The 124,674-nt window shown below is 46.1% G+C and overlaps 7 protein-coding genes and 1 long non-coding RNA gene across 12 annotated transcripts; 6 read left to right on the forward strand and 2 right to left on the reverse strand.

The window, feature by feature from the left end:
• The first annotated feature begins 6,133 nt into the window (after positions 1–6,133).
• On the forward strand, positions 6,134–65,302 carry b3gat1a (beta-1,3-glucuronyltransferase 1 (glucuronosyltransferase P) a). 4 transcript variants are annotated; one of them, XM_076049790.1, is made up of 9 exons: positions 6,135–6,721; positions 14,617–14,737; positions 35,791–35,901; positions 54,132–54,261; positions 55,959–56,101; positions 58,585–58,656; positions 58,789–59,300; positions 63,244–63,540; positions 65,183–65,302. In XM_076049790.1, the coding sequence occupies exons 5-9, from the start codon at positions 55,990–55,992 to the stop codon at positions 65,267–65,269; spliced, it is 1,080 nt and encodes a 359-aa protein (XP_075905905.1). In that variant the 5' UTR covers positions 6,135–6,721; positions 14,617–14,737; positions 35,791–35,901; positions 54,132–54,261; positions 55,959–55,989; the 3' UTR covers positions 65,270–65,302. The 4 variants fall into 4 exon arrangements, with proteins under 4 accessions (XP_075905906.1, XP_075905905.1, XP_075905904.1 ...); XM_076049789.1 differs by lacking the exon at positions 14,617–14,737 and having other exon boundaries at positions 35,788–35,901; XM_076049791.1 differs by lacking the exons at positions 14,617–14,737; positions 54,132–54,261 and having other exon boundaries at positions 6,134–6,721; positions 35,788–35,901.
• A 4,881-nt stretch (positions 65,303–70,183) lies between these two features.
• Positions 70,184–85,671, reverse strand: LOC142903898 (beta-galactosidase-1-like protein 2). Of its 2 annotated transcripts, none has more exons than XM_076049787.1 (18): positions 85,456–85,670; positions 85,237–85,305; positions 84,373–84,468; positions 83,499–83,607; positions 82,595–82,687; positions 82,297–82,378; positions 81,714–81,778; positions 81,454–81,538; positions 78,621–78,764; positions 77,680–77,760; positions 75,098–75,204; positions 73,248–73,397; positions 73,015–73,086; positions 72,603–72,681; positions 72,392–72,479; positions 71,699–71,816; positions 71,045–71,161; positions 70,184–70,772 (listed from the first exon to the last, which is right to left on the reverse strand). In XM_076049787.1, the coding sequence occupies exons 1-18, from the start codon at positions 85,653–85,655 to the stop codon at positions 70,686–70,688; spliced, it is 1,842 nt and encodes a 613-aa protein (XP_075905902.1). In that variant the 5' UTR covers positions 85,656–85,670; the 3' UTR covers positions 70,184–70,685. The 2 variants fall into 2 exon arrangements, 1 of the variants encoding a protein (XP_075905902.1); XR_012929299.1 differs by lacking the exon at positions 70,184–70,772 and adding an exon at positions 71,300–71,403 and having other exon boundaries at positions 71,055–71,161; positions 85,456–85,671.
• Positions 85,672–86,874: 1,203 nt separating this feature from the next.
• On the forward strand, positions 86,875–92,256 carry LOC142903899 (beta-galactosidase-1-like protein 2). The gene is made up of 19 exons (XM_076049788.1): positions 86,875–87,034; positions 87,179–87,372; positions 87,571–87,639; positions 87,756–87,851; positions 87,930–88,038; positions 88,113–88,205; positions 88,300–88,381; positions 88,459–88,523; positions 88,955–89,039; positions 89,266–89,403; positions 89,504–89,584; positions 90,024–90,130; positions 90,454–90,603; positions 90,691–90,762; positions 90,907–90,985; positions 91,082–91,169; positions 91,449–91,563; positions 91,677–91,793; positions 91,868–92,256. The coding sequence occupies exons 2-19, from the start codon at positions 87,209–87,211 to the stop codon at positions 91,976–91,978; spliced, it is 1,821 nt and encodes a 606-aa protein (XP_075905903.1). The 5' UTR covers positions 86,875–87,034; positions 87,179–87,208; the 3' UTR covers positions 91,979–92,256.
• A 534-nt stretch (positions 92,257–92,790) lies between these two features.
• On the forward strand, positions 92,791–99,240 carry ilvbl (ilvB (bacterial acetolactate synthase)-like). Its single transcript, XM_076049699.1, has 14 exons — positions 92,791–93,223; positions 93,716–93,917; positions 94,771–94,898; positions 94,979–95,229; positions 95,462–95,561; positions 95,678–95,775; positions 95,880–96,016; positions 96,347–96,481; positions 96,630–96,744; positions 96,832–97,001; positions 97,456–97,526; positions 97,616–97,687; positions 97,789–97,894; positions 98,182–99,240. Exons 1-14 carry the CDS (start codon positions 93,101–93,103, stop codon positions 98,358–98,360), a joined length of 1,887 nt encoding a protein of 628 aa, XP_075905814.1. The 5' UTR covers positions 92,791–93,100; the 3' UTR covers positions 98,361–99,240.
• Positions 99,241–99,552: 312 nt separating this feature from the next.
• On the forward strand, positions 99,553–108,805 carry fam118b (family with sequence similarity 118 member B). Its single transcript, XM_076049706.1, has 8 exons — positions 99,553–100,476; positions 100,985–101,074; positions 101,298–101,550; positions 105,654–105,881; positions 106,399–106,527; positions 106,615–106,912; positions 107,532–107,597; positions 107,886–108,805. Exons 2-8 carry the CDS (start codon positions 100,992–100,994, stop codon positions 107,897–107,899), a joined length of 1,071 nt encoding a protein of 356 aa, XP_075905821.1. The 5' UTR covers positions 99,553–100,476; positions 100,985–100,991; the 3' UTR covers positions 107,900–108,805.
• Positions 101,562–103,808, forward strand: LOC142903855 (uncharacterized). Its single transcript, XR_012929296.1, has 2 exons — positions 101,562–103,395; positions 103,451–103,808. It is a non-coding gene; the product is annotated as an uncharacterized LOC142903855 (long non-coding RNA).
• Positions 108,806–108,865: 60 nt separating the features above from the next.
• srpra (SRP receptor subunit alpha) lies at positions 108,866–115,778 on the reverse strand. The gene is made up of 15 exons (XM_076049698.1): positions 115,654–115,778; positions 115,398–115,535; positions 114,999–115,082; positions 114,383–114,546; positions 114,008–114,168; positions 113,758–113,920; positions 113,494–113,644; positions 113,079–113,233; positions 112,873–112,994; positions 112,664–112,750; positions 112,128–112,300; positions 111,361–111,574; positions 110,401–110,564; positions 110,123–110,221; positions 108,866–109,988 (listed from the first exon to the last, which is right to left on the reverse strand). Exons 2-15 carry the CDS (start codon positions 115,518–115,520, stop codon positions 109,860–109,862), a joined length of 1,989 nt encoding a protein of 662 aa, XP_075905813.1. The 5' UTR covers positions 115,521–115,535; positions 115,654–115,778; the 3' UTR covers positions 108,866–109,859.
• A 1,191-nt stretch (positions 115,779–116,969) lies between these two features.
• tirap (toll-interleukin 1 receptor (TIR) domain containing adaptor protein) lies at positions 116,970–118,591 on the forward strand. Its single transcript, XM_076049910.1, has 3 exons — positions 116,970–117,119; positions 117,301–117,903; positions 118,004–118,591. Exons 1-3 carry the CDS (start codon positions 117,113–117,115, stop codon positions 118,066–118,068), a joined length of 675 nt encoding a protein of 224 aa, XP_075906025.1. The 5' UTR covers positions 116,970–117,112; the 3' UTR covers positions 118,069–118,591.
• The last annotated feature ends 6,083 nt before the right edge of the window (positions 118,592–124,674 follow it).

Genomic DNA, 124,674 nt, shown 5'->3' on the forward strand with positions numbered 1-124,674 from the left:
GTGGCCCTCCAGGAGGCCAGGAGATCACACCTGAGCACTGTCAAGGATGGATCAGACAAGCCAAGAGATTCTTCCCCAGGTGCCCTGGCAGGGAAGACATCTGCTGTGATGTTGAGGAGGCCATGTGGCCCAATGCAGAGGTATTTTTCTTTTTTTTATTACGTGTATCCACACATTGGTGAATGGCAATGTTTTTTTTGTTTTCTTTCTTGCAGGCTTGCAGCATTTCCTACACATATAAAGCCTTTGCAAAGATTCCATTACAGCTGTGATTGTCTTTTTCCATGAACTCATTTCCACTGAATGTTTGCTATAAAGAAGGTGTTGGTGGTTGGATGATATGGTGTATAGTGTTGGTGTATTCTTGCATCTAGAAAACTAGTGTAGGTGTTTTGTTTACAATGTGAGATTTGAGCCTGAAGTTAGCTGGTTTGTCAGTTGTGTGTTGTGTGTTGGTGTGTTAACAGTTTTGTAAATGTGTGAGAACTATCGGTCATTGTGTTCCGACGACTGTAAAAAGCTGTTATCCCGATGTTTGACAATTTGTCCAAAATTACCTGCATAAGTAAGAAATACTGTTTAGACATAAATGAGACATGTAATTAATGCCAAAATATGATCACCTAGACTGAAGTCCGTGTAAACACTGCCACTGTTAAACCACACAAGTGAATATAAACGAGAGTTTATATTTCTGGCCGCACACAGAGGTTGTTGTCATCCTTTTAGTGACGCACGCTGCCGTAAGGCTCCGCCTCTGTGTGCGCAGCCAGAGACAACTTAGCCAGAAATGTGGGGGGAAAAAAATCATCTCACAGCCACACGCCTGCTTGACATCATTTCCTGTGTGGGTGATGTAACCCTCATGTGCAAAAAGTCCACAGATGAGCTACACCCATCTGAGCAAACAGTGAGGAAGACTCCCCGGTTTCCACTGCATGAACAGAAGAAGAAGAAGAAGAGGAAGAAGAGGTTCAGCCCAGAATGTCCCTTCATCGTTTGTCACGCTTCCTCACTCTGAGTAGAGTCCCATTCCCCGCCTCGCCCCGCCCACTCAGTCGTCATCCTCCGATTTGCACCTTCATGTTTCCATGTTAAGTGTCCAGTTTCTTCAACAAATAAAGGGGCGAACGTGAAGTGTTGGAGCCTTAAAACATTTTGTTGGAACCTTCAGCAACAGTGGAAACCAGGTGCACACCTGATGCTTTGCTTTGTAGAAATTATCAGCCAACACTAGCTGCGTTTCCATAACCCCTAGAATTGCGCAAAACCTAAATATCGCAATAAAAAACTGGTCATGGTCAAATCTCAACCCACAAGATTTTATGAGAATTACTGCTTATGCAGCGAAAGTCCACATTACTGGTGCAGCTTCATAAATTAAAACCTCACAATTTGGTGGTGCGCAAGTCAGTTTTGTGTATAAATATGCATCAGTGGAGAGAACGCACAACTTTGTGTCCTACTAACAGTTCCAGTGAGTTTGTGAGGAATATAAAATATTCCTCCTCTTTGCGTCAAAATGTCCGCATGTTGGCCGCTCTCAACGTTCCCACTGGTTTCATCGCAAGAGAGTCTAGCTGTTCAAAATGTGAAAGGCGGTTTTTCGAGATAATAACACAGCAATGGAATCAGGAGTCAGAAAAAAAAAAACTCGGTCTCAGTAGATAACACCAGCCTGTGCCTGGCCATCAATAATAACGCCTGTTTGAATGCAGCCGGGCTCATTTGGGGAATGATGAGTGCATTTACTTGAGGAGTGGCTTCATTTTTTCTTTTTTTTATAAGTGGTCCACTTGTCACGCACTGAAGAAACGCATCTTCATAATGATCCCCAAAGTGCACGTGAAACCCGGTCGGCCCTTGAAAGGCTGTGAGAACATTAGATGGGGAGGGAAGGAGAGGGGGAGGTCGGGGGGGGGATGAGGAGGGGGAGGGAGGAGCCTATCAATGGACCCCCAGTGAGGCCAGAGGAGCCGGTCCAATAGGCCCCGCTCCAGCTCCGCTAGCATATTGGGGCCCCTTCCATCTGTTTCTGTGTGTGTGTGTGTGTGTGTGTGTGTGTCTCTGTCATCTGCCCGACTGTAATGCCTCTCTGTTTCCCTCTTATTAGGCCTGAGAAGCCACAGCAGATGGCTTGTAGGACGGGACAAACAAAAAATGTCTTCCCCTTCGTGAGCCTCGGCCGCTGTGACGGAGCTCCGGATGATCAAAGACAATCACGGCACACTTTGGCCTCCTTATGGGGCCTGGAACCATGTGGAGGAACCTCTGCAGGCCCGTCACGTGTGAGATATATTGTACGGTGACTTTTTTTTGTTCATCCTTTTCTTGGTTTTCAAAACAAAACAAAACAAAAAAAAGGCTTTAGGCTGGCAGGCTGGTGAAACTCTGCAGGCAGACGCAGTGGTTGGTCAACAGCCTGAATGAAAAGCCAGGCAACACAGGGGAGGATTGTCACCCCCACCGCCACCATGACAGGTGCCTTTTTAACTTCCTTCCCTCCAAGAATGAGTCCAACCTCTGAAAACCCTGCAGCATTTTCAGCAACACTCACGGTGCCAAGACTGCAGAGCCCATTTTTTTTTCCATTTATCTGTTTTGTTTATCCGTTCATTTATTGCTGCCGTCTCTTCAAGAGGAAATTATTTTTGTTTTATCTCACTGTTCAAATGAACTCAAACATCAGGTTGCAGGATTGATTTTATTATGCACTGCTTCTTCTTGCTTTTTCACAGGATGTTTTTTATTGCATAGTGATGCTAGTTTGTGTCTGCGTGAAGCACAGCACAAAAACCTTGAACACGACATGAAAATACTGACTGGGGAATCTCGTGGAAGCTGCTTGAATTTTCAGCAGCAGGGCGGAATTTATAAACTCCGTGCTGACGAGCTGACAGTAACCAGGTGAGCTTGATTGCTGAGGCGGAGCAGGTGTGGATGGCGGTGGACCAGAGTGAGGTGGACAAGTGAAGGAGGCGGGGACTAGTGCGCGGGGGGCGGAGCAAAGAGACGGACGGACGGACCAGAATCCTTCCCCAGGAAGGATTGACAGCAGTGGATAAATCAGCCCATCAAGCCTCCAGAAGGCTCCTTGATTTATCGACCCGCCGCACGTGACCTCGACTCGGTGGCTGCGCAGTCAGTCAGAGCGCTCCCTCTGTTTGTGGAGCCGTGATGTGTACGCGCGGCGAATGGTCAAGTGTATTTATAGTCCACCACACCGCTGCGTTTTTCAAAGGATTCATATATCAAACGTGACCTGCCCCCCCCGCCACCCCGGCCTCCCGGAGCTCATTGGACGCGGAGATGAAGCAAGCCGCCTCCTGCAGCGCAGCAGAGTTTTAAAAAGCTTTTTCCCCATCTAGGAAACACACAGGGAGCCAAAGAGGAGGGTGACGACTACAATCAAGTTGGAATTATTTCACATTTTCCATGTGGAACAACGTGAGAAGAAGAAGAGGTCCATTAAAAAAACAACTGTGGTAGCTGATTGGACAAACACTGTGTCTGATCTCTTGCTTGTTGACCAACCAGATTGTTTTTCCTGCCAGTTTCAGCCTGGCAGTATCGGATCAAGCTCACCTTTTAATCATCATCATATCTTTATCTGTACATATATCTACACTATATCTTTATCTATTTCTCTCTCTATTTTTTTTTTCAAGAATTTCCTTTACGGTAAACATGTTTAATATTTTTGGCACCAAATTCTTAAACTATGGGAAACTTGGAGCCAGCTACTGAGAGATTACATCTGCAAACTCTCCACTACAGGATTATTACTGCAGATAATCCTCCTAGAGTTTGATAATCCCATTGTTTTTATTACAGTACTAAACAAGTGGCTTTTTCTCCTTTTTTATTTTTAAATTAAAAAAAAAAAAAAAAAAATTCTTTGTAAATGTTCCAACAGTTAGACAAGGTATCCAACACATCCTTGCTGTCTTCCCAGCAGCCCTGCAAGCCCACATTGGAAATCCTGCTCAGCTGTGACTCCAACTGCTCCGTCAACACCTCCCTCTGCTCTTTTTTATGATATTTACTTCTTCCCCTCTCTCTACACCTGATGAATTCATCCCGGAAGGCTCATCCTTTTCCAGTGAAACCCTTCTGCCGAGCACTTTGTGTCTTCTTAATTCAGAGGCGCGAGTCGTCGCAGTTCCAGCCGACTGACGGGCCGCCGGCTCAAAATATCGCATGACACTTTGCAGCGAAATGTAGCACGCAGTCGATAGATCATCCGATGACTTCTCTCCACACACACACACACACACACACACACACACACACACACACACACACACACACACACACACACACACACACACACACACCATCATATCAGCGGCCGCGGACTTCACATCACTTTAGCGACTCAATTTCCCTCTTGACTGCTGCCTGTATTTTTTTCTTTTTTTTCTTGCATTCTGGCGTAAAGTGCATAATGAAATATAGTCTGCGAGGGCTCATAAATCAGACCTAATTAAAAACACAAATGTGTGTGTAGGAGTTTCCCGACTGTGACACACTCTGGCTGTGTCTCCCCGCGGTCTTGCTCGGTACTGGGCGGCGTTCCGGAGCTCCTCCAAGCGCCTGCGTCTCCTTTCCAGGCTCTCCGGGAGGCGGCCTGGCCGGGAGGTGAGGGCGTCTCTCATCCCCGCACCAGACGCTGTGTCACCTCCACTGCAGACAAGCTCTTCATTCAGCAAGAACATTTTCATTTACGGTCACCCCCCTCCATTTTTAAATGAAAACGCTGTTAGGCAGCGCCTGCCAATCACAGCACAACGGTTGTGGGTCCGTCTGATGCATCCATCTGGTAAAGAGCCCATATAAAGCATTTTTGAAAAGGAGTGGCACAAAGCTTTGAGGCATTTAGACAAACCTAAGATCAGGTTTGTGGTGCCTATAATTTAGCTTGGATGTAGCGAGGCCGCTCTGATGAAATTGTCTACACTGAAAAGTCACATGAAGGCTGGAGTCGTCACCGTCACTGCAGCCGTCTAACGACTCCACAGACAGATCAAGAGGTCAAAATCGAATGAAGGCATGACGCACAACTTTGACTCAGTCTTGACAAACGGCGCAACTGTGAACTCGAGGTTGTTGAGATTCTTCGGACTTCACCCCCGACCGGAAATTCTGACCTCAAGGGGGCGCTTCTGAGGACCTAGCCGAGCGTGGTAGCTAGCTTGGCCAGCTCGCGGTGTTGGTAGTTGACATTCAGCTGGGACTAGAGCCAAAACGTGCGTCTTACTTCTTTCAACGCTGAACTGCCGCCGGCTCTGGATGACACCGCCGAGAGGTTCAACAGCAGCTCGACACGCTTGTCATCTTTATCCTCCTCCTTGAACGTTGAGGTCAGCGAGCCGCAGTCACTTCACGCTTCCATCGCATGCAGTGCAATTCCGAGGCCAAAGCGGAGACGCCTCCTATCAGCGCTTCGGGAGACGGAGGAGTCGGAATGCCAGAGTCGGAATCCGAGCGGCACGCAGCTGCCACGCGCCGCTGCGTGCATGCGACACCCCCCAACCCCACCCCTCCGTTCCAACCAATCTCCGCCGCATCTCTCTGCGTCTGCGCCGCTGCGCGCCCGCTCATGCACGCCCGCTCATGCACGCCTCTGAACGCTCCAACCGTGACACGATTGAATCTCTTGCAGGCTTCGGGCAGCCGACCGCCGGAACTGCCAGAGACACAAACATGCCACGCCGGCTCCCGTCCACACGTCGGTCGGTGCACAGTGAGCTCCTGCTAACTGAGGAGTGAGAGTGTTGGGGGGAGGGGGGGTTGGGGGGGGAGCACAGTAGCAGCTCATCACTCTCTCCTAGCTCGGCTGACTGTGCGGCTATTACACAATGACAAGTCGCGATTCCTCATTCAGCCTCAGACCTCTTTGTTCTCTCCAACACCTCCTCTCCGTCCCCGCACGTTTTTGTACAACCACCCCCCCAACATCTCTGTCCCCCTTCGCTCTCCCCCCTTTGTCTGCTCCCAGTGCTGCAGCCCACCCTGCTCCCAGCTTTAATGGTACATGCCATTAGAAAGCCCGTCTTTGGGAGGGAGGAGGGGAGGGTGGTCTCGGTCTCTGCTCAGAGGCTCCTCTAGCCTCCCCCTCCCTCCTCCCTCTCCTCTCCTCTCCTCTCTCCTCTCTCTTCCGAGCAGCAGAGCAGCAGCATTCGCGGATGCCTCAGCCGTCACGACAGACACAGCCGCCTGCTACTGCGTGCAGCTTTAGCGAGCCGCCGCCGACGGAAGGAGACTCGACTCAGAGAGGGACACGGAGAGAGGAGAGAGGAGGGCAGTGAAGAGGAGGAGGAAGAGGAGAGGAGGCAGGAGGAGGAGAGGCAGGCAGAGCGATAGAGAGAAGGGGTGAAGAGTGCATTCATCGTCTCGCCTCACGCGCCTGCCTGGGCTGGTGCGAGAGCAAGAAGGCAGCGGCAGGGAAGGGAGGGTAAATAAATCCAGCGTCCTCCGGCTCGGCTCTGCACAGCTCCCTCCCGGCTGCCTCCATCCAATCTCCATCAATTCGAGGAATGAAGGCGGGTGTCAGCTGGCGCGGTGGAATAAAAGGAAGGGATGTGTGAATGGTGCCTCTCTTTCAACGAGGCACTGAGGAAGAGGAAGTAAAGGGGACGAGGAGGAAAACAGGATTTGTGAGAATGAATGGGAGTCCTTCTGCTGCCTGCTCCGGGAATAGCTGAAGTCTCCGAACAAGGTAAGAGGAAGTGGGGAGAAAAGAAAGACACCCCGGAATGATGACACTTTTCTTGCTGTTTCCCTCTGAGTGCGATTGGTCGGGCCGGCTGCTCGGATAGACATCAGAGCAGCCCTGGAAAGCATGAACAATCGGCTTGACAGAGATGAAGCAATTTCCATGCTGATCAGGTTTGGAGCAGCCGAGGGGGGAGATTGCCATCTTTGTGCCTGGGTCCCATAGTACAGCAGCAGTGGCGGTGAGGTGTGTGTGTGTGTGTGTGTGTGTGTGTGTTGCCAGGGGGTTGGAGGATGGGGGGTGGGATCCTTATGTTGCATGCCGCAGAGTGGCGGTGTGAGCTCGGTGCTGGGGGAAGGAGAGGCGGAGAGGTGGGAGACGACTTGGTGTCAGTGTGCCTGATGAAGGAATCGCAGATAATCCCCACAATGAGCACTTGGGCGCCGAGATGGCCGTGTGCGTGTGCGTGTGTGTGTGTGTGAGAGAGAGGAGGAGGAGGTCGGCACGCCGCGGCAAAGTCCGATTTGCCGCCTCACGCAACATGATTCCAGCTCTTCCTGCGGTGCATGTTAATAAATATGATGTGAGGCCAAATCAAAGGGATCTGCCGGTGGTGCAGGCTGGAAGCGTGTGATTTTCATTCCAAAGCCTGACGAATCTTTGATTTTTTTTTTGCTGCTGACACCCCGGGGAGCCGTGCAATCGCCCTCTAGACTTGCCCTCAGGTTTGTACAAGAGAGGCGGGCATCAACTCCACGGAAACGTCCTTCCATCGGGGGAACAGAAAAAACAAAAACGCTGGACCTTGGCGGTCGAGCCGCTCCGTAAAAGAAGAAACAGCACTTTGTTTTGACCCGTGTTCCCTTGCCCATAGCTGCAGTGGCACCAGGGTGCCACCAGGACGCCACGCTGCTGGGCGTGCACCATCAGAACTCTCAGCCATGGCAGCAGTTTTGCTTTTATTTTTGCTGCGAGTCCTCCTGTGGAAAACATTTGCAGTGGTGTGACTGAGTCAAACGTCTGGTTTCCTGGCCAGAGTCTCCGCTCGTGACTCCCTGGAAGTTCTGAGCGTTGGCGGCGTTGTCGGTGGCGAACGGGCTCAGCGCGGCGACACCCATCGTGTAATTGGCCAGAGAGGGAGGACAGGGAGGATATTGCTGCTGTCATGTAATTACGGATGTGCACATGTCATGTGGAGCCGAGCCCGTTGCTGCCAAATGGACCGTTTCCCTAAATCCTTTGGGGAATTATCTCACAACAAATCCATCAGGTAAACGGCTCAAAGACAAACGGCGGTAAATGAGAAGGAGGAGGGGGGGCGGGGCAAAAACTGTGCAAGGTGATTCGACACATCATGCACAGGGTCAGGTGGTATTTTCCCTCACCGCACTTTGAAGCTTCCTCATGGAGTGACTGGCAACTTCAGAGCCTGGTGGCCAGTCACTGGTCTTCATTCCAAACTCTTGTCAAAGCCAGTCAGGTGTTATGCAGAAACATGTCTGCTCGCGAGAAAAGCCTGCAGAATCACTCTTTGTTCTTCCTTTGTTGTGCAAAAATTCCCCCCAGCTCTGATCAAACTGGCGTGACTGCGACATTAGCAAATCCTTTTAGCAGCAGCAGTAGCGGCAGAAGCAGAAGCAGAAGCTAGGCCTGCAGTCACTTCCTGTTAACTCCGTCGTCGTCGTCGTCGTCGTCGTCGTCTTCTGGGGCTTTTACGTTCAGCTTGTCGAACCTTGTTGGACCTCATGTGCTGTGCAAGGTTAGCTACTTGTGGCCTTTGGCTTGTGTTCCTCTCCTTTCAGTTGCAAGACACACGTGTGTCGACTCCTCACCTGTTTGTGTTCCTCCTCCGTCGCTCCTCATAAAAACTCCTCCTCTGCAGAAAACACCTGCTGCCTCTCGTCTCTCCGGCGGTGCAGGACCCTAGAAGCACGCACGCGGCGAGGTCGCATGTGTCCCCAGCTGTTTAACCCCGCCCCCCCCACCTCGCCTCACGCCGACCGCTGCTGCACTCTGCAACCACGGATATATTTAGCTTGTTCTCAGTCCAGCAGTGTCAGCAAACAGCTTCCACAGCTTGTTTATGGAGGCTCGTGGTTTCACTCCCTGTTCACGGCTACGGACAAAGTACACAAAGTGCTGAGGGGACAAGAAGTGCACGCTCATGATGTGGCGCTGCTGCTGGAGTTCAGGAGTCGTGTTATATAAATAAAATGTATTAATACCCCCTGATGATGTGCACATCTAGACTATTCATGTGCTTGATTAATATTTTATTGACCTTGGGGTGTTTTTTTTAGGCATTACTAATTACTTCTGTTATTATTACTAGTGACGAACTACCTAATTTCTCTTCTTAAAGGTGATGTAAAATTTCCTTCACCAGTGTTTCTAATAGTAAGTAGACACACACAGCTCTGAAAATCAGCCCTTTATGATGCAACTAAATGGGACTGATACTCTCAGTGGAGTGACAGCACCAACCAGAAGGCTTGAGACAAACTGAAGTCCCGTGAAGCAGTGGTTTTCCACACCAGGCAGGAAACAGAGGGCTAAACATGCTGTTTTCTCAAAGATCTGGGGAGGTTTTTGCATTTTGCTACGATTGCCGGTGCTACGAGGCCGGTTAACGCACTTAAAGTTTCCACGGTCGTCCTTCCGCACCGTCGAAGTCGGAGAGATCAAACTGTGCTTCCAAACGTTCGGAGCGCCATCAGCGAGGCTGCGGAGGTAAAGCAGGACAGGGCAGCACGTGGGTGCGCGTGAAGCACGGCTGCCCACGCTGACGGCTCACACCTCCAGCTTGGTGCGCCGCCGCTGCAGCGGCCCGTTTGATGTCCGTCCAGTGAGCGCCGAAGGTGTTTCTTTGAAGGCAGCAGCAGGTTCGATCCGGCCCGAGGCTGCAGAAGCCGCAATAAAACACTGACTTTTTTTTTTTTCATTCTGCCACTGCCAGCGTCCTATAAAGGTTTTAGTTGCGGGAGCCTATACAGTACGTGGCATACGGGCAGGAATATTTGATAAACACAAGCTCATATGACACAGGTGAAAATAGAGGGAAAGCGGCACTGCAGCGCTGGGCTCTGCTCACCGGAGGGACAGTGAGGCTGTGCTGCTGCTAGATCTTCATCACCGTGACCACTCAATGGAAAAGGTGACGTCCCGCCACAACACCTCGGGCAGCTGCAGTCCACATCAGCAGATCTGCTCACAGAATCAAACCCAGGCCTAAGCTGGGCAGGTTTTTCCCAACACATATTTCTATAGAAAGCCATCGTTCAGGAATAATAATTTCTTAATAAACAACAACAATGGTGTTTTTTTTGCTATTTGTAGTATCTCCAAGTTGTTCCACTTTCATTTTATTGAACATTATCTTTTATGATTTTAAGTATCATACAATAAATGACTGGTTCATCTGTGAGAAACAGCAGTGACATGATGAGTTTTCGCAATAAAAAGTCGTCCTTCAGTGTTCACTTTTTCTAATATATTTTCTTACCCTCTTCCTTCGCTGGACTTCGTTTGTGTGTATTTTCATCTTGCAAACATAAATTCCAGAGACGTCTACAGTGGGTGCTAGAGAGGCACGACTGCAGTTGGTTTTGGTTTTTCCTCGAAAACATGTAATAAGAGGTCTTGTGCACACGTTGCCTTCCTCACCAGCTGCAACGTTTTGATTTGCCAAACGTCTGTCGAAGACCTCCAATTTGAAAAAGGGGAAAGCAAATGTTGCAAGGTGATTGGATGTCAGAATCCCATCTGTTTTAATGTTTTTCAACACTCTTGGTAAAGTCAGCTGCGAGCAAACTGAAAACCCGTCGTCCACTGAGCAAGAAAAAACAAAAATCCCCTGGTGAAGTTTCTTATCGTTGGATACAGATAATACTATTCAGTTTTCACGAAACTACTCCGGCTCCTGCAACATTAGCAAGTCTCTCTGGCAGCAGCTGGGCTCATGGCGGCTCTGTCTTCTGTCTTCTGTCTTCTTCTTCTTCATCATCATCATCTCCATCTGGGCCCGACAGCAGTTGCTTCCTTGTTTTGTTACTTGGAGAGGGGAGCAGATTGGTTCTGGAATCCGTGGTAAATAAGACCGACTGGCCGGACGTTGTGCGGTAAAGATGGATGGGAGAGATTCCCGGGCACCTGTCGCAAAAGTTAGCGCACGCATCCAGGTTTGCATAAAATTGCTTTGCCCCTTTAAATCTGTTAAAAAATAGCAGCATGGAACATTAGTTTCTCAAGATTTTAGCCTCCTCTTTTCCTGACAGTGAGACAACTTCAGCCTAATGGCAGCATTTGATGACTGTGGCAGTTGAGGGAAGAGGTAGGGGGGGGGTGAGATGGGGGGGTTGGGCCATATGGGCCCCGTGCCTCTTTTAATAGCGAGAAAAGCAGCAACCTCTTAGCAAAATAAAGGACATTATGTCGGGAGCTGGCAGCGGTGCTGTTGTACCTCGGCGGATTACGCTCTGTGGGCCACTTAAAACCTGTCTGGCTGCCCATTAAGACAGCCGCCGGCCCGGCTCAGTGACGTCCTGCGGAGGAACTGGAGGAAACTGCGCTGCAGCAAGTGGCCGGCTGCTGCAGGTTCTCCTGCCTCCGGGGACGCTGGGCGTTTGCCTGAAAGTACAACAGAGCAGCTTGGAAATGAGCAGCACGCACGCACACACACACGCACGCACGCACGCACACACACACTCATGAGATACTCAGATGTCTCCAAGCTGTAGCCGACGCGCTCACGTGCTTCAGCTTCAGCGAGAACCCTGCCAAGTGTTGTCACTCGGCGAGATGTCGGCGCACCAATTGGAAATCTGCTCGGGAGAAGGATTGTAAAGGGGGCGGCGGCCTGGAAGCGAGCAGGATGATCACAGCACGACGATCAAAACCGAGGCAGCGCAGCAGACGGCCTGAAATGTGATCAAAGGCAAACTTGTCACTTCATCCTGTTTGTTTTGTAGATGTTATCGTGAGATAATTTTACAGCCAGGACTCTGGATGCAAGGCTGGATGTCTCACTGAGCGGCTAAGAAACACAGATTTTCTGAAGAACAGGGGAACAACAGATGTGTTGTTTAAAGTCAGCACTAATTTTAAATGAAGTAAATTACTGCACATTAAAGTGGAATCAATTCAGTTTTTGGATTCATCAAACAAGATTGGACCAAGATTGAATTCTGAAACTGAGGCTGATTTGGCTGCCACATATTGAAGTTGACCTCTTTCCTCCTCCGAGGTGGCTCACCAAAGCACTCCATCCATCTGCTCCTGCTCCGGCCCCTCTTTCACATTTTACAACCCATTGTGGCCCACCAGTCAAAAAGTTTGCCCACCCCTGCATTAAACTCTTGCCAAATCTGGTCGCTAGAAAAGCGGAAACATTTTTCCTTCTGAAAAGCTTTCATGGGTGTTTTTTTTTTTATTCTGTTTTTCAACGTGGAATGAAATGTGGGTTCTTTAAAAAAAAAAAATACAGGTGCTTTCAGGCTCTTTGCTTCACTTCCTTTTTGTTACCACCTCAGTGTTTTGAAAGCAGAGCCTGCTAATTGTTGGGAAAATGTGAAAAGCACTTTTTTATAACATCATGAAGTTTTCAAACCTTTCAGAAACATTTTGAATATGTTTTATTATACAGTAGTTCAGTTTTTGAGTTTTTTTTTTCTTCAATGGAACAGCATTTCCTTTTGTCATAATCTCATTATGTGCATTTGTTGGCACGTCCGCTGATCGCCGGCGGGATGCGGCGCTGTGGCGTTCGGAGGAAATAAAGAAAACGGAGGCGAGGTATTAAGGACAGCTGGCAGCGAGTTATCAGCGACGCTCACATTCATCAGGCCTGCTGGAGATTAGAAGACAGAAGACCGAGCGGAGGAGAGAAGCCACCGCCGGCGTCTCCGCAGCACTCACGCACAAGAGACACACGGTCTACATCGTCTGGAGGCACAGTAACACAACAACAACAACGACAACAACATCCTGATGTGACACCTCCCCCTCCTCCCCATGTTCTGCTTTGCACGGAGAAGAGTAACAAAAGTAAAAAAAAGAAAAAAAAGTTTTTCTCTCTTCAGTTGCGTGCCAGGAGGAGGAAGTTGGGGGGGGTGTGAGCCTACGCAGTGCAGGTGTCGGAGGTCGAGAGGCAGGGGGCGATCTCCTCGCGCGCTGACAGAGGTCGTCCCCTCTCATCAGCCTCGTCCACGCGACGCTGATGTGACCCGACAGCGCCGGCGCTAATGCTGGTGGAGGTCAAACAAGTTGACGCTCGATACGCGGCTGATGTCATAATCCTGACGCTGATGCAGCGAGGGGCTGAGGGACAGAAGGACAGAGGGACAGAGCGATGGAGGGACGGAGCGATGTTGGCCAGAGCCTCCCTGGGTCTGGTGCAGATTAAACTGCTGCTGTTGTGTGACCGCTGCCTCCTCGAAAAAGTTGAAAAACCATCACTGTGCAAGAAACATTCTAGCCAATTCAAAACATTGTTTAATGCTGTGTATTCACATTTAAAGCCCCAACAAGAAGATTTAGTTTAATCTAATGCTAAAACTACACATTTGATATCTGCAAAATTCTTCCCCGTTCTCCAGTGTTCCACTTGATCTCACATCTCTCCTCTGTGATGTCAGAGTGAAATCAACCAATCCCTGAGCAGATAGACAGTCTGTCCTAGTGCACAATATATCCTCCTCCTCACTGGCCAAACTGCTCTTCTGCTTTAAATGCCCATTTAAAACAAGAGCAGAGAAGGTTAGAGGAGTGTTTCCAGACACATTGACCTGGGTCTTATTTCCATCAAGATGACTGCTGGTTATTAAGGACATGACAAATGAAAGGGCTTTAGCCGGGAAGCCAACTGCTTTCCTTTGTTTATCCTCGGGGGGATTTTGGACGTAATTACTGACAGATTAGGCAGCAGCGATGGCGAACGCTGGACATGGAACACTTTTTTTTTTCTTCTTTGGCCCTCCGTCCAAACAAGCTCTCACTTACACTCTTGAGGAAAATCCACAGAGGCTCTGTGGTAAATCCCTCGGTTTGAGTGCAAACCTTTTAAGAGTCCAAGCGAGCGGCCATGTGGTAAGACCGTCCTTGCCCTCTGAAAACCCAAAGAGAGGTGGACCATGCACCTCAAGCACTTTATTAGCATTGAGACATGTTTATAAAGTGGAATTTAGACTGTAGATGTTAAACATTCGGTCGTCGCGCCTCCAACGTGAACTTGAGCTCTTGCAGATGATCCCGACGCGACACTTCTGACCTGCCTGTTTTTTTCTCTGTTTTTTCGGGACCTCGGCGGCGTCGACCTGGGCGCCGCGCACGCTCGCCTCGCTGGGCCGCATGTTTGTCTTTGGTGGTTTGTTATGCAAATGAAGATGCTATCTCCAGACGACACCGTGTTTGTGATTAAGCCTGGTGCGCCGGTGCATATTGGGAATCTATTGTCGGTGCTAATGACACTAATCAAGGTACAACAATTCATCAACACTGTAGACTCGCTGTTTGTCTTTTACTGTGGTTCGCCGGCCTCTGCCGGCGCTACGCTACAAGTTTGTCAGCTTTCATCACCATCGCGCAGGAGCCGCTTCAATTGCGCAAAAGACAATTTTAACGAGATGCTGGAATTCGAAGCGTCACTCATGTTGCACTACGGCCTAAATTCTCAGACACCCAAAATGTCAATCATGGTCTGGATGTTCCAGAGTTGGATTCCGGCGTGATGAAAGAGGAACCGAGGAGGAACGTGGCAGTGAGTGCGTGGCAGCGGCGTCTCTTTTGTGCATCGTTTCTGAGATTTGCAGCAAATCTGATTCACTAATCTACCTCACCAAGACGCATTAGAACCGTGGCTGTTTTTTTTATATATATCAATTTTATTATATTTTCCTCCTTAGCGCCTGATGCGGAATGCATGGAATCCGCCTGCCGCCGCGGCGCAATCCTCCCCGCCACGCACTATGAAATAGGATTGGCACAGAGAGGCCTGTCTGGATTTCCTGTTCTCACTTCCTGGAGGTGATGTAGGCAGCACTCTCTACTGTCTTGACTGAGCTGGATGGATAAACACTCATTTGCAGCAGGGAATTACCCTTCATCAAATATTAACAAATGAGGGTTCCTTTTATTTGCCGTGTTTACATTTGCAAACCAGCCGACAGGAATGCTCAGCTAGTAGCGAGGGACGAGAAGGGTGAGCGTCAGTCAGTGGCCACACGTATAAATTCGCAGAGCTTCATAGTATTTTTCCAAAAGGCTTTTAAGAGAAACAAACATCTGCATGACTCATTTATAATTATTTTCTACACATAAATACGTCCGTCCATCTCAAACGTTTTCCTCCATCCTTCATACCTCCTCACGTCTCGTGTTGGTTTGGCCGCTGAGTGATGCAACTGTGGTCCGAAAGGGCACTTAATGTATTACTGTTTTCTTGCTGGCATTTCTAATATTTCCGACCTCTATGCCCTCCTGTCTCCCCAATGTGCGCACTTACAGATGGAAGATTCTGCACGCTTTGTTGGATTGTCTGCATTAATCGGAATGGGACAAAATGAAAAGACGGTCTTTGGCTGTGGGTGTGGTCACTAACGCAACACTGATCAGTGTTCTTGATGACATCTTTAAGGGCCGGTTTCCTGGACTGTGTGGTTATGGATTTACTTGGTGAAAAGTGGAGCGAGCAGACGAACTCTGGTGGGCGTCGAGCGACAGCACGTAGACCCAGGGGCTGTTGTTCGAAAACTGTGACTCGAGTGACTTTCGCAGAATTCGGGACCTTCAGTGTGGCAAAAGAAAGACAGTGTGACACAGAATGTTCCTCCTTGTTCCCGAAGTGACACTTGCGTGCACACTCGGCGCCGCTCGCACCTCACGGTGTTGCGTCTTTGACTCATCTTGGCAGACAGGCAGCGGACACAGACGCGTGTCCATGTGGTACGCTGCCGCTAAAACCTGGCCAACTGTTCAAGCGAGGCAATCACAAACTTGGCTAATTTTCCGACATTGATTTATCGTCAGAAAGTTTTTTAAAGCACAAGGTGACCCGTCAGAGCCGGCGCCGTGCCCCGTTTATCGCCTCTCTGCGCTGAACTTTAATTAGCGTCCTGATACGAGTCCTGAGCAGCGAGTCTCTGCCCTGCACTGCAGCAGCATTAATGTGTCGGGCTTCTCAGCCATAAGAGTTAATGACGTGAACAAACTGTGAAGCAACCGTTACAAAATACGGAGCTCAAAATTGCTCATGCGTCATTATCGCTCCCATCAACCTTTCACGAGTTATGCGCCCAAGACGAATGAAGACGTTTTGTGGAAGTTGATGCGTAAATTTTCAATCTGCGGTTGTGATGGGGACTCTGGTTGCTCTCAGCTAAATGGTAACTAGCAGGTTTGACATACCATTTACTTAAAAAGTCCTCAAGAGCTGAATAACAAAGGCCCGGAGGCAGCATCTGTATTCATCATGTCAAACTACCAAAAAAAAAGGCACATAACCTCGAAAAATAAGACAACAATTATTAGTGCAGACACCGCGATTGAGCTTTGCATTTCACACAGCGTTCCCCCAAATTACTCACCATTCATCTGCGGGAAAATCATTTAAATGCTCACTAATTAAGGGAGCACCTTTGGACTGCAATCAGTGCTGAATTCAAATGCTGCCTTGCTGCAACAGTAATGGAACCTTTCCACTCTACCGGTCAGGACGATAACATTCAAACTTCACAATATCCTCCAGCATGCAGAATAATCCACACCTGCTTGAAACCCTGGACTTCTTGAAAACCCTTGACTTTAAAGGGTTGGTTCAGTCAAAATTTACTTTTTTAAACTCTCACCCATTCATTTCCAAACGGAGCCGGTCCAAGTGTAGAGCCTTGAACCCCGCTAGCATTGTGGCCAAAGCAATACAATGACAATGCATTTTGCATCTGTTCTAATAGTCTAGTGTCATCCAAGTGCATGTGAGAGATGATTGTCCAATTTGACTCAAAACTGATGGTGCTATACTCTTCATTTTTCCTTCGTGGAACAATTTGCCAGAGCCACTAGGTGCAATTTGCCTCACTCAAGTTGAAATTGCCAAAAGAATATCTGTAATTTTGAGGGAAGAAATCATCTGTCTGGCAAAAAAGTTTTAGCATTCACCATAGGTTGTTGTGTTTTGTGGCGATTGGAGAACACACGCTATTTCTAAGGAGTTTCAAAAGATTTTCTCTTTTTGAAGAATGCTATGATAAAATATTGTTGTGGTATATAACTGTAAGCAGCAAAGAAATGCAGCTGTGCACCAGACAGAAATGAAGGCCAGACAGGATTCTGAAAATACTGCTTTCACGACAGCCATTGCAGTCGTGGTGGTGACAATAACCTGCCAGAATTAAGAACATCTGCCACCGTTGCTGTAATTGTTGTTTCTGTGGTATTATGTCATCTCAGTTATTTCCCAATTGGGTTATTTCCTGGACATTTCAGAATTATCATTTGCTGTTTTGCGCGAATCCAGCAGCCGGCTTGAGGTCGGCTCCTGTGGGCCGTGTACCTCGGCAGACTCTTGTCTTCCGGTCATGCATGAGTGTGACAGAAAGTGGGACTTGTGCGATAATCAGAGTGGCTCGTGCAGGGAAAGTGGCTGCTCGGTCTGAAGCTACCGCCGCCGGCTGTGGCAGTCTGGTGTTGCTCATCCTGCAACAACCTCAGTCGACTGTAGCCTCTCATTTTTCATTTTTTACTGCCTGTGGAAACGACTCTTTGGAGACTTTCAGACCGACGCGGTGTGTGTGTGTGTGTTCCCCTGCCCTGCATGGACACCACTTCACTTAGCATTAGCAGAACAGGGTCATTTGAATGTGCGCCAGGCAGCTGTGTCGGGCTAGCGGCAGCGTGTGGCTAAAGATAACAGCAGACACAACAGTGTTTGCACCGCGCAGGAGAAGCGGAGTCATAATACGTGGTGGGTTGGAGGCCCCGAACAAATGCCCTTGCGTGATTGATTACACGCTACAAGCTAATGAGATAAACAGAGCCTGAAGCGATTGAGTGGAAATCACGCCAGAGGGGCAGACGTTGCCGCGTGCAACGGCAGCATTGACACGCTGATGTTCAGAGCGGCGGTGAAGGAGAAGCACGCTGCAATTTTTTTTTTTTGGGCTGCGAGCAGAGACGCTCTCGTCCTCTCTCTTCCTCGCCCACCGCCCACCATCTCATTTGGGCATCGCTGATCCTGATTGTAGCGGCAGGCGGCAGCCAGCAGCCAGCAGGATCTGACAAGCCCTATACTTAACAATCAGCACCAAGAGAAAAAATCCTCTCGCCCGTCAAAAGGCAAGCAGCACCAATGCTGTGAAGCGACCGGCTGTTAGCGGGAACAATGTGGGGGAAAAACAAAACAAGCAAAAAAACACCACGACAAGGACGCGTCGAGAATCGGCTGATAAGTGAAAGGTAGGAGGAGCTGAAGCTGAGTCACCAGATTTTACGACTCCGGAGCGTTAACCCCGAAAACCTTGAGGCTTCGATGGAGACAAACTGCCCCACTGTTTATTACAGAAACACCATCACTGTTCCTCTGTTAAGCATTGAGCAACATTTGGTATTTTTCAAATACCAAACCTCATTTCAGCTTATCTGGTCACTGTGATTGAGCTACGGGAGGGTCGGGGGAATGCTTGCATTAATGTATCTGATAAAAAACAAGCAAGGCTACGCCGAACGCAGTAATTTCACAGGCCGGCACTACGTGGCTTTAAAAGGTAAAGAAAATGGGCTGCAGGACGAGAGAGAGGACTTTAGGTGCTGCTGCCAACTGACCAACTTGTAATTATTCCTGTAGGTCAGCTGGCGTTGACCGTCTGGAACGCCGCTCTCATACCGGGACAAAGTCATTCATCGACTGCAGCTCGTCGCACACACCAACGTTGCCAGAGTTTGTTCAGCAAAACCTTTTTTTTTTTTGGAGGTTTCCTGAACTATTTGTTATTCTGCGCTATATGCTTCAAAATTAATTTGATGGAAACTCAACTGGATGATAGCAGGAAATATGATCCTTCAGTCTCCTAGGGGAACATGCACAGAAAGTTGTTTCATCAATTGCTGCCATATGATCGAGTCACACAGTGCCTCCATTAGGCTGTGATGGTGGTGGGTCTGTGAGGGGGTGTTTTTTTTTTTATATATAATTTGGTATTGTTATTCTCTGTCTCTGGAAGGACAAAGGGATGGAAGAGATCACGTGGCTGCCAGGCACTTGGAGGGAGAAATACTCAATGTCATCAGCGTCCGGTGGCATAAGAATTCATTCCATGTCGTGTCGGATCAGAAGCCTTCAGGCGGCGAGGCAGCGGTCGAGGGGGGAGACTGACGGATGAGGGGATGGAGGGATGGGGGGGGGGGGGGGGGGGGTAGAGACCTCCACAGAGAAGCACATCACACAGAGACCAATCCTTTTCTCACGCGCGTCCACTGAAAGAGGATTTATCTTGACAATGTGTGAGTGAAATGTTCCACATTTTCCCCAGGTTGAGAAGCTTTTATTTCATCTCATCAGCGTGAAGAAAAAAATAAAATCACTTGATTTGAAATTAATCAAAAGGTCATTATGTAAAATAGTTAAATGGCAGCAACGGTGGAGGTTTACCACGGCCTTTTGTTTCCCTGCTGAGGGAATTAAGGAAATATTGCATTTGGAAAAAAAAAACAAAAACTATTATGTCTAATGAAATTAATCCAACTGCACTTCTTGGAGTTATTCACACACACTAATGTCAGTGTATAATTGACTGATAGTGACACTACCATTATCATAATCCTTTACAGCTCCCGTCATTAAATTTAAATGTGTGCCAGGAAACCAACCGTCTGCACACTAATGTACTTACTTTGCTTCTTTCCTTTCTTTTCTTTCGCTGCAATCCATCCAGTGTCTAGAAATACGGCAAACACAAGATGCTTGAAATTCAGTTCCCTCGGCTGTAGGCTGATTTCTCCGCACGGACCGAATCAGTGATAATCGCATGTTGATAGATACGGTCCAAAGGTGGCTTCCAACATGCCAAATTCAAACGTGGAGGGAAGAGAAGCGGGTCTTTACACCGCACACAAGCCGGGGAAAGGGGTTGAAAATCAATGCAGCTCCAGTCCCGCCGCGCTGCAAATGAAAAGCATGCATGCCAAGATAATGGATATGGATTTCTGGCTGTGGCTCATGTTTTATTCTCATGCAGCACAGGGAACCTTTTGCACGCAGTGCTGCAGGAGCCGACTGATAAGTGTCGAGCGGAGTATTTATACACAGAGCGACTTCCGCTACGGCGAGTTAAATCACAGTGTTTGGTTTAAACAAGGGGAAACCGTTTTTTAAACGACCCGGCTGTTTGTTCAGGGCCAGTTTTAAAAGGGCTTCTGTACAAAGAAACCTCAGTGTGATTAGCAGCAGCACGGATGAACTTTAAAGACTGGTTAAAAACGCTGAGGAGACAAGAGAGTCCCGGAGCAAAGAAACTGAATCCTTCCAATATTTACCAAACTGGATCATCTGGGAGGTCAAGTGGTGCTGAGACCCTTTAGAATCGTTGGGTATCAGTCGAAAACCTGGTCACTCTGGTCTGGTCTGACTTTGTGCTTTCTATCTATCTATCAACTTGCAAATATGTCACAGCCTTTGTGTTTTCTAGACTTTGCATTTCTGGATTGATGATTTGATGGGATCAGAATTAATTTCACCCTTGTAACAAAGTGTTTTATTACTGTGTCAGCCAAGCCGCCAATGTTGTGCCAGCTCTTCAAGTTTCATGATCCCAATTCATCCATTGACATATTTATATTAGAGCGACTTGGTTGTTGTTGTTTTTTTAATCAAGAGGCCCACCTGCTCCCATTTGTGAAAGATGCCAGCGTCTCCTGTCAGAGATTTTAAAAATGAGCCCCTATTGTTTACTGTAAACATCAATTGTGGTAATTTGTACTGAGTCACCATATGGCCACTAATGTTCACTCTCTTAGGTATCATCACACCTCTAATTATCTAATAAGATATCATTCATTTACTCCATTTTTAGAAGGCAGAAATTTCTGGAATGTCGATCTGTTACCCGACTGCTGCCATTTAAAAAAATGACGGATGGGGAGTCATTAAATTTGCAGAGGAGAACATTTTTTATGATGTGGAGGTAATGTCCAAAGAGTGTGCACAGATTATTATTATTATTATTGTTTTATTTTTATTTCAAATTTTTTTTGGTGCAGCTCGTGTGCCCTGCTAGTGCACTTTTTGGAGATTAGCCCGTCGAGGCTTCGCTCGAGTGCTGCATCTTTCAGAGGTACACGCAGCGTGAGAGGATGAGAACTCGGCTCTCGGCAGCCACCGCAGAGGCCGCCGGCACGTCGTCATCCCTGCAGGCGACGGCAGAGCGGCGTGTCAGTCAGCTGCTGCCACGGGCAACCCTCCCCCACAGGCCCCCCGAGAGCAGAGGCTGTCTCTGCAAACGTCACCAACAAGAAAGCGTTCGAAACGGAGGCCCGACTGCAGCCGGCCGACTGCGACGCTCGCGTTCTCTCAAAGAGAAAGGAGGCGACCGCAAATTCCACCCTGCATTTATCAGACGTTCTGCCACCTTTTCAATCTTTTGCCTACAACGAGGTCGCAGCATTTGGCGTCGGGACACCGGCTGTCTAAGATAAAAGAGGAAACGATACAAAAAGAGACAGACGCACTGGAAAAAAAAATGTACCAAACCAAGCAGGTGGAATCGCCAGGCGTCTCTCACTGCGGTCAAGTCCCTCGGCAGCGGCAGCTGCTCTCCAGAGGCGCTTGGAGCCGTTCTTCTCCCGTCTATGTATTCCATGTGCACTCTTTTGAGCTTCATTTAAAAGTCTCGCCTTTAAAAAGAAAAAAGGAGGGAGAAAAACGGGGCCCCTAAAAAATCCACTCGAGTGTGAATTTCTGAGGACGATGAAAATGAGCTGTCAAAAGCAGTTTGTCTTGTCTGTCAGTGTCACTTCCACGTCCCACCACCTTGTCGCCGTGTCCAGTCCAACTCGAATCATTTGTGTTAACTAGTAAGCAATTGTACGGCACACGGAAGCTGCGCTGCTCAGAGTTCGACGCGCTCATCCATCTTGACAACCGCCATTAGTTTAATTTTCCAGCTCCAGCAGCCACTTTTCTGTATCGGCAGAGAAGGTGGCGAGGTGGCAGAGCGGAAAAGCAACTGCTGCTAAAGAAAGACCATTACATGTTGTTGACAGGGGCCTGTGTGTTATTAGTTACACAACATTTTCAATATTGCATTGTCTTAACGCTAAACCACTGTGCAGCTCTGGGGGGTGTCGACGAAGGCGGACTCTGCAAACATATTGCAGTCTAATGATGAATGTGAGTGTTTAGTCTCAGTTTAATAAGGCTTTCATTGAATTTTCACTGAGGAAAAATCTGAATTCAATTGTTTGTTTTTTTTTGGCTGCAATCCGATGAAAAGGTCTCAAGAACTCGTGCCAAAAAAAAGAAGAAAAATGGCAAAAAACCTTCGCAATGTCAGAAATAGCCTAATGTGACGTCCGACGTGCAGCTCAAACCTGCACAAATGGAGCAGCGCTAAGGTTTTAAATTTTAGATGTGTCCTCTGCATGGCCCTGCAATGAGGAGTTATTGAGGCGGCGGCCGTCGATAATGTGCAAACTGTGCCAGCCAACGGTCTAAATCTAAGGAGGTTTAAGCCATTTAACTAAAGAGGAAAAGCTCTCCTTTAAACTGTGGCCGGGGATAAGCTTCAACACCCATCTGATAAGAGCTCGGTGGCCGCAGTAGCTTTGTGTGAACCTTTTTTTTCCTCATCAGTATTATTATTTTCGGTGTATTTCAAGTGGCCGTGATACCAAGTTCAGGAGAAGAAATGCAGCTGCAGCTTTTGATTCTGAAGTTAAATTGAGTGTTTTGTTTTTTTGTTGTTTTTTTTCCTCAGCGGCACCCTGTCATCGGTGCAGACGTGCAGCAAAGCAATATGCTTTGCTAAGCGTCCAATCGATAAGAACCCATTCACACCGCTTTGCATTGGCAACAGGCAGAGACGAATTAGTGTTGCTAATATCTCGCAGGGATCTGAGCGAACAGAGACGTTTTCAGCAGGACGGTAGCCGAAGAGAAGAAGACTAACAAATGTCCTGCTAGGTTGAGTTTGCCAGGCGAGGTTGCAGCGCAGCAGTGATTTACGTCCAACAGCTCTGACGTCTGACTAGAGGGACGCATTCTCAAATCTTGTGACACTGTAGTCTCAAAAGTGTTGCAAAAGTCTTCACAAAAGTACAGCACAGATCGTGGTGGCAGTTTGAGAAAAGCAGAGATTTAAATGTGTCGTGTGGTTTCCTGGTGTCAAGAAGTGACACAGCAGGACACAAAACAGACAGCAAACAAAGTGACGACACGGTCGGCCAGGAACTGATACATGCCTCTGGCATTTACCATGTATATTTATATCTGTATCAGTCCACAATAATTATTTCTAAAATAATCTGCTGAAGTGGGCCGCAAACTTGGCATGCAGACACATAAATTAGAACATCTAAATTGTAATAATGAAGATGCCGAGTGGCCAAACGGACCGTGGGAGTGAGGAGGAGGATGAGGAAGAGGAGGAAGAGGAGGGACTGCACGTCTTCTTGGACTCTGGATGAGATTGAGCAGACTTTCGTTTGTGGAGAAACAAACTATTTTTTTCGACAGAAAATTATGACGGAAACACAGGACACCTTCGTAGAGAGTCTCAACCTGAGACACCTGCTTGCTGAAAAACAGCTGAGCCGCCTTCCCAGAGGGGGCGCTGTAATCTACCTTCGCCCAGTTTTCCAGAAAAAAATACAAAAGCGAGCCTCTGTTTGGCTGGAGGGCGGCCGAGCTGCTTTGAAATGGGGCGGCAGCTGCAGACGCCGCCGTTCTGCTGCAGGTGCAGCCGCAGGTGCTACCTGACGCCACCAGTGACACCAGCAGGTTCACATGGAACTGCAGCATCAGCATCGGAGGGTGGCACAGAGATGGAGGGGGGCTGGTGACTGAAGTTCAGTGACGCTCTGGCTGTTTCTTCTGTGGTGTTCAGCTTCTTCGTTCATCACCGTTCAGGCTGCCTTGTTTGTAGTGTTGTAGTCAAGACGGCACCGACCGAGACCGAAACATCATCAAGACTAGAGAGTATCGTGATCCAGACAAGACTTTGAAAAATAACAACAAAACAGAAAAAAAATGACCAGAATCTTTTTTAAATTCAAGTTTGCTTCTGAACAGCAACATCTCTTTTCAGCAAGGTGCCTTTTAATAATGGTCTTTAACATTTTGCTGCTTGGCCAACTATTTTGAACCATTTTCAAAAAAAAGCTTCATGAAATCAAAAAATAGCTGGGAATAAGGGACTGTGCCACTGTGGGTGTCACAAACAGAGCGTAAAGCAGCAGCAGCTGGATTCTTCTCGATCTCGAGTACTGCAACAGTGCTTGTTTGCAAGCTACGCTACCGTTAGCGTTGAGCAGCGTCACTGCGCCGCTGTAGTTTTCAGTCTAACAATAATAATAATAATAATAGTCTGAACGTCCCCTCACAGCGTGCACCGGCTCGTGTCCTTGCTGTTCCAGAGAAACTCCTTTTATGTCTGCTGACGCTAAAGTGAAACCCGCACCACACCTGCAGTGTGCCCTGCAGGATGATCTGCAATAACAAAGAGGTTAATCAAAAGTTCAAGAGTTCAAGGTATTTTCTCTCTCAATAGCTGGATTCCCGCTGCAGTCTGCTTGATGTTAAATCATGCGAGTAGATTTATTAAATAATAATAAAAAAAAATAGCATCCACAGCACATCAGCTAGCGATGCAATGGGGTGATGCAGCCTAAAAAAATAGATGAATTTAAATTGTGCAATCATGTGCCAGTGTGCTCAAAGAAAAAAACCACACCACCAAGGTGTGTTAATACAGCCTCCACCTTTTAAGGAGCGCAACCGGCCAAATATCAGCATCGGGAGCGCGTCGGCGCCCCCTTGCTAGAGTTGTCTGCCCTTAATGCCGCGCGTCCACCGGAGGCTGATGGATGGCGGCGAAGGGACAGAGACCCCGGCGCCATTCATCAAAAGCGGACAAGCCCTCGGGGCCTGACGGCCGCGGCTGACAAATGAGGAGCGTAGCTTCTTCTGAGGGGGGCGGGGCAACAGGAAGCCCTGGCTCGGTCCAGCAGAGGAGGGGAGAGGAGAGGCCACTTATATCTGATCCGGCTCCTCTCCCCTGGTTGCTTATTATGGCTCCGGTTCATAAAATGCCTTCCAACTTTTCTATTTTTTTTTTCTTTTGTCTGGCCCAATGAGCTGCATGACAAACGGCTCTTTGCACCTTAAGCTGGATCCAATAAGGTCCCAAATTGGTACTTGGAAGTGTGTGTGTGTGTGTGTGTGTGTGTGTGTACTTGTTGCGAGGGACTGAGACAGATGCGACTGAAGGGAGCTCTTGAGAGCCGACGTAAATCACATTTTGCATTTGGAACGGCGAGGAAGAGGAGGTAGAGGAGGAAGAGGAGGAGGAGGAGTGTTGGGGGAGGGGAGGGGAGGATGTCGGCAGCCGGGGAGAGGAGATTCTATTTGAAGCCGCTGTATCCACCGAGAGGCTTCGACGCATATTGTTAGAGGTCCGGCGAAACGGGGGGAGAGAGCGGCAAGAAAAGACACATTAAGCGGAACGTCTCGGCCAAGAAAGGGGAATAATGTAGGATCCTTTCAAAGCCTCTGAAAAATGAGTGCCCTTCAAGACATCCTCATTCCCCCCATTATGTGTGCACACTGTGACCAGACCCGGACCTGAACTCTGCCGCTCTGCTCCGCTGCAGCGTGAGACTGAACAAAATAATTCAATAAATACATTTATATCCTCACCAGATGGGAGGGATGCGGCGCATCAAACTGGACAAAAGATTTCGACCCGGGACTCGGGACGATATTAATATCCCAGAGTTCGACAATGGTGATATTTTTCAGTTCATACATTTCACAACACGCCGTCAGACGTTCAGTGCAGAGGACGAGCGTTCCAAACAGGCTGTGAAGCGGCAGCCTTTTCCTTTTTTTTTTTTTTTTTAACACTTGATTGTTTGTTTGGGCTCTAAATGTCACAAAGAATCAGTTTTAAACAGTGTTAACTATTGATTAGCGCCAGTGGAAATGTTGTTTATTCCCACTTTCTGGCTATGAGTTCCACATTGTTCTGCTTGGCCTCAGACAAACAAACAAACAAACAAACAAACTGACGCTAAATGCAGACGAAGCCCTGAAAGCTGTTATTCCTCTCCGTCCTCTTCTTCTTCCTCCTGGTCCTGATCTTCAACCGTCTCCCTCCACTTCCAGTGATATATCACTGCTGCTGTTGCCAGTGGAGCTCGTGGTGCCGGTGTTGCCCTCTCAATTTGTTTCACAGAGGCCGATTTGCAAATCCCTGCTTGGTTTGATGTTTGCACATGTTATTGATTCATGCCTGCGGTGGTACATAATCAGACTTGATATAATTTTGCCCTTGATGCACATTGGACTTTGTTTATCAAAGCAGAGCTGTTTAATTGCTCTCTGCGCTCGAAGCCGTCTGCGCGTCCCGTCACCATCGCTGCTTCGTCTGGAAACTGAATTGAGGAAAGTTTGTTTGGTCTAATTAGAATTAAATTCTGGGACTATTTTCCTTGGAAACAAAGCTGCAGTATCGACAGCGACTGCAACAAGGTCTCAGTGCAACACAGTTGACTTTTTTTAATGACTTGTGGGGCTAAATTGTCAGGCGTTGCAGTCGCTGCCTACTTGAAATAGGCTGTTTGACAAATGTTGTTTTCCAGCTCAGACTTTCGCAGCTCAGTTGATCCAACTTGGTCTGATTAATTCCCGCAGTTCAACTCGTTTCTTTTCCATTTTATGTTTTATGCTTTTTCTCTTATTTCCCGCCGGCATTCAAAGTCAAGCCGAGTCTGATTAGAAATCAAAACCGTCTGGGACGCCTTCATGCTTGAAGTCTCCATTGAAACGATCAAGGTCGCAGAGTGTGAAGTGCAAGTTTGAGCTGGAGCGCCGCAGCACATGTGTTTTCCTCCAGCTTACATGGGGCTAATTGGAGATGTGCTGACATACACACAGTGTGTTCATGAAGGAAAAGCTTTTTTCTCTTTTCATTTTCTCTCTTGCTCTGACACTTGCTCTTGCAAAAAAAATGTTTTTCAGATGAAAGTTTCCCCCTTCGAGGGAGGATAAAGGTCTAAAACTTTGGACTTCTGCGCCGTCCAATCCGATCTCACTCACTCACACCAAGACCGGAGGATTCCGTGTCCAGCACCTGCTGCTGTCACTGTCGGTTTTTAAACTTGTTGTTTACCCCCTCTCTCTCTCTCTATCCCTCTCTCTCTGGGAGCCGGTGTCACACATGGCCGAGCATCCTCGGGGAATTTCAGCCAGCACAAAGATTCCCAGTGTGGCAGGTCGGAGCCTCTTAAAGGTGTATCGCCAGACCAACGTGAAGGCAGATGGGGATGTAAAGAAAATATCCATTTCAAATAATTCCGACCCGGCAGACGAAGACAAAGGGTGAAAGTCTCATCAAAGCAGACGGGTAATTAAAATGGGGCGAGATAATCAGAATTAAAATCTCTGCTGTTCATTATTCTGTTCAGTGAAACATCCACATCAGAGGAATGATCTCCCGGAACGTCGGCAGGGTGCGTTTCCACCTCCGATGTTTTGTAACGGCTCGTCGGCACGTCGTTAAGAGCTGCAAAAACACCCAATTAAAACCGAGAATCTTCCTAATGGCAAGGAACTCCTATTTCCCGCCTTTTCCTCGCACGCGACGACCTCGGCGCTGGGAAATGGAGGGAACAACAATTTTTTGGCGCATTTTTTTCTGCCTTGTAAAAACAATGACATCATTATTATAAAGGTAAAATCTGAATAACTACGGTAAATGGGAAGGTTTGAGGCTGCAGGGAGCGTTGAAGCCTCGACGTTCTGCTGTGAGAGCCGACATCGGGCAGCTCTCTGCCCTGATGTTTCCCCTGCTGCTCATTAAGTGGACAGAATGTGTCTGCGCCGCGCCGCAGCGTCCAATCAAGAGCAAATGTCACGTTAACTCCGAGGAAACTTCCAGTGGCGGCGCTCGCCAGCGTCACCACAGTCGTGACTGCGACACTTTGCTGCTGACGTCAGAGGGACTGTTGGCGCGCGGCTCCGGACGAACGTCAGGAACGTTTAAAGGTCGAGTGGGTAAAAATTGGCCGGATTTATGATTTTTATATTGGTAAACCCCAATACACTGCCCATTAATTCATTAATACAAGTGTATACTACGGTTCTCATATATATATATAACAATGTACATAAAGCCATTAAGGGTCTTGCTCCTAGTTAGCTGCCATCTTGCCATTTTTGAAGGAAGCCCATCTAACAGTGAACACATCGGACCTTCAAAAAAACAAGTGATTAAAATGTGAGGGAAGAAGAGGGAAACAGACGCAGCAGCAGCAGGTGGAGGGAAGATTTCACGAGTTACCGTGTGGCGGCCAAGTTGGAATTATTTCTTGTTGAGGTTTTTTTTCATAAAGTTTTGGAAACATTTGGGGGAGATGCGAAAAGCGGAAGCGGTTCATTGGCCACGCCAGTCGATTTTCCTGCAAACCTGTTTCAAACAGTTTCTTCTCACTTTCTTCCGTTTCCAGACAGAGAAAATGTTCACGCTCTCCTTCACGCGTCCTGCTCCGTCACTGAACTCTCCACCGTCTTACAACCGTCGACAGTGTTTTACACACTTATGGCACCAAGATTTCAGTCCGTCCGCCCGTGAGGTCCGTGTGTGTGAAAACCCCTGGATGTGCTCTTATCACACTTTGAATTTCAAGGGGTGGAATATAAAAACAGAAAAAAATGATTTTCAGTCAGTGGTTCTTTTTTTGAGACAACGTTGCTCTTGGATATATTTGCTCAAGTTCTATTTCTCCTACAATTTCCACCCATTTGAACCAGTAGTGCCTATTTTTCCCCCACTGAAATCTAAGCATCAAAGGAGGTTGTGATGCCTTGAAACCATGAAACGTTCAGTGGAAATCCAACCACAGGTCACAGCTGCGTAAGACACTCGTTCCTCCTTGTGATTGCTCAGTTGCGTTTCTCCCTCCCGCCCTGATTGAAACCCTTTCTGTTCACACTGTGCTGCCGACCGGAGCAGTTTGGAACGGAAGTGGTCTGAACGTGGTCACCAGTCTCTCTGGAAGACAAAAACTCTCTCTGGAGTGGAAACTGGCTGAAAGCTGGAACTGCACAACAACTACAAACAAAACAAAACAAAAAAAAACGCACACAGCACAGCAACAACCCAGGACTCTTGATGCTAAAATGAAGTGTTGTGTAATAGTCTATTTGTTAGCGAGGCCCAGCCGAGGGTACAAACCGCTTCATGCCGCGTGTTGTTTTCCCTGGTGAAGGTACAAAACGTTTCAAGTGGCTGCAATCTTCTCCGCACAGTGAGCGCAACAATGTGCACGTGCCTGTATCGAGCTAATGACGGTCATTTTCTCAGCGACTGCTGCATAATTTGTACAGAAGTGAGGGTAGCCCACAAGCAAGAAAAAAAAAACCTCACACGCTGTGTGTGTGTGTGTGCGTGCACAGTTGCCTCAATTACCGGCTTTTGTCCAGGTGTTTAAAATTTGTCCTTGAGAGCCAAATCCAGACGCGCCTGATGGAAACTGATCCGAGGGCTTTAAACAAATAGTTAGCAGATAAATTGTCCCGACTTCGGTAATCCCCACATTTCCCATTTAGGCATCATCGACAAATATCACCAGACAGTGGCGCCGCTTCCAGTCAACCCTGAATGAATGTAAATGTTACAGAGCTGACACTGGATTATTGGCTGACATGAGACATATTCTAAGCAACTATTGTTGTTGTTGTCATCGTCAGTAGCAGTAGTAATAGTGTTATGAGGTTGTGGATTCTTTTTTTGGGATGCCACACTGATGTGACGACAGAAGTTGCATTTCTTTTCGTAAAATAAGAAACGATATTTCGATAAATCTTGACAAAGTACAACTGCAATGTGCAGGTGTTTCCATTGAATGGTGTGAAGCGCATAAGCCGTAATTCATGCAAAGTCTCGTCCTGCGAGATTTTATGAGAATTACGTTTGCTTTTGTTTGTTTACGTTTGTTCTCCTCCTCCATCCAAACATAATGCATCATTTTCACTTGAAGTGAACTGGTCATGTGACCCCGTATGTCACGTCGGAAAGTCTTTCCATGAGAATTTTGCGATATACCTCTATATCAGTACGTCTGAAAAACCACCTCATGAGAGCGTCAAAACCTTTTAGCCAGAGTTGAGAGGGTTTTCCAAGTTTAGGTGTTTCCATTACCAGTTTTCTTATTGCGATATTTAGGTTTTGCGCAATTCTAGGGGGTAATGAAACACAGCTAGGGATGCTAGAGATGCAAACTGTTTTTTTCTTTATGGCATTGTGGGCCATTTCTGCACTGCAAATTCAGACAACAAAGAATGCAGTTGAAATGAAGCGCCGTGCATTCCAGGCTTGTTGTGGTCGCGCTGCTTGTAAACATTTATTCCAGGAGGCCGAGGCTGAACTGGCCAGGCTGGTTCAATTCATCACCCCCACGCTGCACCTTCCAGAGCGCCCGAGGCGCAACGCAGCCGCACTTTACCTCCGAGCCAACGGGTCCGAGAGGGAAAAGCGGGCCGAGTGCAAACAATAGCAGTTAGCCGCTAGTTGAACGGAGACGTGACCTCCACCTGGAGGACCTCCAACTGGAGCACCTCCACCAGGAGCACCTCCCCAACAGCAACTGGTATCCTCGCAGAGGCTGACAATGAGCCTGGTGGGCTCAGTGGAAGCAACCAGGATGAAAGGAAGGATGGACAGTGAAGCGAGAGCACCACTTGGATGGGTTTGCTGCAATGAAGTGGAAGGTTGTTTTTTTTTATTGTTTTTCTTGACAATTTAAATAAATACACAAACCCACAAGGGGTGCTTCTAAAATCAACATGTTGGCAGAGCGTAGCCTCCCAGCAGGATTCAGAAGAAGGTTGTTGAGAGTTTATTCCCTGGAGTGCAGCAGAGTTTCTGCCTCTGTCACCCTGCTGCCTGCCGCTGCTCAGCCTGTAAATTCTCCGCTGCCTCGGACGTCATCGCCCAGAATTGGTGGCGCAGCGGGTGGTGTGTGAATCGTCGTTCAGATCGAGCCGCTCACATCTCCCGTGTCACGCAGGTCGAGGCCACTTCCAGACACGACACTGGATGTAAGTCTTTGAGGTTTGAAGTGGATTTGCTTACACGTTGCATTTCAGCGGTGCGACTCACAATGCACTTTACATGTCAGAAGCTTTTCTCCTATTAGGAGGTGAAGGGTTTATTGTGTGCCAAATAGTGGTGGTGCTATTGCAGCGTTTTCAGACACTGGATGGAAATAAATGTAGATGCAACTGGAAAAAAAAACAGAAGACACTGTTCACACTCATTTTTGACCATAATTGTTAGAGACTGAGTTGATACATTATGATAAACATAGAATTATTATTATTATTATTATTTTATAACTGATTGGCTGATTGCTGTTTTTTGTAAGTCTGATATTTTAAGTGAGGGAAATAAACTTCAGCTAGTGGAGAAATTCACTGAAATTTAGTGCATGTGTGTGCGTGCATGCAAGTCATCGTTGGAGCTGCAGCTGCAGCTGCTCGGGCTCTTGTCACTACCCCATCCACCACCATCCTCTGTTCATTTTTTTTTTCTTTAATGCACATCCTTTGAATAAGTAAGAGAAGACCTCTGAAGGGACGAGTCCGAGCCCCAACGCTGCAAATATAGATGGGATATGTGGATTTCACCTTGCGGCCATAATGATAACAAAAAACGTGATGCAATAATAAACCGTTCATTTTGTCAACATCTCCTCCGCGTGTCGCCTCGCAATGAAAACAACGAAAAACAGAGAGTGACCACGGAGGCCGACAAACAAGTATTCCTGATTACCGGCGGCGACAAGCTGTTAGCAGCACGCCGTCAGTGGCAGCCGCGAGTCGCCATGGCAACCCCGGGCCTGGCTGAGCTCCATTCAGTTTGGTTTTTTTTTTGTTGTTGTTGTTTCTTCTCTCCCTACTCGCTCTCTCTCTCTTTATTGGTCTTGAGGAAAGCGCAAACAGAGGGGCAAACAAAGAGGCGCGATGGGAGCCGACGACGCCCGACGCTGCATCCATCCATCACACACACACGCACACACACACGACCAATTAAATCGTAATCGTTGCGCAGAGGCCTTTCAAATAAATCACCTGGCAGATAATTGCGCGGCCCTGCAGCTGTTATGGCCTCTGACATTTCCTTTTATTCTTTAATCTGAGTTTAATGAAAGGCTGCCGCTAAATTCTGCGGCGATAATCGGCTTAATGAGCAATAATGGCTCGGCGGCAGAGTTGACCTGCGCTCCCGACGACGACTCCCACGTGAAAGGGCGACTTCTTGCTGTCGAGGTGAGGTGGAGGTGGAGGAGGTGGAGGTCAGGGAATGGCTTGGAGGGAGGGGGCCTGCAGTCTCCACCCTCCTTGGGGTCCACCGCTGCCACCTACGCCCGACGCCAACCCCCCGCTTCCCGAGAGGAAGCCACCCACTGCACGTCCTCCAGTTACAGCCCCAGCCTGCACCTCCCACCCCCACCCCCACCCACCACCCACCGCCCAACGGACAGAGGGAGCGGAAAGAGAACGGTGATGCTAAAAAGTGGAGGCCTTATTTTTTCTCCACCCCCCACCACCACAGCACACGTCGAACTTTGCCAAGACGGATGCCGAACTTAGACCCCCGCCTGCATTATTGATGTCGAGCACTTAGGGCGGAATAAAGCGGCATTTACTCAACGACTGACGTGCCTGAATTAATCATCGCGCTTCTCTCAAAGGCCTCGGCCGCATCTCTTTCACAGCAAACCTGGCAATTTTCAGATGAATGACAGATGTCTTCAGAGCCAAGAGAAAAGGAAAGAAAAGAGAGGCCACCCGCTCCGCCATTATCTCCTACGTCATCAAAGATTCAGCGGAGGAGCAGCCTTGTATTTTGTTTTCTTTTGTTGCTGCCAAACTGGTTAAAATTATTGCTCGTCTGTGGCCGTAAAAGCGAAGAACGTTATCAGCAGCACACAAAAGCCGTGCAAGGTTTCTTCCACTGGATTCCAGCCGAGGTTCTGACCCCACTTCAGTGACGCAAAGACAAATAAAGAGCCGCTCTCACAGAGAGGTCTGCCGGGGGAGGAAAAAAATGGCGGCGGCTGTTCTTTCATAGCTCAGTGCCAGCACACAATTCCACACACCTTTTGCACCCTTTATTTTGCTGGCAAAAAATTTGATCTTCTTCATTGCGCCTCAGAGGGAAGTCGGCCTCGTCTCCACCTCCAGCGGCGGCATTAGCAGGTTTCAGGAGGATCTATAGCGACGCCTCCCCGTCTGCATGGGAAAAAAATAAAATTAAAAAAAAAAGGTGTCGACTTCACAACGGCGTCAAACAGAGAGGCGGTAAAAACTGAGATGACGAAAACAGTCGCTGAAGAAGAAGAAGAAAAAAAGAAGGGATGGGGGCGAGCAACCACGGGTTAGGTTGAGGTTATAGTATCTTCTTGTCTTCTGAACTCCATTAACTATGTGCACAGGGCAAACTGGAGGTTTGTGGGTAATGCATTGAAGGTTTAGTTATGAAATAAACATGATTTGATATATTTCTGATAGTCTGACGCTCTGACATGACCAGTACTGAGGTACGCAGCGTTGATGCCGCTTGACTTCATGGATGCGTATGAATGGCCGAGGACAAAACTACAACTGGTGCTGAAGGGGGCGCAGCCACCGCGGGGCTGCAGCTGATTCACTCCGGGTTCTTGCTTGCGGCTTTTAGCCTCTTGTTGTTGTTTGTTGTAATTGTAATTTGGCCCCATTGAGGGTGCCGTTAAACATGCTCGACCTCCTAGCCCCCAGGACCCCCCCCCCCCACCCCGAGCCTGGGATCAGCCGCCGCCCCCTCCTCTCCCTGTCGGCTGCGGCCGCAGCAGCTGCCCGCGGGCGGCAACACACCAGCTGGGCGGCAGATGAGGCCGGCGGCGGCGGAGAGGCATCGTCAATAATTGAGAGCAGTAGCTGGGGAGTCGTGCAGTGGAATCGCAGCAGCACGAGTGAGAAGTGCAGCTGCTGTGTGTTTGTCTCATCGCTTCCGAACGGCCCTCTTCTTCTTTTGAAGCAGCCGTTCCCCAGAGGGCATCCACTGGGAGATGGGGGGGGGGGGAGGTTATTAATAGCTCTGGGCTGAATTAGTTGTCAAATTGCTGCTTTAGATATACTTTAGCATTCATGGGCTGCTTTTTTATCCCCCTGCAGCGCCGTCACTCTGGACCCCGGAGACTTGGACTACATCTAATGAATAAAAAATGTATCGACCGGAAACCGCGCTGGTGGCAGTCGTGCTGCATGACGAACGTGTGAAAGTGGAATTTTAGGCAAAGGCAAGGCAAGGCAGCTTTATTTATAGAGCGCATTTCATACACAAGACAATTCGATGTGCTTAACATGCTTAAAAGTTCAACATTTTAAAAGCAATTAAAAAGAGAGGACGGAGTAATCGAAGACAAAGTGCAGAGGAAGAAAAAGACAACTTAAAATGCATTAATAGAGCAGTGATAAAGGAGAATGGAAATAAAGATGATAAAACATAATAAGATGAATAGAAGCATAAGCATAAGAAAAAAAGAAGAGTCTTTAACCTGGATTTAAAAACATTCACACAAGGGGCTGACTTCACTTCTGTTGGCAGTTTATGCTCTTTTGGAGAAGACCTTTACAGTAGTCTAGCCTACTGGAGAGAAAAGCATGGATGAGCTTCTCCTGGCCTGCTTGGCACATGATCATCTGGCCTCAGGATGATGCAGATGCTTCATCTCTTGTCTACATTTACCACAGCCACCATGTTCTCGCTTGTCCATTGGAAATTCAGCACTGCAGGGGTGGAGATGCTGAGGACGTGCGGGGAGCCGCTTTGTTTTGGCGCACACGCAGCACTAGACCACGGCATCTAGTCGCATGCAAATGCTACTCTCCTGGTCAGATCAGAAGCTTCGTCATTCAATCATTTGCGAGGTCGATCAGTCGATTTAGAAAGCGTAGTGAGTCGCATTCAGTCGCTCCTTCCCGTGTTCCCAGTGAGAGAAAGAGAGAGAGCATGGCTGAGGCTAGCAAGCAGTCCCCTTTTTTTTTTTTTTTTTTTTTTTTTCCTCCCTTGTCCGGTCTGGCCATAATGACAAGCACAAGTGTCTCTGAATGTCTGATGGCTGACAGATTTTATTCTCAGAGGTAGATCTTGAGAGTGTGAGCCACGTGGGTGGTTTCAGGAGCTACCTCTTCAGTGGTTTTATTATAATATTCTTGGTGAGATTCTGGCCATGACTGGACTAGCAGTGCCTTTCTGTGTGTGTGTCTACTTTTCTTTTCACCGCTCCTCATCACGCTGAATTATTATGTTTGAAACGGCTGCACAATCACTTATTTTTCCATTCAACGCCTGTGCAAGGGAGCAATTCAAGCACGTAAAGAGGCGAGACTCGAATGTTACGACGGCGACGTGTGGCGGCATTGATGCGTACAACCACCTTTTCAGACGGAAGGGTCATATCTTCCAGTGTGTGCAAAATTGAGAAAGCCAACCTTCTTCCAGACGCGTGTATATATTTTCCTCCCCACTGAGTGACGGGGGTCTCAAGACCAGCGGCGTGCTGTTTGAAGGCAGGAGTCGGGCGCTGAGTGCAGATCTGCACGCTGGGCAGGTGAAAAACAACATTCTCATCATCTTCCCGTCCGTCACGCTGCATGTAAGCGTATCTCATCAGAGACGGCGATTATCCCTCCTGACAGCTGTCCACGGGCAGACAGGGGACGACCCAGTGGCTGACGTGTGACAGCGTCTCCAACCAGCCGAGGACGAGGAAGCCCAGTCTCATCCACCTCTCTCTCTCTCTCTTTCTGTCTGCATCCACAGCAGGAAAGCAGGCCAGCCCTGAAGGTGTGACCAGTGCTGGTGGTGTGTTGGACCCAAGTCAACATTCTTCAAAGCCAGGGAATTAATACTTCAGAGGACGGCGGACGACACAGAGTGAGTTTCTTGTCTCGTTTCTTCCTTGTTGTAACGAAGAAGGAAATCTTGCAGCTTGCGTTCCATTTGGTTTCCAGGAGCCTCCAGCTGCTCTTGCAGCCTCTTGGTTGAGCTTTTCTCCCACTTTTCCATTTTGCATCAGATCTTGTCAGGAGGAGCTCAGGTACTGAGGCCGCGGTTGCTCAGGTGGCAACGGAGATGCTGCAGCTGCAGTGTTTTAACGTTTACGTCCGCCTCCTTGTGTTTCCACGTGGTTTTCTCAGTCCGCTTTGATGAGATTCTGGCAATGAAAAACGCACAAGGACCATCTCAAGGACGGTTTTCAAAGGAACCGTCTCATATCTGCGTTTGAGTCGCAGGTTAAGAAAAGAGACAGACGAAAATTGTGGTTTATGGGTGAGAGGCCTATTATGACTGAATCAGGTGTCGGATCTGAAAACAGGAGCTCTTTAGCAAAATTGAATGAATTCATTTGCAAGCATGTGAACATAAATGAATTGATAAATAAATAAAAAATCAACCAAATCACTGGCAAAAAAGATCTAACCGTAAATTAAAATAACTAATATATATATATTTTTTTTTTTAAAACAAAACACTTCAAATTAACAAGTGAAAAATGACAAATGGTTTCCAAACAAATTCCAATTTTGAAACTAATCTGTCGGCTCCCACTGTCGTTTCTCCAGACAATCAAAACGCAGCGCGGCTCATTTTTATTCACACGGCACCTCTCAAGTCAATAGTGAATCTAGCAGGAGGCCACCCCCACTTTTCAACCTCCCCTTCTACCTCCCCCCTGCCTCCTCTTCCGCCCAATGGATGTTCAATTTTCAGCAGGAAGTCTGGTCTGAAGAATTAGGTGGAGGACAGAGGCAAAATGATCTGACAGATCCACTTACCTCGGCTGTCCGCGACTCTCCCGGTCCAGGATATTATTAGAGGCTGATATATGTGCAGCCATAGAGCAGGAGGGGGCTGCCAGAGTGGGGGACGGCAGGCAGTGGAAGAGCCAACCGTGCTGATGCCAAAGCCAAAGAAATCATTCCGAGGTGTGGAGAGCTGCAGGTGCTGCTGAGAGAGTGCGGAGGGCCGGGCGGCGCTGTGGTTTCCTCGTTAGGAGGGAAGAAAAGCGGGATTTCTCACTGCAGAGCTGCGGCTGAGATAAAAATTCACCGAGCCCCAGAATCCCACGGTGCTTCCATTCCTAAAACATCGAGACGTGTGACCCGGTGTGAGGCGACACTGTAGCGGTGACGGTTTGTTTTCTTCAGAAAGAGGTCAGGAAGTCACGTTGGCAACCATCAACGAGAGAGCTCGGAAAGGGTCGACTCATCCAGCGAGGTTTAGGAAAGACTGAAGAAAAAAAACAGGCTTTTGATTGGATCAACAGAATTGTAAATGCACTTAAATTGAATGTTACATGACCTTAAGAAGAGATGGTGCTCGGCTGTTTTCAAGTTATCGTGTTCTGCATGAAAAAAAAAAAAAAAAAAGGATTTTATTGATTCAGTGGTAGCGACTGAGAAAGAAGTTGTCAACAACTCATATTTTCAACTTCTTTTTCAAAACAATATTTTTCACCCTGATGTGGAGCGGAGCAGCCTCGCTTGATCAAATCATCGGGGGGGAAGAAAATCTTTTATAGATCCCTCGAAGAAAAATAAAGAGAGGCTTATTTAGCCCTTTGTTTGCAGGCTCCTGCTAAAACAGACACATTGATTTTTTTTTTGGGAGGGGGTATTAGAGGGCATCTGTCTGGGGGGTGTGGTCACTAAACCTGAGATACGTGTCAGTAAGGTACCAGTGCCCTTTGTGACATCACAAAAGGAAACGTTTGAGCCAGGACAGGATAGAGACTCGAAAGGTAATTTTGCATAATGCAATTTTTTTTTTTAAACAATTGAACATAGGAAAAAAAAAAAGAACACCAGCGCCCCACCCTGGTTGGACGACGTCTCATTCACAGGTTTGATGGCAGTTCTGCACAATGCAATAAAGACTGGAACTGGAAGAACCATCATCTTAGACTGTATTAATATAAGATGTTTATCCAGAAACAAATATGATACACAGCAGAACTAATGTAATCTGAAACAGAAGTGAAGCCATGCATAATATTACTCTTTGCAGTGTTAATAGATGGGAAAACAATCCTCATTTGCCAAAGGCTGCAGTGTTGGTTTACATGCGCAATAATAAGATATGCACATGGAATAAATTTGAATTAGGTCACAGCTGAACCTATTTTAATATGTAAATGATCAAACCTATTGTGATATTGTAATGTGGTTCATTTCAGTCGATGATCCCTCAGTAAAAATTGTTAGTATTTGATTGGAATCTTATTCACAGGCGTGTGTGGCACTGATGTATTGACTGTGGTTTCAGCAGAGTATGCAGCTCGATGTTGCGCTCTCAGATCTTTCTTTCATGAAATCCAACGCAAAGTGCTCTCGCAGTATGGGAGCCTACCAGACAAACCGTTCGACATCATCTACAGGCGCCCCCCCCCAACCCCCAACCCCCAACCCGAGCTGAGGGGAAACGGTGCAGGTTTCAGGGTCATTTTAATCTCTGTCAATCTGTGTAATTGGCGCGAGGTGAATTAACACAGATTAATCCTCCCTCATTGTGGGTTTATTGGCCAGACGTGAGCACTCACCGGAAAACATCAACACTTTCAGCCAGCAGGGGGCGGGGTAGGGGTCGGGGGGCTGTTCTCATTTCTCAGTTGAGTCAGGGATGCTGTGGGATTCCCGAAGAGCTGCCACACATGCTGTGTCTGCCAGCACCAGGAGTCTGGGCTTGACTTGAAGTAAACGGAAAGGACGTCCTCTCCACGTCCTCAGAGAGGCCGCTGAGACACATCCGCCCCCAGGGGGCGTCGGTCAGAAAGGAGGAGGGGGAAGATAAGGAGGAGGAGGAGAGGTGAGAAGAAGTGGCACAGAAAGCAGAGGGAGAGATTGAGAATCATATGTTTGTTGAAACATTATTGTAAAAAAGCAATGAAGAGACGTGCAAAGTTCATGGTTCACATGGAACGCAGCAGCACCGTTTATCCACTGCTGTCATCAAATTACTGTTCAGAAGATTTTCAAGTGCGACTTTTTATTGCAGGTTTGGTTAAAAATTGGCATTTAAATAAAATGTTTTGGCATTTGAATAAATTCATTTCAATTGTGAGCGCTGTTGGTCTCCGCTGGCGCGGGTTCTGAGTAAAGAAGTTGGATTGAGCTCGGGTGGTGACAAAAGATGGACGGCCGGACGGACACACTCAGGACCTTGGGGACTTTCTATGCAACTCTGAACACCGTTTGCTGCTGTGATTGTCGTGCAACGCTAGTGTTTGCAGTGGATCGGTGCATCACCCAGTTTTTCAGCAGGACGTGACGAGAGAAGGTTCTGACTCCGACCCGGTCATCAACACTGCGATTCTTTACGTGTGAATCGGACTCGGCAGCTGCAGAGCATCCTGGGAAGGGCGCTGCGCCACAGCAGCAGCCTGACAGCGTGAAAATAAAAAAAGAAGAAACTACGAGTGGCGGCGGCTATGTTTAGAACGGATTGCAGCAATAATGTGCATCCCGACCCGCGGCTGCACGGCAGATTTAGAACAGGCCGTCATTTTCTCACCTCAGGGCATTGTTATTAACAGCTCGTGCGTTGTACTCCATTATGCTGGGTGATAAACACGTCGGAGACAAAAGGGGATGTTGTCGAGCAGGAAATAAGGCTGTGCATTATTCACTGGGAAAAATAGAAAACAACCAGTCCCAACCGGGCTGCGAACTGGGCAGCGCAGAGCGCGTCTTTGCCTTCCCACCTTCGGCTGCAATGAGGCGGATGTCGGAGTGTGCTGGGGAGGATGCTGTGTGTGTGTGTGTGTGTGTGTGTGTGTGTGTGTGTGTGTGTTGGGGGGTAGTGCACATGCTCTTCATCCTGTAATGGCACAGAAAACCCACCATGCGTGAATTTTCCACGGCCGCTGTGTTCAGGACATTAGCTGCTGGATGATACTGGGATTAGTGATGAATTTTCATGCACGACGCACAATGACTGTGTACAATGGCCAATGCAGGAGGTGGTGGCTCCCGGGAGGTGGCGGAGGCTTTTGGCCTCATCCCAAGAGGCAGGAAAAGGTTTCATTTTGTTTTTTGTTTGTACGATTGTTTTGCAAAAGGCAAGCAAGCATTTAAATATTTGGCCGGTCAATGTTTGCGGGCAAATGTAGAATTTAAAAAAAAAAAAAAAATCTAATGACACTCTTGTTGGTTTGGTTCCTTCATCTAATATCCTGCTACCAAACCGCGTGTTTGTTTAATGAAGAAAAGAAGACAAGGAAAATCTTATGAAGTTGTAGTGCAAAGAAGAACAAGACATTTGTGACAGAGGTCTGATGGAGAGATCTCTGGAGTTGAGTCCTGGCCGTCGCCGGAGTCACACTGACTCCTTTCTCCCAAGAAAGTCCTTAAATGCAAAGACAAACAATCTGACTCCTGATTTGAATGTCTTCTCAAGTGTCGTCCTCCGATTGGCTGTCCATTCTTCCCCCTTCAGTTCCTGGGTGTTACGGTCATTGTTTGTGAGTCAGGAAGCATGTCCTTATTTGGCCGTGAGCCAAACGGTCCATCCTTCCTTCCGGTGTGACCTGTTGAAACCATTTGCGGCAAGACGAGCTCAGGTCACAAGCTCCCATCCCTGTGACTGGATGGGTCGCAATCTTTATGAGCGTTGCAAAGGCACTTCCTTCAGCTGACCACTCTCTGGTCCCCCCAGCTCACTGTTTATGAGACTTAATGAGTTTCAGTCTTTGCTCACAAGGTTTTCAACACCCCCAGGGCACTGATCATGATCAGTACACCAAAGCACTACATATAGCAACATTCAATACATTCAACTCAATAGAATAATTCCAACATATAAATGTAATGTTACCAATATAATAGTACAATATGCTATGATGCAAGATGTTAAATGTCTGATTCCAACACTTAGTTTCTTTTCACAACCATGACAAAAGCCCTGAACTTGTCACCTGGCCCGTTATGAGCTGCATACTGGCATCCATTGTTTCATGCAATTTTTATGCGAAACGGTAAACGTGAACAATGTTGGAACGTTTCCTTTCGTTGTGCGAGTGTTTTATTATTTCCAAACCCCTTCGGAAGCGCAGAGAGAGGCAGAGTATGTGCAGCATCTTGCATCTGGAGTCTGGGTAGAGGAGGAGAGGAGAGAGATCTCAGAGATGCGCAGTCGTACTGTAAGGTTAGAAGTGTTTTTTTCTTTTTTTTTTGGGCCCTGATGCAACTGTTTGCAATTCTATTGTTGCTCCGAGAAACATCTCTGAATGTTTCCCTGCTTGAGCGCTGAATTATTCAGGGCAACGCAACCTGGTTGTGGAGTGTAAAATCATCAGCAGCGGAGTTACATGGCGCCTTTTGTGTAACAAACATAGAACAGAATGCCAAATCAGGGGGCGAAAAAACAAGTATTTTGCGCTCGCGGGGGCCCAAAACGAGCGAGGCTGAATCGCCGAAAGTTCAGCGGCTGTCAAGTTGATTCAGGCCTCAAACCGACGTGACCCAAATAAAGAGGTTCAGTCTCCCAGACATCTCGGGGATTTTTCTGTGAGCCAGTTTGGCTGAGGCGCCGCACGGTACCTGCACAGTGAGCTGCGGTGGGATTCCTTAAGTAGCACAGCGCCGGGACTCCTGGGGAATTGTGGGTAATTGTAGAAAAAAGCTCTGTGAAGAAGCAGTAAAACAACGACAGGTCGGGTCTTGGACTTTCGCTCCCTGGTTTGTCGTTCAATCGTTCCAGTGTGGTCAGTTTTCACGTTAGTTTACGTTGTTTGGCGTCAATGTGAGCAAACAGATAACGAGTGAGGACGATACTCTCAGTTTTATTTGTTCCTTAATTATTTGCTGCATGCATTCCATGTGTTGTTGCCGACATTGAACAGAACATGGACCTGTGTGACAGAACATAGAAAGTGTCATGATAGAAAATAGAACACGTCGTCACTGGTCTGCAGCTCCTCCAAAGTTGCGTTCCCAACTTCTCACTGACTCGCAAATTGCTCCTCATGCCGATCACAACTTGTAATGTGAGCGGCAATGGTCATGTTGCCCCCCCCCCTCTCTCCCTCCCCCGCAGTTATTTGTGGTACTGCAGCTTTTGGTTTGTAGCGATAAGCCTGACATGGGGGCCACTCCAGCTGTAAATACACCACTGAAACCTTTCGAGGACGCAAATCGGGAGCACACAACGCCGACTGATTTTATGCACAGAAAACGTCCTTCAAAATTTAGCAGGCAGCAGGGAAGAGCAGGGCGATACTGGGTGGCTTTCAGTCACACACCAGCTCGATTTGTATTCCAGGCTGCTGCCAACATGTCATCCAGCAGGTGTAGCGCCTCAGGGCCCATCAGCAGCACCTCGTTTCACTTCTCTAATAGCAGGGGCCTCCCGCCAGCGCCGATTAGCCTAATTTGGCAAATCTACCAAAACGTTGCTATTGAGATGCTTTATGATTGTTATTGTTCACACACACACACACACACACACACACACACACACACACACACAAATGCTGCTTTTGGAATGCAACCATGTTTTGAAAGCGTGACTGGCCGCAGAACTGTAATGACGCTGGAAGTGCCTTTGTTGCGCCCGAATGTCGCGGCAATGTGTCAAGAAACTGCATGACGCTGCTTTGCGGAACTGCTCAGCGTCCGTGACTTCCAGTCAACTTCTGACATCACTGCGTGTTTACCGCGAGACGAACGGCTGCATTACGCCGGTGACCTTTCCTTCTGCGTCATTTCCACTCGCCGCCCATCCATCTGCGAAACCCCCTCGACCAACGTTAAAGGTTGAAGGGCCGCGGGGGTCAGTCAAACTTCAGGGACACACTTATCAAACAGGGGACGGCGTCTCAGGTCCCTTGGGGTGGGCGGGGCACGCCGCTGATGCGAGTTCCGCTTGTTGCCGAGCGGCAGATCTGCTTGCGAGTCGCGTCGCAGCGCGGGGGAGGGTGATAAATGTTGGAGGAAAGAGCACAGCGTCACTTAAGGCAAAAAATGCGATAATTATGATGATGCGCACCGAGGCAAATTAAGCCAAAACTCAGTGGTTACAGATCCAGGAAGCGACTGCACATTTTGCAACCTGCGCGCAAATTATATTAGCAAGAGTTACTTGGGCTGCAAGTGAATGTAGATGGAATCACCAACTCCCTAAGAATTCCATATGGACACCTTGCTGTCTTTTAGTTGTGACTACTACTACTACTTGCTTTTATGTCTTTTGTATACGAGAATAGTAATTTTTACTTTATCCTAGCTACCTACCCTACGGATGCTCTCCATCTTCCTCAAAATGACTGCTAGCTGCCATTAAAGAGCTCAGAAGAAGGCGGGCGTGACACAGGTAGTAGCCGTGAGGCCAGCTTTTCTCCTTCCTCTTGGACTACAGGGCTACAAGCCGTAGCGAGATAGTTTGCTCCGATCTTTGCCTTCCAAACGTTGGCGGTTTTGTGCATTTCTCCAGATGAACCCACAAGATAAATTCAGAAGGATCTAGGACACGTTCATGTGGCGCGGTGGGAAAACTGGAGCAGAGCGAAAGAACGTGGCTCAATCTCGTCCCCTCGCCTTCACATTCTGCACCCTTTGCTGTAAGAAGTTACGATACAGCACATTTTTCTGAGTTGCTGATGATAAAAAAAAAAGAGCGACAACAAAAGGCTGTAGAACCTTCCCGAGTCCACCTCCATTCGGCCAAACCTCCTCCTGTGGACTTTGCAGCTGGATGGCCTAATTGGAGTCATTTCCACATATAATGCAGTCTCTCCCCACAGGGGCTCATTATTCTGGGCTGAACCACCCCCCCCCCCCCCCCCCCACACACACACACACACACACACACACACACACACACACACACACACACACGATTCCAGTGGTTCAGTCTGACAGCAGAGAGGTTTCCTCTCACCAGCAGCTATTGATCACTGTTGGGTAGGCAGCTAAATCACACTGGCACTGTGTGTGTGGTTTTTGGGCACCTGACTATAGAAGAGAGTCGCCTCTTGTGCAAAAAACTAAACGCGTACGTGCGCACACGCACACACACACACGCGTTTGAAAACGCTGCCACTTGACGACTTGCTTCGAGTCGTTTTCTGCGTTCTCTCACGTCTGCCCGCCCACAGCGAGCAGCCAATTAGCTTCGCCTACAAACACACGGAAACGGGGACACGCGTCTGGCTTCGTCTGAAAGGGAACAAAAATCACGGCCAAACACCTCAGACAACTTGCTAATTATCACATTCTCTTGAAATTGAAAAAAGAAAAAAGTGAGGAAACTCCACGCAGGAAGATTTCCTGGCTGGAAAAAAAGATGGAGAAGAAAACGAAGAGGAAAATAAATAGATAAAGGAGTCCACAAAATAATTAGGGCCGGCAAAATAGCATGAATCCTGCTGATGAAGGCTGTGCACAAACTCACTTGTTCCTCTCATGAGCGATCAAAATAAATAAATTGGCAAACTTCAAAAGCTCATATGCAGATTTCAGAATGTTGTCAGGATCCCAGTAACAGCATGTAGGTCAAAATTAGCCCAACAACCACTCTACCCCCCCCCCAAAAAAAAATAAATAAAAAAAATCATAAATTGAGTAGAGTAGATAAAGCCTGGTGGCTAATTTGGAAAACGGCAACAAAAAAAAAAATCTAAATCTAAATCTAAATCACTGCAATAGGTGAAATTATTTTTATTCTTCCTCAAAGTGGATTTCAAACTACTAAATCATCATCATCATCATCATCATCATCATCACCACCATCATCCCACAAACTGCTGTTGGTGTGTTTACGGATGTTTGCACGGCATCCATGAGGTCAATAAATAAACCAAAATGCGCCTGGAGTTTGTGTCAGCGTGTGCAGCCTCAGAGGCCTTTCAGCTTTATTCTGGTCACCGCGGCGCTCTTCATGTCAGCAAAGTCAAAGCTCTGCTGAGTCACCGACACCTCGGCAGCGTCGCATCAGCAGCAGCCGACCCCGCCGCCGTGTGGTGTCGTCTTTCTGCCGCCGCCCTCTGGCTGCGGCCGCGTGTCGGCGCAGAGGACGAATAATATTAGCAGGCGCTAAGTGCAAAATTGGGGAAGGCAGAGGTGGAACAGATTATGGGGATTTAAGGATGAAATGCCAAAGGTGCCGTGTTTTTACATTCCTCTGGAAGTTGCCCCCCAACCCCCAACCCCATCATCACGTCCTGCATTCAACATCATTACTTACTTGACATTTTGCTGCAGATCTTTAAATGTCAGCGCCGGAGAGCAAGAAATAGCATCAGGCCGGCTCTTGGCAGAGGCCATAGACGGTAAAAAAAAAAATACAAAAAGAAAATACAAAACTAAAATTAATAGTAGTAATAATACTTTGTGATACTCATTGGTACGCTCCCTTTGTGTTCTGTCTTGGAAAAGATAAAAGGACCACATAAAGAAATGAAGACCTCACTTGTGGTGTGATGTTCCAGATTATTTCCTTCTTTCTGTATTTTTCTGTAGTGTATAATTATATTTATGCTAAACTGTTGGGGGGGAGGTGTTGAAACGTCTGGATGTTTTTCCAACCCACCGTTTTTAACACCACGCCATCACAGTCGCGTCTGTTGAGAATTGTTGACCAGACAGGACGACAACAACAAGATGGGAGATTTATCTCTGTGGCAAAGCAGCAAGATGGAATTATTTTTTATCTCCTTCCTTCCTTCCTTCCTTCATCATTTGGAACATCCAGCCGTGCCTTAATCTGAAGCCATGCGTCATGGGTGTCACATGAGGGGCAAGTCATGCATCCTCCCCTTTTTTGACATTATTGTGTTGTTAAAATCACCTGCATCGACAGAATGAGTGACACGTGGCAAGTGAGCGAGGAGAAGTGATGCCAATAGTGCCGCCACTCATTTTTAAGCTACCAAGGAGTCACCAGCAGTGTGTGCGCGTGCACAAGAGAGATACACTGATGCTTTGACTAATTGTGTCATTAAGGGGAGAAAAAAAAAAAACAAAACGACGGCAGCGTGCTGAGCTTCCAGCCTGTGAAGCTCCGCCCCAGAAAGGTTTGGCTGATTCGCTCGCCCTTGAAGTCAGCGGGGCTTCGCATGTCGGTCACCATAATGCTGCCCGCCAAGTTTTTAACCCCCGCTGGCGAGTGTCTCTGCCACCCAGCGCCTCCCTGTGTCGATTTTCACTGCATCATGGTTTTAAATCTGCCGTTTGCAAGAAATTTGACTGAAATGAAGGAGCGCAGTGCTGCTGAAACTGCTTGTATTAAAAAATAAAGTCATGTTTCAAATACATGAAACCCCACACACACTTCAACCAATTGTTGTATTTTCTCAAACATCTTAATACAACTTATGTACTTCTGAAAGGAATGATTCTTAATTTGATATTTCTTTGGCTTTTGACGTCCTATGCTTAATGTTCACCTTTGTCTCATAGTCTATTATTATCTATTAGTTTCTTTGAGGGAAAAACATGAAACAAAAAAAGACATTATAGATCAGGTGTCATGTTTTATGGAAAAACTAACAGCTCCCATCAGTCCAAACAAAATGGAACATTTGGTTTCCAAAAAGGTGACACAGGAGCAAAAATCAAAGCAATTAGAAAAAAGAAAAAAAAAAAAACGCTCCGCCGCTGCAGAAAAACAAAAAACCTGAAAGAGATGCTCCAAACCTGGAAGCCGACTGAAGGTGTCGACCTCCTGGGGGCGTGGCGGGAGCAGCAGCCTTCCTTTATTACCTCCAGGCTGATCAGCAGCAGCTGAGGGGAAGATCTCAGGTGCAGCCAGTTAGCTGATCAGCAGGAAAAACCTGGGTTACCTAGATTTGAAAAAGCCTTCGTTTTAATGTCTAAAACCAGAGGGTTGGTTTGTGTGTTTCTTAAAAATATATATATATATATATTTATATATAAATAAATAGATAAATAAATAAATAACACTAAAAAAGTCAATTGAATTCATCTTCTTTGATACCAGCACAAAATGTGCAATTACTTCTTGATTGTCAAACAGGCAGCCAATTAGCATAAAAACCTCACAAATATTTTGTTTTTTTTCTCTTTCTTTCTTTCTCTGTTTACTCAGCAACGTCTGAACTCTCAGCTCCCCTAATTAGTTTTTCTTTTTCATCGTATTTTTTTTTTTACCCAACAACGAGTTCTGATACAAGATTCAAAGAATTTCTTTGAATTAATAGTAATATAATGAATCAATTTTTCATGTCTTAATGCCGCCACTGCCTTCCCTCGTATGATTCCCGTACTTAGTGCTTGGATTAGGGATTTATTGTCTATTTTTAAAAACACGAAAAACATGCTTAAATTTGTCCAAATACTTCAATGCAGACTTGTGTTCAATAGCTATTAGAAAAAAAACAAAAACAAACAACAAGTAAACCCCCAAAAATTCTACTCCCGATTTGCTCTCAATCAAGCGGCAGGTTGTCCAGCAAAGCGGCGACTTCCTGTGGGCTTCCAGCAGTTTCCTCCTAGCCCCAGACGGACCAGTCGGCCGCTCCGCTGTTGGTTCCAGTCCCTGTGGTTTAATTAGCCATGATCACCGTCATAATTATGATTCCTCCCCCACCCCACCAGGGCACATAATAGGGGAAACTCTGTTGTTGGAGAATCTTTCATCGCAGAAATCCATCATGTAACCCTCATTAAAAGTCCGAGCTGGGGGAGCAGGAAGGCTGCGGCTGACTATCCAATACTTGAACTTCCATGCAGGAAGCGGCTCCTAATTAGCTAATGAATCTGGGAGCTATCTCTCTGCCCACCTTTGACCCCGACGCCGAGGTATAATAAGGCTTCTCTGAGACGCGGCACATGTGGCAGAAATCGATGCCCCCCCCACCCCTCCTCCCAGCTCGGCACAACCGGTTCTTAATGTGATGAACGCCGCGCTGGTGCTGTAACATTGTTAGGAACCGTTGAAAACTGCGTCCATGAATCATCCCGGGAGGCTCTCCAGAGGTTCCCCGCGCATTGATTTTGTGCCATCCCCACCAAAAGCCTCCGCGGTATGATTGATATTGCTCCTCCGTGCTGATGGTACACAAAGGACTCAACACGTATTGTAAGCGGCCCGCAGTGTAATCGCTCAGAAACATCTTTGCAGCGTTTAACCAATCAGGAGGCATAACCGTCCCTCATGGATAAGTTCCATTTGCTGAGACCAGGATGTGATGGATGACTAGAATGACTATCTATTTATCTATCTATCTATCCATCTATCTATCTATCTATCTGTCCTAGCCTTCGTCCCTCAACGGATACTGTTTCTTGGGGTCAAGTCCCATCTTTTTCGGTATAGTCTTGGTTTAAAAAAGCCTCGGCTTTCCCTTCTCGTTTTCTTATGTTTATGCTGAGAATTATCGCCCCTTACATTCCTCGGTTGTCCTAGGTTCGTAGTCGTGGACCAGTTAGAGATTCCTATTGACCTTATTTGCCTGTAACTCAAAATCTCCACTTGATATTAAATCCTCCGACTGCCATCGAGCCTTCTGTTTGGAACTGCTTCCAGACTGACTAAGTCCGGAGTTCTTACCGACTCTGGATTATTTGAATTGCTGTGCAAACACATATGCTATCAATCAGCCTTAATTTATTCATCGGTGTGCACTGATTTATCACAATGGAGTGGACAAACAGCAATAAAGAGTTGCCGAAAGGCAACAAATGAACAAAAAGTCTACCACGTCAGCGTAGTATCAATTGCGGTCGGTTGTATCTCACCAGAACATACCGTGTACCTGGTCACGAGCTTACCAATGTAGCTGCTAGCTGTACGTGCCGACGAAGGCATGGTATACTTGGGAACCAAGACTGGCTTTGAACTTTTGACCGTGCGGCGCATCTCTTTCTGTGCCTCTTTGACTCGTTAATTATCAGGTGAAACCAAAGGACAGTGTTGCTGCTCTCCTTTCTGTATCTCCTCCCTGCAGCTCACAGTCACTTACCCTCGTGTTCCATGCAGGAATCCTCAGAGGGCCGGAAAAAAAAACACCCAGCGTGATCAGAGCTGTAAAGTAGTGCAGCAAAGTTGCTGTGTGTGTGTGAGTGTGTGGTGGCAGTGGGGGTGGGTGGGTGGGAGGCGGGGGGGCAGGAGGAGAAACCTGCCTGCGGGTGATTGCTTCTAAATCTTCTGCCCGTGCTGATACAGGACTGGTCTGGGACCATCCATCAGCGTTGCGCTCGCAGCTCAGTCCACTCCACTTCCTACAATCAAACCAACAGCGCACGGCCAACAAATTTCAACTCATCATTTACAGAGAGCCTGTCTCACCAGACTGGCTCATGAATGCTTCTTATACACAACAATCAGCCCCAAACGTGACCTTTGACAGGAACCCAGACCTGGAATATGAATCCCTCTCAGTCATGAATACAGCCGAGAGTGAAATCAGACGTCTCCACCCACACAAACCGTGCAGTGAATCTTCATTGTGTATTTTAAAGCTGTGCATTGATTCCCTAAACTCTCAGGCTCACATCCAGACAAGAAAAATAAGATTGAATATCTGTGAATATTCAGCGTTCAGAGAGCCTTTAGGCTGCTCAGTTCCTCGGTTGGAATGTATTGGTTTTTGTGTCTATTTATTTATTTACTTAGAAAAAAGACTTACAAAACTTTAGCGCGGTGCTTGTGGCAGTTTTCAGTCTCATTTATTTAGGAGAGTTCCTACGGAACAGGACGACGTGCAGGTGAAATCACGGCAGTCCGCATCAGAGCTGATTCAAACTGCAGAAAACTTGGTAACATTGTCAACAGACTGCAGCCTTGTTTCAGGGATTATTATTATTATTACTATTATTTTTATTATTATTATTTTTTTTTTAAATTAGTAGTAGTAGTAGTAATATGCGTCAGTGTGACACACACGCGCGCACACACACAGAGGCCGTTTTTGTTTGCATCTTGCAATGGAATATAATGGATATATTTGGGCAAACCAAAAAACATTTTCACCGTATGCGGAAGGGCAAATGCGAATTGGGAGAAGGAAATACAAAACAAATTTCCTGCAACTGGAAGTGTCATGGCTAGTAGCAACAACAACATCCACAACAGATACGCTGATGAGACTGAAAGAAAAACTGCTCTTGCCCTGTCCATGGAAAAGAGTAAAAATATATTATTAATGCTACAATCACATGGAATGGCGCAGATGGAAGATGGCAGATGGAGGACACCAGCTGGATGGAAAAACTAAAGAGGATGAGACATGTGACAAGTTGGATAAAATATATTAAATAGGTTCTTGTGTATTAGTTTATTGGCCCATATATATATATATATATATATATATATATATATATATATATATGTACATATATATATATATATATGTACATATATATATATATATATATGTACATATATATATATATATATATATATATATATATATATATATATATATATATATATATATATATGTATATATATATATATATATATATATATCGCCCTAAGACAGCTGGGATAGGCTCCAGCAGATATATATATATATATATATAGATAGATAGATAGATATTTGTTAATCAGTTTCAGCTGCCTTGTTGTGAATAAAATTTAATAAAACGATGGGACAAGTAATTACTCCAGGAGAGCTGGACAGGTCCTAGAAGGTCCAGAAACCCTCAGCAGGATTGGCACCTGCTCCTTTGCGAGAGGAGGAACAGGACGAGCACTGCTAGAGCTCCACAAAATGACCTCCAGCAGACCACTGGTGTGAAGGTTTCTAACCAAATAACCAGTAGCCAAGCCCACAAGGGTGGTCTGAGGGGCCTGACATCCTTTTGCAGGCCCCGTGCTCGATGCCCAGCACCGTAAAGCTGCACTGGCCATTTGCCGTTGACCACCAGAATTGGTAAATGTGCCACTGGTGCCCTGTGCTCTTCACCCATGCATGTGCAAAAGACATTAGAGGGTCTGGAGAAGGCATGGAGAATGTTATTCTGCATGCAACACCATTCAGCATGACAGGTTTGGTGGTGGATCTTTGGTGGTCAGGGGAGGTATATCCCTAGAAGGAAGCACAGACAGCTTAGATAATGGCACCCTGACTAATATTACAGTAGGTATTGGGATGAAATGCTTGGAACCATTATCGGAACCTACACTGATGCAGCAGAACCTGGGTTCTTCCTGGTCTATAACAATGTCCGACAATGACCGATCAAGGCAGTTCCTTGAGGATGAAGGAAGTGATACCACTGACTGTTCCCAAACCCAATAGAACCTCTGCAACATTTTCTTTGGGTCCACCCTGTGTTGTCTGGTTGCTCTTCAGACTTTGCAGGATCCCTGCTCCAAATGTGGGAGGAGAAACTCCCCTGACACCATCCGTCGTCTCACTCGGAGCATGCACTCCCGTTGTCAGGCAAGCATACAAGCACATGGGTGCCACACAAACTACTATCATGCTGAGTTGCTCCAGAAACATTTTGGCAAAATGACCATTTTATTTTTACTTTCATTTTTGGGGTGTCTTTGATTTCACCCCTCTGGAGGGTGATCATTTCCAGTTCCATCAAATTACACGCCATTCCACTAACGCTGATCAAGAAAGATATCCAAGATTGCCCTCCCACATCCTACCCCACAAACCCTCTTAGATCTGATGTGTTTTCAAAGTGTTCCTGTTATTATAAGATATATGAAAATCTTGCAGAGACAAGTGGGTTGTTTGTTTCTGATGCGCCCAACCTAACCTCTCCCACTGCTGGAAATGTAAAATTGAGAGCAGAGCCGCCAGCGGCTCCCTGAACGCACCACCTGCTCCTCCCTCTCTGCACTTCACAGGCTTTCAGGCAGGTTTGACTCAGACTTTTAACGGCACCCCGGGGCCGAGCTGCAGCAGTAACAGGACCGGGAGACTTCTGCTCCCGGTTTCCCCAGACAGTCCCCGGAAAAGCTGCTCCCTGCTTCAGTGATGACTTAAAATAAAAAAAAAAAGGGAACAAAGTGACTGAGCCACAGCAGGACATAATGACTCTCTCTCTCTCTTTCTCTCCCTCTCTCTCTCTCTCCATCTTTCTGTCACCCTCTCCCTACTGGCTGCAGGCGACATCAGAGCGAGGCCGCAACATAAAAACACAGAGGTTGTTATTTGTTCTGTGAGGTGAGAAGTTGGATAAAGACCCCTGACAAAGAGTTGGTCTGTGACTGCAGGGGGGGATAGTTGTTCCTTTCTCTAAATACAGCAGCAAGACAGCCGCCAGCCATAGTGACAATTCCTTCAGCAGTAAAGCAGCTTTATGAGCTGCATGTCGATATTTGAATTTAATAAAAAAATAAATAAAAAAAACATTTTTGCGTTGTATGTTGTGTGTGTTGAATGATGAATGATGGGTGCGACAACAATAGATTCTCAAATCTTGACCGCTGCTTAATGCCGCTGTTACACATTTAAAGATGTTTAGGCTTTTACTGAGCTTCTTATGGGAATTGAGCTGAACAGCATCCAAAAGTACTCGTATGCGTGCGTGCACATCATATAAGCATTGCATGTAAAGTGATCATATAACACGGAAATCTACAGGTGATGCGAGCTGACTCGGCATCTTTGCTGCAGGTCTTTGTGCCGCCTCTGCCTCGTTTTCACCCGGCGAAAAAACAATTTGCACGCCGCCCGTGTTCATGTGATTCCGCATTAATCAGCAGCAGGTGTTCTCGTCACAGTTGCTTGGCTCGGGTCGGGCGCCAGATGAGCGCTGCTAGTGGCGGCAGGCGGCGGCTCCCAGGTCCTGCCGCTTCCTCTCCGCCCGGTTATCTTTCGGCGGGCCCCTTTGGGCCTCTAATTGGCCGTATCCAGGTTCATCCAGAGGTCTTTCTTCGACGGTAGAGGATTAGGGCCACAAGAACAGCAAAAAAGAATTATTTTGTAATTAAAGTTAATTAAAGTCGACTAATCTCAGGTTGAAATTTAAAGTTGAAATTTCATAGTAGTGGGTTGTTTTTTTTTTGCAGGATCTGGGACAGCGGTCTGTTGCAACTCAATGTGTTTCCTCCAATTTTGGTGAGCAGAAAATCCATGCAACACACTACTACCACCGTTGGAAGCAGCCGGCAGCCACGCACAGACTTTATCTTTTCACTGCCTCGTTTTGTCACCGACGGTACCTGCTTGTCTCCTCCGCCGCCACTGCCGCACAGTAAAAGTAGTGCAGCAGCTACCCAAAACACCCCAAACACTGTGCTATCATATTTTTATACCACCCCTGAACACTGCCACCTTTCTGTTTTCTATTTATCTGCACTCCCACGCTGACGTCAGCCTTCACACTTGGACAATGAGTCAGGACATGCTGAATATAGACGGAGGAACACAAACACCTTCTACAGCATGGCTGGATCACAGTGTGCTTTGGTTAAACAAAACAGTGGGGGTGTTGGGAGGGAAGATGGGGGTGCCACTCACTGGGACAATTAAGTCTGCTTTCTTTCAGCCCCTGTCCCTCCAAATACGACAACACATTTGCATTTGATACGATTATGCATGACGAAAAGCCCCTGAACGCACCGGTTCAGCCGCGCCAGCTTTGGAGCCGCTGCATACATCGGTGGCTGAGTGGCGCATAAGCCGCACGTTTCCCTCAGATGCCATTTGAATAAGACATGATGCCAGTTTATTTTAGTAACAACAGCCGCCGCCACCACCCTCCTCCCTCGCAACCAACCGCAGACTGTTGGCAAGAAACACACTTGTCACCAGCCCTCTTCTAGTTTCCGCCTCAGGTGTAAGGGGATGGTCATTTCATATATCAATACAAAGCGTATTGAGGGCTTGTTTTCTTTTATTTACGAGCAGCAGCGTCAGCAGTTCGCGGCTCGGCAGCCGTGTGTCACCCGACCCTGGTGGTCGGTGGGATTCCTCCCACAACCAGAGTTCACCGCTTCGCACTGACACACTGGTTTTTCTCAGCGGCACACTCTCCGGGATGCTGAATAATGAATGCTGCCGCCACTGCAGCATGAGGGGAAGAATGTTCAGGAGGCCTCTCCTGGTCTTCTCTGACCTGCGGGTTAATAACCCAAACTGTCATTGGTTGTTATTGCCGTTTTAGGGGCGACCTAAAAAAAACAAAAAAAAAAACAAGCTGTAAGCTATTTTTTTGTTGTTGTTGTTGTTGTTGCAGGGGCCGACGTGGCGGTGGTGAAAACGAGGGCGGCAGAGGAGTGAGAGCTGCTCTGCTGAGGCGTCGTGGGTGACAGTGAGCTCCTCCCAGCAGCATCGACGGCGGTGCCATGATCCAGTTATAGCTGCGGGTGAGCTTCCAATCACCTCCTGTTTCCTTTTGCAGGATGAACAACGAGGGCGCCAACGGTCGGAACCCTTGAAAAATGTCTTTCTTTGAAAGAATTTTACACACACAGCGCCCCCTACATAGACCAAAACACTAGAATGGCCATAGCGCCCTCTAGGACGGTCGTAGACACATGGGACAAAGACCAATGTGTTCCTTGAATTCATACCATGGGGTCCATGGGGTGGGCTCAGTCCCGCCAACCCTGCTTGCAGATTTAATTTAATATTTTTGCCTGGGACCTTATCGTCATGTGATTTTCTGGTGTTTTGTTTGGCGGCGAAAGCTGCTACGTGGCTCATTTCGCCCTCTGTGAGAAAGAGCGCATGGATTACTTGTATTTCACGCTGGGTAAACGCTCCTCGCTGAATGGCTCATGTTTACCGCGTTTGCAGTGTTTACAGGTGCACCTCTGACAGCACTCATTCAAGGACGTGAAATGAGGCTAATGTCATTTTGCCTCGGCCATGTTGCACTCACACACATGCGCACACGTCGCGTCTGCCACTGTGGACTTCCCCAAGAAAACAAACAATTATTAGAAATATATGAACAAATAACGATGATGACGATGCAGCCCAGTCAGAGAAAATAAACGTAGCCGCCTGAAAAACCGTGCAGGACCATAATTTATCTGCAGTGAGCACACACATTGTTGTTGTTGTCTCTGTACCAGGACTCCTCAAAGTGAAGCGTGAAAACTCGGACATTAATGGTCTATTTATTTACTGCAGAATAAAAGTAATTGGCATGTATAATGGTGGTGTCCAGCCTTGGCCCGCTACCGGCCTCCCCAGTGGCCAGGAGCTGGATGTGTGCGGCGAATATGACGACCTCTGGCACTCAGCGTGGCAGCACTGAAACAACACCTGCGCTCACACGGAGAGCTCTCCCGCCCTTTGTTTAATTGAGCGCATCGGTTATTTCTCGGACGGGCCCGCCTATGCCGCCTGCCAAATTAAGTAGGAAGATGCGGGTCCTGCGGGAAGACTGGGGGGCGCAGTCTTCCCGGTCTTCCAATTTTGTAGCTGAAATGGGCTGCGTGTAACACCCGGCGCAAGAACCCCAGAAGGTTCTTGAAGTTTGGACTGCAAGAAGACTGAAAAAACGTTTTTTGTTTGTCCCGCCCACCAAAAATCAAGCCGCGTTTGGTCATTTCACCGCTCACTCTGAAAACACAGCTTGGCCTTCTCCTGGATTCAAGAAGTCCAAACCAATGAATGGGCCAGCTGACCAGGTCTTGATTGATTCAGACCATTCTGAATGGATAGCATGTTTTCTGGACGGTAAGCCTTTTATTACCGATGTGAACCTGTCAGTAGGGTTGTGATAATGAGAAAAAAATGTAGGTGTAAGTTTAAATGGAATGAAATGAAAATTTTAAACAATAATTGTTTTATTTAATACTCCTATTTCTTGGTCCAGATAATGTTTAGGCCTTTGCTGAAGGAGTATAAGACCCTGAGGGTTCACCACTGGAAACAACAATGAACCACAATGCATTGTGCACACTTGCATTCACCCATCGCTCCTCAGAAAATCCAGACAAACACGTCACCTCTGCCGCAGTCTGTTGGTCCTTCGCCACAGTGGTTTGTGCAATTTCCTAGACTTTTGCCCCTTGCTAACCAACTTGTCCTCATCTCTCTTGGTTCCCAGGTAATGCCGAGCCAAATAACCAATCCTGGAGATGCCGAAGAGAAGAGATATTCTTGCCATCGTGTTGATCGTGTTACCCTGGACTCTGCTCATCACCGTTTGGCACCAAAGCGCCATAGCGCCGCTCCTCGCCATCCGCAAGGGTACGCACTGCACCGCACGGTGCTGCACTCCACCACCAGCACTCTACTCACAATACCCAGACCTGAAGTGGGTCCTTGAACCTGGACGTTGCACTCCAGGCACGAAAAAAAAAGGGGGAAACCGTTCATTTAGAGGTGCTCGCTAACAGTGACCGGCGGCCTCATCAGGGCTCAATAACACTTAACACTCATTGTCTCAACTGCCATCAGTGTGGACATTTAACACACTTCCAACTTCGTCAGCACAATGCGGTTTGTGTTACTGCTACTGCAGACTTTGGGGTCCATTCAGTGACTCAACACGGAGGAGATCCTTTTATGTTTTCACTCCCTGCAATCAACGAAAATTACATATATATATATACATATATATATATATATATATATATATATATATATATATATATATATATATATATGTATGTATATATATATATATATATACATATATATATATGTATGTATATATATATATATATATATATATATGTATATACACACACACACACATATATATATAAGTGTGTGTGTGTACCCCACAGCGCAGATGCACAAAGGCCGCCCGAGGTCCAACAAGTCGCGACGGAAAATGTCAAACGCGGCAGAGAGTAAAGGCGAGTCCAATTACAGCACCCGCAAATCAGTCGAGCCCTTTGACCTTTACCCATAATGCTATCAATGCACAGACAGAGGTTGGCCTCTGTTAGTCAACAGGAGAGGGGGGAAGTGGTGAAGGGAGGGCTAGTTAAGAAATCATTTGTTCTTGCTCTACACACTGATAAACATCATCGCCTCACACGGCTTGCATCAACAATAGAAGTTCTTTAGTGAGTTTTATCTGCCGCAGCTTTACACACAGATTTGCCAGTGTGAGCTCTCGAGGGTTTTTTTTTTTTTTTTTCCCTTACTCAACCCGCCCTCCCCACCCCAGCACTGGCTCACTGGCTGGCAGCCTCTGGTGAACATCTGGTCATCAGCAGATTGTGTTAATCTGCCGACTGCAGAGAAATCCTCCTCGTGTCGGAGGTGCGGGCAAAGCCGGGGCAGAGCGACAAATGTCGCTGATAGCCGCGGCTCAGCGATAGAAAATTAATAGCCGCAGTGATAGGAATATTGTTGCCGGTGCCGTAAGGCCCGGAGGTGCCTCTGTTCATCTCGTCAAGTCGTCTCCCGTCATACAGCAAATAAAACTTCAGTTTTGTTCTTTTTTTTAAAAAAAGAGACATTTGGGGGGAAAAGCTGCTGTGACTCTGTTTAGCCACAACCAATGACGGACAAACCTAAAATGGATTTTAATTTGAAAGATAAATAAACAGCCAAATTTGATACGGCGATACAGACGGAAGAGCCGACTGGTCATAATCGACACATTTTCAAGAAGACATCTGTGTTGTCTTTCAACTTCTCTAAATCGTCACATGCATTTACCCGGGCAAACGTCCAACTGGACAGTAAAGACGTGGAATGAATAGCTGGGAAATGATTTAGTGGGAAAACAAAGATGCTTTGGACAGGAGAGTGCAATCTCCGGGAAACAGGCACCTTTAACGAGGCCAAAGTAGCCCCTGAAGAAACTCGCCATCCTTTGTAGCGATTCATTAGCAAGAAAGCAGGTTGGGCCGTCTGGCCCGGACATCTCATAATTAACTTTGGGTGAAATTGCATTTTTTTTTTAAATGTGAGGGAGTTGCGTCCAAGTAGCAGAAACAAAATTCTTTCCCCGTACTTTCACAAGTTAAACCAAGAAAGATTTTAGTCTTGAGATTTACACAGCGCTATGTTGATATTCTGAATGGGTTCTTTGAAACGCGCATCATGTGCAGTTGTCAGTGGCACTGAGAACATTTTAAAACATGGGGTTACTTCCACTGGATCAGGAGAAACCAAACCATTTTCAAATTGCAGATACTGGTCTGCAATTTGTCTATTCCGCCAATAATTTTACTTAAAATTAGGACTGAGGGCTTCCTTCTCTCTCTCTCTCTCTCTCTCTCTCTCTCTCTCTCTCTCTCTCTCTCTCTCCCTCCCAATACGAGACCTGAGTGATCCCCTTAGGAAACAGCTCATGTGCTGGATTAGAAGTAGTACAAGGAAGTTGGAAAAAAAAAAAAATCACTTTTGTATATTTGGTTTGGAGGAACTGAATCACCAAAATCCTGAGTCACACTTCGAGTCACACTGTGCGAAAACACAGGATTTTAACTTGGACTTGTGCCAAATGCATGTGAACATCAGATGTTCTCACCTTTGAGCCAACATGCAGTGTGTTAGCAGCAGTATCCTGAGCAGGGCATGTCTGGTAGATCTACACAGCCATAGTTTCCCCTTCCTGAAAGGGGGAAAAAAACGAATGAACAAAGAAAAAACAACGTTGACGGCTGTGCCGAGGGGGCAGCAAGGCGCCTCCTTGGCCTCTCCGAGCTCGGTCTCTCTGTCCGTCAGCTGTGTCATCCTCTCACGGTCCCTGCTTTCACTTTTTGCAGCCTGTCACCACCTAGTAAAAGAGATCTTTATCATTCCAGAGAGGCTGGCGGTGCGACACCACCGGCTCTCAGGTACACTTCACCAACCCCCCCAAAACTGGGTGAGGCACAAATACAGAGGGCAGCCCAAGGTCGCACTAATGCCTTACGTGTCTTCTTATCACCCCCCACCCACACACACACACACTCATACAAATTCTGCAGATGACGGCACGGAGGGGAAGAGGGAGGCTGGCGGCCAGGCGCAGGACTCCAAGGAATACTGTTCCTCCGACAAGGACATAGTGGAGGTGGTGAGGACGGAGTACGTGTACACCAGGCCGCCGCCCTGGTCCGACGTGCTGCCCACCATCCATATCATCACCCCGACGTACAGCCGGCCGGTGCAAAAGGCGGAGCTGACCCGGCTGGCAAACACCTTTCTGCACGTCCCCAACCTGCACTGGATCCTGGTGGAGGACTCGCAGCGGCGGACGCCGCTGGTCACGCGGCTCCTCCGCGAGACGGGTCTGAACTACACCCACCTCAACGTGGAGACGCCCAGGAACTATAAGCTGCGGGGGGACACCCGCGACCCACGCATGCCCAGGGGGACCATGCAGAGGAACCTGGCCCTGCGGTGGCTGAGGGAGACGTTTAACGCCAACAGCAGCCAAGCCGGGATCGTCTACTTTGCGGATGACGACAACACGTACAGCCTGGAGCTGTTCGAGGAGGTCAGTGTTGCAGAGGCTCACGTACCAAACACACAATATTGTGGGCTGGACGGGAATTTCGGTTTAGTGCTGGTGTTTTCAAATATCCCCCGTTAGAGGGGCCACAAATGGAATGACACAGCCTACGTACGTCCAGATTGCAATGAACAGCTTTGCACACCTAATTGTCTGACACGCTTAGATATTGAACAAAAAGTGGGCGGTCCCTAAAAGCAACAGCTCATCTATTATCCTCTATGCATAATGACTGATAGACACCAGACGTTCCATCCTGTTTTTACTGCAGGTTTCAGCAACAAAAGATAACGGTACTATTTTCAAATGAGTCCACAATGATCCCGTTTGATCTGCGATGATCAGGTTTTTGCTAGTCAAGTTTTCAGTTTTCGCCCTTTCAAATGCACGGGACACATGACGTCCACTGAAGTCGGCTGGAGGAAAAGCCACCACACACGGCCGTTAGCTCAGGAAGGTCTTCTGGAGATGGAAGCCTTCACGGTGAAGCTCGACAGGACAGCCTGTTCTGCCTGTTCAGGGAGCTCCGAAGCTCAGCGGCCATTCAGCTCAGAAGTAATGACTGGAATTAATGAGGCCGGCCTTCAAGGTTGGCAAGGCCTCATAGCATTGTGGTGCGGCCCTTTAGAGCTTCACATCTATATTTCAGTCACTACCTCTTTTTTTGGTTTGTTTTTATTTCCCAAAAGAGGCAACATGGCGGTGATCCTGTGATCCTGGCTTTGCTGCACTTTTGGGAAAATTCTGCACAAAGCGAAGCTGCAGTCATTACCTCTCACCTGCCACGGGTGGCGCTGTCTCGGCTAAGCGCCGAGACACAAAGTGAAATACACAGCGCCATAAAATCTGCTTATGTAAGGAGAGGGCGGGGCTGTAAATTTCTTGGCACCTGGTGCATCTCCCCCTCAATTTAACGAGCGCAGCCGGGAGGGGCAGGGGGTTGGTGGAGGGAACCAATCAGCACGTCTCCGCACATCCATCTCCACGCTGCTTGAATTACCACAGCGGCAGACGGCGCCTGGATTCGGCGCGTGTGAGTCTCAAGTCTTGTTAGCGGTGCAGACGCAGAGGGTCGTAAATGCAGCAGTGGGTATCGACGGACCCCGTCATTGCCTTTTTTTTCTTTTTTTTTATTGAGGAATCGGGCCGAGACGCTCGCTGCTCCTCCGCAGGCTCTCCATCACCTCCAACGTGCCGATTTATGAGGCTGAGTAACGGCTGTGAGGGGCCTAGTGGGCCGACGGAGACCAGAAGAAAAAGAGAAAGTGACAGCCAGACAGACAGGAAGCGGAGGGCGGACTGCAGACACCGTTTGCTGACACAGTTATAAAAGTGCTGCAGTTTGCCAAGATGTTCAGATGGGACTTTAAGTCGCACCTCGATTTTTAATATTTTGGCCACCATTCTGATTTATTTACATTTTATGACAAAACAAACAAACAAAAAATCATTTCATTTCAAACGCTGTCAGACCGAGACTGGGGCCAGTACTGGTTCAGCATTTTCTGCTCTGGTCTGAGATAAAAGATGGGGTGGGGGAAGGGGGTCGGAGAGTCACGGTGAGGTCTTCACTTTTCTGCTGGACTAGTGAGCTAACGTAGCGTAACATCTCAGCGTAATGTCTCGGATAAATAGCAGAAACGAAAATAGACCCGGAGAGCAGTGGCGCAGGAGGAAGCTATATTTTTGGGTGGGCTACTAAACAAAAGAGGGGGGAGTTGAACCTTTTCACTGAAATATAGGTCTAAAGGTCCTTACACACCGGGCAATAGGCAAAGCGACGCAAATAAACAACGCAAAAATGCTATTTTCTTTGCAAGCAAATTTTTCCCAAATGCTGGCACTAGATAGGACTGAAATTGAATAAACTGTAACATGAAAGAAATGAGTAAAATATAACGTAGGAACAGTTTCCATTTCCTGTCGATGCAAAACAGGAAGTACAGCCCAGAAAGTTCATATCAACTGAGGCAACAGCGGATGGGAGAGAAGAAAGGGGAGGCTGCACTTTGCTGTTCTGCCCCAATTTACATTCCCACCAGACGCATCAGGCAGCTCCCACATGTTGGCTCCACCTGATTTATGCCTCCTGTCAAATTAGGTAGCGTACGAGTTGAGCGGGCTGGTTATATTTAGGGCACGGTGAGAAGACGGATAGATTCATTTGCAGCTTCACAACACAACCCAGCGGCACCTTAACTTCCAGCGGCACGATAACCACTTGTCTTTAAACTGCAGCGTCTCTCCACACACCTACAGCTCATTATGTTGTGTCAAAGCTGTTGTCTCCGAAGCCCCAAATCCGCAGATTCCCATAAGCCCCTCCGGCCCGTCTCGTGCAGTCTACCCCCTGCTACTCTCTGATCCCTTCAAGTGCTCACACAGCAGCCCGCCGCGCCGCAGACCCGCATGCAAACACACAGGCGACGCTTCAACAGCCATTCAGCGTTTGAGCTTTTAGGGCAGCGGGTGCCTGCCTTCGCCCCGCGACAGCACAGTTAGCTCAGGGAGCTCAAACACAGTTTTGAATCGCTTGTTAGCAAAAGCTGCTTCCAGAAAAATCATGGCAATCATCACGTATCCACCGGGTGAGGAGTCTATCGAAGGCTGTCAAGCAGACCAATCAGATTCGTCACTGGGCGGATTTAGCCGTACAGCACCGGCTCACTGCTAGCCTCAACTGTCAAATTTGCCAGTTGAGGGTGAAGCAAAGCATGTGTAATAAAACACACTTTATCCTGAAATGTTTGCAACGTTAAAATGCAACAGCCTCTGCGAGCAGCGTCCGCGTGGAACTCTTCAGCTGTCGTTTACGTGCCCCAAGAGCTTCTTCCTTCCTGCCGCTCTTCCCCTGTGGTTTTTCAGAGCAGCTTTAAAAAGCCACTTTTCTCATTCTTGTACTTGCTGCCCTTTTATCCGCAAAGGAAGCAGAATCTATCTTTTCTTGGAATCCGTGATGAATTAAGACGGGTTGGAGAGGGTTTTTCGGGGTGGTTTCAGAGGATGTTCTGTCTGTGCAAACTCACATAGAGAACACAGTTTCTCAGGGAAGTGAGGCGAGCTAACAAAACTTGTCCTTCTGGATTGTTTACCGGGCAAAATAATAATAGTAATAAAAAACTGTGCCAAACGTCCCCTCCGACCACCACCCCACATCCCCTCACATTCGTATGAAGCAATGTGGGTTAAGTTTCTTGCCCAAGGACGCGACAAACACGGAGCGGGACCTGAACTACCAACCTTCCGGTCATTGGACAACCCACTCTACCTCCTGAGCTACAAGTCTCCCTAAAATAGTACAGCAATTTAAAAATGTTTTGCCAGACCACCACAATTCAACATCTCTTTGCTAACGCTAACGGATGCATTCTGTGGAAGGTATCATCGAGGCACCAAGTCCGATTGCATCATCGCGCCACTCAAATCCTTTTCCCCTCATTTGCAAATAAACACACATTCACACACACTCACACGCACTCGTGTTGCACAGCGAAACCGGCTCCCGCCTCAACCGCAACCTTCTTTATGCGGGGAGATTAAAAGGGACGAATCGGAGAGAAGGTCAGCGGCGCCTTAAAGAGTCTCTGCGGACGAGCGACGGCTCGGCTCCATCGCCAGCCCCTCCCTCGCCGCCCGCCCGCTCCAGAACCTCGTTAGAGACGGCGCCCTCTAATTACCTCATTGTCGGGCAGCTGCTGAACAATGTACGCGGGTGGCTTCCATCTAACGATGTGTCAGCTGCACGCGGCTACAATGTCCCGGTCAATATTCACTGTCTTTCAAGATGAATAATGGCGGCGGCGCTAAAAACCCTCTGACGCTCAGGCTCTCCGTCCCGCTGTCATGTCGGCGCTTTACGGATGACTAATTCTCCTTCTTTGCCTCCTCTTTACCCCCTCCCTCCATCCCTCCCCCCTTCCGCCGACAGATGAGGTCGACTCGGAAGGTCTCCGTGTGGCCCGTGGCCTTCGTGGGGGGGCTGCGCTACGAGTCGCCCAAGGTCAACGCGGCAGGGAAGGTGTACGGCTGGAAGACGGTCTTCGATCCCCACCGGCCCTTCGGCATCGACATGGCCGGCTTCGCCATCAACCTGAGGCTCATCCTCTTCAAGCCGCAGGCCTACTTCAAGCTCCGCGGCGTCAAGGGCGGCTACCAGGAGAGCAGCCTGCTGCGGGAGCTCGTCACGCTCAACGACCTGGAGCCCAAAGCGGCCAATTGCACTAAGGTGAGCCTCCCTAGCACCCCCCATCCCCCACTGCCCAAGCGGTTCCCGCTCAGACAGAGGCACTTTCGAACGCCGATGGTAAAATTCTGCAGGCGAATGAAGGAAGTATCGTTGCCTGTAAATAATTTATCGTTTGCTTTTTGGAAGCTGCAACATTTTATAAAGACAATATCCAACAGAATCCAGGACATTTTTCTTGGCTGCGGTGATATTGATGACTTGCTCACTTGCTCTCGCTCTCTCTCTCGCACACACACACACACACACACACACACACACACACACACACACACACACCTGCACAAAATATTGTATTTCCAAGTGCACCTTGGTCAATATTTAATTCTAAACTCGTTCTAATTTCCTGTTTAGCTGAGTGTGTTTTTTTGTTGTTTTGTATCACAAAAGTGATACAAAACTATGAGATGAAAGATTTAACATCTGCAATAATGAGGACACTTAAAAAGGTCACTGCTATGAACAGGGAAATCTGTGTGATTCCACTCCAGACACACACACACACACACACACAAACACACTGTTTCCTTTACTGTCCAATACAGACTCAAATCAGCTCGAGGTGAAACGAGGAAACGGAGCTGATGATGTTGGACATGTTGTACAAACTGCAAACTGTGATGCAGTGAAACGTTCAGCTGAGGTGATCACGACTTTTAAAAGAATATCTGCAGCGGGAAAAGTTGGTGGTCATCGATTTTTTTTTTTCCACATTATTTTATTTCTATACCTCTGTACTGCCCACGTGCACTCTTGCACTCGCATGCTTGAGCAGGAGCCTGGAGGGTAACAACAGCCTGAGATCTGCTGCTGCTGATGCTGCTGCTGCTGCTGCTCTCTTGCTCACGGCTGCCAGCTTCTGGCCGGGGTCACATCGCTGAGAGGAGTCAGCCAGAGAGCCACACACACTCACTCACACACACACACACACACACACACACACACACACACACACACACACACACACTGAGGCAGAGGAGAGGAGATGCTCAGCACCGACTTTCACTGATGCTCTCCTCCATCCATTCAGAAGAGGAAATGAAGAGATTGAAGGAAGGGAATGTAATTGAAATTTGGTCGGGGGGGCATCGCGCTGATTACAGATGAGTGTGAGGATGGGCCCAAAGGTTGCAAGGAGAAATAAAAAAAATATAGTTTAAAAACAAGGGAAGGCGAGTGTGTGTGTGGGTGGGCATCGTCTGCTCTGTCCTTTATAATCTTTCACTCCTGCAGCAAAGGGTGACTATTAACCTCCTGGCCTGCTGCACCTGACTGGGCTTCTGGCACTCCTCAAACACTCCTCATGCATAATTCATGGCCGCCGCTGCCATGGCAAGATGAAAGGAAGGAAGGTTCCAGCGTGGAGGAGCCAGCAGGGGGAAATGAGCTCCCCAAACTTTGCCAGCCCCTCTCCTCCTCTTTCATTCCTGCCGCTCACTCGGCACTGCAGCCGCTTCTCTGGCCAAAAACCATCTCCAGCCTCCGGATTCACAACCACGCCAGCGCTGAGAAGCATCTTCAGCCAGTTTGTCGTTCCTGCGGGGCGCAAGGAGGTCGAGATTCTCGGGAGAAGACCCGACGGCGGGTCAACCGGTGTGACGGTGTGTTTTTCTCTCCCCTCCAGATACTCGTTTGGCACACGAGAACGGAGAAACCCGTCCTCGTCAACGAGGGGAAGAAGGGATTCACGGACCCAAACGTGGAGATTTGACTCCTCCTGTTCCTCCCTCAACTCGGTAAACAAGGCTTCTTTTGCTGATATTTATAGGCCGGACGGGACGGCTGTTTGACTTATTTTTCTCGTCTATTCACAAAAAAAGTCCCATATCAAGAAAGGAGAGGCTCATTTAAAGCCTTCTCACCATTTTCAGAGCTTTAGTTCTCACTCTGAGCTCCATCATAGCAGTGTTGCGAAAAGGAAGGAAAAAGAATTCTAAATCGCATTTAGCTCTCTGTTTGCATCCCCCTGTTAAAACTAAAACTGACATTGAAACCTGTCGTTCTTTTAACATGAGACATCACGTCTAGTTTGGATTAAACCGCTTCGACTGAAGCAGCAACAGCAAGGTTTGCATTCACTTCCTCTGTTCTCTTCTTGTGGTTTTGGCTCGGCAATACGAACCCTCGATGAAAAGCGCTATGTTGAAGCTTTCCACTAATCCCAAAATCTCAGTGTCGCAGGCTGGCTCAGTTTTTCATATTTTCCCCCATGTTATCAAGTGGATTTTTATTTATTTTTTTTTTTAATGTATTTCTTCTCTCCATTTGTTGCGCGATAGGAGACAATTACTGCAGCTGTTGTCCGTAATTAAATTTTTGCCAGCAAAATAAACACATCCAATTAACTCCACTTGGGGATTAGTGCACTTCCGCGCCGCATCTTAATCCTTTTCTCACTCTTGCAGGTGATTGGACCTGCAGAGCCTCCAGGAACAACGTCAAATGGGGACAAGAGGGGTGGGGGGGGGGGCCTGCTCCTCCCGACTCTCTCATCAGACATTTTTACCACCAGACTTGAAAACCCGTGAATAAGAACACGATGTATGTCAAAGCACAGATTAACGCCGAGAGGCCGGCGCGTTGCAGAGCCTCTCAGACTGAGAAGCGGACGGCAGAGGGACAGCACAATCTGAAACCAACCCAACAACCACACAAGCAGGTGTAAGAAGAAGAAGAACAACAACAACAACAAAAAAAACTCAAACAAAAACGCCTCCTTTCATATCATGAATCAGAGAGACGAGAGACGGGGGAAAAACGCTTTGTCCACGTCTGCACATAACACGAGGAAGCGAAGCACCTGGATTCAGACTCTGTTCAGACGGAGACTTTTTTTTTTTCCTCCAAGCAAACAAAAAAAAGAAATGTGAAGAATGTCCTTTGCTGAGGAGGAGAAAAAAATAAATGTTTGCTGTAATGTACCTTAATTTGTTGAAGCGTCCCACTCGCCATCACTTGCTCGTTTCAGTCTTTTTCTCGAGTCATCGCTCGTCACCTTTGTAGCGTCGTCATCGTCACCGCCGCCGCCACCGTTCACCGCACACACGTCTGAAATATTCCCCCATGTTGTGTTTGGGAGCTGACACATACATACATACACACATACACACACTTACACATGCTGAGCACTTAAAAAGAAGAAGAAAAAAAAGAAAAAAAAAGAGAACAGAGTTTGTTGCTTCACGGCAACGTATGTAAATAGTTATTTAAGATGAGAACAATCACAGTATTAGAGTGGACATTTGATTTGAGCGTCGTAATAACAGTAGTCAGGGCTGGAACAAAAAGAGGAAAGCATTTCTTTCTCTTTCCTGAAGTTTTAAAGACGGAAAAAATCTTTTCCCTGGGAAACAGAAAATCTCCCCTCGCGAGAAGAAAACATCTGTAGGCTTAGAGGAGCAGCGGCGCTGGAATAGCTGTGCATTTTCTTTTTTCCCAAACATCATTACTTCTGCCAGTCAACTTAGAAATAGAACTTGGTCTGACAAGCTCTGGTTCTGCCAGTGAACTCAGCTCAACTCCTCACCTGAGGCTGGATGAGCTCCAGAGGATCTTCAGACAACGGACGAAGACGCGAGCGAACGTCAATTATCTTTGCGAATGTCTGCTTCCGTCCCAGTTTATGGTGAGCGCAAAGTCAGACGTTCTCTCATTATGGAACATCATCGCTGTTTGTTGCGAGTGTTTGTTGGCTTCGGCTCTGGAGTTGGAACACTGCCAAAAGTTCCCGCCAGCACAAATCGCACTCGCAAGCTTCTTTGTAATTTGCGTTTTCTGCTCCCTCAAAGAAAAATTACCTAAGAGGAGAAAAACCCGCTTGAGCGTGCGCAGAAAACTTTTACCTGCTCACTTGCAAATCTTTTTCTCAGGTTTTTCTCAGTAAGTGGGCGGCATGCATTCACCATTGTACCTGAATACGATTGGTTGACCAACTTCACCAACAGGACAGTAAGCAGACCACCCAGAAAACAGGACAAAACACAAGGTGTGGCCTGAATGCCTTAATGCCTCTATAGTGATCCGCTGCAATATATGTAGGTAAATAGGAACAAAATCTTCTCTTGTTTGCAAAATGTCACACAGCGCAATGAAATTCAACCTGTTTGTTGGGCGTGTCTCCTGTTTCCTCCATCGACATTAGTTCCATAAAAACGTTGTGACTTTGGATCCTGTTGCACACATAGACTACATTTTTTATTTTGGTAAAACCATTTTTCTTCATGTTCTCGATGTGATCCATTGTCTCTGATAATTGCTAAGTTGAAAGAAATGACTTTGTAAAAAAACACACACTGGTGATCGGCATGCCGCCCCCTTACTGACAACAGCCTCCTTGTAGAAAACTCACTTGTGTAGGTTTTGCAAAAGAGACAATTGTCGCACGAGAGGAACCTTTAGAATCCGTTCATGCAGATGAGCAGGTGAATGTTTTATGCACACCTTCACGCCCGAGCAGGTGATATTAAAGACATTTTAGCAACATTGAGCAAGGAAGCAGAAATACAGGTAACAAAAAAATGTGTGATTTGCATTTGCGGAACTTTTAGCTGTGTTCTAACTCCATCGAGCGCCATCAGTTCCTAAGAACTGACATCGAAGCTTTGTATGCGTAGCTGGAATCCACCAAACGAGTCGAGTCGATTTCTGCAAAACGGCTCGAGAGTCATGGACCCGATTTATAAGTGAACACCAGAATTTCCCTCCTTTTTGAGAGCCGTTCTCTCGATCTAGTGTGTGGGAGACGGCGCCGATGTTGCTTTGAACTGGCAGCAGAGCTAAGGGGGGGAAAAGCACAACACAACCTGTGTCGCCATGCGAGCGTCTTGAGGAGCTACCGCCAGATGATGATTTTTCTTTTTGCCTCCCTCCCCTCCCCCGTCTGATTTTTCTTAGATCCACCCTAACGACGGTCATCATTGGTTGTGACACTGTGTAACAACGTTATTCTGCGCCGCACCATAATAGAATCTCTGCTTGACAAATCGCCCGTCCGCAGCAATGCGCAGCGGTGCTCCTTATCTGGCATCAGCAGCTGGAGATAATTCAAACACAGAGCCTCATTGTAACACTACCACATTATCTCTGGCCAACAAACCCCACAAGACACTGGTGCAGTGTAACAACTCCCAAAAGACGCCGGAATCGCAAAAAATAAGAGTCAAATTCTTAATATATTAATTTATCTATTTATTTCAAGGGGGTGTGGTTAAAATAGGCCAGTGTTTGCCTTTTATATTTCTCACTTTATTTTTCCATGTGGTCTTTCTTTTAAAAGAAAAAGAAAAGGGAAGCATGCTCATGTTCAGCAAAATGTACCATCAGTTTGATCAGTAGGAGTTCAGTGCTGACAGAAGAACTCGCACAAGAGTTCTGTTTTCAAAGGGCCAGTTGGAGCAGTTAAAGGTCCCATATTATTCAAAGTAAAATCCATTTATTAACATGTTCTAACCATGATCTGTGTCTCTTCCTGTCAATAAACCTTCCAGAGGTTCACCCTCTACTTTTCTTTTTTTTTCTCTCTCTCGCTCTCTCCCCTTTTTAAAGTTTGGCTAACACGGCCCTTTGTGATGTCATAACTGGCACCCTGAACTCCCAGCCAGGTGCAGGTTCTTCCCTCTGGGGCAGATTGTTTTTCCTGGTGAGAATCTGCCGCGCTGGGAACTTCTGAGTTCTCCAGCAGTCAGCAGAAACGTCTCCTGCGGAACTCTTCGTCGCGAAGTGGGAGCAACTGCCCACAGTTTGCGGTTCCAAAACTGAAATCTTCGGCAGCCTGCGCATGTGTGTGTGACTTGTCGTGTTGTGTGCTGTAGGCTAATCATGCTAACGACACCGACGGAAGCCTCCAGCTTTGCTTTTGTGACTTTTGTTGTCGATGCAAAAACCCTGAGCTCTGAATTCCAAAATCTGCAGCTAAAGGAAGATGAAGGAAGATTCCAAGATGAAAAATCAAGATCTAATTGGAACGATATGGGACCTTTAATCATAAATCTATCAATCCAACTTATTTTTTCTCTTCTGTTTATCCGGAAATCCGTCCTTAACTCTATTATAGTATTAAAGTGGCCAAAAACTGCGTCTCCGAGCTTTTCTGTGCTCAACTGTGTCGCACCTCTTTGACCAACCGAAGCAACTGGACAATTTAAAGGGCTTCCACACAGAGAACGCAACAGCTTTTGTCTGCCATCCACATTTGGATATTTCCCCCGATAGACCAACGTACTACTGAGCAATATCGAGCACTCACAGTTTACCCTGCTGGAATCAACCCAGCTGCCGGTGTCGCCATATTTACATGAGCGAGCGTCACCCTCTGCGGGCTTCTCGAAAGGCACAAAGCACTCTGCACAGCCCAGCATTCTCCACGTCCTCATCTCCGTCATCATTTTTACGGCCTCATGTGATTCACATTTTATGCATGTGACTCTTACGGTTGTTTCTTTGCCGCAGCGGCTCCTTCTCTGAGAGAGACATTAGTTGAATCAAGAGAAATAAAAGAACTGAGAAGAAAATCCCTGTTGTTGGCGCTTTGTTTTTCCGTGCACTTTGTGTGACTGTGAGCGTTTCCACCTCAACGAACGTCAGTATAAATGCTCAGAATTCGCAAATGACACCACGGTAGACTCTGTAAGATCAGGAACATATTTTGTATTTTCATTTTCATTCCATGTCAATACACGCCTTTAAATATTACACAGGAACATTAAAATTGAAACATTTTTTATTACAAATTAAAACATTTTCTTGGTCAAAAGATCTTTACTGGTCAAGGCCATTCAACAGCTTCTCAACTGATAGACACAAGTTTAGTTTTTAGGTATTTTCCAGGTTGATGTGTAAGGGGGAAAAAAAGTAACGCACAGATGACAGATGGATGTTGAATCAGCACTTGTAGGTTTTGAAGACAAAACGGTAAGCTTTGTTTTCTAATCTGTGAGACGAAGGGACGCTTGAAGACTTTAATCTGGATTATTCACAATGCTTTTACAGTCTGCGTGCAGCGCTCAAGTGCAGATTAACGACACGTCGAGGGTCAACGGGGAGCTGGCGGTCAGTCACATGTGAGCGATGTGGCCTCTCAGATGGTCCCCAGCTGTTCTCCCATCATCCTCCTCTCCTCCTCCATGTCCTCACTTGACGTGCTCAGTCTTGCCATAGTCAGGGCTGCTGGTGAACTCAATGTTATGGTCTGTCTTCTGCTCTTCAAACACCAAGAGCTGCCCAAAAAAAAAAAATAGATACATATATACATACATAAAAATAAAACAGCGGCTTGTTCAGGTCACGGCAGGAAGCTGCGCGTGGGCGCAGTGAACGCAGCTCACAGGCCAAAAAAAAAAAAAATCATCTTTATGCTTGAAATGTTGCTGCAAATGATGACATTCGTGGTTGAGAAAACATGATGAAGTATTCCAGTAGGATATTACAGTATATGCAGTGCGCAGGGATGGATGAAACTGAGCAACCTGGACACCATGTGTGACTCTACCTGGTTGATCCCGCTGCGGAGCCAAGGGCCCGGCAGGTAGAGAGTCAGCTGAGGGCCGATGGACCAGTAGCGTCCCAGGTTCTTGCCGTTAATGAAGACCACGCCTTTACCCCAACCCTGTCCACACAAGCAGCCATGAGACAGAAGAATCATCACAAACTCAAACCAGAAAAGGAAGATTTAAAAAAAAGTGCATAATACACCCTGACATTAAAACATATAAACGACAAGAGTTTGGTTTCCATTTAGAATTACTACCTGTGAATCTGACTAGAACGACTTCAACGCTTGTGTTTACTGTGTTGAGTCTCATGCGGCTTCACCACATGCAGGCAGTGGAAACGGGGATATTTCTATCCCTGTGTAGATGATAAATAACAGTATCCCAGTTTCACAGCTCCTATCCATACAGGAACCAGGTGTTTATTTTACAGCACAACCCGTGTTCATTAAAAAAAGAAAAGAAAAGAAAAGAAAAGAAAAAAGCATTGCACAATGGGGCAAATTTCTTCATCACCAAAGTCCTGCAGTGACAACCGGGATGTTTAATGCTATGTGCTCCTCACAGCAGATGGTTTTTGGCCTTTTCTCAGAGGCGAAGAGCAGACCAAGCTAGTCTTCTGGTCTGCCGACTCTGTTGCTTGGTTAACTCACAGAGAGCTTGATGAAGGTGTCTTTTGGAGAACCGTTCACGTGAAGGCTGGCCAGGAAGAAACCAGGGCAGGCGGACGGCTGCTCGGACATCGGTGCCCAGCATCCCGAAGCCTGAAAGCTGTTGGAGGGAGACAGACATTTCTCTCACATCCTCACAGACTTTCCTCACATTTCAAGGCATGGTTGCACAACAAACAACAAACAAGACAATAGATTATACTCTTGCAGGTACATTCACGAAATGAGGTTGACTTCATATTATTACAATTCGTATTTATACCGATCAATATAATGTAGACAACTTGTAAATAGTTCAACTGTCCACAAATATAAATATTTTATTTCTTCATTTCTTTTTAATCAATATAATTTTTCTTCTCTTTGCACTATACTGATGGTGTAATAATGTCAATTTCCCCAATGTAGGATTAATGAAGGCATTCTACTCTATTCTATTTGACATGTGCAACATCATTAAAGGTATCAAACATCTCAGGCTTTCATGTCATTTTGATGCTAATTTATTAGTCGTATCGGGCGTTTGAGCCGTAAAACTGTCATAACTGATGACTTGTGCTGTTCAAAGATAATCTGTGCTGTACGATCCGAGCGGAACCCTGATGAGCAATGACACGCAAACACAAAAGGAAAGACCACTGAGATGGCGAGGAGTTCAAATGGTCGGACACAAACCTGTTGACGAAGGCCGGCTCCATGCTCAGACTGTGAATAACGAAGTCGCGGAGGACGAGCTTGTTGAACTCAATATCGCCAATGAGACCTGCAGGGTGAGTCAAGGCTTTTCCCTTAAGATCTCAAGACGGCGTTAACCGCTGTCTTTGGTGGGAGGATAAAGATCAGTGGGCGCAGGCGGCGGCTGGCTGAGCGTGTGAACGGCTCCTACCTTTGCGCTGATCGTCCAGGGTTTTCCCATAATTCACTCTTCCCCAGTTCTCCACCAGTAAGCTCAGAGTTCTGTCTCCCTGAAGTCGACAGAAGGTTCAAGATTCATTTCAAAAACATTTTCTGAATCTTTTGTTTCTTTGATGAGATTTGACTTTTCAAAAAAAAAAAAGAAAAAAGAAAAAAGAAAAAGGGCACTAAAGTTGGCTCCGCACTCTGACACCGCCTTCCAAACATGTGGACAATCAAGTCCACATGTTTAGCAGGAAGCCAAAACCTAGTATTTTTGCAGATGAGTATAAACAGAGGGCTAACAATGTTGATTTCTGGTGACTGACCAGAGAGAAAGACGGACAGACAGACATATATATACATATAGATATAGATATAGAAACAATCACAGTTAGAGTTACCTTCCCCTCTGGGACAGAGAGCTCTTGCGTCTCATAATCCAAAACACCAACAAACTGTCTGTCCACAAAGACCTGGCATGGGAGGAGAAAAAAAAAGTGGAAATGTGCTGAAAATGAAAACGAGCCATTTGTCCAGTGTGACTGTGGTGGCAAGGCAGCTCGTCTGTGAGCTCTGTCATTTTTCACAGCTCGTTCGTGTGATACGCCGACGCCTGTCCTCCTCACGTCCTCACCAGCGCTCTGTCTCTGACATGGTTCATGGCGTTGAGTGTCCCGCCGCCGTTGCCGATGGCGGTCTCATACAGTGTGTAGCCGTAGGACTGACCGTTGCCGTTGTTGACCGGCAGGTTCTCCATGTTCACCGGTCCCTCTGATCTCAGAGGCTGCAGGGGGGGGGGGGGGGGGGGGGAGCAAATGACACATCTGAGACGGACTTGAGCCAAGACGTCACACTTCAAGAATGACGCATTTTTACAGCGACCTACAAGTGCACTGAAGGCTGTATAATGTAGGATTGTGAAATGCTGCCCCCTCTGGTCAGTTTATGCAGTTGCAGAAAATGCGTGGATAATATTTTAAATAGATGTGCTGGTTTTTACGGAAAAAAAACTAACACACACAGACACACACACACACACAATACACAACATGGGCTCCAAACAATATCACTTGCTCAACCATTTCAAATTAGGCCTTGTCTCAATAGTTTTGAAATGTAACATTAACACGCACAGCACATCCGAGGTGACTGCGGACGACTCCAAACACAGTGAGGCGCCCTGCGGTCAGCGCTCGATGATATTGCCTCAGTCAATTATCACACTTTCAGCAGGTACGGCTGGCAGAGCGTGGCGGCACTAAGTGGTGCTGGTGGTGACGCCTTATCAAACCTGGCGTCTCAGCCTCTGCTCAATGCTGATGCTCAGAGCCATTCTTTCATCCAGCAGCACTCCTTTGTACACCCTTGGGAGGAACACAACGCACTCATCTCAACACAATAAACACTCCCTGCTAAGAGACGATTAACCACCTACCTCCGCGTGCACGGATACAATATCAAACCAGCACAACCCACTCAGTCTCTCTGAAGCCACTCATGAGAAAAACGTGTTATTTTTCCCGCCCTCCTCCTTTCGTTTCCCTTTTTCCCTTTTTAAATGGAGGCCGTGCGGCTAGTCAGGGCCACAGTAATTGTCGTCTCGGAGGGAGGCAAATCACCGAGACGGGGAGTGAATAATTAATGTTGTAAGCAACTGCCAGACGTGCTACATCTGGTCAGAATATAAATGGCTCTGAAGAACATGGTGTAAGTGGCTCAACTGGACGGGTGGACACGAAGGGTCAGTGGTGAGATGAAGCCTCCACATCTCTTCTGTGGCGCTGCTGCCTCGTAGCAACGACCCAGCACGGATTTATTTCCGACGCTCCAAGTGGCCATTTGACGCATCCTGAACTCTCGGGGAGATGGGCTTTAATTTGTCACCATTATTAACATTCGTGACATTAGGGTGGAGATGGCCGAAGGTTGTAAACTCTCCGTTCCCGCTAGGGTTTCACTCGACATTATTTTAAGATTCAGACATTTCTCAGTGGAGCAGATTTGCATCGCAGATGAAAACTTTATATTTGCATTTGTTGGGTTACAGCTCTCTGTGGAAATGCAGATTTGCTGTAGAATCCATAATTTGGAGGGAGACTAAAGCCAGCATTTTCATTGACATCACAAAGGGCTGGTTTCCAGGCCTTGTGTGTGAGAAGACACTCTCTAAAATAGTGGGGCAAGAAAAAGAAGAAGTTGGATGCTTGTTTCTCATTTCTGGCCAGTTTCCTGGCAGATTTAAGTGCATCCATCACACTGTGTGTGTGTGTGTGTGTGTAATTTTTTTTTTTTTTTTGAGCAGACAGATGTGAGAAGAAGCAGCAGGTCCGTCTACATTTTTAACAAGTACCTGGTCCAACGCAGTGTTCATTTTCGCCAGCCTGTCTTTATTACACGTTTTCAATATTTCATGACTCGACGACCTGATGGCAGTTTGTTTGAGCAGCGCTGCCAGTTTTATTTTTGGCTGGTTGTTGGTTTTACCTCGTCTGTGAAAGACAGACTGTCCCACAGTGACAGGTGCTCCTGGGCAACCAGCGGTGTATAGTCTGCCCTCTGGTGTTGGGGAGGCAGATCGGGGGGGGGCTGGGCTGGAAAACAGGAGGGGAGGCTCGTCAGTCTGCAAGTCAAAGCATTTCCTTCCAACCAAACTATTATTCAAGGGACATGTGGATAACTGCAACAGCACGACGATGTGTACATCAGTCTACACGTTTTCATATGCAAGTAACAACAAGAAGAGAAGTCTGTCAATCAACTTTTAAAGAGTTTTTAGTCTTGAAAATGGCCAAAATACAAACGCACCCAAAGAAACTTTCTGACCTTGTGCTGAACTTCACATCACACCAACCTTAAACTGAGCTATAGCTCAAGACGAATCCCAGTATGTCAGGGGTGTCTTGCACATGAGGGAGTCGCTGTTCAGCCCAACACGCAGCTTCACCGACAGGCTCGGTAAACACGGAGTCAGCGGCGGGAGTCGAGCTCGCCACAGCTGCTGCTGCTACAGCACACCAGCCTCGCTGTCCAGGGTGCTGAACTGGACCAGGGCCAAAGCACAGCCGAGGGCTTTGACTGTACAGACTGTACACATTTAACAACCATATATTTCAATAACCCGGCGTCTCCATGGACACATGGCGAGCCGAAGCACCATGACCACTATTATTTTGCAACGTCCTGGCAGAAATTGCAAGACGAGGCAGCTCTGGGTGAAAATACAACATGTATACTGGTTTAAGGGGTTAACAATAACTGTTGGCCTGGCTCTGTTCTGGTTCTGTTTTTTTTTTTCTGAACAGCAGGGCGTCAACTTCTGTATTCCCCTGGAGACCTCGTCCTATTCTGAAGGCTGGGAATCAAACAGACGGTGTCCCCGGCAGGCCCCTCCCTGCCGGCGCAGCTTACACCGCTCCACGATGCAAAACAGTCTCTTAACAGCTATTAACAATAGTTTCACGCACCCCCTTATCCGCCTTTCAAGGTGTTGATCCATCCAGAGACGGCTGCAGTCAGTCCCTGTAGAGAAGGCTTGACAGCTTTTCCTTAGCGGCAAGCGATAACAGCTGGGTCAATTTCTATTTTTTTTTTTTTTTTTTAAAAGCTTGAAAGGAGCGTGACGGCCGACACCTTTTTTTTTTTTTTTCTCCAAGTGGGTCTGGAGAAAAGCTCACAAGCTGCGGCAGCCCTTGCATTTAAAGAGGCCGATCTATGGTGGCACTGAGGAGACATCTCAATGAATCCACAGCTTCCATGTGTTGTAGCAGCATGAGCACAAGAGACACTCACACACTCAGCCTGAAACCGTAGCGCCTAGTGCGAAAACATCACCGCAGGGGCAAGAAGTAAGTGACATTTTGTGCTTATTTGACAACCCCACAGTAACAGAGGAGGGCAGGGAAAGAAAATCATCAAAAACCATTGAGTTTATCTAATTAAAGAATTAGGTCATGTGTTTGTGGCTGCTGAGAACAACACAAAGCCTCCTCAGACTCGTATCCAGGCCACTGCTCATTGTTCAGCAGACTACACAACACAGGGATGAATCACGCGCAGCGAGTGTTTCAACAAACGCACAAACGACTTTCAACCACCGCAACCCAGGGCAAATTAGCAGGCTGTCGTGCTCCCAGATTGGGGGGAAAAAAAAAAAAGAGAAAGAAAAAGCTTCGTTCTCAGTCCAAGTCTGAGAGACTTCTGCCACCCAAACATGGACCTCTGGCCTGCAAATGGAGAACAGTCCTTTTAAAAAAAAACGCCCGGCATTCAATTTTCACACAGCGAGTAATTTACTGGCTTTCCATCTCCGCGTTTTTATGCCTATTCAAGAGTGCAGCATTCACAAAGAGTGTCGGAATAACACGCAAAAAGGTTTTTACGTCCGCTCGACGTGAATTTTGGGCCACGCAGAACAGTGAAATGCACAATAGGTGATGGAAACACATTGCCCAAGTAGCTTCTTTCACACATTGGTCAACAAAAACATGGACAAATGAGGAGAGACAACAAAGATTTCATGTGTTATTAATGGGTTATATATTGGTTTTGAAAAATGTATCGCTGCCATATTGCCAACTAACGGATTGTTTTTCCTGTTACAACCAGCAGGTGGCTCCCATTTCCAATCTGCCTGTTTCCATGCGAACGTATCAACACCCTGGTATCGATATTCCCAGAGCAACAGCTTGTTCTATGCAGGTTGCAACCCTTTATTTCTTTTTTTATTTTCTAAAGCCATGTTATGGCACATTTTAGATTCAGCCATCTATCAAGCAAACCACACACACACACACACACACACACACACACACACACACACACACACACACACACACACACACACACACACACACACACACACACGAAATACACAACATACAGACACAACAAAGCCCGTATCTAATCCAGGCATGTAATCACATCTAAAGTTATCCCGCTTTGGCCAACGGAGAGCAGGTTTCCACAAGGAGAATTAGCTTAAGTGGGGAGATGAGAAGAGGGAAAGAAGAGAATGAGGGGTGGTGGGATGCGAGGGCCCGGCAGCGGCGGCAGCACACAACACTCACTGTGGTAGAGGCTGAATAAATTCCTCAGAAGATGGTACTTTGTGGTGTAATCCCCAGCCTCGGATAATGGAGCATCGTAATCTGAAAGATAATACGCTATCAGAACAGTGGGCTCAGGAGCCACAGTGAGGCAGAGCAGAGAGAAACGGTGATTCCAGGCATTTCCACTGCAAGGCCCTATCAAGTATCTTGAGACAGCGGCGGGCAGAGACACATTCTGGGTTTATCTTGACAGAAAATGAAGCCGTTTGAGGCAACAACAACAAAAAAGGAGGCGGGGGAGCGGGGGGGGACAGTTGTAAAGACAGGCGAGGTCATCCCTTCACTTCACTTCACTTCACTTCACTTCACTTCAGGCTATGGACCCCCCCCCAGGCGGGCATGAAACCCGCTCCGCCGTGTTTCTTTTGCATGTTATGAGGTGACGAATGGGTCCGTGCGCCCATTAAAATTCAGAGGCAACTGAAGATCGGAGGCGGTGCAGACAGGTGGTGGGGAGGCTTAGACTGTGTCCATCCAACTCTCTGTGTCTCGTGTGTGCAGGCCAAATGTGGTGCAGGATTAACAGGCTTTAATCAGAAAAAGGCCCAAATGCACAATTAGTCTATCTTTTACGCCCGTCTTAATTTGCAGGAAGGCCTGTATATGAGACAGTGCAAACGTCCTGTTAAAACCTCTGGCATAATTTCTTTTCCCTGTGTTTCTGCAGCAAACTGCAGACAGTGAGACTCCTCGTCGCCTTATGCTGTTCTTTATTCATTATGCATCTGCCGAGTAAAGGCCTAGAGGATTTTATTACAAATGCAGCATTAGGTTGAGTCTTTTTCACAAAAATCCCGGCTCTGATTTGTTTTCACTTTATTTTGCCTTAGACAGAAATTCCTCAATAGACGCGTTCCATTATTTGAACGATGGTTCAGAGCCGGATCCAGCTCACGTACCGTAGCTTGTGATCATGGCTTTAGGGGTTGGCAGGTCGACCGCTGACGCTCCGTTCATGAAGCCAAAGTTTGTCCCTCCGTGGAACATGTAGAGGTTGATGGACATGTCCAAGTTCAGGATCTCTGCGACCACAGCTCGTATGTCTGCAAAAGAAGCAAACAAAATATCAGGTAATGTGTAAAGCTATTAACCTGTATCAGAGATATCATAATGTAACCTCAGTGCAGAAATACATTTGATTCATCAGCAGTATAATCCATCAGGGATCCATTTTTAGTGTGGACATGTGAATCACAGAGGCAAACATGCATTGAACTAAGGCGGCCTGATTTGGTTTCTTGTCTTTTTTTTGACAAGATAATATTTTAGTTTTTATATTTTTTGCTTTAAAATGGAAAATTCTAGAATCTGAATAAACCAAAATCTTGCACATTTTGATTAACTGTGAACTGTTCTTTTAATAACCTTCAAATTTCCACGGGAAAAAGAAATTTAAAAAAAAAAAGACAGAGGCTTTTTCCCCAGACTCATGAATAACAAAATGAGGAGGAAAAAAACTGACAAGAATTCAACTTCAACAGTCCAGCGTCAACGTTTCAGTAATCCTATTGCCCTCAATTGCACTTCAATTGAAACACACACGGACCTCGAGCACAGTTCCTTCTACGAGTCACGATGATTTATGGTTGGCCACTGCTCACACCCTTAATAAAAATGGCCTTACCGTGCCGCACAAATTAGCCACCTACATTTTGCACCGAGCATGGCAAAATTAATAATTAAGCAGTCAGATTGTACTTTGATGGCAATGTAATGATGTGAACTGAGGGCATGAGACGGACTGAATAGCAACAGTGGTGGTTGAGTGACGGAGCGAATTCGACTGGTTTGACTGCGGCAGCAGCCCACAGTGCCGTGTTGTCCCGTCAAGGACATGAATTCTCCCTGAAGATCCTTTTTTTCTGGTTGACTCTTTTCTGTTCTTGCTGGATGACGATGATGCTCAAATCCAACCACTTTCCTTTCTCTCTGTTCTTCTTAATTAACACACTTTTTTTAAGTGGTACCAAACAAGTGGATTTGTGTGTTTTGCAAGATTTTTCTTTTTTTTTTCTTTTTTTTTTTTACAAAACAGCTACTTGACTGTGTAATGAACTGAGAAATTAATGACATTTCTAAAATGTGAAAATGAGCCATTTTGCTACTGGTAGTCTTTCTGCAAAACTGAGTAAACTGCAGTTCCTCTCTGTGGACATTTATTCAAGCTCTACACAATAATAACACAGCTACTGTTTACCTATTACAGAATCACGTAACACAGTGTACAGCTATTAGGTTGCAGCCTTATTCATCACCTTGACAGCTGCAGGTGTAATAGTGTGTCTGGGTTTGCTTGAGAAAAATAAAACCAGTGCAAAACAGGCGTAAAGGGTAGTTTCATGGAAATTAATCTGGACAGATAACATAACTTGGGCTGCGTTCGCACAAGTTGATGTTGGACTAGATTCCAAGAGAGGGCGCTGTCTGGACAAACGTTTACAGTTGAGATGAGCAAATATTGGAGTGGACATTTTGATTGCATGTTTGGTTTAGTTCAGTTTTTTTGTTTTTAAACAAAGTCTGTGTAAATCAATCAATGAAAAATGAAATGCATAGGACACTTTAACAAGATGCGTACAAAATAAACCACCAACGGGTTATCTTGGGATTTAAAAAAAAAAAAAAAACCTGAAGAATGTGGCTCCTGCCGGCTCCAACTGTCCACATGTCAAGTATCCTTGGGCAAGACACTGAACCCTAAATTGCTCCCAATGGGGCTGGCAGCGCCTTGCATGGCGGCAGCCACCCACTGGTGTATGAGAGTGTGAGTGAAGGGGTGGATGAGAGGCCATTGTGAAGCGCTTTGGGCTACCGTGAAGGTGCTGGAAAGCGCTATATAAGTGCAGCCAATTCACCATTTACCAAAGACAATTCAGATACATCCCAAAATAGTAAAAGACCACTTTGAAGTCTTTGCAGACTTTATTTAAGTCAATTTATGGAGAGAAAGGCCGCCTACGCCTGCCACAATCCAATGTTGTTGTTTTTTTAATTTTCGTGCTGAAACTGACCGAGTCCTGTCATCTGGGAAAGCAGTCAGCCTTAGTTGGTGTCTGGAGCTGCAGTGTGTGTGTGTGTGTTGGCGTACATGCGTGCGTGTTCAATGCAGGGGAAGTGGCTCAGATTTTGACTGTAAAGCTTCCACCTGCGTTCAGTCCAAGGCACTGAAGCTCGTCTTCAAACGTGACGTATCCTTCAAAGAGTCTGCGTTTGAAAATTGTGAGCTCCTCACACATCAAGAACATGGCAGAGAGGCAACAGCAGGAGCAGTGCCAGCACACTCTGGTTTGTGATACTTGAATTATAACCTGCCATGAATAAACGATCTCTCAGGGATAAAAACAAAAAAAAGCAAACGTGAAACGGGGCAGAAACGACCATATGCCGAGGTGCAAACCTGAGCTGCAGTAAGTGGGTGTGGAAGAGTTAAACAAACTGTGTCCCACACCACATCACCCCCAGCAGTCAAGTTTTCCTTATCCTGTAACACCAATCGTTCGTCATAACAGAGTCAAATTAGGCTGTTATCAACCCAAGAACAAAGAAAAGCGACAGAAGGAAAAGACAGGAAGAGGCGATGGTGGTGTCAGAGAATAATTGGATGGACAAACTGTCTCTTCTCCCTGGGCAGTATCAGAGCTCCACACTTTGGCTCCACAAATTGTCACGATGGCAACACTACAGCCTTTTAGAGGGAGTGGGAGAAAAACACTCATCTGAGGTGTGTCTTACTTTCTGCCGTGTACACTTGATGAAGGTCTCCCCAAAGATCAAACCAGCCAGACCAGTACTCCATCACCATCTTTGGCCTCTGAGGCTAGCGGAGGAAAACCAACACAGTCACACACACACACAGGTAGGAAAATACAATCAATAACTTGTGCAAAAATAACTTGTGTGAAGTCTGACCCTTCGGTGAATAAAAATGGATTCAATTAAATCCCACAACAACAACAACAACAACAACAGCGGTGGACTGAGACACAACTTACTTGTTTTTTATCCAGATAGTTGATGTCATCCATCTTCAGTTTCTGGAAATTGACCGTTTCCAACACTTCGGGAAAAAAAAGGTTTCTTAGCACACAGAAAGAACATGACAAGACTATTCACACCTTTAGAAAAAAAAAATACACAACTTAGTTGTTTGCTTCAGAGGAACCTGGTGGACTGCTTACAGCTTTCATTTGCTACGACACTCATTCTTGATTTTGAAACGCCATCAGTATTTTTGCCAAGCAGCTGATATGTCCACATGCAATACGACTGTTTTTTAATTACAAAGATAATTGACAGTGCAGTAGTAAAGCGTCTGTGCATGAGGATGCAGCCACAGAGGTATCGACCCATCACTTGTTGTTAGATTCTAACATGCAGGCCAAGAATGTGAACCATTTATCGTGATGTTTTTGCAAACTCTGAATGCAAATGCAGCTTTTATCAAACAGCAAAAAAACGTTTCAGTCGGTGCATGCAAAAAAAAAAAAAACCCTCCATGTAGTGGCACCGGCTGCAAATGTACTGCACGTGTGTTGGTGTGGGTGAGTGTGCACAGTCGGGTTCATCCGACAGTACCTCCTTCCACTCCTCCAAATTTCAGTCCATCGCTGCCGTCTGAGGAGAGCAGCAGCTCTGCGACGCCCCGCGACAGCAACGCCTGCAGGACGAGGGGTTTAAAGAAGCAAGTAAATAAAAGCAGAAGGGAGCAAAAATAGGACTGTGGGTTCTCAAAAAGAAAAAAAGAAATAAAGAAAAACAATGAGGAAGAAGAAGCACTGCAGAGAGGACGGGGAAATAAATTGGCTGGCTCATTGTGAACAGACATTTTTGAAAAAGGTTTTTTGTTAATTAAATAGAAACTGTGCCCTCCTACCTCCTTGATGAAAGGCATGTATTGTTGGTCAGTGGCATAGGCACCGTATTCGTTCTCCACTTGAACTGCAATAATAGGGCCGCCCCGGGAGTACTGCACATTAACAAGCCGACAGACAGACAGAGGACAACAGAAGTATTAAGGCCTGCAGCTGGTTTAAGACTCAGCAGAGACGGTGAATTTGAAATGAAAACTCTTTAATGGCACACAGAGCCAGCCAACCGACACCGAGCGAAAATCAAATGTTTGTTACCGACAGTGGTTATCATGATTTTATTCCATCTAACCATGATGCCACCCTGCATCTCTGCCTGTTAGTGTGGCTGCTGGCGTGCAGTCACACCATGTTCCCACACTGATTAAACAGCGTTGGCGTTGGTCTCCATCAGGCGCCAGCTGGCCCACAAACTGGACTTTAAGGACAGCAGACATTTCTCTGCCACATGGTAATTCACTCCAAAAACACACAATCATTTTTCCCCCCCAAAAAAAATGTGTTTATAATTCATCTTCTACAAGATAGTTTTGAAGACTTAGAGTGAATTCAGTCTAATTCATTCATGTTCATTTTATTTTATTCAGTCGTGGCAAAACTGAAAGCCAGAAATGTCAAAGAAAACAGTGAAATGGTCCTTTGTGTTGCAGGTGATTGAGTTTTTTTTTTGTTTGTTTGTTTTTCAGATGTTTAGGGTTTTCTTGGATGTTATCGTTGTATTCTTATAATGATGATTTAATATTTTCATTTCATTTTTGAGAATGAAATGTGTATTTTTATTTCATTCTCTGTAATAAAATATCACTATTTCAAGCACCTTGTACGTTTTTGCATTGAACGTGGGGGTGGACTTGTGTTCTTGTTGGGGTATAAATCTAATACCAGTCAAAACGCCTGTTTGAAAAGCACCTGATGCGGAAGCACTTTCTTAATAAGCTCGTTGAAGAAGGAGTCGACTGCTTCGGTGAAGCCTCGGTAGGTGCTTCTCAGCCTCATGTGTGGATCCCGGAGAAGCCAACTGAAACCAGATCACATCGAAAAGACCTTCTTCAGTGAACAAAATATTACACTGAGCACTGCGCCTCTCCTCGGGTTTGGGAGATAATCATGCCAACCTAAGCATGACTATCACTGACTGTGTGGTGCAGAGGACGTTCACGCTTCACTGCTCCCCACCCCCCCGAAGAAACACTCTGTTTTGATGATTATCAAATATTATTACTTCAACCAACACGTTTCCTGGAGAGGAAGACGAGTCTAAACTCTACCCACTTTGAGTCTTTTTCCTTCTAATGCTTATTCTCATTTTCCTAAATCTATTTTGACTACCGAACTAAATGAATTCGTACTTTCGGGGAGACACAGCTGTCAAGATTATTTAATGTTCTTTCTCATAGCTCAACCATTTGCTTTCATCCGAGCAACAGTGGGAGCCTACTCACAGAATGAATAATTTCTTTTGACTGCAACATATAAATGAAGCCCCAATGTTTTTTTTTTCTTATCTTGCAAATGCAACTTTGTGGCCAATCTCACATGGATTACGGAGTCGACAGACGGCAACTAGCTCACCGAAGCAAAGCAGGCGTCAGAGATCAACATATTTAGCCTGCAGCGACGCCGCCGCGAACAAACAGGTTACCTGACAGAATAGTTAATTTCAAAGCCAATTTACCTGATTAATTTAGTACGCCCGGGGTGATGAGAAAATAATGCATGATGAATCTGGCCAAGGCTGGAAAGCAGATACCTGCAAAGGCTAACGTGTCTCCCTGGACCTTACCTGGGCAGTCCTCCTAAATCCCATTCGGCACAGATGTACGGCCCTGGACGCAGAATCACCCAGAGGCCCAGTTTGGCTGCCAGGCTAAGGTAGGCGCTACGGTAGGACACACAACAAGACGACAAAATCAGGAATGCCCTCCAGAACGGTGAAGATCACATCTGACGTGAAGATTCCTTTTTCCTAACCCAGTATGTCTACAGTCTGTCAGTGAACTCCTCAGGAATAATGAGTCTATCCTTTCCTTCTGTTTTATGCTCCATCTTTTGGAAAGCATCAAATTATCACCTGTGGAAACCTGTGATGTAATTAAAGGGCATACATATTTCTCTCAGATGGGTGCCTTTGTTTACATTCCTCTGCAAACATGCGGAAGGTTCATAGCAGCAGGAACGTAAAACCAATATTGTCCATTACAGCTGTCATGTGCCTTATGCTAACAGGACAAGTAAGCAAGAGGCACGATGCAGTTTTAATGGCGTGCACTAAAACATCACCCACATGTTGTTGGAAAAAGAAAGGGAGAAGATGATTCAGTACAATAATTTAAAAAAAAAAAAAAAAAAAAAAACATTTACGGTATAATTGTATACTAGATGGCACAAGAAAATAACCCATCTTTGTTCTGCAATGACATTTAGAAAATGTCTTTGAAATTCTCCATTTTACACACAGCAGATGTTGCCAGCAGGCGATACTGTAGCCATGACAGTTATTAAATTATACCTGCTACTGACTGGTTGCAGAGCGTATTCATCACCAGAGGGACGCCATAAACAATGTAGAGACAGTAGAAAGGCCAGCGGCTACAACAGCGCAACAGCGCCTTCTAGCGTCTTCCAACTTCCCATCACCAAGCCTTACTCGACGTCCAGCTCTTCGTCGAACTTGAACACACCTCTCTGCGGTTCATGCAGGTTCCATGGCACATATCTGAATAAAAAAAGTCAAAGAGCAAAAACTGATTTAAAAAAAAATAATAATAATAATCTGTATTCAAATACTGTGTCGAGGCGAGTTAATCTGACGGCCGTTTGCAGTGGCCTGGAGGCACACTAGGGTGAAGGAGGGAGGAGAGAGTACGTTGTGAGAGTGTTGAGGCCACAGGCTTTCAGCTTCAGCAGACGGTCCTCCCAGTAGGCTCGGGGAACACGGAAGTAATGGATGGAGCCCCCCAGGATTCGGAAAGGTTTCCCCTCCAGAGTGAAATGGGGCGAGTCAGCTTTAAGACCCTCCACGCGACTCATTCTGCGATCTGCTGGAGGATCCCTGCAGGGCAACATGCACACAAGCAATAGAACAAACGGGTCATAAAGAAAACGTAGAGAACTGGTGCAACAAGACTAACGGCTTGCATAATCTAGACACGTATGTGCATAATTGAAAGCAGCCGTGTGGAAGTAGTTTTTTTTTAAGGCATTTAAAGAAGAGCTATTCCTTGATTAAAAAATGCTTCTTTTTATACTGTTGGTGACGAATTGAAGCATGCAAAGTTTTCCGCAAGTTCAATAAATATCAAAACTGGAACTTACGTCTTGGACAACACAGATCAAAAGTAAGCTCCAATGGTCGCCTTAGCTTGTTCTGCAGTTGGGTACAACGTTCACGGGGCACAGGTTGAGGCAGGTGAAGGGTCACGCCAACCCTTTCTTTATGGTGATTATTATTATATTTGTTGACAACAGTTTAGGGTCCGTGAACGACTGACATTCCGTGTGGAGTCTGGCGACGTTTGCACACTACGCTATTTAAATAAGTACAGAGATTATCTTATTTTGTAGACAGGAGGTGTGGTCCCTGAAATACAGCGCAATGGTGCCCCTTTAGGGTGACGCCCATACGGACAAAAGCGTTTCCGGTATAACTAAAAATTAAATGATGGCATCGTTTCTATCACTTTGTTTAAACGGTGAGAGTTACCGAGAACGACACGTTATGGCATTTAGCATGTACCAGCTAGTGTTACCACGGTGCTCGGCTAAATGTTGTTTGTTTTTGGAGAAAGTGACGTTCAACTTTTCTTCTTCGAGGTTAATCGTCGGGAAAGCAATCCAATGTGACAATGCTGCCACCCACAGGTTGACGCGCATCCCCTTCTTACTTCGGTCTGCCTCCAGTCCGAACGTTTTATTAAGAAGGAAAAAAAACTTTCAGTCATTATCCATCAATAACATATTCAGCTCATTCCAGTAATTCTGCATTTTAAGGCAATATTATAATGGGTATAAAAGTGTAACAGCTTGTTTTGTTTTTCGCCTTTTGTTTTCACATCTTTACTTCGCTTAGCAGTTCAAAGCCACAAATCAGTGGTTATAGTCTGCAAACACACTGCTCTTCAGACGTATCTTGTTTTTATGGTGCGAACTGATGGTCATTTGTAGTTTCTACTCATATAGAACATGTATGTAGCCTTTGAAAAGGGGATGCAGTATTAATGACAGACAAGAACCTGATTGAATTTGAAACAGAGAGGGTGGGGAGCTGGACAGAGCACTATTATATTTTTGTTCTAAAACAACAATAGTTTCCTTTATCTGCCATGTTGGTGACCTCACAGCACCATCGTCCCTTCACAAACAGCCTGGCCAGCTCAGCATTAAGGCACAGCCTCTGTGCTTTGCTCCAATGCGACTGTGATTTCGGGTAGATCAGCGTTTTATTGGTAAGTGTTGTTTATTTTGTGCAGCCACAAGAGAATATTTTATTTAAAAGGGCAACTTTAGCGGCCGCCTGCCTGCTTGTGGCAGAGGCACATGTTATGCTGTTTTAAATACTTCATAAAGGCGTTTGAACTTTATCATTGCAGCTTGTTCGACATCACTCTGAAGCAAGAAGAATGAGCTGTTTGCAAGGTCTGAGGGCTGACTCATCTCAGTTCACATTGGAAGGAGAGCCCTTCCGCATCTTGGGAGGCTCCATCCATTACTTCCGCGTGCCCAGAGCCTACTGGAGGGACCGTCTGCTGAAGATGAAAGCCTGTGGTCTCAACACACTCACGACGTAGGCTCCCTCTGCGACAGCATCACAGGGCTTCAGCTGCTCTGCTCTCACATGAGAGGGCCAAACGCAGATTAAACTTAAATTAATGTGTCCTTTCATTGGGGATTTTGCCATGAAATAGCACTAGACTCATACTGCTGCACCAGTATTGCTTTTTAAAGCCCACACAAGTGTTTTATGCTGTTTACTTTTGCTCAGATATGTGGCATGGAATGTGCACGAGCCTGAGAGGGGAAGATTTGTCTTCCAGGATCAGCTGGACCTCAGGTACAGATCCCAGGTCCTTCTGCTCTCGCTTTTTTCCCCCCTCAAATATTTCTACGGGCAACACAAATATAGCAATGCTTATTTTATTTAACTGAATCAGAAGGTATTGTCCTCAGGGCCTACATCAGCCTAGCAGCAGAGCTGGGACTGTGGGTGATTCTGCGTCCAGGACCTTATATCTGTGCTGAATGGGATCTGGGCGGTCTGCCGAGGTAACACCGTCTGGCTGTTATTTTAGAGTGTTCCCAAAACATATCTGTAGCCATCCACTGCTCTTGTGTTTCTTTCAGCTGGTTGTTACAAGATGAAGGTATGCGCTTGAGGACAACCTGTCCGAGATTCGTGGAGGCTGTCAATCTTTACTTTGACAAGCTCATTTCAGTGATAAAGCCGTTGATGGTGAGTTTAACTCCAAGTTTTGGAACCTCTCTGTAGGACTGAATGGTGAGAAACATTTCCTCTGCTTCTCTCAGTTTGAAGAGGGAGGCCCGATCATCGGCGTGCAGTTGGAAAATGAATACGGATCATTTGGCAAAGATAACAATTACATGCCGTTTATAAAGGATGTGAGTTTCCCCACTGGCAACTATGTTGTTTGTTCAAACCTTCAGGGCTTTGTTCAATCAATTCAGCACATAACGTTTCTTGCATCTATTTCAGTGTCTCCAAACAAGAGGCATCAAGGAGCTCCTGCTGACTTCAGACAACTGGGAGGGCCTGCGATACGAAGGGATGGAGGACGGTAAATAAATAAAAATCAATTGAAACATCTCAGCTGTGACTCTCTGATCAGCGACTTTGACGTCTTGCTCATTTCAGTTCTAAAAACGGTGAACCTACAGAGGCTGTCATTTGGAGCCATCCAGCATTTAGCTGACCTGCAGGTAAGTGAACAACAGGGGGGTGGGGGGGGGGGGATTTGCCGGATAAATTGAAAAAAAAAAAATAGAAACCTCATTACTCTGGATTTCAGCAGAAAATAAAACTCTTGTAAAACAAAAATAAATATATTAAACACAAATAAATTAAAAGAGTGTTTCGTTAAAAATATGAAGCATAAATGTCTCTTTTTTTAAATGCAACTAATCAAGTGGCCAGTTTCAAACTTCAAACTGCAGTTTAGCCTTAGTAATAAGACATTAGTAAACAGGCGCATTTCGAAGAGGTTTATTTTGAATTTTGCCTCTCTTGCTCTTGACTTGAGACTTTATAAAAATAGATAAATATATATTTTATAAATATGCTTTCCAGTAGAACACAGTGCCCTAATGGAAACTGCCAATTCTAACTGAATTTGGCTCTGTGTTGTCTGCAGCCTGGGAAACCTCTGATGGTGATGGAGTACTGGTGCGGATGGTTCGACGTGTGGGGGGAGCCTCACCACGTGTTCCACGCTGAAGGTACGGAGACCCACACATGTCATCAGTGACCATGTCACACTCTCCACACTAGCCCGTTGTGGTTTCAATAGCTTCATGAAGGTAATTCAGAGTTCAGGCCCCATTCAAGGACATCTTGGCTGACACAGAGGCGGCGCTCTCTCTGCTGCCCTGCTAAACTACCTCTTTGACACAGACATCTTCATCCGTCTTGATTGGGTCTTTTTTTTTGTCTGGTGGTTCTCAGACATGCTGGCAGTGGTGTCAGAGATCCTGGAGAGAGGTGTCTCTGTAAACTTCTATATGTTCCATGGGGGGAGCAACTTTGGCTTCATGAATGGAGCAATGGACTTTGGCACATATAGGCCTCAGGTCAGCAGTTATGGTGGGTTTAGAAACCGAGAGAGCAAATGAGGAAATGTCACAACTCCTGTTAGCGTGATGCAGTTCTGCTTACCTCTTTTCATTGTATTACTCCCTTGCAGATTATGATGCTCCACTGTCCGAGGCAGGAGATTACACCCCGAAATATCACCTCCTGAGGCATTTATTCAGCCAGTACCACTGTAATGTTGGTTGCAACACACAAGCACACTCAATGACCCTGCATGGCTGAAATCTGGCTCATCCATTTTGTCCAGATCCCATAGAGAGTGTTTTTCTGGTGGTCTTCAGGTTTTGTGGGATTCCATATGTAGTCAGTTACCTTTATGGATAAACCACAGAAGAATACAAGCACCAAGAGGATACAGAAATACCAACCAATCAACAATTAAAATGGTGCTAATGGCAGACAAAAAGGACAAATAGACAAAAACCTCCTTCCATCACCTCTGCCCCCTCTTACCAAACACTGTCTATGGGTTTGATCAGATAAATCCATGCCAGGTTATTGATTCAGTCACCAAATAGCAGCTTTATCACCATTTGAGTCTGACATTTTTTAATAGTATTTATGTTTTGTTGTTTTTTTGTTTTGGTTTTTTTGGTGCCCTGATGTTTCAGCTGGGCCTCTTCCTGAGTTGCCCCCACCTCTGGAGAGAAAAGCATACAAACCTGCCATCATCCAGCAGCACCTGTCGCTGTGGGACAGCCTGCACTTTGCCGACAAGGTAGGCGACTTGTGTGGCGTGACAGAATGGTAAATGACTACCGGCTGGAGCCGTCTGATGGACGCACCAGACCCTGCTGGGATGAGAGCAGGATAGGTGGTGGTGAACACCAAACAGACAGGACATCTTTGTTATCTACCCGAGTGCATGTCGCAGCTGCTGCACATGGTGAAGACAGTTGTTACACACCAACAACAGCTCGGGTTTGACTCAACATGTCTGTGTCAACGATGCCCCTGCGCTACCTCAGCGAGAGGAAACCCCCCGGACGTTAAAATTCTGATGCTGAAACGCTGTTTGATCGCTGCTGACTGTTCGCCCAGCCATGCAGGTCAGAGAGGCCACTAAACATGGAGAACCTCCCGGTCAACAACGACAGCGGCCAGTCATATGGTTACACGCTATACGAGACCCGCATCGGCAGAACAGGTGGGGCCCTCAACTCCAGGAATAACATCAGAGACAGAGCACAGGTGCCGTAGGTGGTGGGCATGGCGGAGTAAAAACATTTCGCAGCAATGGAAAATGCCTTTTAATGATTGTGCAACAACATCCTCTAGGTATTTGTGGACAGGAAGCATATTGGGACCTTGGACAGCAAGAGCCATGAGTTGACACTCCCTGATGGAAAGGTGTAAAATAAATGTTCTCCACCCAAAATGATGTGACTCTTTGGCAAATTCATACTGCACATGACATAAGAATTTAGGATCTTGTGTGCCATCTTATTTTTTTTTTTGTGTGTTTTTTTTTGTGCAATGCATGTTTTACTGAAGGGCGAGAGGACGCTGAGCTTGCTGGTGGAAAACTGTGGAAGGGTGAATTATGGAAAGTCTCTGGATGAGCAGCGCAAAGGTATTTGTGTATCTCTAGTTTGAGCTTTAGAATGTTTGATTTAGGCTCCGCTTGTTTGTCATTGTTGCATGTTTCAGACCTCCAATCATGTTCCAGGTATTGTGGGAGACATTATGCAAAATGACGTCCCTCTAAGAGGGTTTACCACCCATTGTTTAGACATGAAGCAAGGCTTTATTAAAAGGTCAGTTAATTCCTTTTTATTTTATAAAATAAGAACATTTTGAAAAATCTGTATGAATATTCTGTGTTTTATAATTCAAGAGCAACCTTGCACAGTAGGACTATTAAATGGACTTAGCCATATTGAGTTTATTGTTATTTACTGTGTAAATTTCACACAATTCCCAATTCCCCAAAATTCAGATTCTTGTGATCAAGTTAAGGATTTTCACAACAGGTTATATTTCTTGAACACATGTCTGTATTTTGTTGTCTTGAATAAATATTGCTCTTATTGCAGATTAATGAGCTCTGGTCAGTGGAAGAATGACACTGAGTTGCCCACCCTTCCAAGTTTTTTTCAGGCTTCATTGCATGTGGAGGGTTCACCCAGTGACACCTTCATCAATCTTCATGTAAGTAAAAACCTGATCTTCTATATCTGATATTCAAAGTTAACCTTATCACTTAAATTATACACTTAGTTAAATCCTATGCTAATAAATTTTGATCTTTGTATCCTCTGCAGACTTGGGGTAAAGGAGTTGTGTTTGTCAATGGGCATAACCTTGGACGCCACTGGTACATTGGGCCACAGCATTACCTTTATCTCCCAGGAGTTTGGCTTAGGAGCGGAGAGAATCAGGTACACCTGAAACTTGACTGTAGGGGCTGTATGTAGCTGGGATGGAAGTTACATTTGAATGTGTTCTCTTACAGATTGTCGTTTTTGAAGAAGAAAAGGCGAATGACAAAATACTGTTTTCCGAACATGCTGAATATGGAAGAACTGTTGATGTATACAAACTTCCCTTTTGCACACTGTTGTGAATGTTGTGTGGAACAACATTATGATATATTTTGAATTATGAACAGGTAGCTGTTACCGTCTTAAAAGCGAAATAACAAACCATTATCGTTAAAAATGTGCTGGACAAAATGTGTATCTTTTCATTGAATGTTGGTATTGTCATGGTCTGTAGTGAATTAAAATTAAACAGTGCACTTTGATTTTTTGATTTGCCTTGGCTGCTGTGACTAACAATAAATAAACACTTGATCCTTAACATTTTGCTTGTCTTCTTCACTGCTGTTATGTCCACTCTTCCCCTATTGAACTCACTGGCTCTTCATTTTAAAATAAAAAAACAACAACAAAAATTTTGATCAAGGATTCAGGGTTTATTGTTCTCTCTTGTTCATGTATTTCTTTTTTTTCTTTTTTTTCAATTATAAATAAATGACATCGTTTGTACGGTTGATTAGCATAGCACGCCCACACAAGTCCTTGATTGCGTCAAACTCCTGTCCGTCACAAAACACAACGAACCAACAAACCGGAGATTGACGTATGGACGACGAGTAACCGGAAATTACGCAATTTTCCCGTCCAAATAAACGTCTAGCAATTATCATTGCTAGATTTATGAAAACATCTCTCTGTCAGATCAAAGTGGCCTGCCAGGCCGGCCTTCTACTTTTCACTGTTTTACATTTTGCATTTATTGTGTTATGTTTTATTTTTAAAATCGATAAAAAATTAGCGAAACGTAAACCATAGTCCGGGACAGATTGTGGGACGGCCGCTGACGTGTTTCTTTTGAAACGCTTAACCGGAAGTTATTAAGTATTTCCAGCTAGCATGACTTGTTCCTGCAACTACTCCTAATATCCCTGTTGTCAGGAGAGGTGACAGCAGAAAGTACGTTCGCTCGGCTGCAGACCAGTTGGCTTTGTGCCCTGTCACTGGATCTTATCCGTAACTTTGCTTCAGCCGAAGGCACCGTTCAGCGCGCCGCGAGAATGACGAGTTAAGGGACGAGATCATAACGACTCAAAGAAAACAATCGTTCGCACCTTAGCCTAGCAGAACCGGAGCCACTCTGACGGCTGCCTCCCACTTTACAGCTTTGCGAGTTTAGTTGTATTTTCTATTTAAATCTGCGTCCCGACATGGAGTCGTTCGGAATCGGAACCCTTGCAACTGCTCTGGGATGCTCGGCGGCGGCCGTCGCCGTGGGAGCGCTCCTGTTTGCGGCAAACAAACTGGGCATCTTCTACCAGTTGTTCCACAAGGTAGGCTGACCTTATCAAACACCGATATTAATTCGTGAACTCTCCAGCGCACCGCTCCTCAAACATTCCGCAATGTCAATCAAACGTTGCCTGGATCGGCACAACGGCGTGCTTCTGCTCACCCCGGGGCAATCACCTGTGCACAGGTAATCTGGGCTCCTTGCACGCACGTAGTCACGCACGCACTTTGACCGATTTTGCGCCTTCTCTATAACAAAGGCTGTCACGTTACCGAGGTCGCTAGTGGGGTTGCATCAAAGGCCAGCTCCAAACCACTAACACTGCAAAGACAGAGCAACGAGTGGCTGTTGTGAAACACCAGAGAGAACAGATAGTGTGACAGGTGACCTTTAGAAAGGCCTCCAATGCATGACCTCTGTTAATCTGTCTTTTTTTTCTCTCTCTCCAGTGTCTGATGAATCAGTGACACAAGAAATGATGTACAAGTTCACCAAGTTAACTCCGCCCACTCCCCCTTCTGGCTCCTTTCAGACAGAGACAATGAGTCCCCGGCACGGTGGCGAGAGCGTGGCGGAGGTGCTGCGTGCCCATGGGGTCAAGTACGTGTTCACCCTGGTCGGTGGGCACATCTCTCCTATCCTGGTTGCCTGTGAGAAGCTGGGCATCCGCATCGTGGACACCCGGCACGAGGCCACTGCTGTCTTCGCTGCTGATGCCGTGGCGAGACTGTCAGGTGCATCTTCTGCATCTTTTCCTTTCTTGTGCATCACTTTTTTTGTGTCGACTTTTTGGTTTTTCGTTCTGTTAAATCATCTCAGTTGAAGTTGTGTTCCCCAGATGCTGGTTGTATGGCCCTAGTTACACACGCTTGCATAGACAATAGTGGTCGCCCAGTTGGGTAGTGTGCGGATGATGTAATGTTTTGCATTTGTTTCTCAACGAGTGAAGACTTACTAGCAGAAATAAGTTGCGCTTTTCTTTTTCCTTTGCTTGCAAAGTGAGGACGCGCCATGCGCAGCTATGCCACTAATAAAGTTAGAGGCAGTAAATGCAGATGATAAGACCAAACTGAATTGCTTTTATTGTGAGAATGATTGCATCACCTGCACGCCCGTGTACACGAATATTATTTTCAAATCATCAAGGTAAATTTGCGTGCCACTTCCAGGTGTCTCTTAGCGACTAGATCTTAGACTTTGTCATCATGTCCAGATGCTTGGATATGGATGCTTTTTTATCTGCTGCCTGGCTGTAAAATATCTGCACTCCCACAATCTCGCACTTGTATCAGATATATTCTGTCATGTCCTTTGACATTTGACCCAAATCCTCTTCAACCTTCAAGTTTTTAATTGTAGTTTTTAATGCCGCAACTGAGTGATACACTCCCAAACATTCATAGCCTTTGCTGATTTTAAATTTCTTTGTGTTATATATCCTGATTTAACTGTATGAAAATGATACAAAGGATGGATTGTGGTTGATTTATTACGTATGTTTTACGAATAAGATATTGTATATTGTAGATTTTGACATCCTTCCATTCCTCCCTTTTTGCCTAAACTACCGTATTGTGTCTTCACCAGGCACCGTGGGTGTGGCAGCAGTGACGGCAGGCCCGGGACTCACCAACACAGTGACCGCTGTGAAGAACGCACAGATGGCAGAATCTCCGCTGTTGCTCTTGGGTGGAGCTGCCGGCACCCTCCTGCAGGTGAATCCAACTGCTGGGTACATCATAAAAGTTTGCATCTTGCGCCTAACATCTCCTGTCATCTGTGCTTTGTGGTCCAGGGCAGGGGAGCGCTGCAGGACATCGACCAGATGTCCCTCTTCAAGCCACTGTGCAAGTTCTGTGCCTCTGTCAGGACGGTGAGGGAGATCGTGCCCACCTTGAGGGAAGCTCTGGCCGCCGCCCAGTCGGGAACTCCCGGTCCTGTTTTCATAGAGTTGCCCATCGACACGCTCTATCCCTTCCATCTGGTCTCCAAAGAGTTTGGGGTGAAGAACCCTCCCAAAGGCCTGGTTGGAAAAGTTGTCTCATGGTACCCTCTCCACTTGTCACCATTATGTACTTGACATAGTTTCATGTTGGTTCCTCTCACTTATTTTAAAACAATAGTTACGCTGACACTATACAACTGCCAGTTTGGATGACTTTGAAAATGAGTATTCTTAACAACAGATGGATATGTTTGTAACAATGTCTTGTTTTTTTCTATTGTTATGTAATGGAAAATGCCTGAAATTATGTTATGGTCTGATTTATTTTTCCAGGTACCTCAATAACCACCTGATGAACCTCTTTGCTGGAGCCTGGGAGCCCCGAGATGTGTCCCCACTTCCTGTTGACATTCCATACGCCACAGACGAGCAGGTCAGACGTCTTCTTCTGATCTTGAAATATTTTCTTGTCATTCAGTGTTGACGGAACGTGATTTTAATGTCTTGTTGCCAAACTTTATTATTTTTGAACTTGTTAATGTAAACCAGGTCCAAAGCTGCATTGAGCTGGTGAGTCGGGCAAAGAAACCAGTGATCCTGCTGGGGAGCCAAGCAACACTCCCCCCGACACCAGCCGATGAGATCAGGTAGAGGACAGCGTATTGATTCTTCCTGTTACACAGCACTGGCACTCATGACCATCACTGTTGCTCTCGCTTGAATTTTGGTTCACCTTTTTTTCCACTCATAGGAAGGCCTTGGAGGAACTTGGCATTCCCTGCTTCCTTGGTGGCATGTCACGTGGCATGCTGGGCAAAAACAGTCCCATCCACATCAGACAGAACAGAAGAGATGCTCTGAAGGACGCTGACGTGGTGATTTTAGCAGGTCAGAGGGATTCTGCCTTTAATACATTGTTTTGGATGAAATAGAAATACCTGAAGGTTTTGTGTTTTGCAGAATTCTCTGTCGCAGCATTTTTTAGCTGAGCCCCTATCCATTTCTATTTTTCTTTTTCTTTTTTAATATGAAATGTACAATTAAAATGCAGAGTTTTAGTTTTAACAGGCGGCTGCAAACAGAGGCCTACTGTATATTTGCTATTTTCTGTCTTTTTGGTAAATTAATTTCATGCGGCTGTCCCACTGGAGTCTGAGATTAAAAATAACCTGCAAATTGGGATAATATGTCTGCACATCTATGTGCATATCTGTACAGGTACGGTGTGTGACTTCCGGCTAAGCTACGGCAGAGTTCTGAACCGCCGCAGCAAGATCATTGCCGTGAACAGAGACAAGACGCAGCTGCTGAAAAACTCAGACATGTTTTGGAAACCAACCGTAGCAATTCAGGGTAAGTGGAGGATGAGACAGGAAGGACTTGGCCACAAGGGTCACACGTGTTGCACTCTGCAGTAAACACCTCATCATGGAATAGATATTGTCACAGCATTACAACTGTTTTCTCATTATTTATGCACTTGGGGTTCTGTCCGTTCCAGGTGACGCCGGTTCATTCTTAGTGCGGCTGTCCAAAGGCCTGAAGGGTCACCGCTGTCCAGAGGAGTGGCCTCAGAGCCTGAAAGCCGGAGATGACACCAAAGAAAACGCCAACAGGTGCAGTGAGCACGCAACACGTCTCCATTGTCTCCAAGCGACGAATCCTCTGCTCACACTCTAGACTGTGCTATTGTCTTCTTCCAGGGCTAAAGCTGACGAGAAGACGGAACACCACTTGAACCCTCTGAAGGTGCTGCACTGTGTGGATGAGTTGATGGCGGAGGACAGCATCATTGTCGCTGATGGGGGCGACTTTGTCGGAAGTGCTGCCTACATCATGAGACCACGAGGACCTATGCGTTGGCTTGACCCAGGTAAAAACACCGCTGCTGACTGGCCTTTTTGTCTTAACGCGTGAAAACCTTCATGCTCAGTGAATTTGAGGTCCCACTGGACTTTCCAGAAATGAGAAAAGTACATCCTTTACTCCTTTTGGTTTCACCACGTTTCACTGCCCTAAAAATCTGCCTTTTGTGATGTCGCACAAATGCCACTCCTGCAGTTGTAACAATACCCAACTTGTTTTTGTCCTGTTTGCTACAACAAAACATCAGTTTTAGCAGGAGGCTAAACAGAGGTTTAAATACGCTGTTGTCTGGAAACCTAAAATTAATCACAATTTCTGCACAGATGCTCATAATAGCAGCAAGAACTGGAATAATGGGACCATTTAATTCAGCTAATTGGTTGTTTATTTTTTTTTTGTTGGCATTTAAAGAGGTTGCACAGTGTGGAGCGTGCAGACTAACGGTTTCTTTCTTCCGACAGGGGCCTTTGGAACTCTGGGGGTTGGCGGAGGATTTGCCCTCGGAGCCAAACTGTGCCGGCCAGAATCAGAGGTAACGTATTGGGTCAATCATCTGAAAGCGCTGTCTACTAAATCAATGGCGTGTTCAATGGATCAACTGTTTCCTTGTATGTGGCTCAGGTTTGGATCGTGTACGGTGATGGCTCCTTGGGATACACGGTTGCAGAATTTGACACCTTCACCAGACACAAGGTAAAACTTGATAGAAATGTCTCTGTGCTCCACGGAACCGTGTCAAAAAATAAAAAAATAAAAAAATACACAATCCGCATTTTCTTTCCTCCCACTGTTAGACTCCAGTTATCGCTGTGGTGGGAAATGATGCGTGCTGGAGTCAGATATCCAGAGAGCAGGTGCCCATCCTGGGCAGCAACGTGGCGTGCGGTCTGGCATTTACAGGTAGGTTTTCTTAGCAACCTGATGGATGTTGGGCAGCTATGGATGGATGGATGTACTTTATTGATCCCAAATTGGGAAACTACTTGTTGTTGTAGCACAAAAAAAGTACAAAAAAATAAACTATACAGTAGTGACAAAAACTCTCAAGTCAATCTATCGACAACAAACGACCAAAGCCGATGTGCAAAAGATGGTCAAATTATGAGCGTACATACAGCGTTAATTTATGCTTATGGCCTTAAGGGCCACTAACATTTGGCAAATTCTGTTTTGCTTTGTTTTTTCAGATTACCACGTCGTGGCCGATGGTTACGGTGGTAAGGGCTACCTGGTACGGCGCGAGGACGAGAGCAAACTGAGCGATATAATTCGACAGGCGCAGAAGGAAGCGCAGGAGGGCAAGGCCGTGCTTCTCAATGTTCTGATAGGGAAGACCAACTTCAGGGAAGGCTCTATCTCTGTATAGAGTCCACTTCGTCATCAGGCTCTTTGAAGCGGTTCAAAATGGGAAGATAATGTCGGGTGCTGGGTAGAACCTTGTCCTGAACTCAACTATGCGACTCCTTTGTGCCCTTAAAGCCATATTTCACCTTGGTCACGACAAGACATTAGATCCCATCACCAGATACATCTGGGAAATCTACCTGCAACACATCTCCTGACACCATACAACATTTGCAAAGGAAGCTGACATTCGTATTCACAGATGGGCTCTTTCAGTGTACACATGCTGCTCAGGCTGAAAATTCAAGGTTATTTTGTGCTACTGAAGGGCATTTTTGCAATTTCTAAAAGGGATGGGATGATAATCAGCGAGAAAGATTTCCTTTGAGGATTTTTTTCTTTGCGTGTCAGTTAAGCGTGACTTACACATTAACGGCAGAGTCAAAGTCATGCGGTAGAGAGTGGTTTGCGTTTTACAGTAAGACCATTTTGCCTTTTCTCTTGTTATCTAAATAACTGGAGATATTTTTTTTGTCAGAATCAAGGAGTTCTTAACACCGTAATATTGTAGTCGATAATTTTGAATAATATTGTACTGAATGGCAGATAAGTTTTTTTTTGTGAATGATAAAGTCTGACAAATGGTATGTATGCCTTAAAATACTTGATTGTCTATCTCAGTACCCCGGTATTTATCTGAAATATTTATCTGAACGGAAATTTGCCGCTTGATTTTGTTTTGTATTTAAATCATGATTACTAACTTGAGAACATGCCGAAACACATAGTCTGTATTGCACTATATCTTTTTATGTTTTGTTTTGGGGTTGTTTTCCCTCCTTTGGGGCATTTTCAGATGTAAAAAAAAAATGGTCTAATTCTTAAATAAATTGAAATTTGAATTGACAATTTGAATTTGTCTGAATAAAACAAGGTCCCTTTATAAGTTATGACCTGACATAAGAAGATCGGGTGTGGTATTTGTTTTTAGGAGCAGGTAAGAAGGTAAGAGTGCACTTTGGATTTTAGACTGTAGATGGCAGTACATAGGTTTTAACTGTTGAAGTATGTATGTGTGGATGCAGCGCAGGTACGAATAATAGCTACAGCGGTGTGAAATGGGATAAAAGGCATGAACCAAGAACAAAGCATATACATGCATATACACAAGACTCAACTTTAATTTGTTCTGGTAAAACTTTATTGGTTTTAAAATTGTAAATTACCTTTCGGGTAATTCGTTAAGTTGTTTTCAACGCTAAAAAAAAAAAAAAAAAAGACCTAAGAAATATTTCATGACTTACTTACAGAATGTCTATGCATGCGCACCTGCAATGCAGTCTCGCGTTTACATTTTGAAATGCACCGGGCACACAAGCCTGTCTTTGACGCCAAACGCCGTGTATTTGTACAACGTGTGCTATTTTTAATCGGTTAATCAGATGTCGGGCCTGACATCTGATTAAGGCCAGTCCGCTTTCCCCTCACGTCACATGGCTCGCCACGGAGGTAGACTCCAGTTTGTCCCACGGCACTTGAACGCATCATAAGACCGGCCGCTCATCACCGCGGGGCAGGCGGCGTCTTCACTTGAGCAGCCCCGTTAAACGTATCACGCATAATACGGCTATGTCGAAGAGGAGCTGGGCGACAAGTCACCGGGGAATAACGACACTCGGGATAGTAACGCACTTTTAGCCGCACGAAAGAACAAGGCTTATACGGTTTTGCATGTAGTCTACACTCAACATGAGCAGTAAGTAACAGGTGGTTTTACGACGCAAAGACAGAGCTAACTAGGAGGACTAACTTGACTTGGCTGTCGTTAGCGCGACCAATGTTTTGTCCTGACCACAGTTCGGATTTTTTTTTTTTTTTTTTTCCCCCCCACTGTTCAAGATTTCTTGCCGTCGTAATAAGGTGATATTAAGTTGTACCTCACGCATACTAAGTGACGCACGCTGAGGAGCTCATCAGCGGGTTCAGACAGCGACCTCGCAAGTCCCAGCTAATTAGCGGTCAGTAACGACGCGCTTTACGTTACTGACGTAAACAAAACAAACTTTCGGAAACCTTTGAGTTGAGAGGATAAAATCGCCACTCGACGGCTGAAATAAAGAGCAGACAGCCTACATTCGGTAAGTATTGTGCAACTAACGGTAAAACGCCTCACTTTTTTGTCGTCGTCGTTCATTGAAGTTGTTGCTGTTTTTTTTTTTTTTTTCTAGTTTGTGTTGTGGAACATGAAGCCACGCTGGCACTCATAGTGACCTATTAAAAAAAAAAAAAAAAAAAAAAAAAAAATCCACCGTGTCACAACACACTTTATTGTTCTTTTGAATGATTAACACTGAATGTCAGTGGGCAAGGTGTGCCACTTTGAGGAAGCCAAAGGACCATTTCCTGTTTGCAGACTGTTAAAACGCAGGGTTTAAGATGCCAAATGTTTATTCGCCCTCACCTGATATGCGTCATAACGAATTACAATAGGCGATATAATGTGAACATGACGAGTGCCTTCAGAGACAGGTTTCCTGTTGGCATGTGGCCACTGTTCACAACCCGCCCTCCTATAATTGTCTGTGAAGCCTTGCCTGTGTTTGTGGCCCTCGGTGTTAACACGTGGCCCATCATGTTACCACACAGGAACTGAATGGCCTCCTCTGTTGGAGTGAAAAGTGAGATGCAACCCGCGGCCAACTCTCAGGATGCAGACTCAAACGCGAAAAAGCCCAGGTGAGCCGCTGTTGCTGCATACCAGTGACTCATGGATCAGTCTTGCCAGTGCAACTGGTTAAACTTCTTTGTCCACTTTTTTTTTTTCTAGTCATAAACAAAGGTCAGGTTGTGTTTTTCTTTTTACGTTGCAATCGATTTCACCACCGTGACACTGCTGACAGGATTCTCAGGTGTACTATTAATAGTGTTGTTATCATATCCTGCCCTGCGTGCTCCACAGGAAACTCCTACCCAGCCTGAAGACCAAGCGGGCCCCTGAGCTCGTCCTGGTGATCGGCACCGGGGTCAGCTCCGCAGTGGCTCCCCAGGTCCCTGCACTCCGCTCCTGGAAAGGTCTCATCCAGGCCTTGCTTGATGCAGCCAACGATTTTGACCTGCTGGAGGAGGAGGAGAGCCGCCGTTTCCAGAAGCAGATGCAGGAGGATAAGAATTTGGTGCACGTAGCCCATGACCTCATTCAGAAACTTTCTCCGGTAAGCCTAAGCTGTTGTTTTCCGTAGAACGCTGCCACGCACCCAAGAACAAATGGCAAGCGCACACACCAGTACACTGTCCACAGCCGGTGGCATTTAGTTTCAGTCTCATTGGATGCAGTAATCTTTCACTACCCTCTTGAACAGGCTTGATGTAAACGTGTGAAGGTTTAGTTTTGCCACTTTCAGCCCCGTCCTTGGCCGCACTGCATGTGGAATTTGCATGTTCTCCCCGTGTCTGCTTGGCTTGTCAGGGGTCTCTGGCTTCCTCTAACAGCTCAAGGACATTTGCATCAGGCTGATTATTGTTCCTGAGCGTCGGCACAGATGGTGGTCTGTCAGTTGGTTTTGTCAGTGCGTTGAAGGGAGGCATTAAAATGTTTTTGCGACAGTGTGTCATTGCTGGAATTGGACCCGAGCCTAATTGCACGTCTTAGTAAATTATTCTCACATAGGAAAAAGGTAAGACTGGAATGATGGAAACTAAAAGCAAGAAAACAATCTCAAAGGGGAAAACAATAAGAAGAAATAATAATGAGAAAGAAAAAACACTCAGTCACGGAAAGAATCCAAATCACAAATCTTGATAATGAAATAGTAGCCTGAACCAGCGGAACCTACACGGCCTGGCTTGCATGACCCTGCAGACAAGACCAACTGATGCAAGCTAAACACAGACCATATATATAACCACAAGATAATAGGGAACAGGTGGAAACAATCGGGGGACAATCACATACACACACACACACACACACACACATGTGAAAGGCCAAGTTACCTGACAGGAGAGGAGTTACGTTTTCAAAATAAAACAGGACGTCACGAGACAGCACAGCGAGTCAACGTTACAGACTAAAAAAATATCTCAGACATGACGACACTGCATTGATTCATCGCCACGCAGTCAAGTTGTTCATAAAAATAGGGGAAGGTATTGTTTCCTTTTTCTTTTTTTAGCGGTCTCTAAATTTTGTCACCACATTATTTCCCTTTTTTCCTGATACTGTACTGCCCTGTTCTGCTCTGCTCTGCTGGTAGCAACGTTGTCTGATGGAACCTTGTATCACGTTTTGGATATTTAAGCAGGTGTAGTCGTTCACTTGCTCTCTCACTATGACAGCAGCAATAAAAAAAAAAAAAAAAAGTGTTACAATTCATTGTTAATATTACAACTAGTGGCTCGACTCAAATGGCAACGTAAAACCGAAGAGAACCAAAGTTTCAATGAATCTGGACTGGCAAAGTTCTTTTCCCGAAGGCATAACTGGACATCAACATGACTTGGGCCTCTTGATTTTGGACCGGTCTGGTCCGGAGCAGGCCTGACAGATGGGAGCTGTAATACCATTTGCCTCCTGTGTTAGTCATGTCTCATCGCACCTTTGACATTGATAAAACGCGCTTTGTTTCAGGCCTCAGCCTGTCCTCACAGACGGAACAAACAGCGCTTTTATGGCTTTATCCATCGCATTTATTCCGATCCACAGTCGTGCAGACGGCAGCCGCGCTTCCGCTGCCGCCGCTGCCCGGCCACAGACACAACAGCACGGCACGGAGCGACAAGGAAACCTGCAGCCACTTAACCCACTTTTTTCTCCCGCTTTCCGCCTTCCGAGTTGAATCCTCTGCCTCAACTGCCGGCAGTGACAGAGTGTGCAGAGTGTCAGTGTGTAGTGACTCACTCTTATCTGCAGATAAGGCTGGCGGTAAAGCCCACATGAAAGAAGTAGATCTAAAAGTCTGCGCCACGATCTGACTCAAGCCAAGGAATTGCTCAAAGTGGGTCACCGAATTCCCTGAAATTTCAGACAGCTAAGTAGCGCAAATAAGCGAGAGGCTTGTGTGAGCGTTCGCTCCGGTCGCAGTCATTTCACCGCCGTGGCCTCGGAGAGTTTAGCCCACTTTCCCTGCAAGTGTATCAGTGCGATTATGTTGCTGCCACGTAATGCGGGTAATCTGAAGTTAAAATTCAAAGAAGCTGTTTTTTTGCTCTAAATCCTCTTTGAACTTTGACCTAAAAAAAAAAAAAATACAATTAAAAGGAGGCCAATCAGTCTTTGGCACTCTAGTTCATTTGCTCTGTTCAAGATGAAAATCATTTCTCCCCCTGGTCGCCAGAAGTAACGCTGGATCATGTGTTCTGTCATTCGTTGTTTATTGCACCATGTAACCTGCGCACACACTACTGCAGAAACAAAGCACCGGGTGTATTTTCCCAGCTGTAGTCACTGAGTGAAACGTAGCCGCTCGCGGGGGGGGAAAAGAGTCAGCGTTTGACCGAGTTCCGTACAAAGTACAGGCAGGCATGCGAAGTGCAGCTGCAGAACCTGGACAGCGGGACGTCACCGTGTAAACAAACACTCCCGAACTGAAACGTGAGCAGAGAAATTGCTTTGTACTGGTGACTCATTTTTATTTCATGTCGACTTTCCAGGCACGATGTTTCCACACTGGCAAATGAAATGTACTGAAAGCACACGACGTGCTTTCAGTACAAATGACACATTTTGTAAACCCACAGAATCAGCGAGAGGCTGAATAGTTAAGCAGCAAGAGTTGTTTACTTGCACTCTCTCTCACTGGCTATTACATAAGTCCTGAGGCGCTCCGAGGACGCTGGGTTGAAGACTGGTGCTGTAGACACTGAGGCCTGGATAATAAGCTTCTTCCTGGCCGAACACCCGCCTGCTGTTTAGCCCATTAGAGCAGTAATCTGGAGGTCAGCGAAGCATTTTCCCGCGCTTTAGGATCACCTTGGTCACTGCATCCCTGCACTGCACGCCACTATTCTTAGCCACTCAGCTATTTGCCCCTCGATCAGTTCTTTTTGCCCCCCCCCTACCGCAGACTCTGTCAGGTTAGGAAGAGATTTGTGCTCTGTGGCCACAGCAGCATAAACTCTCTTGGAAGACTTGGATGGATGGAAAACAAACTAATGTCTCTGTGATGCAAAATTCTCTTTACCAATGTTTCCTGTCAATAATCCGTCTCCATCCTGTCTTTGAACTCGCTTGTGCCACTTTTGGGCACAACCCCAGCCAGGTGTTGGCTCTGACCTGCGGGACATCCTTGTCTTTTTTGCCACCTTCCAAATAGGTTTTTTTTTTGAAGATAGGTAATAGGAAGCTGGAATACAGATCAGACAGTGAGTGAGTTGTTATAACTTAGTAGCTGATTTGATGCTGTTTAGGTCAGAAAGTCGTTTCTTTCCCTGCGTCAAGGTTAAACACAGCAGATCAGACAACAGTCAGCCACTGTGTTCAGGCTCCAAGAGGCAGAGGTCAACGGGAATAAAGACGACCAAGCAACTGATCACACGTGTCATTGTCCGTGTCTCTGTGACACGTCATCGACACGAGTCTCTGCTGTGTGCACTGGGTCACATGACCGCCTCACTTCCCTTGGGAGCATGTCAAATCTCCTCACATACGGTAAATGGCGGTCTGCACTCGTATAGGTCTTTGCAGCACTTTCATGGTAGCCCAGAGCGCTTTACTAAGCCTCTCATTCACCCACTCACACACACACATACACCAATGGGTGGCTGCTGCCATGCAAGGTGCTGCCAGCCCCAGAGGGTATATGTTTAAAAAAAAAAGAAACAGCACTTTGCTCTCCTCTGCCCTCCCACGACAGTCTCCCAATGTTTTCATTCTCTCTCATCACATCTTCAAGTGTGCCAAGTTTGAATGACTTTATTTGAGTGTTCTTTTATTTGAATCCCTTGTAACTTTGGTTTTCTCAGCCGGTCCCATTAAAATAGCCTGTAAACACATGTCAATGCAGCCGGCGAGTTGATCGGTCCGGCTCATTCTTATCTGACCACCCAGTTCAACCTCCTCCCATCGGACTGCTATCTTATTACAATGTCATCAGGAGAGGACACACTTGGCCAGAGACGGCTTTCCCTGCTGCTGTCAACATTGGGTCAATTTATTCAACTCAATTTATAATCTAAAATCATAGACATGTATCATTTTTGTTTAAAAACATTGAAAAGGGTTTTGAAAAATAAAAATAAAAATGTTGCTCTGCTGAAAATTTTTATTTTATATTTATATTTTTATTTTTTATTTTTTGTCTCTTTGCCTCTCTTTCAGCGCACAGGCAACGTGCGCTCCACGTTCTTCAAGGACTGCCTCTACGAGGTGTTTGACGACCTGGAGTGCAAGATGGAGCATGCCGGCAAGCACCTGCTGCGCTCCGTGCTGCAGCTGATGGAGAGCGGCGCGCTGGTCCTCACCACCAACTTCGACAACCTGCTGGAGATCTACGCCGCTCACCAGGGCACCAAGCTGGAGTCTCTGGATCTGACGGATGAGAAGAAGGTAAACAGCCGGCTGCATTGTTTGTTTGCGGCACTGACGGCCAACAAACCCATCCATTACTCTTTTTTTTTTTTTTTTTTTTTTAGTATGGCATAGATAAGATAAGGGTCTGACCTTTACAAGCCTTCTGTCTCCTGGCAGGTGGAGGAGGTTAAAGTCGCATCTGTGACTGAGCTGCTGTCGATTTTTATTGATTCAGCACTGTTTGCTTTGTTTTTAAGACTTTGCCGGAGTGTGCGTTTTTCCCTCCGAACAAAATAGATCCGCTCGGCTTTTTGGCTCCATTCACTTCGGACACCTACGCTCCCAGTTAATTTAGCCGTTTGATTGCTCTGAATTGTCCCCGGCGGCCACTGGCTTTGCCTCTCAGTCCTGGTATTTATGCCTCGTCTCCATCAGGGCTAATGTCCTCTCACTGCTGCTCAGTGGTTTTACTCCTGGCCCAGCCAGAACAGGATTGAGTGCAACCGACTGTTAACAATGTGTGTGTGTGTATGTATGTGTGTGTGTGTAATAGGTGTTGGAGTGGGCCCAGGAGAAACGGAGGCTGAGCGTTCTGCATATCCATGGTGTCTACACCAACCCCAGTGGTATTGTACTGCACCCTGCTGGCTACCAGAACGTACTGAGGAACACTGAAGTCATGGTGAGTGTCGGAGGCTTCCATCGCACACACGCCGCCGGCACGTTTTCTTTTTTTTATATCAACCGTCATTGCCGTTGGCTTTGGCAGCGCGAGATCCAGAAGCTGTACGAGACCAAGTCGTTCGTGTTCCTGGGCTGCGGACGCACGGTGGACGACACCACCTTCCAGGCGCTGTTCCTGGAGGCGGTCAAGCACAAGTCGGACCTGGAGCACTTCATGCTGGTGCGGCGGGAGGACGTGGGCGAGTTCAAGAAGCTGCGCGACAACATGCTGGACAAGGGCATCAAGGTCATCTCCTACGGAGACGAGTACGGCGACCTCCCCGAGTACTTCGAGAGGCTGGCCAACGAGATCTGCAACCGCGACGTGGCCACCAACGGCTGGGGTGAGGAGCGCAGCAGACACCTGGCCAGCTGACGTCTGTGGTGACGCAATAAAAAACAGAATAGTGGCAAGATGCTGCCATGTTTAAAGCAAAACAGTGTCCAGTGAGAAGTTTCCAGTGCTGCTGGGCGGCAAAAACAAGTTCTTCTATTGGGAAAATGCCGTCCACTTCTGATAAAACCACCACCAATTCCTTCTTCTTTCTTGGTCTTGTGTGAAATTTCATAGCAGCTGTTCTTGTGTATCACTCACTTGTTTAATTGTCAACTCGACTCCTTGGTTTTGCAATCATGTGCGCTTTAAAGACCAACAGAAAACGCTTCCTACTGGAGGTTGACAAGATGGATGGGATACGTTTGAGACTTCAGAAGTCTGGCGCAGCTGCCATGACAGGTTGCAAACCTGTCATGGCAGCTGCACCAGACTAAAAACGTTTGTTTCGTCTTCACTGGAAGACATCGTTGAAACTTTACTTGTCTGAACAAAGGAAAATAAGAGATCAGATACTGGAAGCAGATATTTTTGTTGGCCTGAAATTCCTGTTTCTGCTTTGTTTTTGTTCAAGAAAAACTTTTAGTGTCCCACAGTTGATAATCACCCGCCTGAACTCTCATCTCCAGGGTCTCCATCACAAAATGCAGAGGATCAGCAGAATGGCTTCAACACACAGAAAAACCTCCTTCAAGGTTAGGACCCGTTGCTTGTCTTTGACTTGGGGCCGTGGCCGCTGGCAAGACACCGTTTCCAGAATAGTAGCATAAAGCGCTGACCAGGACGCTGTTTTCTCACTCTGCATGCCGGTAGACAGAAATTCCTACAGAGCTGCTACTGCTGATGCTGCTGCTGATGCTGCTGCTGCCTCCTCTGACGCACCGATACAGCTGGCTTTTGCAGTGCTGAATGCTCGGCAGGCAGGGGCGACGTATTGGCCGATGCTCTCATTTTAACTGTGCCTCCTTCTCTTTTTGCCCCAGACCACCGTTCATGACAGGCAGACAGTCGGGATCAGAGTCAGTCATTTACCTCCTACTGCTGCCGTCACGACATCAGCCGTCTTTTGAGTAGCACTCGAGTCTGATTCCAAGTCAATGGATTTAGGGATCCGGGAACACTCTGGGTAACCCAGAAAGCAATACTTTTAACATGTGTTGATGATTTACGTCAAGTTCTTGTAGTAAAGGGAAAGGCATTTAAAGGTCCCACATTATGCATCACTTCACCCTATGCCCCCCCCCCCCTCCCCTCCCAAGATGAGAAGAGTCCCTCCTTCACCTTTCGACGGCAGGTGTTGGCTCCACCCACTGAGACCGCCTTGTTTCCTGTCACCCTTCCAATCACGTTGAAGCTGAAAATCCAGCAGTCGGCTGTAAACAGGGGGCTAAATAGGCTGTCTGCTGGAGATCCAGAGAGTGTTTTGGATGAGTAATCATGGAGCCTGGGAATGGAACACAATAGATCTAAAAATGGTTATAATATGGGGCCTTTTACAGTAACAGCCCTGTACTGTGCTGTACTGTGCTGTGCTGTGCTGTGGTGTTGGGAGGCGGCAGACGGTCGGATGTCGTCACCTGGCATAAAGAGTCGACGTCACTGTGAATCACGGCTCTGGACAATTTTAACGGACACACCCAGGCCGCTCTCCACCGGCGTGTCGAAAACTTGAACCAGGAAACGATGACGAGCACCCGGCTGGATGAAAGATCCCCTCCCACTCACATCGTTATGACCTTCTACTCCAGCGCTCCGTTTTCCCAGCTTGTAGCAAACGCCTCACCACTCTTTTGCTATGTTCTTTTTAAGCTGTTTTTTTGAATTGTTATTAATAATTGTGTAATACTATGTGTTTTCTGGTGTAGTATTTATGAGTACCATTTTAAAAAAAATAAAAATTTTGGTATCCTCCTACGTTACCTTGGCTCGTCTCGTGAAGGACCACGCTGGGAACTGCAACACATGAGTGAACATGTTCCACTGTACACGCCGTCACAGCCCATACAGTAGCAGATTTATTTTAGAAATGTTGACATTCTCATCATTAGCTCAGATGTCTGCATATCTTTCGGTTCTCATATTGCACTACAAACAAATTACAGCAGAGGGAAGGGGCGTAGAGATGTTCATTCAACTTAAAAACTACTCTTACAAATGAGTAAATTAGACAAGAGGCCGAGGCAAAATAAAAATAAAAAGGGCCTAAGAACAAAAACAACGACCACACTGAGTGCAGTCTGAGGGTATATGGCCAACCTGCATTAAATAAACATTTTTAAAAAATACCTTCACTTTTGATGAGCTACGAACTGCATGTTGTGTAACGAAAGGAGGCCAGGTGCAGACGGCTAACGGGGTGACACTCCTGCAGCTCTCTGTCTACTGCTCAGAAAGCTTGTGTTGCTGTTGAGATTGCAAAGAAATGCCATAGTAAGGAGACTGGAGACGTTTGCGCCCTGTAGCCACCTGCGTACTAAAGGTGTTTCAAGTGAAAACATGAAAACAAAATAGGCACGATGGTTGCTGAGCTTCCCTCTAGCACGGTCGCATCCAGCCAGCCTTTATCGCCATCTGGCCACCTCACGCACAGGGAAGGAGGGAAGTGACAAAATGCCCAGCAGTTTTCTCAAGTCCTTACTGGTAGAACCTGATGTCGTTGGCAAACGAGGTGCAGCTTAAGCATCGTGTGGATGTGGCCGGTTTCAAAACTCAACATGTTCGGAGGTATCTTTCAAAGTAGGCCCACGAGGAGAGGTGAAGTCACATGATCTCAGTTTGGTAGTGCATGCCTGAACCGAATCCTGTTTATGCAGAGAGTTCTTCGCTGGATGCAGATTGAGGGTGGAGTCGGGGGGGAGTTGACGTCTGCAGGTCGACGGGAGCAACTCATGGCAGCGAGGCGGAGGTGTTGGCGGCGTCGTTGCGGCGGTGGACAAGCGCTCAAAACATGCAGCCGCTTAAGCCTTCATCAGGGCACCGACCACAGCGCGGGCGTTCAGGCTGCGCAGGTCGTTGTAGGTCTGCCCCGTGCCCACAAACACGATGGGCTGCCCTGTGATGTAAGTCATGGAGATGGCGGCGCCGACCTGCAGGAAGGAGGAGCGGCGGGAGGGAGACTTGAGTGCTGTGATGCTTCTTTCAGGAACATTTTGACGTGGGAAAAGGAGTGACCGGACAAATGGAAAAGAAACCAAAAGGGTACGAAGATTGGAGGACGTACCTTGTCATCAATGGTGTCGAACTTGGTGAGGACGATCCCATCGATGAGGCGGGGCTTGTCGGACATGGAGTGGTCCGCCAGGGCCTGATTGAACTTCACCTGAGGTCGTGTGCAGATGAGGGGTGACAGCACGTTGGAATACAGAACTCTATTTGTCAAGAAGAACACTCACGACTAAAAGTTCACGTTTGCAGGAGGACTAAACGATAACTACGGAAGCGCCTCATCATGAAATCATGTGAACATTTATCACATAAAAACGCAAAACTCGTCCTTACCAGCTGATCCACCGCCTCGTTCCCCACTAGAGCTTCCCCGACAAACAGCACCAGGTCGGGCATGTTGACCGCAATGAGCTTGGCCAGAGCCGTCATCAGAGGGGCGTTGTCCTGCATACGCCCCGCAGTGTCCACCAGCACCACATCAAACGCCTGGTTACGAGCTGGAGTAGGAGAAGAGACACGGAATCACGACAGAGACATTTATCCTCGCCTGGTGTAACAGAGGGGCCTCCTCAGCTCAGCGCTGGAGGACGAGACGCTCGGAGGAGAGCGCCACACACCACCAGCTGCGTTTCCATTACAGTTTTTCTCAAAATAAAAGCGATATTTCTCACGTTTCGACAAAGTACAATTGCAATTTGCAGGTGTTTCCGCTGAATGGTGTGAGACGCATAAACCGTAATTCTCGGCAAATGAACTATGTTTGCGTTTGTTTGTTTATGTTTATTTGCTGTCAAGAAACAGTCCGTCTCCTCCGTCCAAACATAACGCGCCATTCTCACTTGAAGTGAACTGGTCATGTGACCCCGTACGTCACGTCCGCTGCCGTGTAAATGCGAAAAAGTGTTTCCATGACACTTTTGCTATATACCTCTATATGGATACGTCTGAAAAACCACCTCATGAGAGCGTCAAAACCTCTTAGCCATATTTGAGAGGTTTCTTATTGCCATATTTAAGTTTTGCGCAGTTCCAGGGGTAATGGAAACACAGCTACTGTGATGTTTGGCAGCGCGATACGTCTCCACTTTCGTCAAGATAAGGAAGTGAAAAAAAAGCATGTCGCAGAGAGCCGCATGAACTGATGAAGGCAATGCGTGACAGTATGTTTGCTAAAGCAATCAGGAAACTGAGCTGCCACACAGCTAAGTTGGTAGTGCCACGGTGGCTCTATCTCACTGCTGGGAAACATTACGGTGACAGTGATTCCGGTCGGGTGATAATGGCTCCACCTACCATAAGCTATCGCCTCCATGGCGATCCCAGCAGCGTCCTTGCCGTAGCCCTTCTCATAGAGCTGGACCATCGGCTTCCCTCCGTGCTTCTCCGGAGGATGCAGAGAGTTCAGGCGGCGCTGGTGAGTGCGCAGCTGCTCCACCGCGCCGGCACGAAACGTGTCGCAGGCCGCAATCAGCACCGTGAAACTGTTCTCGATGAGCCAGTAGGAGATCTGCATCGATGACGGGACGGCACGTGGTCAGTTGGGGGATAGAAAGCAGTTTCTGAAATACTCAGATCTGCGCTCATTGAGCTGCTGCAGGGTGATTGGCTGATCAGATGTTTGCTCTATTACAGGAGTGGGCAAACTTTTTGACTGGTGGGCCACAGTGGCTTCTAAAATTTGAGGGGCCGGAGCAGGAGCAGATGGATGGAGTGTTTTGGTGGGAGAAAAAATATATCATGGGATATGGATAAAAGATGTGCTTTAATATTAACTGAAAATGAACCAAAGTGTTACAACAAAATATGTGTTTTTGAAGCCCCGCAGAATTTAGCTCTTTGTTGAAATGACAGTTAAAACGCTGAAAAGAATGGATGAAATAAAGCCGTTTTATTACTTACCTACTATTAATATAATTTCTTCAAGTTCAGCGGGCCAGATTAAAAAGTTTAGCGGGCTGCATATGGCCCCCAGGCCGTAGTTTGCCCATGCCTGATCTATTCTTTATATGCTACATAAGTTTCAAAACGAGGAACAAAAAGTGACAGGCAGGAAAACTTGCCTTGGCCAGGTTGGTGGACTTTCCGACACCGTTCACACCACAGAAGGTGATGACAAAAGGCCTCCGCTGACTCTGCGCCTCCATCACGTCCCTCAGAATGTCCACCCTTCGCTTGGGCTGCAGGATCTGCACCAGAGACTCCTGCAGAGCCTGCTTTACTGTCGAGGCCACAGCTACAACAGATACAGAGAGTTGTGATGAAGACTCTCAGAAACGATAGAGTGCGCCTGTGTTGCAAGAAAATGCTTTTACAGTTTTTCTATCTTGCAAATGTGTGGTGCAATGGACAGAAAGGAGGCTACTACACTTTCCATACATCGTGGGGAACAGAAACGAGGCAGAACATGCTGTTGTAATCATTCCACTGCAGAAGCACATTGGAGACACACTTTCTCTGATGGAAACGTGCAAAAATAACAAGGATGAACCCCAACTAATCCTAACAGCAGATGGACAACTGTTTGAAACGCTGCATTTATGAAAAAAAAGAAAAAAAACTTTGGGAAAGTAATTAAAAGTAAATAAAAAGTACTCACTGGTGAATGTGCCCATGACTTTGCCCTCCAGTTTATTGGCAACAGAGTCACACAGCTGGGCAGCAATCTCGGCTGCTACATTCTTTGCTAAGAGGTGTTAAAAAAAAAAAGAAAAAAGAAAAAAGATGAAGAAAAATTAAGCTGCAGAAAGTGGGCTGCAGGACATCTGAGACGAGACTGAGAGAAAAAGAGGAGATGCAATGTCATACCGATGAGGTGCTCCCTCATCTTATCCAGTACCGACTCCATGTCGCTGCGGGTCAGACTTTTGGAGCCCACAAGGCCCTTCAGCATCCCAAACATGCCCCCAAAACTGCCACCTTTTTTGGAGCTAAAAAAAAAAAAAAAGAAAAGGTCAGCAACTTCTCCATCACAGTCACAAGAAAATAAACAAAGATTCTAAAAGTTCTCCTACTTCATCTTGCTTGTTCCACTGACCACCACCCTCTCCTCTTCTTCCTCTTCCTCCTCCTCCTCCTCCTCTTCCTCCTCCACCTGCTCCTCCCCATCCTCACTGGACTCGTAGTCCACAGACAGTAGGTCACCCTTCATTGAGTCCAACTGCATCCCCTGAAGAATATTGAAGACAACAATGATAGAGATGACAGTGGACGTTTCTGCTAGAATTTCGATAAGACGATCTTGAATTTCTCTTAGAAAATAAGAGACAGAGACTAATTGTCTATCTATCAATCCATTCATCTATTAGGGTAACTGAAATGAGCGATTCATGTAATATATATGTGTGTTGTATGTTGCGATGGCCATACGACAATACAATAAAAACAAAAAAACTTTTCATTGTCGGAGTCAAGTGTGACTGTATTTACCAGGTCGTTTTGGGCTTCCTGGGTCTGCTCCCCGCCATTCTGGGAACCATCACCATTCCTGTGGCTGTAGTCCAGCTGCTTGGCGCTGCTGCCACCCATGTCCCAGACACGCATTTGCTTCTCCCTCGGCTTCTGGGGCTTTGGGGACTTGCTGTGAGCAAAAATGCAAAACATCACAATAGAAATCAACAATCACTTAAATCAAGAGGTGTCTTTTCTCTCGAGGAGTTCCTGTTAGCTTGTACAAATCACAGATGGTCTTGCCTGACTTTTTCAGTTGGCCCCCCCATGCGCTTTTTGAAGAATTCCTCCCTCTTCTTCTGCATGATCTCATCTTGAGTCAAGCCCTGGTTGCCATTCTCCACCATCTTCGGCACAGAAGACGATGACTTGCCCTGGTCGGCTTTTACAGGCTCAGCTGCGGGAGCTGGAGAGGTTGAGACATCAGGTGAGGACTGGGATTGTGATAAATCCAGGAATATGCCACCAGTCGCTTGAGAACAGCAGGACTTACCCTCCTTTTTGGTATTTTTATTTTTCTTGCTACTCTGTTCCTTGCCTTTGTCTCCACCCTTTACCTCAATCATCGACCTCACAGTTTTTTGGGATTTGTCGGACTCCTTGAAGGTCCGCATGGGGGCGGGGCTCCGAGCTTTGCTGCTGTGCTCCGCCTCCCTGGTGGTTTGCATTTTATATATCAGTGTAGGCAGGACAAATACAAAGTCTGGCTTAAGGAAACCTTTCCTGATATTAACATAATAACCACATTACAACGTATTTTGTTGACGTGTGTTTTTTTGCAAATTGCTCACTAAGAACCAGCACCATTGTGTTTATCTCACCTTGTGTGTGTGTGTGTGTGTGTGTGTCACCTTGTGTGTGTCTCTACCTGAGGAGAATGTTGAAGGCGTCCTCGAATTCATAGCTGTGGTTGAGCAGCTTCATCACCCCCTTTTGCTCCAGCTCGTTCTTATAACGATCCCTGAAGTGCAGCTGGACGTCATCTATGAACTTGTCCACATACGTCAGCGTCAGGATCTTTTGAAAACCCACCTGAGGAGGAGGAAGACGAAGAGACAATGAGTGGGTGACCGCAGGCATGTCGCTCGATGCGAGGCTGACGTCAAGAGACTATTGAATGATTTTGATTGTTTGATTTATGGACACAAACACAAACAATTAAGGACGGTTTTAACACCAACCGACTGTACATCTTTCTTTGACTGAACAGACTGAGGTAGAAGCTAAATGCTTTTATACGCCTCACCTACATACTACAACTACTACCACTACTACTAATAATACTGATGATAATAATAATAATAATGATAATAATAAACAGTTTTATTCTAGCAACAAAAACCATTGAAACAAGCAGCAAAATACACAATCAAATAAAAGAAAAACATCTTTATTCCTGCATATATCCCTCAAAGATATCTTTACAGACCACCAAAAACCGTTTAGGAGTTAAACATCTTTAAATGTATATTGAGACTACTCACAACAAAGATGAGCTCGAACTCATTGTCGAGCTTGTATTTAAGACTCAGGGCCTCGTGGGTGAAGGAGTTGTTCCCACTTCGCTCCTGCAACGTCACAAACAGGGCTGTCATGTCAACATGGGCTCAACACACACATATGCACATGCTGCCGCCGTTGTCATGTCGTCACAACGGTTTCACTCAACGTCACTTGAGACGAATTATACCACCATTAAAAAACAACAACAACCAATTCAACGAGAAAGAAACAGCCGATTTAATGCCATTTAGGCAGGTACACGAGCATTACGCAATAGGCTAACGTTGACTGCTCATTAGCGTTAGCATTAGCTTCGCAGTAGCAGTAGACGCCGCCAGCAGCTGTCAACGGGACTCGACGCTTTAGTTTTTTCCCCCCACCTGCAGTATCACGGAGCGAATCAAAGCGTTGACAGGTCCGGTGAAAGACTCAGTGACACCGGCTCCCTGAAAACACCACAACACTATCCCCCCTTTACTGAAGATGGTGAAGAAGTCCAGCATCCTGAACACACGTATCTGGATTAAATGGGAAGAAAAAAATAAACATCCACGGATGTCAGAGGCCAAACGGAGACTTTCAACGTTTACATTTCCGCTATAAACCTTTTATGTTTCCATGATAATTAGGTCTTACCGGATAACCGTTCAACAGATAACAAATCCCCCACAAGACCCAACACCGGTGCTAAAGTATTTTCGACACGTCAGTTGCTCAAACAGGAAGTGACGCAATTTTTCGGCCTTTCCACGCCCCCACTTCGCGCATGCGTTGTTACTTCCCGACGGTCAGTTAAGGGCTGGTATCATTTAGAAAAAAAAAAGTCTTTATTTTAAAGGAAATCTTAGCAGAGTGGAATTTGTTTAGCTAACTAAAATTGCTTGAAAATTACATTATTACAAAATCTAAATTGTGATTCTATATATGTATATATATATATATATGTATATATATATTATGAAATATACTACTTTCATTATTTCATGAAGTAGTATCTAATGTAAATACATGAGATACTAGTTCATAAAATAATGAAAGTAGTATTTTCATTTTTACATATATATATATATATATATATATATACATATATATATATATATATATATATATATATATATATATATATATATATATATATAATGAAAATACTATATATATATATATATATATATATATATATATATATATATATATATATATATATATATGTAAAAATGAAAATACTACTTTCATTATTTTATGAACTAGTATCTCATGTATTTACATTAGATACTACTTCATGAAATAATGAAAGTAGTATATTTCATAATATATATATATATATATATATATATATATATATATATATATATATATATATATATATATATATATATATATATATATATATATGATAATGAAATATACTACTTTCATTATTTCATGAAGTAGTATCTCATGTATGTTAAATTCCATCCATCCATCCATCTCTTGATCACTCTGGATGTGCTAGTTTATCGCAGACAGCCAGCCAGCCAGCCAGATAGCCAGCCAGCCAGACAGACAGATAGATAGATAGATGAAAAAAGATAAAAGCAACCATTCACGTTTGCCAGGTTGCTTTATAAATTTGACAATTTCATTTTTTAAATAAAGAAGAAACCCATCTGATGTTTATATTTAGCCTCAGATTTGATCTGTGAAGTGCTGACAGTTTTAGAAAAATGTGGTCAAGCTATAAACACTCGCCAGGGTCATGATGTAGACCTGTTCCTTCCTTAAACCATTCTAATAGCGAAAGTCAATTTTATTTATTTATTATTTATTTATTTTGCTCGTTACAGTTTATTTGATTTACTTTTCCTCTCGCATTACAAGAAGGGTTAACTACTTTTTCACTCAAGTGTAAAATTCGATGTTTTTCGTCGGAAGTGTGGGTGTAACTTTTAGCAGTTTCTGACTTCCTCTATTTCTCTCGTCCTTTGTGGTGGCCCCCAGAGTTCTCACACTCACACTGTGACAGCAGCCACTGGTTGCGACGGGATCATTCCCATCCACTTTGGGACTGGGAGTGAGGTAGCTATAGGCGCCAACTAAGCATGATGATTTCAACAACATGCATGGTAAGTGAAAGACTCGGCAAACACAACTCTATCAAATGTATTTCTTTCAGTGCCTGTACATTGTTAAAACTGAACCCTGCGGCTCTGCAGCTCTGCGGCTTGAGATCTCAGCCACAGGCTAGAAGGGAAGGAAGTCAAGGATTAGGTCAAAAGTGTACATATCTTTTTTTTCCCCTTCAAGGCTGGTTCCAGAGAATCTCAAAATTCAGATTATTTTCACCAGCGCAGTCTGAGCATGTGGCGAAAGGGACAGAAAATCCAAACACGTCTGTTAGCAGTTTCATGCCTCCCACTGCATCAGCATCATCGCCGACATCTCCACTTGGGGCGCCCCCGTCGCCAAGCTCACAGTCATCCCTGAGCTCTCTGCTGCGTTGGAGTCGGAAGTATGACGTGTTTGTGTGCTACAGCTCAGTGGGCAAAGACTGCCAGGAGGCACTGAACTTGGTGGCTTTCCTGGAGGCGTCGCCCCGAGGCCTCCGCTGCTTCCTGCAGCACAGGGACGACTGCCCAGGAGGTGCAACGTCCACGGAGCTCTGCCAGGCCATGGAGGACAGCCACCTCTGGGCTCTGCTCATCACACCAGACTTCCTGCACGACGACTGGTGCCAGTACATGATGCACCTGGCTCTGGCTGAGGGACCCATGTCCAATCGGATCATCCCGCTGTATAAGAACCTGCCACGGGCCGACTATCCTCATGAACTCCGCTTCTTCTGGTCTATCAACCTGAGCCAGAACCCGGAGAGAGGCTACGCTCGCGTCAACATGACACTGGACACGTGTGAGTACGGCTGATACGCTGTGTTGTACTCCACACATTCCAGTGCGTTAATCGTCCACCAATCTCCTGTTGTGTATTGATCTTTTTTTTTCTTCTCCAGACCTGTCAGAGTTGGGCAAAAATACAAAGACACATAACTGCAACATGGAGAGGTCTGGCAGGTAACCCAGTATGGAAGTAAAGTAGAAGTCATGGTTAACCAATGGGTCACCTGACACATGCAGAATACACAGAATACTGGCTGGTTTTTACAAGTTTGTTTCACGTGTTGCTTAGCTCTGGAAAACTGACCTCAATGCATCCTCAGCATCTTTTATCAGCAGCAACTTCCTACTACTGCACAAGATTTTGCTAGAGACTGTCCACGCTCCATGGACAACAACAACAACGGGCCACAAACGAAAACACACAGCTGTCTTCACGAGTGTGTTTTAGCTGTCAGTTCCTATGAGAAAGTGGGTGAAATCTCAGTAAAACAATGTAAGGTGGAATTTTTCACTATAGTGTTGGGCTAACTGTGTACAAATGTTAATCAGATTCCCAGACACATATTTTAGTTGAGCTTCAACTCTCACTGTTGTTATAACATATGTTCTCACTGTTTAGTATCGCTCTTGTTATTTCTTTGTATTTTTATTAATTTGGTTACTTTTTTCTCTTTGAATAAAAAAATGGTGTGTGAATAAAATACTGTGTATTAATATTCTTAAATCAAATGAATTATGGTGGCAAGAGTTTCTTCCAATGGAGCTCTTTCTTGTTCATTGGTCGTATATGTGCACACACGGGCATTTGTATAAAGGATACGCAACCATCTCTGGAGGAATCGGATTTAAAGCAGTGGCGGCGCTCGAGCTTGTTTCCTGTATCGCGGACATGCTGTGTGCACCGGTGCTGTTGAAAGGAACCCTTTATTACCTCGACACGCCTTTCCATATCGTACAAGTCTGTTTAGAATAATGCATCGTGGAATAAATAGCTTTCGGAACCTTAATAAGAAAGATTTAAATATGAGATTTAGCCGCCGTAAATGGAGAGGGATCATTTTGATTCTAATCCCAGTTTTACCAATGTCCAGTGGTGATGTCATGTTGCACTGACCAGATCTACGTTATCTCCACTGTAAACTCACAATTTAATTTTATGTAAATGTAAACGTTTATTATTTGCAAGGTAAAACACAACGGTCGGCGGCTTAATCTGACTAATATTTGCCTTTAACTGGTACAGATGATAAAAGAAGTAAAATGTTTGCTACCGGTGACTTCCACTAGGTGGTGGTAGAGAGCGTGAGAACGGACGTACTCCTAAAGCTGTAAATATACAGTACTTCATCTGTCTTCTCCAAGTTCACTTTCTGAACTTCTGAACCATCCTACTGATCCAACAGACCATTCTTTGTACTTGCTATTTTACGGTATATTTCTAACAAACAAACAGAGTCAATCAAATTGAAATGTTTTTAAATGGGCAATGATGCACTATTAAACACTTGGCAGACAGTATATTTCACTCTTTTTTATATTTCACGGGGCCTTTACTTGCACTTTATTAAATCTGTTTGTCAAGGGAAAAACATGTTCTGGGGACTTATCCTTCTCATCACCATATGTGTCCACCGTGTTTGAATTCTTTTTGCTTTACACTCTGATTTACACCCTCTCCTCCTCGCCAGAGACATTTGGGACCAAAACAAAAGACAATAACAACTTCTTTTGTCACGAGCCAGCGTTGCAACATTAGAATATTTGAACAAATCCCCTAAAGGCTATTTGCTGTTACCACAACAAACCCTCCTCCAGATGACACACACACACACACACACACACACGTATTAGTGAAATCAACTCAAGCCTCGCTTTCACATCAATCTTGTAATTATCCATTTTTTTTGTTGTTGTTGAAAACCTCACATGACGAGGAGACCTTCCTGCGTTTACCAGCTGATGTGCTGTTGGGTTGTTTGGCCGGGAGAAAGTTTTCTGTGTTTTCAGCACACATTAGAATAATTACGTTGACCCAAAAAGATAAATTCTAACTCACAACTGTGCCTGCCACTCACAATCAACCAATGTGACAGTTGTTTCTATTGAAGTTTTCATATCGCCCTGAAGAGTTTTGGCCTTGAAAAATAATGTTCAAAATGCAGAGGAATAAAAAATCCCTCATTATTTTTTAGTAATGAAAGGATTTGAATATTAATTGTACAACAATAATGCACCATCGGAGAGGTGGTGATTATTTTGTGTAAAATTACAAGGTTCCCATTCTTATTGATTTTTCCGTTTGAGTCTAACACTCAGAATTAAACAGACCAACAATATATATTGCAAAACATGCAAAACATGTTTGCTTGTTGTTGTCTGAACGTAAAATATGTAAATATTTGCACGTGGTCCAAAACAGTCTTGAGAATGTATGTGTTTTTTTCTTTTTTCTGTGAGGCTGCCAAGACTAAATGCACTGAGTGAGTTCTGAACACCCAGCTGCCACTCGTGACGGTCGCCTCGTTCCGTGGCGAGCAGCTACGGCTTTGTCAGGTGCCACTGATGCAGTTTAAGATGTTTATTGAAACGGGGAGGTCAGGCAGTCCAGGGTCGAGAACCTGTGCAAGCGGTGGGAGAGGCAGGCGAGATAACAGCGAAAGGATCCAGACGGGGCAGACGAGGGACTTGGGTTCGATTCCAGGCCTGGGACCTTTCTGTGTGGAGTTTGCATGTTCTCTCTGTGTCTGCGTGGGTTCTCTCCGGCCACTCCGGCTTGCTCCCACACTCCAAAAACATGCATGTGAGGTCGATTGAAGACTCTAAATTGTCCGTAGGTGTGCATTGAGTGTGAATGGTTGTTTGTCTCGATGTGGCCCTGCGATAAACTGGCGACTTGTCCAGGGTGTCACCCTGCCTTCGCTCTAAGACAGCTGGGAGAGGCTCCAGCAGACCCCCGTGAGACCTGAGCTCGGGACTAAGCGGGTATGGAAAATGAATGAATGAATAAATGTTAGCTTGGAGACCGTGACAGGCTTGCCTCGCTCATAGCTGCCTCAGCTGGAGAACAGCATGGAGAGAAGACACACACTCTACTAATTGCCAGAAGCAGGACAATGAAAGAGGCTCATTATCAGCCATCAGTTGTAAGTAGGTTGGAGTCTTTAAGTTATATCAATATCATGTTTGAGTGGGTAAAAAGGCTGCTGAGTTCTGCTAGAATTTGTAGAAACTGTGCTAGAAGCTACATTTTCTACAAAGGCAGAGGGCTACTTAAATGAGGTAATCACTTTTGATTCAGTAATCCATAGCGATATGGCTAATTTCACCTGGGGAAAGCCCATTTTTCCAGCTTACTGACACGTGTCTTTGTCACATGGCAAAACAGTGACGTCATGCAGGTAAATCTAATTTCTATTGGACATCATCTAGAGTAGCTTCCAAGTCCACAAATAATGGATCACTGAACCAGAATCAAGTCTTGTGCATTTCAAAGTGCAGCAGTGCTCTCTAACACTCAGACTCTGTGCACCCTGAAGGTGCTGGAGAGAGCAGAACTTTCTCATGATGAGTTGAGAAATATGTCTTTTGTTTGTCCGTCAAAGAATTGTCCTTCATAGCAGTTGGTGATGGACAAATTCCTCTGTTAACAGATCCGGGCGTCACCGAAGTGGAGCGTGGGTCACTGAGAAGAAAGACGCGCAATAAAGTCATTCAAACTTGTAGATTATACAAATTCCTCTGTGCATGGGACGTCACGGCGCGAAAGCACAAATGGGAACTTTCAACCGTCTGCTTTTTTAATGCATTGTAGACTGCGGTCAAGTGAGCCGCCGTTCGTCCTCGCGCAGTCAAGCCAGCCGCTTGACTGCTACAGTAAATATGTTTGATAATGACAGAGGATGTAGTCAGGGTGTTCCTCAAGTCAACCATATCAACCATTGTAAGAACTTATGGAGCAATATGATGTCATCAGGGGTTATCTTCCACAACAACAATAGATCACCAAGACCTTCATACCTCTCGCACTGACACTCACAACATTTCAAAGGAAAGTTCTAAACAAAAAGGCAGAGACAGTCCCTGAATGCAAATCCAACAAACCCAAGGAGATACCTTTTGGCCCTCGGGGGTTCCTTTCCCACGACATGTAAATCATGTTAGTTAATTACAATAGGTGAGATTAATACAGTTGTAACCCCTGTCTTTGAAGAACTTCCATTGTTAGAGGAAACACTTCATGTGGATTTGACTGTCTTACAAGGTCAACTGTACCAACCATTGTCAGAACTTATGGAGCAAAATTATGTTATTGTACAGCGAAAATTGAGCACTAGGCACTCTTTGCCTGTTTGAAAATCTCAAAAAAAGCAACTTTGAGGCTTAATATCTCCAGAACGCTACAGTAAAAATGCTTGAAAATGACTGAGGATGTAATCATGGTGTTCCTCAGATCAAATGTACCAAGCGTTGTCAGAACTTATGGAGCAATATGATGTTATTCTACAGTGAAAATTGAAAAATTTGCCTGTTTGAAAAGCTAAAAAGAAATCAACTTTGAGGCTTAATATCTTCAAAATGCTACTGCGGTCAAGTGAGCCGCAGTTCGTCCTCGCGCAGTCAAGCCAGCCGCTTCTACATTTTCATTGCGCCGGTGTTGAAAATCAGCGCTAGTTCAATGGCAAGCAAGTTAACTTCCGGTTTTAAAAATAAGAGGCAATCTCTCTCTCTCTCTCTCTCTTTCTGTGTGTGTGTGTGTGTGTGTGTGTGTGTGTGATTTTTTTTTGTTTTGTTTCAATTTTTACTGTTCAGTAACACCTTAAGGAACTTAAGTGACTTAAGGAACACCCTGACTACATCGTCAGTCATTTTCAAGCTTTTCTACTGTAGCACTTTGGAGATATTAAGCCTCAAAGTTGCATCTTCTTTTGTTCTGCAACAGAAAAGCTCCAATATTCCATTTTTACTGTACAATAACATCATATTGCTCCATAAGTTCTGACAGTGGTTGGTATGGTTGACCTGAGGAACGCCCTGACTACATCCTCAGTCATTATCAAACATATTTACTGTAGCATTTTGGAGATATTAAGCCTCATAGTTAATTTTTTTTTAGCTTTTCAAACAGGCAAAGAGGGCCTTGTAACCCATTTTTACTGTACAATAACATCGAATTGCTCCATACGTTCTGACAATGGTTTGTACAGATGACCTGACGAACACCATGACATCATTATTTTCAAGCATTTTGGTACATAAAATCACAGGGAGAGAGAGAGAGAGAGAGAGAGAGAGATCTGTTATCTCTTTGCGTTCAGGGATTAAAAAAAAAGAGGTGGAGGGGGCGAGGGCATCACAGTCAGCAGCCAAGCCTCTCCAGATGTTGCTCCCTCTGGGATGAGAGCAGGGCTCGGGGTGGGTCGACGAGGCGGAGGCTGAACGAGCGTCATGATGCTGGAGACCACACGGTGGGTCCCGATAAGCTGAGCTGCTCTGCGGCGGGTCGAAAGGCTCCTAGACACTTCCCAGCTCCGCAGTTTGGGATCTGCGCGCTCAGCTGTGCGACGCATGCGCAGAGTGAATGTCGGGGGGGGGGGAATAGATGTGAGAAAATGATCCAGTGGGGCAGTCACGCTCCTGGGAACTAGAGAACTTCGGAACGACTCTGCATCCGGGCTCGTAGCCGTGCATGTGCGTGCATGTGCGTGCGTTTGTTGCTGTCCTAGGCGCTATAATTTATTTATCTATTTATTTATTGTTTGGTAGGGGGGACGGGTTGGGGGGCGGCGGTGGGGGTGGGGTGTTCTCCCACCCAGCGACCGTCGTCGTGAACTTGGCCGCGGTGTCACCAGGCTGGGTCAGGACGCATACACGGTGAGCCCCATCACATCCTGTTCCAGCCCCCGCTTTTTAATATAAATAATATACATGTGTATTAACTCGAACTCGAAACTTTCCGCACTATTTTAATCTTTCCTCTTCCCTTAAATAGGTTCAGGAAATCAGCATATTGCTGGTTGAAGGAGAATCCAGTTGCCATGTCCGTGTTGTATATTATTTATATTAAAAATCTTTGTCTGTCACTCCGTTCTCCGTGCAAAAAACACTAACAAAAAAACCTCCACTTCTTACCTTTTCAGTGATTCAACTTAGAGAAATTAAATTTTTCTGTCTGAGGTTTATTTATTATTTGAGGTTTATTTGATGAGCAGAGAGCACAGGCAGTGTCATGCACCCTTGTCACTGTTATGCGCTGTTCGTTGTTGCTGTTCAAGATGATCATGGCAGTGGGTATGGATGAGTGTTTTTTTCCTACATGTTTTTCTTTGGCGACCTTGGGTGTAAAAGCTGAGAGGAAGGTGCGCAGGGTGTGTGTGAGATTCCTGTAAAAATAGCTCGCCCTTACCCTCAACAGCTTAGTTGGCTTTCCGCTTTTTTGCAAAACACAAACAGAAAGAGCAAACTGGAATTTTGACCACTCTCTTGAGGGAGTGGTGCCAGACTTGGCAATCATTGGGTAATTTTGTCAGGTGTTGGTGGACTCCAATGCACGACAACCACTGATGCAGTTTAAGATGTTCATTGAAGCGGGGAGGTCGGGCAGTCCAGGGTTGAGAACCTGTGTTAGCGGTGGGAGAGGCAGGTGAGATAACAGTACTGTGACCGTGACAAATTTAAATCCATTACAGTGACAAAAGGCAACACAGAGGATTCAAACTGGGGCAAATGAAAGACGCAACAGGTGAGACGGTACTTTTTTTGTTTCGAACTAGTCAATGGGTTGGGT

The sequence above is a fragment of the Nelusetta ayraudi genome, unplaced genomic scaffold (genome assembly GCF_046127955.1).
Source record: "Nelusetta ayraudi isolate G7.1 ecotype Tasmania unplaced genomic scaffold, CSIRO-AGI_Nayr_v1 ptg000120l, whole genome shotgun sequence".
Lineage (NCBI taxonomy): Eukaryota > Metazoa > Chordata > Actinopteri > Tetraodontiformes > Monacanthidae > Nelusetta > Nelusetta ayraudi.

What these genes read in the sequence shown, in the direction of transcription:
- ilvbl (XM_076049699.1), top strand. Translation starts at nt 93,101, where the DNA reads ATGGAGTCGTTCGGAATCGGAACCCTTGCAACTGCTCTGGGATGCTCG. An exon ending in TCTACCAGTTGTTCCACAAG is followed by an intron (nt 93,224 to 93,715) that starts GTAGGCTGACCT and finishes GGCTCCTTTCAG; the next exon opens with ACAGAGACAATGAGTCCCCG. An exon ending in ACACCAGCCGATGAGATCAG is followed by an intron (nt 95,776 to 95,879) that starts GTAGAGGACAGC and finishes TTCCACTCATAG; the next exon opens with GAAGGCCTTGGAGGAACTTG.
- tirap (XM_076049910.1), top strand. An exon ending in CAACATGACACTGGACACGT is followed by an intron (nt 117,904 to 118,003) that starts GTGAGTACGGCT and finishes TTTCTTCTCCAG; the next exon opens with ACCTGTCAGAGTTGGGCAAA.
- srpra (XM_076049698.1), bottom strand. Translation starts at nt 115,520, where the DNA reads ATGCTGGACTTCTTCACCATCTTCAGTAAAGGGGGGATAGTGTTGTGG. An exon ending in GCCTTCAACATTCTCCTCAG is followed by an intron (nt 114,169 to 114,382) that starts GTAGAGACACAC and finishes GCAAACCACCAG; the next exon opens with GGAGGCGGAGCACAGCAGCA. An exon ending in AGGAAGCCCAAAACGACCTG is followed by an intron (nt 113,234 to 113,493) that starts GTAAATACAGTC and finishes AATATTCTTCAG; the next exon opens with GGGATGCAGTTGGACTCAAT.
- LOC142903898 (XM_076049787.1), bottom strand. Translation starts at nt 85,655, where the DNA reads ATGTTGCCCTGCAGGGATCCTCCAGCAGATCGCAGAATGAGTCGCGTG. An exon ending in TCTCTGTCCCAGAGGGGAAG is followed by an intron (nt 72,682 to 73,014) that starts GTAACTCTAACT and finishes TGTCGACTTCAG; the next exon opens with GGAGACAGAACTCTGAGCTT. An exon ending in TCCGCAGCGGGATCAACCAG is followed by an intron (nt 70,773 to 71,044) that starts GTAGAGTCACAC and finishes TTTTTTGGGCAG; the next exon opens with CTCTTGGTGTTTGAAGAGCA.
- b3gat1a (XM_076049791.1), top strand. Translation starts at nt 55,990, where the DNA reads ATGCCGAAGAGAAGAGATATTCTTGCCATCGTGTTGATCGTGTTACCC. An exon ending in GCGACACCACCGGCTCTCAG is followed by an intron (nt 58,657 to 58,788) that starts GTACACTTCACC and finishes CAAATTCTGCAG; the next exon opens with ATGACGGCACGGAGGGGAAG. An exon ending in AAGCGGCCAATTGCACTAAG is followed by an intron (nt 63,541 to 65,182) that starts GTGAGCCTCCCT and finishes TCTCCCCTCCAG; the next exon opens with ATACTCGTTTGGCACACGAG.
- fam118b (XM_076049706.1), top strand. Translation starts at nt 100,992, where the DNA reads ATGGCCTCCTCTGTTGGAGTGAAAAGTGAGATGCAACCCGCGGCCAAC. An exon ending in TCAAACGCGAAAAAGCCCAG is followed by an intron (nt 101,075 to 101,297) that starts GTGAGCCGCTGT and finishes CGTGCTCCACAG; the next exon opens with GAAACTCCTACCCAGCCTGA. An exon ending in CGTGGCCACCAACGGCTGGG is followed by an intron (nt 106,913 to 107,531) that starts GTGAGGAGCGCA and finishes TCTCATCTCCAG; the next exon opens with GGTCTCCATCACAAAATGCA.
- LOC142903899 (XM_076049788.1), top strand. Translation starts at nt 87,209, where the DNA reads ATGAGCTGTTTGCAAGGTCTGAGGGCTGACTCATCTCAGTTCACATTG. An exon ending in TTTATTCAGCCAGTACCACT is followed by an intron (nt 89,585 to 90,023) that starts GTAATGTTGGTT and finishes CTGATGTTTCAG; the next exon opens with CTGGGCCTCTTCCTGAGTTG. An exon ending in AAGCAAGGCTTTATTAAAAG is followed by an intron (nt 91,170 to 91,448) that starts GTCAGTTAATTC and finishes CTCTTATTGCAG; the next exon opens with ATTAATGAGCTCTGGTCAGT.